This window comes from Paroedura picta, chromosome 4 (assembly GCF_049243985.1).
Source record: "Paroedura picta isolate Pp20150507F chromosome 4, Ppicta_v3.0, whole genome shotgun sequence".
In the NCBI taxonomy this organism is placed as follows: domain Eukaryota; kingdom Metazoa; phylum Chordata; class Lepidosauria; order Squamata; family Gekkonidae; genus Paroedura; species Paroedura picta.
The window spans coordinates 2,796,923-2,931,433 of record NC_135372.1 but is presented as its reverse complement, the minus strand read 5'-3'; the positions used below and the strand labels follow the sequence as shown (position 1 = coordinate 2,931,433).

Here is a 134,511-nt window from a genome sequence, read left to right as displayed (position 1 = left end):
TCCAGAAGGCCTTTCCCTCCCCGCCCCCATTGCCAGGCGAGTTCTCTAGAGCAGCTGTCTTGCCAGAGAAGATACTGCAGAAAGTTGCTCAGAGTAAAGGTTCTGTCTTAAGGGGTGATATTCTGACCACAGAGGGATGGGCGAAGGAGGAAGTTGGGGGAAAGGAAACACAGGGGATGGGGCAAAAGACGGAACGACACAGAATTGGCCAGAATGGGCATTAAACAAACAAGAGTACCACAAGAAGCAGCAGGATGCATTACAGACACTAGAGAACAATATTATAGAAACTAGACTAAAAGCCCATTTTATACTGTAATAAAATGGGCGCTAGACGGCTCCCCCCCTTCCGCCGACAGCAAAAGGCTTCAGCGTGGGCAGGGACGGTGTGGAGCGGCTGTGAGAGGCAGGCCGCGGCGTGGATGGGGCTGCAGAAGAATGTTGGCCTCCCGATCTCGGTAGGCTTCTGCGGGGCCGGGATTGAGGCTGGGTCTTACCTCGCGGCTCCTGAGGGCGCAGTGGGAGCGGGGATGGCGGGTGGGCGTGGTCGGTGGGCAGCCATGTTGCGCGGCGCAGCGGGGCAGGCTCGGAGCTGGGGGCGGAGGCGCTCGGCGGCAGCGTGTCTGTTCGCGGCCGCATCGTTGGGGCAGTCGGCGATCCTCGGGTCCTGGCCTTCCCGGTGGCCGGGGACATGCGGGAAAGCGGTCAATGGCAAGTCGGCCGCTGGGGCTCGGGCTCGGGATGGGAAGGGGTCTGGCGGCGGTGGGCGGTGGCGGACCATCGTGGTCGTGGTGGGGGTGGGAAGGTCCCAGGAGCATTCCTGGGGGGAGTCATAACGGGGAAGGAAGGGCGGTGGTCTGTTGGCGGGAAAGTAGCAGGGAGGCCGCGTCTTTGAAGCGGCCACCCTGTCTCTTTCCTGGCTGCGAAACATGTGGGGACGGAATGTGGGCACGGAGTCCGGGGCAGGGCAAGTGACCAATAGGGAGGCGCGCACCCCTGAGTGGCACTTGGAAGGGCCCAATCAGGAGCCACTTCACGGCTCCTGATTGGCCCTCTCTGAGTTTTTATCCCGGACAGGTCCCGCCCTAACTCCTCCCCAACAGCCCTTACTCCTTTATTTAATCCGCTCAGTAGGAGCGGATTAAAGATGAGAATGTGGAACTCTCGCCCTCTTATTAGCCCATTCTGGCCCAAAATGCCCCTCGAATGCCCTGGAATGGGCATTAAACAAACAAGAGTACCACAAAAAACAGCAGAATGCATTACAGACACTCAAGGATAATCACTCATCACTTTAAAGTTGAAGTCATGTGCAGACAATTCACTCCCTACATTATTAACAACCCCCCCCCCCGAGGTGTGCCACCAATAGGAAGAGCGCACTCTTCCAATGAGGGCCAATCATGGGGCTTATCTGTCCTTCTGCTTGCCAGGTGGAAGAGGTGCTGGCCTCTCTGAAAGGCCCCTGTTGCTGGTAAGGTCCCATCCTCCTCCTATATTATTCTCAGGTTTCAGCTCTCTGCTGAAAGGAAGCACAGAGAGAAGGCAGGCAGAGAGAATCAGTATTTCAAAAACAGAATGCCAAGGGACAGAGTGCAATGAATGTCTTAACTGAGTCCAGTGAGTCAAGAGTTTGTTCAGGCAGTCCAAAGACATCAGCAGGAGGAGCAGTTTGACAGCCCAGGCCTCCCAGCCTCAAGTTAATATAGACTCTCAACAGTCTCTCAGTTCTCACTCTGTGAGTTGCAGTCAGCATCTGTCTTGCTAACATGGTCTGGTGCCTTTTAGACTGGAACTCTCTTCCATCACATAGCTGGCATTGCTCAATTGGCTCAGGTGAGCCAGGTGCGCTGACAAGTCAGGGAGCTGCAGGCGAAGGCTGGGCTGAGGAATGAGGAGCTCCTGCAACAACTTTGGCATCTAAGCCCTGGTTTATCTGCAGTTCCATTCCCTCTTGCTGGGCAGAGCTCTCTGCCTGTTGAACATCTGGCTGGGCTAAGCTCTTATCCATCTGAGGCTTGGGTGAAGCTAGGAGTTCCTAGTGAGGCTTTTCCTCTGAGGAATCCTCCCTAACATGACCTGGGCTCACAACACCTCCCCATGGCCCTGCAGTTGGCCATTGGAGCGCTCTTTGCTTTATTCTACCCTTCCTTTCCTCAGAGGGGCTAAGGGAGTGATTCTCAACCTTCCTAATGCTGCAACCCTTTAATACTGTTCCTCATGTTGTGGTGACCCCAACCATAAAATTATGCAAGTGTTCTTTTGCAGAACACTTGGCAACGATGAAACGGCAGCTCAAACACCACCTGCTACCTAGTTGGGTCGCTCGTTGCAATGAATCAACGCAGATTCGTTGCAACGTGTGTGTGTGTTTTTTTAACTTCCTTAAAGGGAAAGGGGCTTTTTGGGATCATGATAACAGCCGCCCATTGGCTGCTTGACGGCCAGGGACAGGACGAGCTCGGCAATATCACTTCCTGCCTAGCGATTTTTGCAGAGACCCGAAACCTGTGGGAAACGATAGAAACGCAACTGGATTCCACTAAAAAGCCAGGTATGCATAACGACAAATTCCACTATTTAAAATGGCGTTTTTTCATTCCGCAACCAATTTGCCACATAGATCCTGGTGCGGAATGGCCCTCAGTTCAGTTCTGCCTCTTGTCCGACCATGCCAATCTCGCTCTTTTCTGCTGCTCCAGACAGACAAATGCTCTATCTTGATCTACCTCGCAAGGCTGTTGTATGGATGGCAGCCCCCTGGCCAAGATGCTTGTCGTGTCGCAATCCCTGTGAAAGGGCAATTTGACTCCCAAAGGGGTCCCAACCCCTAGGTTGAGAACCACTGGGCTAGGGGGATCCAGCAATTTCCCCCACCCAGCCTGGCCCTTGGGAGATGTGGGGAATGGGAAGGACATCCAAGTTTCCAGAATGGCAAGTTCCAGGAGCAATTTAGCTTGCTAAGGCAGGAGATTTTGTACCCTGTTGGAGGCGTGGACATATTTGAAACTGCACATACACAAGGTGGGCTGAGACAATAGGAAAATGGGTGCTTATGGGTCTAGGTGATGGCTCTGGATGGCCGTTGATGTCTCTAAAGTAGCGATCCCCAACCTGTGGGCTGCGGACCACATGTGGTCTGTCAACTAATTGGAGGTGGGCCGTGAAGGATGCCCTCCCCGGCCCCTTACTTCATCCCCCCTGGCCCTTTACAACACACTTCGGGTGTCCTTGTCTCCCATCACTCCCAGATGGGACTATCTCATTGCAGAGAAACAAGCTCAGGGTTCCCATTGATTTGTCATTGTCATGAGTTAAAATTTCCATGAAAATAAAATGTTCCTTATGTTCCTTGTTGTGGCGTGTATCTTATTTTGAAGGGATGTTTAAACATACCATAGCGATCAGAGAGCGTTAGGGCAGTGGTTGAGAGTAGAGGAGTAAACTACCCCCCCACACACACCGGGCCTCAGTAAAATTGTCAAGCGTTGAGTGGTCCCTGGTGATAACAAGGTTGGGGACCACTGCTCTAAAGAAAGGGAACCATTGGGGCTTGATGGGGAGGTGCCAGGGGCTCCTAGAGGGTAGTTGTTGGGGTTGGGGAGAGAATTCCCCCCTGGCACATGGGCCAGTGACTCAGAGGTGTGAAAGACAAAAGAACTTGAGCAGGAAGCCCTACGGCAAAATGGACTCTGCCAGCCAGCTGAACAGTGATCCATTGAAGTGGGGGACAAAAGGAATGCAGAAGACCTTGAAGGTTGCAGCTGTCAGGTCGGACAAGTGGCTTTGGTCATGCTGAAGAGAAAATGGAGTCTGGCCAAGCTTGTGCTCTGGCTGGGGAGGGAATGTAGAGTCTGGCTTGGTGTGAGCCTAGACTGGTGGGGGATGCCTCAGATCTTAGGGCACGGTGTGCTAGTCCAGCTATGAGGGTCCCATCACACATGACAGCACTATGGCTTGTTTAATGCTCGTTTTGGATTGTTCTGGGGTGTTCTGGAGGTATTTTAGCCCCTAACAGGTTAATGTGGACAATGCATTTGGAGTTCCAAAATATTATTGAGCCATGTCATTTAAGACATGGCCCACTACATTTATGTCCCACTACTTTTCGGGGTACTATTATTTGTTCAATGCCCATTCCAGCCTGATCTAGAGGCATTTTAGTTAATAAAGGGGTTCGAGTTCCGCTTTTTCATTTCGAAAATATTGTTCTCAAGGATCCGTTATGCATCCGGCTATTTTTTGTGGAACTCTTGTTAGTTTAATGCCCTTCCAAGGGGGTTCCAGAAGCATTTTGGCCTGGAACAGGTTAATAAACATGCAAGAGTTCCTATTTGAATTTTTAAAATATTGTTATCAAGAGCCTGTAATGCCTCCTGTTGTTTTTGTGGAACTCTTGGTCCATTTCGCACAACTTTAATGTAGCAGAAGGCTTGCAAATTGTAAATGCTACTAATTTGCAGTTCCGCAAGACGTCACATACAATCTGCAACACTCTTGCAACAGTTCCACAAAAAGCTATTCGTTGTAGCGCTTCAAGGGAAATCGGGAAAAGTGGATTCACCCTCCAAAAAGCGGTACACTCTTACGAACAATCGGCAACACAAGCGAAAAAGACCTGTGCGTTCCCATTGTTGCGGTTCCAACAAAGTCCCTCTCCCTGGCTCTCTCCTCCGAACTTCTGGCGAAGCGATCGCCATTTTTTTCCTCGGAACGAGCGGAAAGCAACGAACCAGCGAGTCTTCATTCACCCAGCGAGGCTTCTCCGGCTACAGTCCCTCCACAGAAGTGCTTTAAAGCTCCCCTAAGTCCCCAAACACAACACAGCCCCGTTTGCAAGTTCCCTTTATTTTCGGCCGAAAATCGCGCCCGTGCGGGGGGGGGGATTTTTTTTCACTCGGGGGAGTGTGGTAATGATGACTCGCCAGCTCACACACCGGCTAGATGGGTCTCTACGTTAGGAAGAATCAAGGCATATTCATTGCAACATGTTTTACATTTTTTAAGAAACCTGTGCTTAAAGGGAAAGGGGCTTTTCCGGACCAAGATAACAACCGCCCATTGGCTGTTTGTTTGATTGACGGCTAGGGGCGGGACCAAGCACAGAAAAAATCGCTTCCTTTCTAGCGATTTTTGCGAGACTGGAAACCTATGGGAAACGAATGAAACACTATTGGATTCCACTACAAAGGCAGGTATGCGTAACACCGAGATTGCACTTTTTAAAATAGTGTTTCCGCTTTGTGGAACTAATTGGCAACATTGGTCCTTGTGCACCCCTTGTTTGCGTCATGCCCATTCTGGCCTGTCTCGTCTCATTCCGGTTTTTGCCCTGTCCCGAAACAGAGAACTTGCAAAAAGAATCTTTTAAAGAATCCTTTCTGATCAGAGTTTTTTTCTTGGGAATCACAGCACCATTCTAAAAGTGGGCTAACCTCTCCCCCGCTGCCAGTAGGAAGTCGTTACAACAAAGCTGCATTCAAGGTTTAAGCTTTCAGGTGCAGGGTATGCACACTTCTTCAGAATACCTGGAATAAAATTCTATTGGTCTTTAGGGGTCTCTAACTGGAAGAACCAGGTTTGATTTCTCCACTCCTCCACATGTAGCCAGCTGGGTGACCTTGGGCAATCCCAGTTAGAGCTGTTCTTACAGAGCAATTCTTACAGAGCTCTGTCAACCTACCTACCTTACAGCCCAGAAAGCTCATTTGCAACATGGTGAGAACATCCAATTTTAACTGTAACATACTGACGGCCCTGTAAGATGGACATGTTGGTGGTGGTTTCAGGGGAAGGGACTCAGGGGCCAATGGGAAGTGATTGACCTCAACCAAAAGCCTGGTGGAAGAGCTCCCTTTTGCAGGAACTGTTTGAGTTCCATCAGGGCCCTTAACTCCTCTGGGAGCTTGTTCCACCAGGTGGTGGCCAGGATAGAGAAGGCTCTGGCCCTGGTTGAGGTCAAGCGAGCTCCCCTGGGGCCAGGGACCACTAGGCAGTTGGTACTAGCAGAGCGTAAGGCTCTCTGAGGGGTGTAGGCAGAGAAGCGGTCTCTCAGATACCCTGGGCTGAGACCGCGGATGGCCTTAAAGGTGATTACCAGAACCTTAAGCCTGATCTGGAATTTGACTGGGAGCCAGTGTAGTTGTTGCAGGATGGGCTGAATGTAGGACCTCCCTGGTGTTGCTGTGAGGACCCCAGCCGCAGCATTCTGGACCAGTTGTAGTTTCCAGATCAAGGTTAAGGGCAGGCCTGGATAGAACAAGTTACCGAAGTTACGTGAATCACTTTGGCAGCAGCTGTCAACACAACACAAGGATGTTCACTGACTAAGTTAAGCTGCACCAGGCATTTTATGACTGGCTCCACCTCCATTTCATGGCAGCCATTTTGGGACTGTGCCTACCACACTGTGCCAGAATTCCAAAGGCACAAAGAAGGTGGGTCCTTTAGTCTACCTGCCAAGCAAATGCTCTCCCACATCACCCCTCGTTACCCAAACTGTACTCAGAAAAGGGGAAATGAGCTTTAAGAGAGTTTTAGAAAGTGCAAAACTCACAGGAATTTATAGGGTTTCTCTGGGAAAGACAGCCAAAGCGACAGGGTAGAGGGAGAAGGAACACAACTGAGCTCATGGGGTACAAAACACAATTGAGCACTGTTTTTGGAATGGAGGGTGCTGATCCATGGACCAGAAAAACTTGCTAAACCCCCCAACAATTTTGACACCACAGCATAGCCCATCCCACAGGCTCATCACCTTAGGATGAGCAAACAAAAGGCACTGGGATGGCAGTTTCCAACCAGGGGTTTGTGGACCCCTGACATAATTTTCCAGGCTTCAAGGAGCCCTGGAAGAGGTCAGCTGGCCACGCCTCCTGGCCACGCCCCCGGAAAGGACAGGTCACTGGGAGGGACATCACCAACCACGTAAACAGGCAGCCTCAAGGACCACTGAGGGGATGAGAGGCAGGAGGCCGTTTAAGGTGGGAGTAGGCCTGCAGGCTCTGCCCCATCCCAGGCCCAGAAAGCACCAGAGAACACACTCATGCTTGGGGCGGGGGAGCAATGGAAGTACCCAATTCCCTGCATGTAGCTGAGTCCATTAAGGCAGGAGGGGAAAGGTTGTGGACCCCCGCCAGAGCTCTCACGGACCCCTGGGTTTCTGAGAACCCCTGGCTGGGAATCCCTGGATAAAACATGAATTATATTGAGTCAGGCCAGGGAATGGCTCTCCAAGACCCCCCGGAGCCTTTGGTTTGGCTAGTTTTGTTGCTACTAAATGATCTCATTTTCATTTCTCTCCCTCCCCACTCCCCTGCATCTGCTCCAGCACTGAGCCGGAGGTCCTTCCCCTTTATACGTGGGTGGTGGGTGTGGAGTGCTAAAAGGCAGGCCACGGTGGTGGGTAAGCATCCCTGTCACATGGGGCATCCTGTCACTTGTTTTTGCCACTGAACCCAACAGCAGCTGAGTCATCAATCTCTAGCCCAAACACAAACTTGGCACGCGGCCAGAAGCGCCTTTGCAATTCACTCTTGCACAGAAGAATGCACACGCAGACATAATAAGGCTCTGTGTTCTTTGGGGATGAGTCCGAGGGTGGACGACCAACCTGAGAACTATGGCCAAGCACGCGGATCGCACTCAGAAGGAAGCCCGGTTGGAATGCAGACTTCCACGCCATGTGATTAGTTGGGACTCGTGTGTATGTGTGTGTGCAAGTATTCATTTTAGACTCTCAACAGGCGAGATTGCTGAAGGCAGTGAATAAAATGAGGATCGCCATGTTCTGGAAAGCAAAAAGGGAGCACATTTCCCGACTGCCTACTTCAAACATGCGACCGCTAAGACAAATCTGATTTAAATCCTATTCTTTAAACTCTGATCAAGGCTCCTAACTAGGAATAACCCTAAGGTTCCAATGCACAAAAGAGAGCATTTTCCTTAGTGTGTGTTTTTTTAAGAGTCCAAAAGTGGGCAAGACACCAACACACACAAAAGGAGAAAACATCCGGTAACCCTGATTAAAAAAAAGAATTAAAATTAAAATTATATGTCCTATAAATTGTCTACCAATTTTATAATTTCTTTCTTTCGAAGTCAGGGCGCGGCTGATGGCTGTGCAGATTTTTAAATATGTTGCTCAAGCAGCATTTAGAATCACAGAATCATTGAATAATCATAATCTTAATGGAAGAATTCCTATGTTCCGACCAGAGTTTGAAATTAAGTATTAAACATTAAAGAATATTGAATATCATCAGACTAGATTCCCAGGTAGGTCACTAGTTTCGTGGTGAAACTTCTTCAGCTTTGCAATAATTGCCAGTGACCAAACAATTCTATTGTTTTCAAGGCACTGAGTTCTGTTTGAGTGTTTTGGTCATGCACAATTATTACAACACTGAAGAATTATTACAACAATGATGAAACTAGCAATGATCTGTAATTCTAGTTTGATGATATTAAAGGTTCTGAAAACAAGAACTTATCTTCATGCTTAATGTTTACGTTCAATAGGAACATAGGAATTCTTCTGTTAAGATTTATTGAGCCACACGGTTTTCTTCCCTCCTTGTAATCATCCTCTCGTGTGTATTGCCACCTTGTTAACCTCTTATTTTTATCCTTTAACTAGCGATTGGTGGAGCAAGCTGTATCAGCCAATACGCTGCCGTAGGTACTGCTGGATTTTCTGCCTTGTTTATAATATATTTCCACTCTAGACAATGGGTGGCAGTAGTTCTGGCCATATGGATAGTCAATCACTGGTTTCGAAGGTCTTCCTCGGTCTGCTTCAGCCACATTTTCTTTGTCGCTAGTCATTGGGTCTTCCATTCAGTTGGTTGTTCTCACCAGAGAAGTTTATGAGGCAGTCTGCTGGTGATCATTCTGCAGACATGACCTTGTTATCTACAATTCCAATGGTGCCTACAGGATAAAAAAAATGTTTGGAGAGCACTGTGCTAGGAAGGAATGTTTTTCTAGCCTACATTAGCCTGTGAACTCGATGCTTCCAGCTGCCGCCATTGTGCAGCTTGGCTCACTTGTATGAGTCACTCATTTTCTCTCCAGTTACTTGCTTGTTCCTAAGACACCCATCTTGTGGAAAGCGCAGGTTTTATGCTGCATTTTAGAGCGTTTGCAATCTGTTAGACCAGGACTCTATGCACAGGTCCTTAGAAGGGTGGTGGACTGAAATCAATCATATCTACCTTTAAATATAAAGGACTTTTAAAAACCTCATCCTCCACTTAGATTTCCTCTGCAGTAAAACTGAGCAGGGGAATCTCTCCAGAAGGCTCGAGATTTGATGCCGGGGCCAAAGAATTTGAAATATTCACCTTGGCCCACCAGGAAGCATTTCAGGTGGCTTGGCTTCAAATCAGAAGCCGGTCAAAGCCTTACTCGAAGTTGCAAAATGGATCCCATTTTCATCACACGCTGAGGTGCACAGATAAGAGAGGCTAATGTTGACGCTGGCATATTTCTCGTTCTGTTGCGTAAACCGACAGGAAATAGGCCAAACCCAGCATCAGTCTCCTATCTGTACCACCTAGTGTGCCACTCGGGAGCATTTGCATCTCACAGCAGGGGATGTGCTCTATTCACTCTGGCACGGTCTCTTTGTGACTTTGGCCTTCTGGAAGGCCGACAACCCCATTGCCTTGGCTCATTCTAACATTAGTGGACCCAACGTGGATTTAATGCAGCGCTTCAGTGCTGTACTTTAAATGCAGAGCCACCAAGACCGTTTATGCACTGGGAACTCCACTGCCCCAGCTCTCGTGCAGGAGCACAAATCGGGGACGGATGAGGTGCACCAGGCCAAATGCTCCCCCATATGGGTGCAGGAAGAGGTGGGGCAATCTGCCATGACTAAGACTCCAGCCTGCAGCCCAGCATGAAACCTCCAGTGCACAAACGGTCCAAAAGTGGATTTATATTTAAACAGCATTATATTTTCAAAGTGCTTCAGTGCAGTTGTGGACTCCCGATTGCCCCTTGCCTACGTTGCTGATTATATGAGACCATCACTGGCTGTTAAGAAGCAGCATAAACTCTGTATGTTCCTCTGTTCCTTGCTCTTCATGGGACTTCATTTTTCTGTTGCAGTAACCTTTAGGCGGGGTCTGGAGGTCTCCTGCTGGAATTACCGGTCTCCAGACAAGAGAGATCAGTTCCTCTGAAGGAAATGGCAGCTTTGGAAAGCGGACACAAACAGGACATGCAGCAATTACAATATCACAGAAACACAAACATCCCTCCCAAAAGTAGACTAAATGATAAGATACATAAAATTGCACTCTTGTCCAGTTCAATAGAGGGGGATTCAAAGTAATGGTCTTTTTATGTAGATATTTTAAAATCTTCTATGTATTTCACAGCAGCATCAACATGCAAACAGCTTACATCATTCTTCTCTGTATTTCACAGCAGCATGAACAAACCTGTTTCGATTTTTAAATCTTCTTCAGTGTAACTTACTATGGTGCAAATAAATTTGGTCATAAGAAAATTCATGGAGGCGATGAGAAGTTCAATGGAGACGGGGAACTATTAACATATCTGTTTCCTGTAAATCTATTGGTAAGTTAGCATTCCTTTGCTAATTTTTGTTATGAATGTATCTTAGTGTGGACTTCTGTTTTGCACATGCTCAGATAGTGGAGATGAGTCCTGGGTGCAGCAGGGAAATGCTGCTTGGGGGCTTGGCAGGCCAAGCCATGGGTATATGGCAGGGATAGCCAAACTGTGGCTCTCCAGATGTCCGTAGATTACGATTACCATGAAGCCTGATGGCATGCTCTGCCAATGGAGATCAGAGCCCTCCAGGATCTCAGACAATTCTGCAGGGCTTGTAAAACAGAGCTGAAGCCTAAAATCATCTGATCTTTTGGCCTCTGTCAGAACCCACCAACCCACTGCGGTGGACCATCTTTATGAGCCCCTTCTTTCTCTCTCATGATAGGAGGCCGAGCAACTGTTCAAGATCTGATTTAAATTTAAATTTTAAATTTAATTTTATGTGTTTTATTCTACTGTAAACTATCTCACAAGATAGAGCAGTTAATTAATTTGTTGTTGTTAGTTGCGAGTCGTGTCCGACCCATCGCGACCCCATGGACAATGATCCTCCAGGCCTTCCTGTCCTCTACCATTCCCTGGAGTCCATCTAATTAATTAGTTAATTAGTAACTCATTAATTATTAAAATCATTAATGAATAAATAAAGCATTAATTAGTTAATTGATAATAAAGCATTAATAATAAAGCAGTTGATTAAGAACAACAACGGAACCTTAGGCTCCTGTTTGTTACCTTTTTGACCCTGCAGGCACCTTTGAAATTCTGACACAGAAAGGTGGGCACAATCACAGAATGGCTACCCAAGGAGGTGGAGCCAGCCACAAAATGGCTGCTGCAATTTGCCTTCAGCCCAACCGTGAAAATCCTGTTGCCAAAGCGGCATTTTAAATAATCTACACAGCCAGTCACATCTCCAGTGGCCAGCAGGCTCAACTGGGCATACCCACTTTCTAAAAAAACCGTGGTGGGCACCAGGAAAGGTATTGGTGGGCACCACATGGAGGACCCCTTCCCAAGCACTGGGTGGGGTGGACATAGGTATGCCTGTTGTGAACGGGCACTTGTTTGTTCCTGTGCTGCTGCTCTCAGTCTCTGCCTCCCCCTTGCTCCTGAGCCCCTGTGTCAGACGCACAGGAAACTCACAACAAAACTTATTCAAAAGAAAATAGTTTTATTGATTAGCACTATACGCATTGGACTGAAAGTCAAATCTGACTCGAAGCCAGATTTGCCTCAGCTTATCAATACATTTCTCCCGCCCAAAACTTGACAGTTCCCAAGGAGGGGGGTTAGTGAGGAAAGACATATGTGAAACAACAACAGGATTCCAAACTCCCATCCTTGAGAGAATTGACAACAACCCTGTGAGCCCATAACAAGATAAGGTTAGAATAACATCACTACTCTACTTTATTGCTTACACACTACAAGGCCGGGGCTAGCAGGCGCCAGGTTCAATTAAACAATATAACTGACATGGAGGAACTCAGGCTAATTTATGACAGAGATTCTACAATCCTGACATCCCTCCGCATTAAAACTAACTTCACTCCCCCACCTAGCCGGCATCCACCGGGCGAGGGCAATCAGGAAATGCTCGATGGAAAGCCCGGAGAAGGCGGGGTGCCTTCACATTCCCTGCCTCCACCCACTCTTTGTCCCCCGAAGGGAAATCTTTCCAATCGACCAGATATTGAAGGCGACCCTTGTGCAAACGAGAGTCTAAAATTTGGTTGACTTCATAGTGGGTGTCTTTGTCGATGTAAATTGGCACAGGCTGGTCTGGAGGAGGGTGCCACTCGTCTGGGACCGGAGCTCTTCGCAGCAGGCTGGAATGAAAAACCGGATGCACATTCCTGTAAGTCTTTGGTAAAGCCAGCTCAACAGTCACAGTATTAATCAGTTTTACCACTTTAAATGGCCCCACGTATTTAGGGCCAAGTTTCTTTGATTTCTGCTGGCACCTCAGGTTCTTAGTGGACAAATAGGCCAGGTCTCCCACTTTCCAATCAGGTGCAGGTACTCTTTTCTTATCTGCTTGGGCTTTATAGGCTTGTTTTGCCTCCTTGAGGCTAGCAACAATTTCTGGCCAACCTGTACTGATGGTTGATGCCCATTTATTTATATCAGGAGTCTCAGTGGAGCTGAATTCCCAGGTGGGGGCGGTTGCCAAATCAGTCCCATACACTACTTTGAAAGGTGATACCCCTGTTGAGGCATGGACCCCATTGTTGTAGGCAAATTCCGCCAGCGGTAATAGGGAGACCCAATTGTCCTGCTGGTGATTGATGAAACAACGCAAATACTGTTCCAGGATTTGGTTTACCCTTTCGGTCTGGCCATTTGATTCAGGGTGATAGCCCGAAGTGAGGGCTTGCTCCACCCCCAAAAGTCTCAGGAGTTCCCTCCAAAACTTGGAAACGAACTGGGGGCCCCGATCCGTCAGGACACGTGTCGGGATCCCGTGCAGACGTACCACGTGTTCAATGAAAAGAGAGGCCAATTTTGGTGCTGAAGGCACTCCCGTGCAGGGAATGAAGTGAGCCTGTTTAGAAAAAGCATCCACTACCACCCATATAACGGTGTTCCCGTGGCTGGGAGGGAGGTCCGTAATAAAGTCCATAGTGACATCTGTCCATGGACGAGAGGGGGTGGGCTGTGGTTGCAATAGCCCCTTTTTCTTGCCTCCAACCGGTTTTGAGGCAATACAAATAGGGCATCCCTGCACATATTTCTCCACATCTTTGCGCAGGGACGGCCACCAATACTGTCTCCTGACTAGGTGCAGAGTTTTCACGAAACCAAAGTGTCCAGCAGTTTTTGCGTCGTGGCAAAGTTTCAAAACCTTTCCCCTGGCCACAACAGGAACAAAGAGTCTCTCGCCCTTAAAAAAGAGCCCCCCCTTCTCAGTCAGATCAGGGCGGAGGGAGCCAAACTCCGGATCTTGTGACATCTCCTTCTGGACCCAGCCCCCTGGGATGGGCGTATCAGTCTTTACGTGGCTGCGCGTCACGGCGGCCATCCCTAGTTGGGCGGGGGTGAAAACGGTGTCCACCAATGGGTCTCGTTTGCTGTTGTACTGGGGCAGGCGTGATAATGCATCTGCCAAAAAGTTCATTTTACCCGGCAGATGCTTCAGGGAGAAGTTGAAACGGGCGAAAAACTCTGCCCATCTCATTTGCTTGGCGGAAAGCGATCGGGGCTGCTTGAGTGCCTGAAGGTTTTTATGATCCGTCCAGACTACGAATGGGATCGCGGACCCTTCTAGCCAATGCCTCCAGGTGGAAAGGGCCAATTTTACTGCAGCCGCCTCTTTTTCCCAAATTGCCCAGTTTCGCTCTGCCCCCGAGAATTTCTTTGACAGATAGGCCAGCGGGTGTAATTTTCCGTCCTCCCCCTCTTGGAGGATCACGGCCCCCATTGCTACGTCCGAGGAGTCTACTTGTACAGTAAATTGCTTAGAAGGGTCAGCATGGGCCAGCACTGGTTCGGACGTAAACAACAACTTTAGTTTGTCGAATGCGTCTTGGCAGGGGGGAGTCCACAGAAGGGGCGTCCCCGGGCGGCTCGCCGTTTTACCCCCTTGTTTGGTCTTCAACAAGTCAGTGAGGGGCAACGCCACTTTGGCAAAATTGGGGATGAAAGACCTGTAAAAATTAGCGAATCCTAAGAAGCTTTGCAGTTGCCTCCTGGTGCGGGGGGGTTCCCAAGCCAGCAAGTCGCGCACCTTGCTAGGGTCCATCTCAATCCCCGCTTGGGAGACACGGAATCCCAGAAACTCCACCGCATCGCGGTGGAACTCACATTTAGACAGTTTAGCAAACAATTGGTGCTTCCGCAAGCGGTTGAGCACTTCGCGTACCAGTTCAGCATGACTCTGAACATTCTCTGAATACACAAGAATATCATCAATGTAAACCAACACCCCCTGGTACAATAAATCATGCATAATTTCATTAATCATATTCATGAACACGCCCGGAGCGCCGGCGAGGCCGAACGGCATTACGGTGTACTCAAACTGCCCCAGGGGGGTATTAAAAGCCGTTAAATATTCGTGCCCCTTCTTGATCCGAACACGGTAATAGGCTTCCCTCAAATCCAATTTCGTAAAAATCCGTGCCTTCCCCAAGTGGCCCAACAAGTCTTTTATCAGGGGGAGCGGGTAGGCATTGCAGGTGGAGACCGCGTTCAACCCACGGTAGTCAGTACACAAACGTAGCGAACCGTCTTTCTTTTTTACAAAAAGGACCGGGGCCGCCAATGAAGATGTGGCCGGTCTAATAAAACCCCTCGCCAAGTTCTTATCCAAAAATTCCCTAAGCTCCGCCATTTCCCGGGGGCTCATGGAATAAAGTTTGGCTTTGGGGAGTGGCTCCCCTTTCTTTAATTCAATGGCACAGTCAGTTTTACGGTGGGGGGGCAGTTGGTTGCACTCTACCTCCGCGAACACATCAGCAAAGTCCCGATACTCAGGAGGGAGCGCTGCCCCCCCCGATCCCAAAGCGGCCACAACCCCCGTAAGTGGGGAATCCCGCGGTCGAGCGTGCTGCTCGCAGGCGGGAGAGGTAAAGTCCACAGTCCCTTCTTTCCACTTTACTAAGGGGTCATGTTCCTTCAGCCAATCCAACCCTAACACACAAGGGAAGGCAGAATGAGGGGCTACCAAAGGCTGGATTTGCTCCCAATGTTTTTTTATGTCCAAGTCCATTGGGCGCGTTTTCGCCGTGGCCTCCCCTCCGGGAGCGCATTTCCCATCTAATTGGGTGATTGGCAAGGGTTCCCTCAGCGGCACCTTTCCCACCCCCAAAGTCTCGGCCAGTGCCGGGCTCACTAGGGATTGGGTGCACCCTGAGTCCACGATACACCGGACTCCCACTGTTTTCCCCGACTTGGGGTTGGAGAGCTTGGCAGGTAGGAGTAGCAAGGGGGAATCACTCACCACGCGTTTGCCCCTGTTGGCGGCCTGCTGGCGGGGCGCCTTTACAGCAGACCGTCCTCGTTTCCCGACTGCTCCTCGGCTTGATCCTCGTCCTCCAGCCCGCTTCCCTCCTCCGAGTCGTCTACTGCTGGCACGGCAGCCACTGGCACCAGAAGAGACTTGGCACTTTTCTTGGGAGTGGTTTTCTTGGCGGGCTGGGCTTTCGGTGGGGCGCTGCTCACGGCCCTCGGGGTCGCTGTTGCTTTTGAGGGGCAGTTTGCGAGAAAGTGCCCCGCTTGGCCACAACCCAAGCACAGCCCTTTTTCCATGCGCCGGGTGCGCTCAGACGGCTCCAACTTGGCTCGGGGCTTGGTTTTCGCCGGGGTGGAGGTTTTCGCCACGGTTTTGCCTGCCAGAACCTGTACCATCGAAGCTCGCTCCAATCGGTTTTCCATCTCCCCAGCCAATTGGACCCATCCTTCGACTGTAAGCGGGTCTTCCAGGAGAAGGCATTTGTCTGCCAGAGTAGGATTGAGGCCCCCCACAAACGACAGCACGCGTTGGGGCTCCGTCCAGTCCGGCACCGAGGAAGCCAGCTCTTTAAACTCCCTGGCGTACTCGACCACTGACAACTTCCCTTGCCGGTGAGCCCTGAGTTTCTTCTCCGCGGTCTCTCGTTCGAACGGTTCCACGTACATCTGGCGCAGGGCTCTCATGAAATGGTTGTAGTCACGGATGGCCTGGGGGTGATAGCGGTACAAGTCCACAAACCACTTGGCTGCTTTGCCTTCTAGGGCTTGGCCCACGAAACGCACTTTCTCAGCGTCGTCCTGGAAAGTGAACCCCATTTCCATCATGTAGGCCTGGAGGTGCACCAGAAATGTAGGAAAATCGGAGGGGTCTCCGGAAAACTTAGCCTTGAATTTATAGGTGCTCCGCATCTCCACACCCCGGAGGTGGGCTGGTAGGCGCCCCGGGCCCCAATCCGCCGGTGCCGGGGCCGGTACTGGGGGTCTTGCACCGCGGCCGATGCCTCGTCCTCTCCCCGCCGCCGCTCTTGCTCGTTCCGCTGCCCGGGCCGCCTCCGCTGCTCGTGCTGCCGCTCGCGCCGCTTCGCGCGCCGCTGCTGCCGCCGCCGCCTCGGCTCCCGCAACGTCCGCCGCCGCCGCCGCTGCTGCCGCCGCCGCTGCGTCCTCGCCTCCGTCCGCGCCGTCCCCTCCGGCTCCATCGCCGCCCGCGCCGCCTTCGTCCTCTCGCTCCTCGCCCTCGCCTTCTTGTTCTCGTTGTGCTCTCGCTCGAGCCTCTGCCTCCGCCTCGATTTCCAGCTGCGCCCTGGCCCTGGCCAACGCCTCAGCATCCGCTGCCGCTTGCGTGTCCGCCATGCCGTGCTCCCGCAGTGCAAGCCCACCACTCACTCGTCGCAGGCTGGTATCGTGCGCACCACCACCGAGCACTTCCTTCAGCAGGCGTTGCGTTCGGCGCTTCTCCTCCGGATCCAACCGACCCGAAAGATCCTGCAGCCAGTTAGTCACCCTGTCCAGCTTGTACTGCAAGTCCTGTGTCTCACCCACAGGCTCCAGCGCGTAGCTAGGCAGTCCCAGGTGCTCCGGCCACCTCTCATCCCCAGTAGGGCGGTCGTATTTAGACAATCGCCTGCGCTGGGTGACGTGTCGTTCCAAAAATTCCTCGGGCCCCGGGGTTGTCCCCGAGATTGCCCGCATCATGCCCGAGCTGTGCGGGCCGGCACTCGCGCCGTCGCCCTGGGAGAGGTCCCAATCCAGGCCCTCTCCCTGCTCAGAAAAAGTATGTCCCTCGCCCTGCATTTTGCAGGTGAAAGGAGTTGTGAGATTTGACTTGATGTCAGACGCACAGGAAACTCACAACAAAACTTATTCAAAAGAAAATAGTTTTATTGATTAGCACTATACGCATTGGACTGAAAGTCAAATCTGACTCGAAGCCAGATTTGCCTCAGCTTATCAATACATTTCTCCCGCCCAAAACTTGACAGTTCCCAAGGAGGGGGGTTAGTGAGGAAAGACATATGTGAAACAACAACAGGATTCCAAACTCCCATCCTTGAGAGAATTGACAACAACCCTGTGAGCCCATAACAAGATAAGGTTAGAATAACATCACTACTCTACTTTATTGCTTACACACTACAAGGCCGGGGCTAGCAGGCGCCAGGTTCAATTAAACAATATAACTGACATGGAGGAACTCAGGCTAATTTATGACAGAGATTCTACAATCCTGACACCCTGCCTGCCCAAGACTTGAACTCTCAGGTAGGAGTAGTCTGGATTGTCCCACTGGGGTTGGCTCAGCTGAGTGAGCAACACAAGCATGCAAGGGCTGTGGCAGGAGGGGACAGGCTTCATTCCTTGTGAGGGCAGCAGGCAAAAGGAAACTGTGTGACAGGCAGAGACTTGAATCAGTGTCTGCAGAGCTCTCTGAGGAATGTTCCCTCCAAGACCCCTGGCTGGCTATACCACAGAGCTCCTTGGGGGATGGGTGGTGCTTTCTCTTTTTTGGTGTTTTCCATCCAAGAGTAGCAAAAGCCCAGCACTTTTGGGGAGAAGGTGTGGGCAGCATGCACCAGTTGCCTGTCCCTGCCTGCCTATCACCGGGGCATCAATGACATGCCTTTCTGTGATTGGCAGATGTCAGCAGGGTTGCTATGGTCTCCGATGTAATTGCTACGCTCACTCTACAGCTTGCCGGGGGCCATTTTTTGTCAATTATTTCCTTTCTGCAGAGTGAGCATTGGTTATCCATTAGTAACATGCCAGCACTGGGGTCTTAAGATGTGGCGTTTCCCCTTCAGCAGGCTGACTTGGCATGAGTTGCAGAGGATTTTGGACAACAGTGAAAAGAATCCCTCAAGAACGCCGTTGCTTAGGAGATGCTGAACAACTCTCAGTGCTCTTTGTTCTTAAAAGGCTGCAAAAGCCCTAAGACAAGATGTAGGAAATGCGGGGAAATGAAGGAGCCGAAACTGCTAATCAAAGTTGAATAACAACATCTGATGTTTCACAAGAAAAGTAAAGTTGGTTTATTAAAAAGGATGAGCGCGGACGGGAGGGGAAAATGTAGTTAAGAGAGGAATCCAACCACTTGGGTGTTTTGCAAATAGAATGCTGGGTCCTGTGAGCATCACAGTGCGAACAAAGCACAATCTATCTTTTCTGTCTGGTGCAAACAATGTTCCCATGAGATGGAAACATGACCACAACCTTCTGCACGCTGCAGATCTCACAGCCTCACGACAGGCAAACAAATCGGTTTACCAAGAGCAGATGCAGATGGAAAACTGGGCTTTAAAATTTTAAATGGCTACTAGGGAGGGGCTTTCTCAGATAAAGAATGATGGAGGAACGAACATCCCATGGAAAATTTTGACCCAGGAAAGACGGTTGTCTTTTGTATTTACAGGATGCAGAGTCTCTGGATAGAGGACAGAACAAAATGGTCTATTGCTCAGTTAATTGGTAGGAGAATAGAGCCATTAATAATGAACGTTAATAATCTGAACACATGACTGAGCTAATGAATTTATACTCCCTCATAATGGGCTGTTTTGAGACGGAATGTTTAGGCAAGCAAACCCCAACCTGAATGAATTCCTGACACAGAGCCCTACCCAAAAGCCTCTGCCACCAGCCATTCTGCTTGTTTTCATGGCGTTTCCCAACAAAATTGAGAGTTAACTAAACAGAGCAGTATGGTGCACTTCCGTGTCCCTAATGTGGATTGGCCCTACAATAACAGAGATTAAACGGGATCAGCTAATCCTACAGTGAGTTCCAATAGCCAAAAACGGGGAGGGAGGGGGGAAGTTTAAAACATACACACAGATGCACAAACTATGGAGGAGGAATTCTGCCGACTGCAAACAGCTAAGTCCTGAACACAATGGAGCCGGCATCTGAAATAATTAAATTGTTCAGCAAGGCAGTTAACTTAAAAAAAAAAAAACGTTCCAACTTTTTTTTTAAAACTTATGGGTATGTCAGACTGTAGGACTAAGATCTGGGAAAACCAGTTTTGAATCTCTATAATGCTGTTCAAGCTCTCTGGGTGACCCTGGGCTGGGAACAGGGCTGTTATTGTGAGGGTAAGACAGAGGAGGGGAGAACAGCATGAGCTGCTTTGGGTTCCCATTAGGGAGACCAGAGGGCTAGGAATAAATGAGAAAAAAATACCGTATTCAGTATTGCCCAGGCTGGCCCAATCTCATCAGCTGTAGGAATCATAGACCCATAGAGCTGGAAGGGGCTATACAGGCCACCTAGTCCCACCCCCTGCTCAATGCAGGATCAGCCTCCAGCATCCAGGAGAAGGATCTGTCCAGCCGCTGCTTGAAGACGGCCAGTGAGGGGGAGCTCCCCACCTCCTTAGGCAGCCCCTTCCACTGCTGAACTAGACTCCTAGAATCCTAGAGTGGGAAGGGGCCATGCCCTGCTCAGCCCCCTGCTCAGTGCAGGATCAGCCTCCAGTATCCAGTATAGGTGTCTGTCCAGCCGGTGCTTGAAGTTCACCCACACCTTAGGCAGTTGATCCTCCTGCTGTGCTCAGTCAGGCATGCCGAAGCACAACTACTCAACTGTGAAATCCCCCCCCCATTATCCAGGCAATATTGTTCTACATGTAGTTTAAAACCATTACTGTGGGTCCTTGCCCTCCTCCAAGTGACAACCTTTCAAATCTTGTCCCCTCTCAGCCTCCTCTTCTCCAGGCTAAACATTCCCATGTCCCTCAGCTTTTACTCATAGGGCTTGGTCCCCAGGCCTCAGATCAGGGGTAGTCAACCTGTGGTCCTCCAGATGTTCATGGACTACAATTCCCATGACCCCTGCCAGCAAATGCTGGAGGACCACAGGTAGACTACCCTTGCCCTCTTAGGAAAAGGGAGTCCACGGTTGCTGTGTAAACCCCCCTCTATTTGTCTTTGCCCTGATCTGGATGGCTCCGGCTAGCTCAAGCTCATCAGAACTTGGAAGCTAAGCAGGCCTGTCCCTGGTTAGCCCATGGAGGGGAGACCACTTGGGAAGTCCAGGGTCACTGCATGGAGTCAGGCAACGCAAACCACCTCTGTTGTCTCTTGCCTTGTAAACTGTACAGGGCTGCCCTAAGTCCAGCCTCGTTTATTCAGGGGAATTTGCTTCCTGCCTATTCCAGCCCGATTCAGTTCTAGAGTCTCCTGCAAGAGGCAGAATGCAAGGCCCAGAGCACCCTGGCTCAGTCAGGCATGCCGAAGCACAAGGCTTTTTTCTAACTGGCTCAGCAGCATAATTTAGAGGGTGGGGCACAAAGCACAACTGGGACAAGGAGTGAAAAACAGACCCAACAGAGCGAGTGACCATTTATTAAAATAAAAAATAAAAAGCGGCGTATAAGAACCTCCTCCTCCTCCAGTATTACACTTAAATTTCTTTTTAAAAGCATGACTTCTTTATCATTTTGTTCTACTCATTAAATTGCTCTCATGCCAACAATTCACGATGGTGCAATTTTTAAAAATCAATCAGAGTGTACCTAGAGCGGCCTGCACTTAGCAATCTAGGGAACACAGCACATGCCAATCACTGGTGGCTGTTTTGCAGCTCTTAGCGTCATCAGTGGGGCAGCTGGAACACTTTTGTAAAATATCTGTGGGTTTTTGTCCAAGGTATTTGTGGGACAATGTCCAGAGGATATTCCATACCACAAGACTTTGCTTTGGGAGCTTCGTGGTTGCTGTGGCAGACCAGAGCTCCCTCAGTCTCAGCAGCTTCCATGCGGTTATCAGTTTCAGGTGATTGCCAGGAGCCATTTGTTGCTGCACTCAAGCAGTGAAAAGAGGGAAATGCCATCACTGAATGACTATAGTCTGGTCATCACATGTAATTCTAGGAGTGGAGTTTGCCAACCCTGCCTTGGCACAAGAAAACACCTTTTCCTAGGCATTGCTGTGCAGGTTTCTCTTGAGTCCAGGGGAACCTTTAAGACCAACAAAGCTGTATTTAGGGTCCAAGCTTTCGTGTGCACACTTCCTCGGATATCCGAGCCAAAATTTGTTCTGCTGCTTCAGACCTACACGGTGACCCACTTGAATCTAGGTTTCTCTTGTGAGGGACCTGTCGCAGACCTTTCCGTAACATCGCCAATGGGAGTAGCAGGCACATCGTCTACTATAGCAAAAAAGTCCAACGGCGCCTTCAAAGCCAAGATTCACTCTAGTCACAGGGTTGCCAACTGTGGCTTGAGAAATTCCTGGAGATTTAGGAGTGGAGCCTGGAGAGAGCAGGGTTTGGGGAGGGACCTTGTTGGGATGCAATTCCATAGCACCCAACCTCCAAAGCAGCCATATTTCCTCTCTTTGCCCTGGAGATCGATGCCAGATCTCCAGGCCTCAACTTGAGGTTGGCAACCTAAAAAAATTAAAATAAATGATTACCCAATGTCCACAATAAATGAGGCAAATTATCAATAGGCGAGGGGGAACCAAGTTAAATTTTCTTTTTTTATTTTCTGTAACTCCTATCTGGGTATGTTGGAGCCCGAAGCGTCAGCCGTTAATCACTAATAGTTTTATTTCTCCAATGTTTTTGTAACTACAACACAACTTAAGGGGACTGACTGGCTGTTTTCAGTGGTAGTCAAACTGCGGTCCATGGACTACAATTCCCATGAGAATTGTAGTTCTCATTTGGCATCATTTGGATGTTGTGACACACTTTACTAATTGGCCACAATTTGCTTTTGCCTTTTGCCTTTTATCTCCACAGTTATTCATTTTTTGTTCCGCCCCCTCAGTCACGCCTCCATCTTCCCCCATCTCCCCACAACCCCCAAGTGCTCTGCGCAGGCGCAGAGGCTCCAAACAGCTCAATGAGCCCATCCCAGCCCAATGCGCAGTTCTTTCTAGAAAGCCAACCGCTCCAGCCGATCAAGATTCCTATGCCCTTCTCCTTCAACCAATCAAAGAAGCCCGCCTCCTCCAATCCCCTCCCCCCGGCTGGGAAACCGCCCTTCTTCATTCTCCCTTCTTGAAGCGCGGCGATCAACCAAACTACGCGCAGGCGTGGCTCAACCAACCCGAGCGAGACAGCCGACACCCCTCAGCCAATCAGGAGGTCCGTTCAGGAAGGGGGGGATTGTTTACCTCAAGAGAAGAGCGAAAGAAAAGAGAGGCTCGAGGAGGAGCGATTCAGGGCGGGGCTTCGCGCGCCGAAGTCGGGAGGGCAGGGCGTGGCCTTAACGGCGCGTTTCTGCGGCGGGTGGGCGTGTCGGCCCCGCCCCCGGCCGTTATAAAGGCTGCCGTCGGCGGCGGCGGGTCCGCCATTTTGTGCATCTGAGGGAGAGACACGGGAGTCGCGCGAAGCCGAGGGGGAGGGGGCGAAGACCCGACTCGGGGGTTCGGGGACCAGGGGGCGGCCCGGATGGTGAAATCCTCCCTGCAGCGGATCCTCAACAGTCACTGCTTCGCCCGGGAGAAGGAAGGAAATAAAAAGACCCACCAAGGAGCCGCAGACATGCCCGCCCTGCCCGCCAGCGCCGCTCTGAGGAGGTGAGAGCAGCAGCAGCAGGAATAGGAGGGAACCCCCCCCCAAAAAAAATAATGACTCACGGTCGGAACAAAGGGGCGCCTCAGGGCCCCGCCGGGTCGCGCGGCCTCGCCTGCAGGCCCCGCCCCCTCCCGGGAGGGAAATAGCCCCTTCCACCACTTTGCATCAGGGGTAGAGAAGCCGGGGCTCCAGAGGCCCATGGACTACAATCCCCAGGAGCCCCTGCCCACTGTGGCTCTCTTGGGGTCCATGGACTACAGTCCCCAGGAGCCCCTGCCCACTGTGGCTCTCTTGGGGTCCATGGACTACAGTCCCCAGGAGCCCCTGCCCACTGTGGCTCTCTTGGGGTCCATGGACTACAGTCCCCATGAGCCCCTGCCCACTGTGGCTCTCTTGGGGTCCATGGACTACAGTCCCCAGGAGCCCCTGCCCACTGTGGCTCTCTTCGGGTCCATAGACTACAGTCCCCATGAGCCCCTGTCTACTGTGGCTCTCTTGGGGTCCATGGACTACAGTCCCCATGAGCCCCTGCCCACTGTGGCTCTCTTGGGGTCCATGGACTACAGTCCCCATGAGCCCCTGCCCACTGTGGCTCTCTTGGGGTCCATGGACTACAGTCCCCATGAGCCCCTGCCCACTGTGGCTCTCTTGGGGTCCATGGACTACAATCCCCAGGAGCCCCTGCCCACTGTGGCTCTCTTGGGGTCCATAGACTACAGTCCCCAGGAGCCCCTGCCCACTGTGGCTCTCTTGGGGTCCATGGACTACAGTCCCCATGAGCCCCTGCCCACTGTGGCTCTCTTGGGGTCCATGGACTACAGTCCCCATGAGCCCCTGCCCACTGTGGCTCTCTTGGGGTCCATAGACTACAGTCCCCATGACCCCTGCCCACTGTGGCTCTCTTCGGGTCCATAGACTACAGTCCCCATGAGCCCCTGTCTACTGTGGCTCTCTTGGGGTCCATAGACTACAGTCCCCATGAGCCCCTGCCCACTGTGGCTCTCTTCGGGTCCATGGACTACAGTCCCCATGAGCCCCGCCCACTGTGGCTCTCTTGGGGTCCATGGACTACAGTCCCCATGACCCCTGCCCACTGTGGCTCTCTTGGGGTCCATGGACTACAGTCCCCAGGAGCCCCTGCCCACTGTGGCTCTCTTGGGGTCCATGGACTACAGTCCCCATGAGCCCCTGCCCACTGTGGCTCTCTTCGGGTCCATGGACTACAGTCCCCAGGAGCCCCTGCCCACTGTGGCTCTCTTGGGGTCCATGGACTACAGTCCCCATGAGCCCCTGCCCACTGTGGCTCTCTTGGGGTCCATGGACTACAGTCCCCATGAGCCCCTGCCCACTGTGGCTCTCTTCGGGTCCATGGACTACAGTCCCCATGAGCCCCTGCCCACTGTGGCTCTCTTCGGGTCCATGGACTACAGTCCCCATGAGCCCCTGCCCACTGTGGCTCTCTTCGGGTCCATGGACTACAGTCCCCATGAGCCCCTGCCCACTGTGGCTCTCTTCGGGTCCATGGACTACAGTCCCCATGACCCCTGCCCACTGTGGCTCTCTTGGGGTCCATGGACTACAGTCCCCATGAGCCCCTGCCCACTGTGGCTCTCTTCGGGTCCATGGACTACAGTCCCCATGAGCCCCTGTCTACTGTGGCTCTCTTGGGGTCCATAGACTACAGTCCCCATGAGCCCGTCTACTGTGGCTCTCTTCGGGTCCATGGACTACAGTCCCCATGAGCCCCTGCCCACTGTGGCTCTCTTCGGGTCCATGGACTACAGTCCCCATGAGCCCCTGCCCACTGTGGCTCTCTTCGGGTCCATGGACTACAGTCCCCATGAGCCCCTGCCCACTGTGGCTCGCTTGGGATCCATAGACTACAATCCCCAGGAGCCCCTGTCCACTGTGGCTCTCTTGAGGTCCATAGACTACAATCCCCATGAGCCCCTGCCCACTGTGGATCTCGAGGGGTTCATAGATTACACTTCCCGTTGTGGCACTCGAGGAGGTCTGTAGAGTACAATTCCATGAGCCCCCTGCCCACTGGCTCTTGCGGCGTGCATAGACAACAATTCCAGGAGTCTCTGCCAGCATGGGAGGCGTTCATGGGAATTGTAGTCCACAGACCTCTGGAGAGCCACAGTTTGGCCACTCCTACATTATGGCAGGAGGACACCCCATTGCACCAAAGGAGGGTGTTCGTTTCCTGCTTTTTAAAGTGGTTTATATCTCCTGTTTTATCTCCAGCATCCCTGTGAGGTAGGTTAGGCTGAGAACACATGACTGGCCCAAGGTCACTTGAGCATCTCTGAGGGTGCTTCTGTTTTTCTCCAAATGGCGTAAAAGAAAAGTCCTTGACATTGTCCATCCCCCCCCCCCAAAACAAAATCTTGCTTAATAAGCACAGTGACATTTATGCTGGCTAACACCCAAGAAATAATATCTTTCTTCCAGTATCTTTGTTTCTATGCTGCCTGAAACTAACATGAAAGGCAGGATAGGAATGCTTTTAAAAATACTGTATGTGAGGTGGGCGAAAGAAAAGGGTCAAAGTTAGATTTGTTACACCATCACCCCTCCTTCCCACACTAACACATGCCTGGGAGAATTAAGAGGTTATATTCAATATGTATTGGGGGGGGGGGAAGCAGCTGTTACTGCTAGGGAGTTGCATTTGTCCCCCACTAAAAATCAAAAACAAAAAACAACCAACCTCTCCAGTGCCAATACCCTGGAATACATGTCTGTTGTAGAGGAAGAAAGATCCCAGCTTCTTTCTTTCCTTCTGCCACTCCTTCATGCAGGAAAAAGCTCCTCACCCAGGACCACTCCGGTCCCGATTCTGCTGGTATCTGTCCGAGGGAGGAGAAGAAAGCGAGACACTTCTCTGTTTTGTCATCAGGGGAAATAAAAATGTGTTTGCTCTCTCCTAATCCACAGCAAAAAAAAAAGGGGGGGGCTGGAGAAGCATGCCACCCTCTGAGGAATGAAGGGGTGTTCAGTGTGTGTTCAGTGGGGAGGAGGGGGAAGAAGTCAAACATTTGTCAAGCAAATCCAGTTTTGTGTCCTCCCCTCTCCCCTGATCAGCTTTGCCATCTTTGCAAGGTAGAAGGGGGAGAGCAGAGCTCAACCATCCTTCATGGATGATCATCAAGATCTGAGTGTTTTCTTTTCCACCTCACTTCCAAAACACACACAACCCCAACCATCAAGGCACCCAAAGACCAAACAAGCTACTTAATAGATATATATATATGTGTGTGTGTGTGTGTGTGGAGTGCCAGAATTATGTAAGTAGATGTAAACTAAAATCTCATTGTCATCGTTATTTGATTTTTCTATTGGCTCCCCAATGCCGGAGCAGACCTCATTGATGGGCCATATGAGGAAAGAAAGATGGGCTATAAATTTTGTAAAATGGGTGAGTAGGAGGAAGGATAGCTTCTCATAAGGGGAGAGGGACTTCACTGCCCCCAGCCTACCAGGGGCATGAGCACATTAGACTTCCAGGGAAGCGTGTTTGTGATGGTGTGGGAGAAATAGAGAAGTAATTGTGCATTTACCTGATGGCCTGTTAGGATTTACTAGTCAAACGGATGGCTCTGGAGCATATTTGACACATTCATGAAAGGATCACGAGGGATGGGTTCAGTTTGGGGTGTTCCTGAACCAGAAGCCACAAAACAAACCAGCCAGTTTCCTTGGGGGAAGCAGAAAGAACTGTACAGTGGCTAGAAGCTAGTGCTCTGCTGTACAGCTAAAATGGCTGCCAGCCCTTTAAGCCTCTCAGGTTCCCTGCCCAAATGGAGGGAAGCAGAAAATGGGGGTTTTAAATGGCAACTGCAGGCCGTTTCAGTGATTTGATGGCCTGGTGTCAAAGAAAATGATTGCAACTCTCTAATTGAGCATACAGTTATTAGGGATTGGTTCTTACCAGGCAGAGAAAGCTAAGAAAGCAGTCTGTTCCTCTCTGGAAAGTAGTTTTTTTATAAGCTTGTGGAAGGAGGCTCCCAGAAGCTCATGTGTGTGTGTCACTACTGCTTATGTAAACATTGGAGACTGAGGGGGAAGGCATGCAAGCAGCTTTTTGGACCTTGTCAGCAGCTTATGGGGGGCTGGCTTGGTAGCTGCAGAATGGTCCTCGGAGACGGGTTGAGGTGCGGTGATTCCAGGTTATTAGCCTGACCCATGAGGGCATCATCTCTCCTAGCCTCCAAGGGAAGGGTATCTAACACTCTGTAATCCTATTGTTGGCATGCAGGTTTGTTTGTGGATTCATCCTGCTGTATCTGTGCTTTTCTACTTATCTCAATAAATGCAAAATGCATCATGGTTTTCCACCTGCTATGATTAATTGGGCAACATTTTCATGCCAGCCAAAGCAACTCTAAAAAGGCCCGTTGTGCCCCGGGCTAACAGTTTGATTTCACATTCCTGCTTCCAAATGGGAGGGAGTGAAATGGATCACTAAAATGGCTGCCGGCACATTAAACCTCACAGCCTGATGGGCGGGGAGGGGGAAGTACTGTTGACACACTTTGACGGTAAGGTTTTGTGGTTCATAAAATAATCCTATTTAAATCTTGCAAGCAGAGATTTGTAATTATCTGGGCATGCCACAGAAATAATGGTGGAAGGGCAGTCCCCACTAAAGAAGGTTTTTACTAACATCTGAATATCATCTTGTAACTGACAGGAGAGTTCTCCTTTACACAAGAGACAGCAGAACCTTGGAGACAGGAATGTAACCTGGTTAAAAGGAGGCCCAAGGTGGCAAAGGGAATAGACGTCTCCAGACAATGTATATCTCTTTAAGTTTTAATTTAAAAACAACTGTGTAAACAGAACAGTCAGCCTTGTGTGCTTTCCGTCAGTTAAGATGATGCAAGCTATTACACAGCTAAGTTACACACGTGCTCTTTGAGATGTTGGGAAGGGGTGGGAACTTGTCTAGTGTGCAGGAAGCAATTGGGGGGGTCTGTTTGAACCCCTCTTCCATCTGCTTAGGCATGATGAGGAAAGAGTTCAGCATAAGGCATTGGCACCAGCTTCAGTGTGGCCTGAGTAGCCTCTTCATACACCCTCTGGGCATGGCCTAAAGGAATTCTCTCCTGTCACTCCATGGTTTTGTCCATAGCCTGTTTAGGTGCAAGGCTAATGCCCTCTTGCCCAGAAATGATGCCACACCTGACTTACTGCATTTTATACTTCGTTTAGGCAAAGCAATTTGTTGGGAGGACCAAAATCCATGAAGGGTTTGGGAATTGGGAGCCGGATGGTGCTGGGGGAGGCTCTTGGCTTCCCTTGCAAAATTACCTGACCCAGTAGCCCAGCCTGAGCCATCTCACTCTCCATGCTGTGTCTGAGCATAGGTGGGAGTCATCTGTGGGTGGCGTAGGTAAGTGGGCTGAGGTGTATACCTCAGAAACGGAATTTCTGAGCGAGGAGGACTTTCCATTCAGCAGATACTGGCTTTCTTCTCCCAAGGAGACTTTGCATAGCATGATGGATGAGGAGAGCCTAAATCCTGCAAGTTTGTTTTCTGAGGAGCGCTGGGGAGCCATCAGATAACTCTATGAAATCAGGGTGTGCCTGTAAGAGAGAGAAAGAGGATTAACAGCTGCTGAAATGGCTTCCCAATAAAACACTTAGAATCACAGAGTTGGAAGAGACCTCCAGGGCCATCTAGTTGCAGAATGCAGGAAATTCATAACTACCTGCCCACCTGTAGTGACCCCAATTCTATGCCCAGATGATGCCTGCCCCCCAACCTCAGAATCCCTGACCAGTCTGGCTTGGAGGAATTTGCCTCCCAATCCCAAAGTGGTGAATGGCATTTCCATGGGCATGCAAGAAAGGGCTACAAGAGCCAAGCTGACACAATCTGCCTAAATTCACAGGATCAGCATTTCAGTCAGGTGGCTCTCCAACCTCTTCTTAAAAACTTCCAAAGATGGAGAACCCACCACCTCCTGAGGATGAATTTCATCCCATTGGTTCTGGTCCGACCCTCTGGGGCAACAAAAAACAATTCTGCTCCACACTATATGTAGAGCCTTTCAAGTATTTGAAGCTCTTGGTCGTCCTCTCTCCAGGCTAAACAGACCAAGCTCCCCCAACCTTTCCTCATACGTCTTGGTCTCCAAACCCCTCACCATTTTCGTTGCCCTCTGGACATGCTCCAGTTCGTTTGCATCCTTCTTCCGTTGTGGTGCCCAAAACTGTATCCAGTATTCTAAGTGAGGTCTAACCAGAGCAAAGTGGTACCATCATCTTGCACACTCTGGACACCATACTTGTTTTGATACAGTCCCAAATTCCCAAGTCACACAGCTGACTCATGTTTAGTATATGGTCTACTAAGACCCCTAGATCCTTTTCGCACATGCTACTGCCAAGACAAGTCTCCCCCATCTTATTTTTGGGGGTTTGAAGTAGTCATCATCACCCTCCATCCCCCAATGCCCTTGTTCGGGTAGGGGAGAGTGGTATTTTCCGCCATGTTTGGTATTTTTATAGTCCCTTAACGGGGGTTTTAATGGGGGATTTTAAGACTATTGTTACCCGCCACGAGCCTGTAGGGAGTGGCGGGAAATAAATCGAATAATAATAATAATAAATGCAGAACTTTACATTTATCACGATCAAAATTCATTTTAGCCCAGTTTTCCAGTCTGTCCGTATCATCCTGTATCCTGATTATGTCTTTTGTTCTGTTTGCTACCCCTCCCCATCTGCAGATTTAATAAGCACCCCTGTATTCCCTCATCCAAATGATTTATGAATATGTTGAACAACACAGGGCCCAGGACAGATCCCTGAGACTCTCCACTCCTCACTCCTCTGCAAGAGAATGATGCGCTCTTTGTGCTATCTGTCAACTAATTATTGATCAACCTAACAGTTATAGGATCCATACCACGTTTTATAAACTTGTCAACAAGCATATCATGTGGAACCTTATCAAAACTTGCTGTTATAGGGAGCCTAAGCCTATTTGATGTGCTGATTGCAGTCTTGCGTGGTCTACATTTTTAACCAGAATTGCTGCTGCATGCTGATTTTTACAAAACTGTATGGAGTCAGCACACACACTCCCAAGTATCACTGGCTTGGTTCTACTGATCCGGTTTATGTTTCCTTGCTGATGAGCACGTGTGCCTTGATAGAGGAGGTCCAGCTCTGCTCTGGCACCAGACAGGTAACAACATCTATCGTCTGCTTATGGCCTTTCTAAGCAGTGTCTTAAGGAGTCTTCTGTAGCTCAGACTCTTTTTTGATGTCAAAAACTAGTGCAGAATGCATGGGTAAGAAGATGCTAAAACCTTTCCTTACATAACAATATGGAGGTGCATTGCTGTTGGTGGACAGGATGTAGTTAGTTAATCCAAACTCCCTTGCTTTTCTAAAAGAATGGTTGTAGCCACAAGCAAAAATAACACTATATAGCATTGTAAAAAAAGAAACTGCTGCCGAAAAAGGAGAAGAGGAAAACAGCATAGAAGCTGGGATTCCTTTTTTAGAGAGTGCAGAAAGGCATTCCGTCCAGGACCTCCTTCAAGGAACGCCTGAATCCGTCTCAAGTCGGGCTGCCTTCTCTGCCCCTGGTGCCCAGCATCTTTTAGGATGAAATGTGTCCTCTTGTAATCTTTGAGCCTTGCATGTCAGGCCAGAGGGGATGGGAGAGAGAGATCGGCTAGCTGCGTGATTGTTTTTAGAATGCCTAGTCGGTGACGCTGCAAATGTCAGGGATCAGGGGTGAGCAGGGGCTGTGCAAAATGGTGGATTTTTCTTGTTTTGCCCATTTCCACTGTTCTGCAAATGGCTGCTGGCAGGATGGTTTCAAGCATTTCCCAAAGGGGAGCTGTGATCTGCTGCATCTGCTGAGGTGACGCAACCAAAATGAGCCTGCAGGGTGAGCCGTGGTGCAGAGGGAGGGGCTAAGGGGGGCAAGGGATCATTTCTCTTGGTCTTGAGAGGAGAGCTTTCTGCTGTGTGTTGACAGAAGACCATTTTTGTGTGTGTGTTTGCACAAACTGATTGGTATTTGTTTTTGCGAAAGTGGAACCCTTAAGAGGAGCAGCTGGCGGCTACCAAGTTCAGGAGTCGCACAGTAGCGATCCCCAACCATGGTCCTTCGACTAATTGGAGGTGGGCCCCGAAGGATGCCTGTCTGTTGTAAAGGGCTGGGTGGGATGAAGTAAAGGGCCAGGGGGGGGGCCCTGGCCCTTTACTTCATCCCACCCAGCCCTTTACAACAGACTTCGGGTGTCCTTGTCTCCCATCCCTCTCGTTGCAGAGAAACAAGCTCAGGGTTCCCATTGATTTGTCATTGTCATTAGTTAAAATTTCCATGAAAATAAAGTTCCTTATGTTCCTTGTTGTGGCGCGTCTGTATCTTATTTTGAAGGGATGTTTAACCATTACCATAGCGATCAGAGAGCGTTAGGGCACTGGTTGAGAGTAGAGGAGTAAACTACCCCCCCCCCCCCACCGGGCCTCAGTAAAAGGCATTGAGTGGTCCCCGGTGATAAAAAGGTTGGGGACCACTGCTTTACAGGTGCAACTCTTTAGAAAGCCATGTTCTGTGCTTGAAATCAGCTTGTAATTCAGCATTGGATGCGTACAGCAAGTTTCCAAGCTGGCCTGTTTTGTAGGAACATTCCGATTTGCTCACGAGCAAAGAGGTTTTATGCACTCCCACCAGTGAGTTGGGAGGGCTTCCCGTTCTCATGCATTGCAAGACTTGGGTACTCCCAAGTAGGCCCTCATTTCCAAGTCAACATACTTGCCCTGCAACTCAAAACTCCGCACAACCCTCCCGGCAGCCTGGAATCCTGGGTTTGTCCTGAAAACCAGAACATGGCTTGCATGGAACGAACAACTAACTATGGCCTGCTGCAAAAGCTGAACTAATCTCATCACAAATGCCAGTGTAAGAAGGCAAAGGGCCCCTGCAAGGTGGACTGACATTAAACACCCGTGGCCATGGGCTCTCGTTTTTATGGCTAGAAACAAGCATAAAGAGGAGTCCCTTCCCCCAGAGGGTTCTGGACCTTTTGATAAGCGAGCAGCTTGTTCCAAGAATTCTGATCAATAGGACGTTGAGACAGACCTGTCCGCTGAACAGGAGGGAGTGTTTGAGCCGGACATCTCCCCAGGGTTGTTGTGGGTCCCTGAACCAAGGCTCAGCTCTCCTCTCCATCTCTCTCCTGCTGCCAGAAAGCGGCAAACTCGCCACTGGATGTTTGTAACGGTCACGCTGAAGAATTTTCCTGGTGGTTCTGGGCAACCTTATAGATGGAATCATAGAGTTGGAAGGGGCCATACAGGCCTTCTAGTCCAACCCCCTGCTCAACGCAGGATCAGCCCAAAGCATCCTAAAGCATCCAAGAAAAGTGTGTATCCAACCATTGCTTGAAGACTGCCAGTGAGGGGGAGCTCACCACCTCCTTAGGCAGCCTATTCCACTGCTGAACTACTCTGACTGAGAAAAACTTTTTCCTGATATCTAGCCTATATCGTTGTACTTGAAGTTTAAACCCATTACTGCATGTCCTCTCCTCTGCAGCCAGCAGAAACAGCATCCTGCCCTCCTCCAAGTGACAACCTTTCAAATACTTAAAGAGGACTATCATGTCCCCTCTCAGCCTCCTTTTCTCCAGGCTGAACATTCCCAAGTCCCTCAACCTATCTTCATAGGGCTTGGTCCCTTGGCCCCAGATCATCTTCGTCGCTCTCCTCTGTACCCTTTCAATTTTATCGACGTCCTTCTTGAAGTGAGGCCTCCAGAACTGCACACAGTACTCCAGGTGTGGTCTGACCAGCGCCGTATACAATGGGACTATGACATCTTGTGATTTTGATGTGATGCCTCTGTTGATACAGCCCAAAATGGCATTCGCCTTTTTTACCGCTGCATCACACTGCCTGCTCATGTTTAGCTTACAATTATGTTTAGTTTACAATTTCTTTCAGATAGTTGAATCTGAAAGAAATCCCCAGCAGGAATGAATCTGAAATGGTTGATGGCCAAGGTAGTTGCTTCTGTGACCCCGCAAAGAAATGTAAAGGGCTGGGTTGTGTCTTAGTCAGCTATTTGATGGGCTTTCATTTGGTCAAACTCCAGCTTTGGTTTGAATAGACAGGAATTACTTGCCTATAATTGACCCCCCCCCCCCCACAAGAAAAAAAAACAGTACTGTGCTAATGGTATAAAAATACAAGCTCAAAACCTGGTTTCTTTCTCTGTACTGATTGATACTGTTTATTTCTTTCTTCAATTTCTTACCCAGCCACTCCCAAATGGCTCGTGGCAGGTTACAAAGTCTGTATAAAACCCCAATAAAATTCCCTTAAAACCCGAGATATAAAATACAATCAGAAAAATAAAATCAATGAAATAAGATATGACGATGAGGCCCTGCTCACCCCTACAAGTGGATTGGAGCCCCTTCAGTTTCCTCATCTAGTCTCTGTTAGAACCTCTCGCAGCGCACTGACCCCTTGCTGTACATAAGTGTGTCACGACAGCCCTTGACAGCTGGCTTTTCTGTTTGTTTCAGTTCCAGGGTGTCCTTCAATTGCTGCTGTAACTTGGGTCCAGGGCCTCGGTGGTGCTCCTGATGCCCCTCACCCACCCCTGAAGATCCCAGGTGGGCGAGGGAACAGTCAGAGGGATCACAATCTTTCAGCTAATTTATTTTATTCTGTAAGTATGTGCGGTGTTTGTACTGGGGAATAATGCGAGCTGGGGTTGCAGTGAGCCACTGACTGATTTGGGGCACGTTTCGGGGGGGGGGGGGGGCGACAGAATCAGCAGTGTTTGGATTGCATCTTGCCAAAGAGTTAAATCTGGTGAGTGTGCAAGTCTAGTGTGGAGGAAGGCAGTTAAATGTGTGTTCTATTATTCATGCCAGTTTGCAACCTTAAATGAATCTAAACCTCTGAAGACACACGGCTGCTTGTTGCTTTGCTCTCCTAGGATAATCGGCTGAATGTAACAGAAGAAGTAACATCAAATAACCGGACGAGAATCCTTAATGTCCAGTCCAGGCTGACGGATGCCAAGCACATCAGTTGGAGAACTGTGCTGAATAACAACCACCTGTACATTGAAATCCCTCACGGTGCTCTGCCTGAAGGGAGCAAAGATAGGTAAGCTGAAAATGGCCTGCCGTGTTTTTGGACGCTCTTGTGTTTGCTGTGTCGCTATCTATCTCCTCCAAAGGCACTCTTAGGTGAATTTGAAACACGGCACCCGTTTGGGTAAAAGCAGTTAGATTCTGCTGCACAACTAATTGGCGTTCAGTAGGAGAGCTGAAACGATGTACTTCATTCTTTTAGCAAGTCTGAGTAGTTGTGTTAATAGAAGCCGAGTGCAGGCCAGATGGGTTGTGACTCAGATTTAATCCAAAGGAGGATCTTAAGCTAGAGACGGGATGCTTATAACTGAAGTGCAAGTCAGGGCGTGCGTGAACCAGAGGGAGGGAGAGCTTCCTTTTTGATTGCAAAACAGGTGGCTGAAATTGTTCTGGACTGTCTCCCCCCCTCCTCCTCCCCCCCAAATCCGAACCACAGCAGCTTGAATGCCTCGGAGGGGACGACACAAACTCACTTTTCCACCACCCCCTCCTTTCAGTTTTGCAGTTCTTCTCGAGTTCGCTGAAGAACAACTTCAAGTTGACCATGTCTTCATTTGCTTCCACAAGAACAGAGATGACAGAGGTGAGCTCCACTGCTGTGCAAGGCCTGTGGGGGAGGGTTTAGATACAGGTTGGGTGGGATCCTATCTGTGAGTGGTGAGGTGTTCCCTCCTGCCACAGGGGTGGATTTGCAGGATCCAATCCATGGGTGTGATCCATGTGCCAGATCTCTAGGCCAGGGGACTCCCATTCTTTTTTAGTGGGACATCTTTTGGAATTTGAACACGGGGTGGTGGGCACACATGGAGCCACCACACCCCTCAAGAGGAATTCCCAGTGTGGGGCTGATGAGGGGCAACTTAGAAAATACACCCGGAAGGAAGAATGAGAGAATGCAACCTGTGCTGCTCCCAGGGCCACGTTATTTCAATTTGTACAGCCGGGCATCACTAATGACAAATAGAAAGCTTTGCCCTCCAAGAGCCCTACCTGACCCCACTCACCTTCTGAAAAGGCTTGGGTGCTCTGGAACCCACCGGCCCCAACTCGGGGCTGTCTGCTCTAGATCCTCGTACTCAACGGCTCCCCTTTTCTTCCCTGCAGCCTCGCTGCTCCGTACTTTCAGCTTTTTGGGCTTTGAGATTGTGAAACCAGGGCATCCCCTAGTCCCCAAGAGACCCGACGCTTGCTTTATGGCCTACACGTTTGAACGAGACTCTTCTGGAGAAGACTAGACTGCAGTGTTTGCCTCGTAGAGCTTTTCTTGTTCTCTGTAAAGACGAATCTGTAGAAATTTTGTCAACATCTGTAATCTTCGCACGCGTGCGCGCTTTAATGACATGTTCTTTGTACGAATTATTGTGACTGGCTGCTGTGGTGATGGGGGCGGGGAGATGTTCAAAATTTCCGAATTATTTTGGGGTCATCTTTCTCTTCTGGATTTTGTCCGCCTGTTGTGATTGTGCAAAAATAAATGCTCACTCCAAATTAGCAGTATATTTCTTGGAAGTTTAATATTGTGTGTTTGTGATACTGAAGTATTTGCTTTAATTCTAAATAAAAGTTTATATTTTACTTTATTGCTGGTTTTCTTGCTTGAAAGTGGACGCTGTGCTCCTGGCGTTGAGGGGGTTAGCCTGGTTCTTATTGGCGCTTCCTCCTCTTAACAACCAATGGGAGAGCAGCAGTGAGGGGAGGCTCAGACTCACAAAACTTTAGGGTGAGAGGGGTGCTGAAAGCCAGCTGCCCTCCTTTTTCTGGGACAGGGCAGTCCTCAGTTGAAGCATTTAAGTTAGCCCTCCTCTCTCAATCGCGTAGGCCAGGGGTAGTCAAACTGGCCCTCCAGATGTCAATGGATTACAATTCCCATAAGCCCCTGCCAGCAGATGCATGGAAGCCTCGCCCACCTTACAAGGGTGTCTGTTGTGGGGAGAGGAAAGGGAAGGCAACTGGAAGCCGCTTTGAGACTCCTTCGGGTAGAGAAAAGCGGCATGTAAGCACCAACTCTTCAAAGACATCAAGGAAGCACACTGCCCTTCCTGTCTGCTGGAGAACCCTTGGCTTCACCCCTTGAGTCCTCCCATAGTTGTCATCCTAATTTTCTTTCTGCTTTTACCTTCTGCTGCTGTGGGTACCCGCCCACTCTCTAAAGTCCTCAGTCCCTGCATCCTTTGTTCCCAGCACGCGTTTAGTTGAAGGTGGGTTTGTCAGTGCTGGATGCTCGGGGGTAGGCTAGGAGGGGGCCCACATGCTTGGGTACAGGGCCAAACCATGAAGGGAGCTTTGACTTTCAAAAGCGTATTACTCCCCTTCCCCCCAGTCCTGCTGCTCTCTGAGGCACTACGGGCTTGCATCTAGCTGCGCCACTAGATGTGTTTTCTAACCCTCACAGAGCATGGTGACCAGGCTAACAATGCTAAATGCCGGCTGTGATGGGGGGGCTAGTTCGATCATGGTTCAGAAGCCAAGGGCTACCTCAGTTGCTTTCTGATCAGCATCACTGGTTGGCATCTGAAGTGTTCACGTTTGGTTTTTAGCATCGTTCTTCCTTGCAAAGATAAGAGAGAAAACCTCAGTAAATCCTGCAAAGGGAATCGCCTCATTCTGAGCGCAGCGAGCCAGCAGGACTGCATGCCAGAGCACAACTTTTATTATTCCCACATGAGCGCTTTGCAACATATCCAAGGAAAGCATGAAGGGGCAGCTCTGAGATCCCTGCAGGCTTCTAAGATCCCTTAGAAGGCTTCTGCCAACACCCTTCTCTTTGCCAAAGAGCACCAGGTAGCTAACAAGTAAACACGCATGTTGCATCACCCGTGGGATGACTTTGGTTTCTTCCCTTTTTTGTGGTCTCGGCAGCCCTTAGTAAGTCCTGCTGCTTTGAAACAGTTCCCAAAAGAGCTCTCTTCCTCCAGCTTGCTTGAACGGGGCTCCTCTCATGGTTAGCCATAAGCACTTGATCCGTTTTATGTGTCCGTTCGTATGTTCTCACCAACACGATGCCTTCAGCCTGACTGCTCAAATCTTCTTTACGTAATTCCCAGGGAAAAGCCCTTCTCGCCCATGGAGACGGCCCTTCCACCAGCCGGAGGTGTCTGTAAGAAGGAGATAAAATGGCGCTTGATCTGTTGGTTGGAGAAATAGGTGTGAAATCTGGATTCTCTTGACAGCCATCGGACTGAACGCAGCAAAGTATTAGGGTTCAGGGTTTGCACCTTTTCTCTGAAGTCCTGTGTGCGGTGCAGGACTCCTTGGAATGCACAGAGGATGTAACATACTAAACCAGTCTCTCTCAGCCTTTTGAACGTGGAGTAACCCCTGAACTATTCTTCAGGCTTCAAGTAACCCTAGAAGTTATGCTACACCTCCCTGCCATGCCCCTGACAGTCACATGTTTACAGTGTGCATGGCATCTGTTCCACTTCATATTTCGGGTAAGGGCTAGGAGGAGGAGCTGGTCTCATGGTTTAAGTGCCACTCGGGGTGGCTGTCCTCCAACCAGCTTGCCTGTCTGTCCAGCAGCCAGCCAATCGCCTTCAGTCCCCCACCCCTGACCACCCCCTCTTCCCACTTCCCTCTGAAGCCACAGATCCCGTCAGTGTGAGAGCTGCCCCTACTGGTGAGTTCCCTTCCCTGGGGGGCCTCCAGCCTGCAGCTTTTCCAGGTCCTGGGGAGAAGGAGAGGTCATTCTCAGGGTTCTTGCACCCCACCCCCCTAATCTAGCACCAATTGTATTCCGGAATGCAACGGGCTTTGTCCCTAGTCACTAATAAAATGTTAAATAAGTTGGTATCTTTTGTGTGTGTGCAGTACCTCACCTGAGAAAAACAAGGAAGCTTTCATATCATAAAGTGCACCATGCAAAATAACAATTCCCAGGGGAAATGCCCAGTGTGATTTGGAGATGACTTGGGCCTCTGGGAGATGCCTCCAGGTGACACCAGGAAGTTGGCAACCCTAGCAAGACCTGAGGGTCAGAAATGGCTGCCAGGGCAAGGGGATGAAACCTGGGATGAAAGGAGCCCTTGTACAGGCTATGCCACAGTCCTTGCCCTGGAGCCAGCTAGGCATTAGCCTCCCCGTAGGACCTGGGGATCCCCTGCAAATTCAGCTTTGGTAAAGACCAGATTTGAGCTAGGATCTTCCTGGAACGTTGGGTTGTTCTCTTAGACGGGCATTTCTCAACCTGGGTTGTGCGTAACCCCAGGGTTATGCTGCTTGGATGGGGAGGATTTGATTTTTAATGCATTTTGGAAAGATTTTAAAATTTACCCCAGGTTTCCCCCTAATTTGGACAGCTTGGCCTGGTCCTTCCCAAAATGGCCATAGATGGGCCTAGAGGAGGTGGGCCCAGGCCCCCAGCCTGGATTTTTGGTCCCTGTGGGTCAGGGGTAGTCAAACTGTAACCCTCCAGATGTCCATGGACTACAATTCCCATGAGCCCCTGCCAGCATTGCTGGCAGGGGCTCATGGGTATTGTAGTCCATGGACATCTGGAAGGCTGCAGTTTGACTACCCCTGCTGTGGGGGGTGGATCAGGGCACTGGGCTGCTTCAAGGCTTGGTGGGTTGGGTGGGAACAGGGAAATCCTAGCTCATGCCTCCTGCCGCACCCTGGATTTCCTAGTTCCCGTCAGTAGCACAGCTGACAGCAGCTAAACTTGAACTCTGTCCCAACACTCCTCATCCAGGAGATGACGAATAATATTGGCAAATCAGTCCTGTTAATATGTATATACGAATCTCATAAATAAATGAAATAAATACAAGTATTAAAAATACAAAAGGAAAAAGTGACATGGCCCTTCTAGGGGGTGGCGTGGCCTTTACAGTGGGCGAGCGATAGGGAGTGTCCTGCATAGGTCAGGGGGTTGGACTAGATGACCCATGAGGTCCCTTCCAACTCTGATTCTATGATTCTTACTTCCGAGAGCCAGCTTGGCAACGTGATTAAGAGCGGCGGCTTCTAACCTGGCAAGCTGGGTTTGATTCCCCACTCCTCCACAGACAGCCAGCTGCGTGGCCTTAGGCTAGTCACAGTCCAGTTAGAACTGTTCTTACACAGCAGTCGCTCTCAGAGCTCTCTCAGCCCCGCCTCCCTCACAGGATGTCTGTTGTGGGGAGAGGAAGGGAAGGCGACTGGAATCCATTTGAATCAATTGCACTGAAAGCTGGGAGACTTTTGTCTTCGCCGTACCACCATCTTGTTCGGTTGTTTTTATTGTTCATCGGTATTTTTATTGGGGTAAGATTTGGGGATTTTATTGTTATAGGATTTTATGTAATTACGTTTTTATATATGTTGTAAACCTCCACGAGCCAGTACATCGGAAGCAGTGGTCTAGAAATCAAATTATAACTAAAAATAAATAAATAAGCCACTTTGAGACTCCTCCAGGCAGTGAAGAGTAGGCAGTGAAAAACCGACTCTTCCCCCTTAAAGCCTGGAGAATATTTAAAGCCTGGAGAATATTTACTCAGCAATAAAAAGCTCGAAAAGGGCTGTCTTAGTCACTGTGCTGAACAGAGCTGAATGTGATGAGAATTTTGGCCTCTGGCGAATTTGGTACCCAGTAAACGTGATTGACCCCCAATTCTCTAATTTCCTCAGCACACATCCGGTACTCCAGTACCCATCTGCCCAGCCCTTAAAAATACTCCCCAACCACCCAGGACCTCTGCACACGTTCTCCTACCTTCCATCAAGATGTCTATAACGTCTCCTGCGTTGAAGCTGAGCTCGTCCACGTCCTGCCCGTGATACTGGTACAGGGCTTGGCAGCGGGGGCCCGAGGGCCTCATCGGGGGAGGCTTGGGTCGTGCTGGGAGTGGCCGTTGTCCGATGCTTTTTTTCCTTTGTGCCCTAGCAGAGCCAAGACAAAAGAGAGTCAGAGAACACTGCTGGGGATGAGAGTTCTCCATTCAAATTCTGTGAAACTGGGATTTACAAAGTAGGGTGAGCATTCTAGGTCATCTGGTAACCTGTGATTGTTACGTTGTCCCCCCCCCCCCCCCAAAGCCAAATTTCTGGCCAACGTGGAGGCAAAGATGAACTTGGATCGTGTGAGTAACATCTGTGGTGGGCTGCCGAATCAGACTTCCAGCATGTAGGGGGGTGAATCCTCCCCCACCCAAGCTCTGTGTCCTAATCTGGTACTGGTAAAATGAATAAAGCCCCAACATTTTTCAGCCAGCGGGACACATAGGGAATTCTGACAGAGGTCAGTGAGCACACCCAGGAAATGGCTGCTGCAGGAGACGGACTCAGCTGCAAAATGGCCACTGCAGGAGGCGGAGCCACATGCAGAGGAAGCCCAAGAGCAGGAGACATGATTAATTTTTGTATATACCCTGGAAAAGAAGTGTGCAGTACCATAACTCACACTGTGGGGGCAGCTTCCAAAACTCAATGTTATGTTAATCTGGCAGAGGCTCATGGTAATTGTAGTCCATGGACACCTCAAAAGTCCTGGTTTGGCCCCCCCTACCTCATGCTAAAGAGCCTCTTGTGGCGCAGAGTGGTAAGGCAGCCGTCTGAAAGCTCTGCCCATGAGGCTGGGAGTTCGATCCCAGCAGCCGGCTCAAGGTTGACTCAGCCTTCCATCCTTCCGAGGTCGGTAAAATGAGTACCCAGCTTGCTGGGGGGTAAACGGTCATGACTGGGGAAGGCACTGGAAAACCACCCCGTATTGAGTCTGCCATGAAAACGCTGGAGGGCGTCACCCCAAGGGTCAGACATGACTCGGTGCTTGCGCAGGGGATACCTTTACCTTTACCTTTTACCTCAGATGCTGGAAGCACCTGCTCCCAGAACATCACCTTACCCAGCCATCCCTTCATCGGGAACGTTGAGGAAGTCCAGGTTGTGCTCTGAAGGCTGTTTGGCCTTTGCCCGCCGAGGCTGGCCTTGCTTGGGCAGGGCGGTGGCCGGGGGCCGTTGCTCCTGCCTTTGGGGCGTGGTGTACATCTGGTCCGGCCCCCGGGTGCTGCTCCGAGGAAACTGCGGGGCCCCATTCCTGCAGGGACCTGCTGTGAGAGTTCTCCCTGCAAGCAGAAGAAGAGTTGGTTTTTATACTCCGCTTTTCTCTACCAGACGGAGTCTCAAAGCGTCATACCAACTTCTTTCCCTTCCTCTCCCCACAACAGACACTCCGTGAGGGAGCTGAGGCTAAGAGAGACAAACTGCTCTGAGAGAACAGCTCTAACAGGACTGGGGCTGGCCCAAGATCGCTCACTCCTTACTAGTCCTCTGCACTTGTTGCCAACTGCTGCTGCATCCCTACGCTTGTCACATGTGACGTAACCAGACATAACCCAGAGTGAGGGGTTCTTTCTTTTTCTCCCCCTCCTTCACACTCCTGCAGTCTACAAAAGCTTCACTAACTCTTCACTCCTCGAACTTGTTACTGGCCAGTCGCTACTGACAAACTTCCATTTTATCCATTTACTTATTTCTTAAATACGTTTCATTTTCAAAAAATAATACACTACACTACCTATTGCAGAGCTACTAAGACGTTCAATTCCTATCTTATGTCACAAAAAAGGGGGAAGTATTTTATTTATTTGAAACTTTTTATCCTGCAAAGCAAAGATCAAACCGGCTTACGAAAAAATGGAAAAAGGACCATGGTCTAAAACCCACTATACAATCAGAACACGGAAGCAGAAACCAGGAGATGGGGCCGATTAACACAGTAACATGCAGAAGACAAAAAACTAGATCCTTCTCCGTACCAAACCCCAATCTCTGTGCAAAACAGCCCTGAAATTCTGGTTTAACCCTAGAGTGGAAATGGATGGCAGGTTACTCTGAAAAATTGTCTCTCAGCCTGTAGCTGTTACCCTGCTCTCCTGCCCTTTCTGAGCTGTCTTTGAAATACGTGTCACAGATTTCCAACTTCTGATGTCCCTCGGAAACCTGGCAGTAACCTTTACAGAAACCGGAAGCATGATAAATGGGATAATTTTATTGTACCAGATACACCCCCCCCCCACCACCCCAATCCTTGCAAGTGACGGGCCGAGGGTCTCCCACTCAAACCAGAGTCCCTACTGTCCAAATTGGACACCATCCGCTGCACTTCATGCGTCCCCTTTCTCCTTCATGAGATGCCTTTTTCAAGGCCCTGTTCAGAATTGAGTTCCTTCCCTACCTCTTGGGGCTGGAGGGGCGGCCCGTGATGGCGGCAGGTGCGTGTGGTGACCTTTGGTGGTCTGGAGTCCTTTCCTGGTGGGTTCTGCAGAAACAGAGGGTGAGTGAGAGGAAGGAGAAAGGTGGAATTTGGGGGGACAAGGTGGGGGATTGAATATCTTTTGGCTCCTTACTAACCATCCCCAAACTGTTGCCTTGCCTGCAGGAAAAGTGCAGGGTTGGGCACTTTTTAATTTGCAGTAAAAGTCATGGACATTTGTGAAGATGGAATCTTATCCTGCATGCTTCCAAGCCCAGGAAAATGAGAAATTCACAAATGTTTATTAGGGATGTTATCTATTTCTATGTCAGTTGAGCTTCTGTTATATCACAATAAGGTTACCACACGAAAAAAGGAAGGTTCACGCTAGAATACCAACAGAAAAACAAGGAACCTTCCCAGGCAATATTCTTGTTCTAACAATAAATTCAATTTTAATACAATTTTTTATATACATGAGAATCAACCAGAAGGGTTTCTAGACAATTTCCGTTTTCAATATCTTTTCTTCAGGGGCTGAGTCCACCAATATAAGATTGTTGTAACAATAGCGAAAGTTAGTGTGGAAAAATCCTACAGCATTTCCTTATATTAGTGTTTTAATAATATCAATAGGCCATCGGCCCAAAGGTATCCAGGAAGGTTAGTCAAAGACTGACATATATATTGTTAGAACGAGGATATTGCTTTGGTGGGTTCCTTGCTTCTCTGTGGGCTTAGCTTCCTTCAACAGCTTGGGAGGGTTTCTCTTCATCGCTGGATTGGCAGAGCTGCCAATGCAGGTTGTGTAGGCAGGAGACACAATTGAGACACAGTGTGTCATTTATTCACAACATACTGATTATTTACTTCATTTACATCAGGGGTAGTCAAACTGTGGCCCTCCAGATGTCCATGGACTACAATTCCCATGAGCTCCTGCCAGCGTTTGCACAGTTTGACTACCCCTGATTTACATGCTGCCTTTCTCTCCACTGGGGACCCAAAGCAATTTATATTGTTCTCCTCTCTTCCATTTTTTTCTCGCAACAACTCCGTAAGGTCGAATGGTTGTCACTTAGAGGAGGTCCTTGCTGATAGTGGTGGTTAATAAATCTAACAAATAAGTAATAAGGAGGCAGTGAGCTCCCTCTCACTCGTGGTCTTTAGGCAGCGGCTGGACAAATACTTATCATGGGTGCTTTAGGGTTTCTTGATGGCCCTAGAAGGATTTCCCAAATGGGTATGAATTAATATTTTATATTGTTTTTAACCATATTCTCCACGATGGTGGCACTTCTTGAAGCTTGAAGAATGTTTCAGGGGTTTCTCAAGGGTATAAAGTTAAGAAAGGCTGCTTTAGGCTGATCCTGCATTGAGCAGGGGGTTGGAAGAAGCTTATAAGTGGGGCTGAGAGAGCTCTGACAGGACTGCTCCATGAGAAGAGCACTATCAGGACTGTGACAAACCCCAGGTCACCCAGATGGTTGCATGTGGGGGAGCAGAGAATAAAACCCGACTTGCCAGATTAGAAGTTGCAGCTCCTAACCACGACACCAGGGGTAGTCAAACTGCGGCCCTCCAGATCTCCATGGACTGCAATTCCCATTGAGTCCCTGCCAGCATTCGCTGGCATTGTAATCCATGGACATCTGGAGGGCCATAGTTTGACTACCCCTGCATTACACCATGCTGGCTCTCTTTAACTAGATGGCCTGGCTGGCCTCTTCCAACTCTATGGTTCCAGTATTCTAGGTAGGTTAGGATGACAGAATATGACAAGAAAGCTCCCATAGCAGAGTGGGGATTTGAACACAAGTCTCCCAGACCCCAATCCAGCACTCCAACCAATGCACTCTGGATTTACTGACCACAATTTTGGGAAGGGCAGATACATTTTTTTTCCTCCAGGGAAAAGAAGAACTGGGATCGTAAGGAGAAAGAGTAGAAAACATCTCTACTTGAGGGAGCAAATTCGGACTTACTGGAGTTCTTTGGGAGTCCGCTTCCGATGCTGACGGAAAGAGTTTTCCCTCCTGCCTTGAGGACAGCCACACTTCCAGGCCCACTGAGGAAATTCACGGTCCGCGTCCCCCCTCCGCCCCAACCCTCCTTCTTCACACGGAACTGTAGTCTGCAGCGACGGAGAAGGGAATAAAATCAGGCGTCACCTGTGGTATTTTGAAATGGTTTGCTTTTGCCTGCCTCCAAATAGCAGCCCAAATGGACTTCTGGGGGTGAAAGAGCCAGACATAGTACAGAGGAAGGCAATCAAGAGGATTAGGGGGTTGGAGCATCTTCTTTATAAGGGACGGCTGAAGCGTCTGGGGCTTTTCAGTATAGAAAACAGACCATTTTTAGAAAATGTATATCCTGCCACTTCCCCCAAAGACTCGTGGTGGCTAACAGTAGAACACATTCAGTACATTAATACCCCAATACCCCCCCCCCCCAATAAAACCCTCAGTTAACTCTGCAGGGATCTCCCGAGCAGACCACCAGGGGTTGGGATGCAAGGACAGAAATACTCATCCCGACCCGGCAGAAGAGCTCCGCTTAAGAGGCCCTGCAGAACTCTGATGGCTCTGTCCAGGCCCTCTGCTCTCCCGGCAGCTCCTTCCACCAGGCCGGGGACAGGAACTAAAAAGCCCCGGCCCTTGTCAAGGCCAGGCACACTTCCTTAGGGACCTCCAGAGAGCTCTGTGGGGAGCATAAGGAAATAAGCAGTCCCTCAGATAGGTTGGGCCCAAATCCCTGAATCTGATCCAGGCCAGAACTGGCAACCACTGCAGTTGCCTCGGCAAAGGCTGAACATGGGCAATGAGGAGCTCAACAGCTGTGTTTTTATTATTATTATTATTATTATTATTATTATTATTATTATTATTATTATTATTTGGATTTATATCCCGCCACTCCCCGTAGGCTCGTGGCGGGTCACAGGAGTCCTATCCCCATTAAAATACCCATTAAAAGACTTTAAAACAATCCCAACATGGCGGAACTTATTATTCCCACCCCTGCTATCAGAGCGGCAGGGAGGGTGGGGAGGAGATGCTAAGTCTGCGGGGGGGGGGGGGAATGTTGGCACTCATTCGCTGACCCCGGCCTCAACCAAAAACCTGGCGGAAGAGCTCCGTCTTGCAGGCCCTGCGGAAAGCTGGTAAATCCTGCAGGGCCCGCAGCTCACCCGGGAGCTCGTTCCACCAGGTAGGGGCCAGGACCGAAAAGGCCCTGGCCCTGGTCGAGGCCAGGCGCGCTTCTCTAGGGCCAGGAACGATCAGGAGATTCTCCCCCGCTGAGCATAAAGCCCTGCGGGGGATGTAGGGCGGTAGGCGGTCCCTCAGGTATGTGGGTCCCAACCCGCGTATAGCCTTAAAGGTCAAAACCAGAACCTTGAACCTGATCCGGGCAGCAATTGGCAACCAATGCAGCTGCTTCAGCACAGGCTGGATGTGGGCCCTCCAAGGTGTGCCAGTGAGGACCCGAGCAGCTGCGTTTTGCACTAGCTGGAGTTTCCGGATCAGAGACAAGGGTAGGCCAGCGTAGAGCGAGTTACAGAAATCTATTCTGGAGGTGACTGTCGCATGGATCACTGTAGCCAAGTGGTCAGGGGACAGGTAGGGCGCTAGTAGTCGGGCCTGGCGGAGATAGAAAAACGCCTGACCCGCTACTCTCTTGACCTGAGCCTCCATAGTCAGGGAGGTATCAATGGTCACCCCCAAATTCCTGGCCTGGGGCGCGATAGTAAGTTGCGTTCCTGCCAGGGTGGGTAAGCGCGCTGCCTGGTCCTGCCGTCTGCCTCCCAGCCACAGGACCTCCGTCTTGGAGGGGTTGAGTTTCAGGCGACTCTGCTCGAACCATTCAGTCACTGCTTCCAAACATCTGGCGAATGGTTCCGGGGGGGAGTCTGGGCGGCCATGAGGAGATAGAGCTGGGTGTCATCAGCGTACTGGTGGCAACCCAGCCCAAAGCTCCGTACCAGCTGGGCCAGAGGGCGTAGAAAGATGTTGAATAACGTGGGGGAGAGGACTGCGCCCTGCGGTACCAGCTGGAGTTTTTGAGTCAAGGACAAGGGCAGGCCTGCGAAGAGAGAGTTATACAAGTCCAATCTGGAGGTGAACGTTGCATGGATCACTGTGGCCAAGAAGACCTGAGACAGGTAGGGTGCTAGATGCTTTGCCTGGCGCAGGTGGTAAAAGCCCGTACGAGCTGCCCACGTGACTTGGGTCTCCATATATAAGGAGGCATCCAGAATCACGCCCCAGCCTCTTGCTCAGGCCGAGATGTTAAGCTGACCCACAGCCAAGCACGTTTCCTGTCCTGCTGCCTTTTTGCCCTCACCGATCCCAACAACTGGTCCACTTCAGATTCAGAGAGCCACCTGAAGACATCGTAGAAACCCTCGTGTCGGCCAACGACCAACCATGGACATGATAGAGGTTTATAGAATTATGCATGGGGTGGAAAGAATTGACAAAGAAACATATTCCTTTCCCAAAATACTAGAACCCGAAGGCATCCAGTGAAACAAGAGGGACAGTAAGTTTATGAAGGACCAAAGGAGATACTACTTTACACAGAGAGCGAGTAAGATGGGGAATTGGCTGCTGAAGGATGCAGCGATGGCCATCCCAATGAACAGCTTTAGAAGAGGGTTGGATCAATGGCGGGTTAGTCCATCAACGGCTGCGAGTCAAGGCACCCGAGGGAGCCTCCACATTCAGTGGCCCAGGTCCTCTGAACCCCAGAACCAGGAGATAGCATCAGGGGAAGGCCTCAGCCTCTCCGCCCTGCTGTTGGTCCGCCAGAGGAATTGGCTGGCCATTGTGTGAGAGAAAGCATGCTGGACTACATAGACTGTTGGCCTGATCCAGCAGCACTCTTCTTATGTTCTTATCAAAGAAAGCGTCTATGCCCTGCCGTTGACTGTCCAGAAGAACTGGCTGGCCCCTGTGTGAGGCAGGATGCTGAACTAGGTGGACCACTGGTCTGACCCAGCAGGGCTCTTCTGAGCTCCTTATCAGGGGAAGGACTTGGCCTCTCTGCCCTGTTATTGGCCCTCCAGAGGAACTGGCTGGCCCCTGGGTGAGACGGGAGGCTGGACTGGATGGTCTGACCCAGCAGGGCTCTTCTGATGTCCTGGAGGTCTCCCATCCAGGTATTAACCTGCTTCATTTCTGACAGTTGATGAGACCAGGCTAAACCGAGCCATCGGGGTCAAGCCAGGGCTGACTTACGTGTCACTGAAGCTGAGCTGGAGCTTGTTGTGGGTGGCCTCTTCGTAGCGCTTGCAAAGGAGGCTGACGAGTTCCGTCTTGAAGATGGACTCCAGGAGAGTGTCGGCTTCTGCTTCGTGGAGGATGAAGAAGTCATCCTGCCTGGTGCTACAGCATCCGGGAAAGAAAAGTGAAGAGGAGGGGGCACATGAGACCTCCTGAGCAAGGAAGGAAAAGGCGTCTGCAGTGCTGCAGAGTAAAAAGTGTCAGCCGGAGCCTTTTTCAACCTTTTGATCATGCAGGTACCGGTGAAATATTTTTCAGGCTTCGAGGTACCAGGAAGTGATGTCAGCAGGCATGCCTTCTTGCCCCGCCCCCTCAGAAGTGACAGGAAACTTGGCCAGCAAAGGCCCCTCTATTCCCCCCCCTCCAGGTATGTCATTGATCACTTTGGAAGAAGGCGGGTCAACCTTCCCCAATAAAGGTAGAATTTTTAAAAATTGGAAAACAACCTTTCTTTGCTCTTTGCTCGGAGCTGGAAACAGCAAGCACAGGGTGGGAGGAGTCTCCGCAGCTGCCACTTTGAAAACTTCCATGCCATGAGGGGCATTTGTGGTACCATATGTGTCATGTACCCACAGCTGAGTACTTGCCTTCAGTGAGGGGAGCCTCAAAGGGGCCTGTATTCCCCAAGGGGATCTCTCCACCGCCCTTCCCCTTCCTTCCTTCCCTTGTTCTTTCTGCCTTCTGAAGTTGCACCTGTTACCTTTCATGAAGGGTACAGTTTAGTGGTGTAAGGAATGTAAATGACTTTGCCTGGCTCTTCATGTCTGGGAGATAAGAAGTTGGAAGATGGGTTTCACTTTGTAGTTTAGATAATGCTACCTTTCTGTGGGAATGCCTTTTGGTGCACAACTCCTGGGTTGGGGGGAACTAAGGATATATCTGTTCCTGGAAAACTCCATTCAGTACTGCCAAATTACTGTTTATGCTCCCCTGAGACTCCCAATAAATCCACTTTTTACTCATCTCTATGAAGAACCCTGAGTCTGCTTTGGTATCTTCTTGGGCACGTATTCCAGGGTCATGACAGTATGATATTGCAGTACCATTGTTGGGAAACTGATTGTCAGACTCTAAGGACCGCTGAATGGGGTCAGAGCTCTTTACTGTTGTGCTTAGACCATCCCTGGACTGTGAACCCAGCCAAATTTCCAGTCCCACCTCCCCATAGGACCATGAGAAAGAGGGCTAGAATCATATCCCAAAGACAGGGAAGCCCAGAATAAAATATGCAAAACAGGTTTGGCCTCAAGGACCCCTGGGAATTGGGGAAAGAGCGTCACCTGAGAGATACCCTGTGGACAGATTGGATCTCCACCTTCTTCTTCAGCACCTCCCGGATCTGGCCTTTTTCTGGGCCTTTCTTCAATTTCTCACGGCCAATTAGGTAAAAGTGTTTGGGGGTCAAGATGAAATCACGTTTGATGGACTGAGGGAAGCAAGGAGTGAGACAGAGAAGACAGGAAGGTCATGAGAAAGATGTAATATCACCAGAAGTTTACCTCCACTGAGACCCATCTCTATGACTTTGGTAACGGGTAAGTCAACACGTACATGCCAAATTCAAAATGAAGCCAAGCAAACTTTCTACATTCTACAGATGTTTGTGCTTGTAACTATAGGGGTGTGGTATGGAGCATTCTCAAGAGCCTTTGGACATGCCGCTACCAAGTCCTTTCCCTGAAAGTTCAGCATTCAATACCCCCACCCCAGTCTCCTTTGTGTTCATGGAAGTAATATATATACACTATAATAAGCAACCTGCTTTCTTCTTCCAAAGTTTCAACCAAAGAAAGCAAAGGCTAAGGAATAATAGAGGCACCATGGGTGAATCTGCACTGGGCTTTTTATCCCTGGTGGCCCAAATTAAAGAAAGTAATTTACACGTTATTCTATTTCCATTTTGATATTTAGCACTTCAAATTTTCCTTCTGCAACGGCTATGATTGATCTGCAGTGACACTACCTTCCCTCCGCGATATCCAGGAGCGGATATAAGTCACTACATTTGAGCAAACAGCTCCGAGAGCCCCAATATTGTAGAGATGTTCTGTGTTTAGCCAGATTAACTTCCTCCTTGGTGCCTCCAGTGCTGATTTAGCAAAGCAGTCTGTCACAGATTGGTCAGGGTTTTAATGGGGTTTTATTGGGGTTCTAATTGGACATTCTGTAACCCACCATGAGCCGTTCTCGGGAGCGGTGGGAAATAAATTGAATAATAGTGATGAAGATGCTGATGATGATAAGTCGCAGGTTTTATGAACTTAGCTAACACCTATACTAAATCCTAAATCCTTGTTCTGTCTGGAAAGGGGAGGGTGGAATAATGTGAACTCCAAACTAAACCAGAGAGAAATCTAATGAGAATTTCAGATATGCACAGACAGAAAGGAAGGGGATTCTGCAGTTTCTTTACCCTGTCAGATAACTTTAGAAACCAAATGGATCCCCAATTAAGTTACCTTAAACCGCCTGTCGTATTTATTGACTGAGTCAGCAAAATCAATCCTCTCCCTTTTGGCCAGGAACTGACGCAATTCAGGCTTGTCCTCCATGCCCAGGTAATCGCCCACAAAGTTTCGATTAATACTGTTCCTCCGCCGTTCTTTGAAGTTGTACAAGATGTGGGACGCTGCGCAGAGAAAGGGGAAGGGGTGGCCATTTTGAGAAAGGACTGGTGGACCAGCAGGGGGCAGCAAACTCAGTGTCCCCACCCCCAATCCAACATTTAAAACAACCAAGGCATGATTCTAAGACTCCCAACAGTCATAGAACAGAATCATAGAATCATAGAGTTGGAAGGGACCCTGGGTCATCTAGTCCAACCCCCTGCACTATGCAGGACACTCACAACCCTCTCGCTCCTCCACTGTCACCTGCCACCCCCTTGAGCCTTCACAGAATCAGCCTTTCCATCAGATGGCTCCGTCAGTCCTCACCTTCTTCTCGCATCTGTTCATATTTCCGAATGGCGATGTGCCGACGCCATGCTTTCTGGATGACTCGGGCATAGCCGTCAAATTTCCGTTCCCGCATTTCCTCTAGAAGGAAGAGCTGGTTGGGGAAAAGAGAATGTGTGGTTTCAAACTTGGGTGACAAATATAAAATTGGGGTTATCCCCTTTTCAGCTGGTCCCTAAGGTGAATATTATCTGTCCCCCGGACAGCATTTTTATTAATTTGTTTATTAGATTTATTGCTTGCCTCTCCTGGTGGCCTGAGGCAAGTTACAACATGTAAAAAACCCACTAAAACCATCCACCAAAACATATAAACACATCCTACATAATCCCCCAGACAGTAAAACAAGATGCGGTTAAAAAAAGCTCAGATAATATCTGCACTACCCCTTGGTAACCCACTACAGAGGGGGGGGGACAGAGGGTGCCAGATGGACTTTGCTACTGCCACTGTAAGGGGGCCAGATTGTCCGTGCGGCCCAGCCTAATTCTACGACCTGGCGGAAGAGCTCCGTCTTGCACGCCCTGGGAATGCTGAGAGCTCCCACAAGGCCCGCAGCTCCTCTGGAAGCTCATTCCACCAGGTTGGGGCCAGGACCAAAAAGGCCCTGGTCCGGGTCTCTGGGGCTGGGAATGACCAATAAATTCGTACCCGCAGAGCATAAGGCCCTGCGGGGGGCATAGGGTGACAGACGGTCCCTTTTCTCATCTAGTGCAAACTGATTGCCTTGTACGTTTTTTCCCCCTTCATTACTGGATACTAGAATTAAGCAAAACTTCCCAACCATCGATTGCATTTCTGTAGCACTGTGGTGCTGGACAGAGCGAAGGATGCGAAGCTTACCGACTCCGGGTTCTTGACAAAAACCTTACTGCGGCCCATTTGGTACTGGTCTGTGTCCATATTGACGGATCTCAACAAGTGCTGGACCCCTTGGCGCTCGTCTCCCCGCCACCTGGGCCACGTCTCTGGGGTCAGGATGGCATACCTGAGCACAGAAGGTCACTTTGTTAAGTCAACCTCGTATTTAAGCCATAGACCGGCAGAATGCTGCATATATGAGCAGAGCGGTTATAAGAATAGACATGCAACCTTCCATTGAAATGTATATCAAAAAGCAAATGCAGCTCACTGAATCAGCACCATCGACCTCAGTAGAGCCTGGCAGCTGCACAGAATCTAGCAGCTCTGAGGCCTGTGAGAGAAGAAAGGAGCGTACCATTCCTCTGACTTGCTTGGTATTTTTTTTGGAGGGTGGGTGTGGAAATTATATAGCTCTGCAGGTGGCCCCTGGCCCCTGGGACAGCGTTAGATCAGATGGGCCTTTGGTCTGATCCAATATGGTTTCTCTTATGTTCTTAAGGGACAATTGAGCAGCACAGGACCAGTCAATTTCCCCATTAGCACAAGGGGATAAACCAGGGACTCCCAACTGGGGGGGGGGGTGTCTGTGGGAGCTCCAGAGGGGGATATGTGGCATTTCCCCTCCTGCCTTAATAGACTTGGCCACAAGCTCTGGAACCAGCTGCTCCCCTTGCTCATCCTCCCGGACATAAATGAGTTTTATTATGGTTTCTGTGCCTGGGAGAGGTGGAGCTGCCATGCCTGTCTCTCCCCCCCCCCCCATCAGCCCTCCTTCACCCTGTCTGTGTGTTGATGCAGGTGGTGATATCATTTCTGGTGACATATAACTTCTGGGGGGCATGGCACAGAGGCACGGTCGGCTGACTCCGCTTCTGGTGCTCTTCAAAGCCTGAAACATTATTTTCAGAGGCTCCTCCATCATGGTCAAATGGTTGAAAAAGGCTGGCATAAACATGCCTGAAGCAGTGTGCCACAGTATCTCCCTTCTAACCAAGCACATGGAAGAACATTAAGATTGGGCCAGAATGAAACTTATCCTGTGTTTGGGAGTCAACAAATTAGCTAGATAGCTTGATGATATTGATTTTTTAATTGTTCATTAAAGGTACCATTGAAGTTCAGAGGAATCCCAGAAGGAGTTTCAGGGGAATCCCAGAAGGATAAGAAGGAGCTTAGAAAACCAAAACAGGGGTGTACATCATCTCTAACATGAACCATTTTGCCCTGCAAGGCTGGGGCACCTCCATTTTTAATTCAGAAGACCAGCATGTCTGTGAGAAATGGTGTTTTCCATCTGAGCAAGGGTTATGTCTTTCAAAGGCCTCTACGGTGATTGGGGTGGAGGGTCAAGGAAGGAGGGGGTGCCGAACTTCCCCCATGTTGAGCTGGGATCCCAGAGAAGTCGAAGTGCCCTTACCTTTGAAGGAATTTCTGGAACAGCCTGCGATAGGCAAACCCAGCTCTGCGGACACGGATATTCTCCTTCAAGCCCAGATATTCCACTTGGTGCTTCACCCTAAACAGAAAAAACTTGCAAAGTAACGTGGAGACATAAGGACAAATATCCACGGGTTTCCTACCACTCTAACTCCCCACCCCATCAAGAGTCCAGGGGACTGTAAATGAGCGATGGTGGTGAAGCTCTCTTCCACATGTCCCCTGTTTCAAAGGGATACTTTGCCAAGTCTGTTTTTCTAGTCCTCTCTCCATTTACTGCGGACTTTTGCTGGAACCTCTTCGATTCTCACTCCATCAAAACCAGACCTTAATCCTTCACTTCTTTTGCTGTCAGAGATGAGTACTTCTCTAGTTTGTGTTACATGAAGTACATTATTATTATTATTGTTGTTGTTATTATTATTTCAGTTTATTAGAGCAGTTAGTGGAACAGGCTTTTTCAGGAGGTGGCAAGTTCTCCATCTTTGGAGATTTCTAAAGAGAGGCCGGATAGCCATCTGACAGAGAGGCTGATTCTGTGAAGATTCAAGGGGTGGCAGGTGACAGTGGGTGAGCGATTGGATGTGAGTGTCCTGCAGAGTGCAGGGGGCTGGAATAGATGACCCAGGAGGTCCCTTCCAACTGTATGATTCTATGATTCTAAATTCCGTCTCAACATCCAGAAGAAGTTCCTGACAGTCAGAGTGGTTCCTCAGTGGAACAGGCTTCCTCGGGAGGTGGTGGGTTCTCCATCTTTGGAGATTTTTAAACAGAGGCTGGGTTGCCATCTGATGGAGAGTCTGATTCTGTGAAGGCTCAAGGGGGTGGCAGGTGACAGTGGAGGAGCGAGAGGGTTGTGAGTGTCCTGCATAGTGCAGGGGGCTGGACTAGATGACCCAGGAGGCCCCTTCCAACTCTGTTATTCTATGATTAGAATTCTATGATTTTATGATTCCTGAGCCTTCGAGGAAGGCGGTATATAAATCTAAATAAATAAATAAATTACCCGCCACTCCCAAGAGGTTTTTGGCGGGTCACAATAGTCTGGATAAAAATTCCTAATAAAACTCCCCTTAAAACCCCAGACACAAAACACAGAAATCCATAATCATACATCAAGAAAATTGTAAATCATGAATGGGGCCGTGGAGTCACAAAGGCGCCCTTGTTTTGGCCTGATTTCTGGGGCTGGGGACCTCAGCAGGGTATAAAGCCACCAAGCCCATCTCCAAAACAGCCATTTTCTCCCTGAGAATGGATCGTCTGCAGATAACTTGTAATAGCAGGCAATCTCTAGGTGTTACCTGGAGGCTGGCAGCCCTACCTGCGAACTGGCAAGTGAAAGAGTCTCCCTTTCTTACCGGCTCTCTTCCCAGTCTCTAGGCCTCTTGGTCTCGTTGGGTTTAATGCAGCGGATGTAGTGGGGCGTGCATTTCATTAGGGTGTTCACGAGGTCATTGGCCTGTTTCTGTGAGGGGAGAGCCAAAATTCTCGGGGTCACCCAGCTATGCCGAGGCACTGGGATACCAGCTCAGCCAACGCTCAGAAAAAAACTCAGCCTCAAAACCCCCTCAGGAGTGGGCATGAGGGAGGAGAATATTCTGCACCACGGAAGAGAGGATCCAATACTGGAAGATTCCTCTAGGTTAGAAAAAATAACAAATCCCCAGTTCCGTGAGCAGAAATATAGCACAACAAGATATGACCGCCTTCTGGACCAGTCCCCAAATCCTACTTTTTGCCTCCCGTTTCCCACAGTGGCTGATCGGATCTGCCAAAAGGTCTCCAAGCAAAGTCAGGGAGGCCATAACTTCTCTCTCCACAACTGGTAGGCAAATGTACACTGCCTCCGAACATGGAGGTTCCAATAGCCCTGACTGGTAAATAGGCAGCCTACCGCCCTATGTTCCCCGCAGGGCCTTATGCTCCGTGGGGGGAAACCTATTGGTTGTTCCCAGCCCCAGGGAAGGGTGCTTGGCCTCGGCCAGGGTAGGGCCTTCTCGGTCCTGGCCCCCACCTGGTGGAAGGAACTCCCGGGGGAGCTGCGTGCCCTGCTGGATTTGACATCTTTCCGCAGGACCTGCAAAACGGAGCTCTTCCGCCGGGTTTATGGTTGAGGCTGGGACCAGCGGAGGAGATCGCCTGACCCCCCCCCCCCCCGGAGAAGGGAGGATGTGGGCCTGTGGACCTCACACCGCCCCATGCTCTCAACGCCTCTAGTTGGGATGGGGAAGTAGGCTGTGAGATTATCCGCCATGGTATGGGTTTTTAAGTCTTTTAATGGGGGTGTTTTAATGGGGTTTTAAGACTATGTTACCTGCCACGAGCCCATTAGGGAATGGTGGGATACAAATTGAATGAATGAATGAATAAATAAATAAATAAACTGTGTTCAAGGGGGTGGCAGGTGACAGTGGAAGAGCGAGAGGGTTAGAATCCTAGAGTTGGAAGGAATCACCTGGGTCATCTAGTCCAGGGGTAGTCAACCTGTGGTCCTCCAGATGTTAAAGGTAAAAGGTAAAGGTATCCCCTGTGCAAGCACCGAGTCATGTCTGACCCTTGGGGTGACGCCCTCCAGCGTTTTCATGGCAGACTCAATACGGGGTGGTTTGCCAGTGCCTTCCCCAGTCATTACCGTTCCCCCCCCCCCCCCAGCAAGCAAGCTGGGTACTCATTTTACCGACCTCGGAAGGATGGAAGGCTGAGTCAACCTTGAGCCGGCTGCTGGGATTGAACTCCCAACCTCATGGGCAAAGCTTTCAGGCGGCTGCATTACCACTCTGCGCCACAAGACTCTGGCAGGGGCTCATGGGAATTGTAGTCCATGAACATCTGGAGGACCACAGGTTGACTACCCCTGATGTAGTCCAACCCCCTGCACTATGTGGGACACTCACAACCCGATAGGTCCCTTCCAACTCTAGGGTTCTGTGATTCCTTGAACCTCTTCCCCTCCGTGGCTCCGTGGGCAAATGGCATTAGACAAACATTCCCAGTGTCCAAGTGGTCAGTCAAGGAAACGGGTGTGTTGCCAACCTGTGCTCTTGGCGTGAAATCCATTCTAACTCTTGGTCCTATTTCACTTTTGATTCCTCCGAAGCCTTTGTGCCGAAGGGCTTTCACTCCCTTAGCAGCTGCCTTACCTTGATTTTGGAACCGGCTGTGGTGGGGCGTCCTTTTTTGTCGGCATCGAGTTTTTCGGGGAACAGGGCCCGAATGAAGCCACTAGAATGAAAGGTTCATTGTTACATGAGGACAAGAAGGCCACCCCCCGGAAATAGCACAGAGGGGTGGTACGCCCCCCTCCCCCCATCCCCCCCCCAATCTGGTTGATGCATTTGACAAACTCACAAGTCGCTGCTCTGCATCAGCTCTATCAAATCCGTGAACAACACGTCCCGATTCCTCTCACAAAAGCCGCTGACATCATACGACACCTGGAAGCAGAATCCGACAATGGGTCCGGTTTATTCTTCTGGTCTGGCAAGTAGATTTGTGTTTGCTGGAGAGTCAGGCCTAAGGTCTTGAAAAACAGATGATAAATTCCAAAGCCTGTGAGAACCCCCTCCCCGCCCCCTCCCAAAATGGCCAGCTTCTACTGCTAACCTCACAGATTCCCATTCCCACCTGCTTGGTGGCTCACATCTGCCTCATTCTTATCCTGCCCATCCTAAAAGGAGCTTAGGATGGCCCGCAAGGTTCTGCCATCTGCCATTCTAACCTCACGAGAGGTCTTCAGGACAGCTAAAGCTCAGAAGTGGAAATCAGTCTCAAGAAGGAAAATACAACATCTCTGCTGTCCATCCAGACTAACACAGCCTATCACAGGCCAAAAAGAAGAACAAAAAAGGTGATCAGTGCCAAAAGCTCTGTAGTTTGTTAGGCAGAGGGACGCCGGTCCCCAGGTAGGATCTGGGATCTCCCAGTTTTAGAGCTCATTTTCAGGTGACAGAGATTAGTTCCCCTGGAGCTGTGGTAGGTGGACTCTATAGCATCACACTCCACTGAGATCCCACTCTGCCCCAAAGCCCACCCATTCCCCGCTCCACCCACAAAGTCTCCAGGTATTTCCAAACCCAGAGTTGGAACCCTAGATAGGTGTGTGGGTCAGTGAAGAGGGGGAGAGATCTTTTAATTAAAGCAAAATAAAAAGAAACTGAAATGTCCTCTTCTATTTCACAAGTAAATACGTAGACTGTTTCCGGAGTCACTGAAATCTTCATGGCAGCACACATAAATCTCCATGGAATTTCATTACTTTCACAATAAAATCTTGTGATTCAGCTCCAGGGCCGAATGCAGTCTTCATTTGCCAAGAATCCCAAGAAAACATGATTTCCCCCCTCCCCTGGAAGGGAATTTGCAGTAATCTATAGTGGAAGCTCAAAAGTTGCCTTGGCTTCCTCCACTGTTTCCTGCCTCAAAATGATGACGTTTGAGATCCATCCAATGTTGTGACCCTGCCCACCCTCCTCCGACCCCAATGTATTTTTTAAATTTTTGAACTGGATTGTGTTACAATAGTGATCCCCAACCTGTGGGCTGAGGACCACATGTGGTCCTTCGACTAATTGGAGGTGGGCCCCGAAGGACGCCTTCCCCCCCCCCCCGGCCCTTTACTTCATCCCCCCCAGCCCTTTACAACACACTTCATTGTTGTGGCGTGTCTGTATCTTATTTTGAAGGGATGTTTAACCATTACCATAGCGATCAGAGAGTGGTTGAGAGTAGAGGAGTAAACTACCCCCCCCCAGGCCTCAGTATAAGGCGTTGAGTGGTCCCCGGTGATAAAAAGGGGTCAACTGTGTTACAACACAGTTTCAAAGTAGCACAAACACAACACACACACAGCCTCCCCATCTCTCCCTGCAGCAGGACTGAACATTCAAGGGAACCCTCTTTGTCAATTTCATGCAGGGAACTGGAGCCTTGGGTCAATTTCATCCAGGGAGACTGGGAACATAGTTAATTTCATCCAGCAGCCTCCCACGGCTTTCTCCAAGTACAAACAAAAAAGAGGTATCTTTGGGTTACAATGAAAGAGCATCCTAATGTAATAACTGATGGTTAAAAAAAATTAACATGCACTATATAGGGGGGGAGGCAACTGATAGCACAGACTGCTTAACTAAAGTGGCCCACTTAAAATAACGGTTCAAGCAGGGACCATTTTCCCGAGCTGTCTTTTAATTTGCATTGCTCCCAAGAAGGCTGGGGGAGGGGGAATGAGCCGCACAACATATGGAATAGGGGAGCGCTTGGGTACCTTTCCCATGGAGTGGGGCGGGAGGGAGAATGGAGTTATTGTGCATCCTTGGATTTTTTTTTTAAGGGGAGGCATGGTGGGAGCTAGGAATGCTGACTCTCCCGACGGAAGTGTAAAATGCAAGCCGTGGATGAACTCCTGGACAGCGCCAGAAAAAAACTACAAATCTAGACTGCCAGATGCAAAATCAGAGTTGGCATCAAGAAGTCAATGCGGCAATAACATGCTGGCAAATAACAACTGCAGAAATGGCCTGAGAACATAACACTAGTCAAAGATTGAACGAGAACCCAAGATGCATCCATATTAGGCTGGTCAGGCCCAGCCCGAATTCCACCACCGATTCGGCTTTTGAGATACACAAATGTCTCCCCCATCCAGTTTCATAGCAGGACAGAGATTAGAACTCAGATCTCCTAATGCCCGTCCAACACTCTATCCCCTGATGGAGCGGATTCATACCTCCCCTTTGCCAGAGGATGTCCCAATTCTGCCCTGACCCTGTGTGACCTTTGGCCCAGATCTGGGAGGGGGGTACTCTGAATTTTTTTTACAATCAGAAATGGGCAACCAAGACTTGAAGGTTTTGGCAGGAGAGTTTGACTCATGCCGCATAGAGATTCTGAGACCTTTCCAGCGTAGTGGTGGATAATGAATCCTGCACTCGATCCATTGAAATGCTCGTGGGTTCCCACAGCCGACTGGAGCTTCTGCAGTAGAGTCTGGTCCGCACCCTCCCCCTTGGCATAGACCGTGGCACAGACGTCATCCAAAACGCTCATGATGCCCGGAGGATTCTGGGAAAAGACCAGAGAGAACGGTGAGTAGTGGTGTGGCCACTCATGTTACAACAGTCAGGTTCTGTAGATTTGGATCAGAAGTATTTGTTCAAGAGAGACACAAGAAAACCCTACAGTTATCTGGTGGAACTCACTGCTACATTCATGGCAGCAGGCTTAAATGGTTTTAATCAGATAACTTCAGGAAGGAGCAGAGGTCTTTGAGTGGCTGTTCAGTCAGGATATTTAAATAGTGCTTCCATGTTCAGTGGCAGTGTACCTCTGAATGCCAGTGACTGAGGAAGTAACAGTATCAGGAGGTTTGGCCACTATGGGAAACAGAGATGCTCAGCTAAATGGAAATTGTGCACACATGAAATTAAGCCTGAATGTGGAGAAATGCATTTTTCAGGCAGGAGCAGGGGTAGTCAATTCAATCACTTTCCGACTTCACCTTAGCCACCTTTTTATAAATGCTAATAGGTCTTGCAAAAGCCAAGTCCCCCCAGCCCCAAGAGGGAACAGAGAAAAGAAAGACTTCAGGAAGAAATTCCTGGAGACTTCAGAAAAAAATTCTTTGGCCCAGCCTGTGGGAGGAGAAATAGGAATAATAGAACTGAGATCAAAGAGGAAAGGCTCTTTTGGTGCTGACTCCATCAAGGGACACTCTTAACTGAGGTCTGGAGAAGGCAGCCATTGCCACTTACTGGCCTGCATGCCCGAAAGAGGCTTCAAGGTAACAGAAACTCTGTGGAACACCTGGGAACTTTCTAAGCTAATGATTCTGCCTTATATTTAACAACAGATAGGGCTTGTGTAGAAAGAGAAGCAGACTAATCACATTTCACCCTTTTCTTTTTTGAATCCCTTGCATGGTCTGGTGCTGTGCTAAACATATGCTTGCAAACATTGTTCACCAAATGTTTTATAACTCTGGATGCTGGCAGTGGTTCTCTGTACCACGTGCACCTCCACTGTCCTGGGAGGTAAAAAAAAGCACCAGGAGAAGGGTTGGCAGTCAGTTGGCAAGTGGCTACTCCCCCAGTGGTGCACGCGGTAGGATGTGGTCACCGGGCCCTGGGCAAAGGCCTCAAGACTTGGGAGTCCAGTGGGCAATTCCTACAGAGGCCATGTAGTGGCAATGGTTGAACAGCGAGAGAGAAAAGCCCTTCCAGGTGCTGGGAAAATGTAGGGGGGCAGGGTAGTTAGGGCAGAACTATAGTAAAAGTGACTTAAAGTCCGTTTCCCAAACAGCAGTTTTGTGGCATGTTCCAGAGGACTGCTCCCATGCCTTTGGCGTGCAAGCACATTCTCTCCCTTATGCAAACAACTTCGAAGGCTTTGCAAGAGCAACCACGTCCCCTCCTTACCAGCTTGTTTTCAATGAGGTCACAGACGACCTTGTTGTTGAAATATTCAATGGGGGTCCACTTGATGCCTTCCTGCACATATTCTTCCTAAAGGGGAGAAAGCCCGCACAAACAATCTAAGGATGACATGGAACCACATGATGATGATGTTGAGGATGAGGATGATGATGATGACCCTTCCCAAAGGATATGTTATCATTGTACAAAAGGGAGCTGACTAGGGAGGAAGATAGAGCAGTGGATGATCACTGTAATTGCTACAGAAATGCACACACCAGATTTGAGGTCCTAGGTTTCTGTTCAGGGCAGACAGAAGGAAGTCCTGCAGTTAACCTGTGGAATTCACTGCCATTTGATACAGGGATGGCTGCAAATTTAAGTAGGATTAAAAGGAAATTAGACAAATTTGTGAAGTAGCAGAGGTCTCTGAGTGGCTCTTCAGCCAAGGCAGTTATGCCTCACTTGGTGGAAAATATAAAACTGCCAGATGCAGATTCCAACCCCTGTTTCTTCTTCAGTGTAGCTCTCTGGGGTGGCAGGGAGTGAAGGTGTCTCCTTTAGGTGAGGATTGCTGAGGATTGAAGCAAAGACCTTCTTCATGAAAAGTGGAGACTTGAACTCTGAGCTAAGGAGTATCAAGTCAACCATGTCTCAATAGTTCATTCAACTGGGTGTGATGGCAATAATTGAATTACATTTTCTTTAGCAGCATATTTTATTAAAAAAAAATCATTTATACCTTGCCATCCTCTCCCATGAGAGTCCAAAGCAGCCTACATCACTCTCCTCTGTTCTGTTTTATTATACAATTCTCTTCCATTCTGTTGTTACAACAACCCTGTGATGTAGGTTAGGCTGAGAGTATGGGACTGGCCCATGGTCACCCAGCAATCCTCCATGGCAGAATTGGGGTCTGAACTGGGATCTCCCAGATACTGGTCCAATGTTCTAATCAGAAGGTCATCCTAATTTTGCAATGGATTAAAAAAAATTCTGCGAAGAAAGAAATACTACTCTAGTATCTGCTCCAGCATTTTGTTAAGTGGGGCTACGTTCAACACATGCTCCAGAGGGTGCCATGCTAGTAAAAATCTGGTGAAAACCTCTCCTCCAACACAGACCTCACCAGCTGTTAGATGAGCAAATGGAGCCAAGTGAAAGACAAAAGGTTTACCATCTCATACCTTGTTGGAATATCACGCCTAACAGAGATACAGTCTAAACAGCCAAAGGGCTAGACCAGAGGTGGCCAAACTGTGGGTCTCCTGATGTCCATGGGCTGCAGGGGCTCATGGGAACTGCAGTCCATGGACATCAGGAGAGCCATAGGATGGGGAGGTCCACATGGGCCTGCTACTGGGGCTGCTGGGGAGGTTCCGTTGGCCCTCACTTTGAAAAAGGGAATGTTTTGTAGGGCAAATGAGGGCCTGATCCATGGGAGGCCTGGGGGGTGGCTGGCCCGGTGATGGAGACTAGTTCCGCTTCCATATGAGCTCCCTCCCAACCTTTTCTGCCCGTGTGGAATCAGCCAGATTGTTTTTGAACCTACCTCAGGGGTAAAGAAAAGGGGAGACATGGCCAAGCGGCTACCTCCCATATCTAAGGGAACAGCACTTGTAAGCCCATTCCTTCACAATACGATTCCTTCTCCCTTCTGCATAAATATTCAGCATCCCTGCTGCATGCTGTATACCTCACCTGCTCTGCTTTGAGGGTCAGCTCAATGAAAATCTGTTGAAGTTTTTCATTCACAAAGTTAATGCAGAATTGTTCAAAGCCATTTCTCTGAAAAGAGGAGAGGAAAGAGGGAGGCATGAAACCAGAAATTCTTGTCCAAATGAATGATTGCAGGCTTCCATGGCCAGCATCCACTGACTATTGTGGGTCTTCCGGACTGCAAGGCTGGGGTCTGGAAAACACTTGGGCCCAGAGAGAGTGCCATTTTGCTGTGTCCAACCTCTGAAGGTGCAAGTCACAGGGACTAAAACGGCCAGACCATAGCCACGCAAACCAGAATACCCACAACAACAAATCCTTGGCAAAGTTGTCTTGTGGCAGAAGACGATAATGGCTGGCATAGATGAATTGATTTCCCCCCTCCCTTTTCCAAAAGGTTAGGATTCCGGGGTACCTGTTGTAGCTGATGGACAGTCGACTGAAGGCAGACCAAAGGAAGCCCATCATTAAATATTGGAATTCACGGCCCCTTGCCAGCTCTATTAGGGATGAGGTAATTGGTCGTGACAGAGAAATGGAACCTCCATGTTTAGAGGTACTGTACATCTGAGTACTCAGTGGTGAGAACAAGAGGGATGTGGCCTCTAGGACCCTGATTTTGGTCCTCCCGGGGCATTTGATTGACAACTGTAGGATATGGGATTATGGATTGGATGGATCCTGTGGTCTGACCCAGGAGGACTCCTTTAGATATTCTTATGATACTGACTTTTAGCTTCTGCCTTTCCAGTTCAGTCCTTAGAAGGGCTTAGAATGGGACTGAATTCCTGATGGAACTAGCCAAGGTCAGGCAGGATTCTATCTATTTCTGTAAACGAGAGCAGAGCCATTTTTTATCAGTTTATTTATTCTGGCATGCTTCACTGACTTGACTTGTGAGCAAATTGACTACACATTTTGTCAGGGCAACTTGGCCCATCATCTGTCTTTGGAGAACGAGGAACCTACCTGAAATATTTCAAATCCATAAATGTCCAGGACGCCCACGCTGTATTCTTCGTAGGGCTTCTGCATGGCCTTGTTGATGGACTAGAGGTAGAAAAAATCAGAGCGTTCAGAAGAAAGAATCGGGGAAAGTTTTCTTCAGGCACTGTGAAGCCACACAGTTATCACCGAAGAAAAACAACAACAACCCATAAAGAGCTACAATCAATGTCAGCTAACGTCCCATCTCAAAAGAATCCCAAGTCCTCCTTAGAGTTATCATTCAGAGAACAGCAGGATTGAAACTGGTAAATCATATTTTCCGGTGCTCTTAAAAGTCTTACATCGCTCCCCCAGAACTCGAATAAAAAACCATAAAGTTGACGTCCTGTCTCTGAATGAGTCTTCCATAAGTTTCCAAATTAAACAAAGGCTTCTTGATCACGAATATAAAAAAGTCCATCCAACTGTTCTGGCCGCTTGTTCTCCTCGTGCTCTTGGTCTCCAAGTGCAGCATGGGATCCTGCCAGCTTATTTCTATGACTTGGCCAACCCCCTTGATCTTAGAGCGTTTATGCTTGCTTGGCTCAATACTTTTCCATTCAAAGTAGTACAAGGGAGATTTTGCTATGATTCCTTTCGAAAATTCAATGTCCCTGACACTATCCGCGTATTTTACTAGACAGTCCCTTGTTCATCCTCCAGAGAAGGGATGTTATACCTCTGATACCTAAGTGGAGAATTCATCAGAAAGACCTGATCTGCCAGTTTCTATTGAGTGATAAGGATGCCAATGTCACTTCTATTATGGCTGAATTTCTGTCTTCAGTTTTTAAATTCAAACTGACTGGTGTATCCTGACTATTCCTGTTTTCCTTGCTCCTAACTTGGTTTATGCCAATAAAGGTATTGCATGTGTGAAGTTATTTGGAGGTGAAAAACAGATGGTTATCCTGCTGAATATGCACAGAAGAATCCAGGGGCTTTCTTAAGAAAAATGGATACGAGCCTTGTGCTCTCCAATTCTTTCCCCAAATTCCCACCCATCCCAAAAGATATTCAAGAATTCAACCGGAGAAGGCCTTTTACCTCCACAAGAAAGTCAAAGACACGGGAGTAGAGGCCCTTGGCCAGGGCATCACGGGTATAGGACGCTTGCTCAATGTTGAGAGTTACATTGATGGACTCCGACCGGCCTCCCCATTTGCTGTCCATCTTCCTGCTCGTCAGCTTCTCCTTGAGGCGGGTCTGGTCAATCCCCAAGAGGTAGGCCGGAAAAGCGAGTGCTATAACAGAGGGAAGTCAACAATGGAGTCTCTCCCACATAGGGCCTATTATAAATAAAATCCGCGTTGGCACCTCCTGTTACCCGAGAGGTAGCCCATAATGGAAGGGTGCCTCACACAGAGATACCTTCATGCACAGAAGCCCATGACTGGACTCTGAGCAGGTTGGCACACACAGAAACCAGCCTGGCAGAGACTGACTATGGAGTCAGTCGGGGCCCTTAAGAAACCTAGGAAGCCAGGCTAAGGCTCCATCTTGTTTGGGCTTCACTAGATTTCTTACATTTCCTCCTTGCCCAACTGACTGAGCTAAATGTGCACGTTATCTAAATCACCTCCCCCCCCAGCCACAGACCATTAGACTATCTACAGGAAAGGAATATCCCTTCAAGGTACTAACTGCAACTTCTTTTGTCTCTCTTGTCCAGTGTAATTTCTGTCTAGCACCATCTCTTATCCCCAAATGTCTTCCCCCAGTCCTTCCTGATAAAACAAAGACAAGGCCATTAGCCACACATTACACCTAGCCAATGTATTGTTCTACTAGATGAGATTACTCCACACCTCCCACTCTAGTGACATCACAGTTCAAACTCACCTATCAGGTACGCATAATATCAGAGACCAATCAACAATCACGGACCTCCCAGTGGGCAGTCTCTGGGGCTGGCCCGGGAATTTCAAACACTATATCAAGCCTTGCACACACCCTGTGTGTGTGTGTGTGTGTTATTGTCCACACCCGGCATCCTGTCCATCCCCTGATGTCGTCAACCCTGTGTCTGGGCTGCTTGGATCCAAGAAAGGTGCAGTATCTTGAACTTGTCCCCCTGTAGAACTTAGTGAACTTGTCCCCTGTAGAACTTAGTGTAACTTGTCCCCCTGTAGAACTTAGTGTATGTATGTTTTTGCTCTGTGTGTGTTTTGAGTGTATCCCAATATTTTCCCCAAATAAATCCCATGAGTGTAAGCTTTTGTCTTCTTCATTTAAAAAGGGTTTCTTCCAGGGAAAGGACCCCGTAAAAATTGGTAGTAAAAGATCCTGTGTTACCCAGCCTCTTGCTATATTCATGATTCCCCAGCAATTTGGGTAACAGATTTTGGTGGAGAATGTGCAGGCACTACCCTGTATCTCTGAGAACAGATATTGATGAATGTGCGGGCACTACCCTGCATCTCTGATAACATATTTTGGTGGGAAAAGCTTGGGCACTACCCTGTATGTCTGAAAGCAAGAGTGAATGCATGTGTTTGTCCTCAGAGTGCAGACGTAGGGAATTTTTCCTGTGAAGATACCCTGTGTTCTTGGAATTTGATGAAAGTAATGTGTGCATGTGTTTGATAGCAATCCTCTCAGGGTGTTACTGAACTTTACTTTCTTGGGAGGGACTTTAGCTTGAAAAGTTAGGATCCCTGCTCTTGACTTTTGTGTGTTACTGTAGGAACTAGGACCCCCGAAAGGGCTAGATTCCTCTAACTAGGACCAAGCCCTGGAAAGGCTAGGGTCCTTTCTTTGCCAGACTAGGACCCCGAAAAGGCTGGTCTGGAGCCTCCTGAAAATTACTTTTGTGTGTTACTGTAGAAATTAGACCCCGAAAGGCTAGATTCCTTTCCTCACAGGCTAGGACCCCGAAAGGCTGGCCTCATTCCCTACACTTTCTCATATAGGAACTAGACCCCGAAAGGCTAGATTCCAACCAGGCTAGGACCCCGAAAGGCTGGCTTGGAAGTGCTGCCCTGATCAAGCAGGCACTCATCTCGAAAGATGTCGTCCTGAGAGGGTGGCAGGGCATCTGCTCTGCTATCTCTGAAGCCTGACAGGGGTCAATTGTGCAAGCAATTGGCAGAAAAGAGGAGGGGTACGCAAACCCCACCTCACCTTTCTACCCAGGAAGTTCTTGGGGCCGTCTCCAATCCTTTAGGGAGTGTATCTCCCTGGATTATAGGCTGTCAGCGTTCCAGGTCCAGAGGACGACTGCCATTTTCTATCTCGGACTTTCTTTTCTTTCTTTAATCTTAAAGTATCTGCTTCAACCCTACATGATGATTTACCACAAATGAACGCTTTGAACTGAGGGGAGGACATCGGCTGAGTTCCAAAACATCATTTACTGCAAGTATCTCTCGTTTTTTTTTTCTTCGTCTTTCTTCCTGCATCAAAGCCCTTTGTTTCCCCCCTCCTCTTACTCTGCTCTGCCTGAAGCCACCTCGTTAAGAGGCAGGCTAATTCTCCTAACTAAGCAGAAGAAGGACTCAAATCAACTCGAATTAATTGGCAAAAGCTCTTATTGTAATTGTTTTGGTTTTCGAAGATAAGAAGATAAGAGCTGTGAATGGGAAAATCTCACGAGAACTCTGTGCCTTAACTGACTTTAATACGTCACATGCCTGTGCCGGAACATTAGAGGATAAAACAGAGGACCTCTACTGGCCACTTGTAAAATTGTTTGAGGCCGGGTTTTTTTAAAGTCAAAATCATGTCTATGTTAAAAAGATTGGCTCATCTAATAGAGATACAAACCCAAGATTACAAAGTATTCTTAGATGGATTGATCAAAAATATCTCCAAGGAGATTCAAGATGGCAAGGAAGAAGTCTTCAATAGGAATGATGGATTAATAACAGTGACTGATGACAGCTTTAAACAAGGTGGAAAACCAACAGCAGAAGAGAAATCTGAAATTCATATCTTCAAGGAGATCCAAGATGCCAAGGAAGACGTCTTTAACAGGAATGATGGATCAATAACAGTGGCTGATGACAGCTCTAAACAAGGTGGAAAACCAACAGTAGAAGAGAAATCTGAAATTCTGGAGACGGAAAATGGGATGCCGGAGTTCTGCAGCCCAGATAAGGACACCCTTTTTAAAAAGACATACAGCCATCTCAAAGCAACAGTGTACAAAAATCAACCAAAAGAAATATGGATCTGCAGTGAAAGTAACCGATTTAAAGGATCTCTCTGGGGAAAAAATTGTATTGATACTGGAGTCCAGGAGGTGCAACGGCCTCAAGATTTATCGATGCATACTCTGCGGGAAAGAGTACAACTGCACTTTCTACGCCAAAGGCCTATGGGACAGAATATAATTTTACGGGAACGACAAGATGTAGCAAGCCTCGAGATGAGACCCCCTTAAGAAGACCGAAAGCTCATATTGTTTTATGTTTAATGTTATACTGTATTCTATATTTCCATTTTTATGAAAAAGGGGAAGCAGTGTCTCTTTCTCTCTTGTTTTTTTTGTCTCTTTTCTTTTGTAGGCATATAGGTAATATAATCATTAGTGCTGAAAATGTAAAATGGGGTTCTCCCCCCTTATTTTTTCTTTCTTCTATTAGTGTATTGTCCTAGGACTAAAGCCTACACTGACTTGTAGAAAATGTTTAATGTTAAGCTTTCAACTTAAATCTGAAAATATATCTGTTAGGATGGTTCTTAGAATGGGTCAAGCATAAATTGTTTTGTAGATGTATCAGAACCAAGGATAAGGAGAAGCTATAGAAGACTGAAAGCTTATATTGTTTTATGTTTAATGTTAAGCATTTAATCTAAACCTGGAAATCTTATTATTCTCTGTATTAACAACATATACTGTATTCTACATTGCTACTTTTATGAAAAAGGGGAAGCAGTGCCTTTTTTCTCTCTTGTTTTTTTTTCTTAGTAGGCATATAGGTAATATAATTGTTAGCGTTGGAAATATAAAATGGGGCTTTCCCCCCTTATTATTATTTTTTATTATTGGTGTATTGTTATAGGGCCAAAGCCCATATTGATCTGTAGAAAATGCAAAGCTCTCAACTTATACCTGTCAGGATGGCTCTTAGAATGGGTCAAGTATAAATGGTTTGTAGATGTATCTGTATTAAGGATAAGGAGAAATTATGAAATCCTTTTGTAATTTTTTTTCTTTGTACATCTTTAAGGCAAAGCCCTACTTTCCTCTCCCTTCATCAGGGTATTGATATAGGGCCAAAACTCATACTGTGCTATAAGAAATGTTTAATGTTAAGCATCTAACTCAAACCTAGAAATATCTGCTAGGATAGCTCTTAGATTGTATCAAGCAGTTAATGTGAGGTCTACGATCTCTCAAGTAAGTTGACTAATAATAACTTTTCTTTTGTATATCTAAACAGGCCTTTTTTTTTTTTTAATGTAGTGGAAATGTGGACGGCTCTTAGACTCATGGCTCTTAGAGTTTTGGGCAAAAGTTTATATCACTGTGGAGTCAATGTGGGGTCGTATATTCTCAAATGATGATTATATTTCTATCTTTATGAAAATAAAAAAAATCATTTAAAAAAAAAATAAAATAAAAAGCAGGCACTCATCTCTTAGGCTTTGTCTCGAAAAGGCAGGCCACATTATGTTCTAAGGTTCTTATAGGTTACGCCCCGAAAGGCTAGCCAGATTCTCTAGTCCGTTTGTGTGCTCACTAAAAGTTCTCAGTGCTCATTAAGAAAAGCTCAGACCTGTTCGTTAAAGAAGAGCTTTTCAGAATTCTCAAGTGTTTGTGCAGTACCTCAAAATAAAAATGGAAAAGGTAGACCTCTCAAAGAAACTTAAGTCCAATGATCACCTGGACAAATTAACAAAATGGATTATTAAACAAGGGGAAAACCCATGGAAGCAAGATTCCTTTTCAGGTTCTGACCCATTGGCAATGCTAAAAGAAACTTTTACTGCTTTATGCAGTGCAAAGAAACTGGGGAGTTCCAAGAAAAATGTATATGCCAGTTGGGGTCTATTCGTAGCTCTGACTGGGGCTGCTGATCAATTAAAAGCCTTAAAGGCTGAAAATGCCCAGTTCCAAACACAGATAACCCTGTTCCAAGGTGAGAAAGAAGATATCTGGGCTGACAAGGTCAGACTTGCATCAGAGCTCCAAAAAACCCTAGAACAATTAGAAACTGCCACTTACAGAGCTCATGTGGCAGAAGAAAAGGTTGGAGACCTAAGTCACCAGCTCACCCAAACTCAACATGCTGCCCAATATTTACATTCCCAAACTAAGGTTCAGCATGCTCAAGTAAGCCATGAGGCATGCCATAGAAAAATGCAGCAACTTGAAAAGCAGTTAGAGCTCCAGAGGGCTCTAGTTGCCACAATTCATCCAGAGACTCTTCCCCTTCTACCTTCTGAGCCTCTGCCAGAAGAAATAACCCCCAAAATGTTCATAGAACCCCAAGGGGAAAATTCAGCTCCCTTCCACCCAGTTCTAGTTACAAACCCTGCAGATAGAACTGAGAGGCAGGAAATCCAGAAACAGCTCCCCATTGCAGGCGAGTTTAGAGAATCAGGTACTCTTGAATTTCCCACTAACCAGGACTCCAAAAATTTAAACATTCAGGCAAACAGTGGTCTCCACTCTCAGTACAGGATCAAGAGGGAGAACTGTTTTAATCAGAATCACCCCAATTCTAATAGGAATAGAGACAATCGCTCCCTGCAGCCACCTAATGGCTGGAGCAAACAAAAGCCAGGAGAAAGGAGTAAGCCACTAAATGGTTTCCCTTCAAATAATTTTCCCCCAAATACTCTCAAACCTAAATACTTCCAGAATAGAAATTCTGCCCATCAGCATCACAATAGAAGAATCAGTAACAGGACTTTTCTATGGCGGCAACTTAGAAATACTGGATCAGACATGTCCCAGTATCATGACCAACCAACATCTGTACTCATGTGTGCTTTTGTAAAGATCATTAGAGAGAAGAGGAACAGAGACATACTTAGATGTGAGCTACAGAAAACTAGCCCCATAGAAATTCCTTCTCAACCCCCTAAGGACTGGCAGAAGGAAATAGAGAAATTTAAAACTCTTACCCAGAAACAAGATTTGGAAATTAAGGATCTTGATAAGAAAAACAAAGAATTCCAGGGTGAACTTCTAAATGTAAAAACCCATTTGCAAAATGTCCTGGATTTCCAAAGCCACACAGATAATAAATTGAAAAGAAAATACAGTAGACCCAATAACCCAGCTTCACCTCTTGTCTTTAAAGAAGAGGAAATATTCTCAGTTCCCCCATCTCAGATTCAGGAAGGAAACCCTGCCTCTGAACCTGTACAAAGTTCCAAAATTCAAGTTCACAACAATTCTTTTAACAGGGAAGAATTTGTTGCAAGGACAACATTCGTTTTCAATTTTCTCTTAGCTTCCCTCCTCCCATTTAATGTTGCAAGCAAAGTTAACAGATTTCCAATTCAATGATATAATCAGCTTATTTTCTCAACTTCCACAAATAGTTCCAGGGCCACTGAACTGATTTACACATGAAAAATGATTGTTCAACATGTGTGCTTCCATTTTTACTTTACAAATTTTCAAATCTTAAATTTGGCTGCAATTGGTAGAGCCTCCACTGATAGTTGCAGTCACACTGAAACAGCCACTATTTTGCATTCTTAAAACAGACTCTTTGCCTAACTGCCTTCCTAGGCACTAAGCCCCATGACTCATGCCTTGCTCTCCCCCATCCCAGCAACTAATCTACATAAGTAAGGAACTTTAACAGCACAGAAAGTATTCTTTCTTCCAAAATCAGGAAGGGAAGAGGTTTTGTTTCTTTACAGACTGACCCCCACCTCAGACAGAATCTAAGGGGGGGGGGGAGTTTAGTAAAATGGTTCTTTTAAGATATGTTTTGTTTTAGTTTTTATTTTAAGACAATTTTGGCTGCTTTTAGTATTTGAAATATTTTCTCTTTGAGAAAAAGCATTCTCTTCATAGCTTTTCCTTCCCTCTGACATTTTTACTTCCTATTTTAAATTTTAATTGGAAGTTAACACTTTTTTTTTCTTTTTTTTTCATAAGACAGTTTTGTTTTTGCAATTTTGTTTTGTTTTGAATATGTTTAAGTAGCTTCATACAGACCTTTCATTTTGGTACTCAGACTTCTATTCAGTCTGACTTCTACAAAAAGGCACTCTGTGCATGTACAGAGGAACAATATTTCCTCCTTAAGAACACCATTCTGTTAACACACTATTGTGTAATGGGACTCTGACCATCTTCATGTTCTCCTCATTCATTCCTTCCCACTCCTATCCTCAGCAGTACTCCAATAGATGTATCTTTTTAAAGAAGCAATTGACATCTAATCAGCCTGGCCTACCAGCAGGCAGATCTCAATCTGAAAAACAAGTTTCTATTCCTCAACCCTTGAATTTTCTTTAAGGTTATTTGTTTTATTCATTTTTATAAGAAAACTTTGCTTTTAGATTTGTGCTTATGTGCTCTAACTTTTTAGATTGTTTATGTTTCTTTCCAAATTCTTTTAATGTCAATCCGCAATATTTTGAAAAATTCTTTTGCCATATTTTGAGTCCTCTTTTAATTAGGAGTCCTCTCTTCTGCTCTTTATAGCAAGGAAGAGATCACAATCTTTCTTCCCAAGTTTTGTTTTTGAAGCCACACTCTGTCTAGGAATTCTATTCTTTATTCACCCATATATATTTGTATTTGAGCTGCTAATCTATTCATTCATAGACCATTTGCAACATGTTTGCAGGAACCTTTAACTTTGGCTCTTTGATTCTTTTTCTGAATGCTTCTTTTTACACAACAGTGAAGTAGACCTAGGTCCAGTAGACCTAGCCTCCAAAACCTTCTTACAGGACTTTCTCTCCTCTTGTGTATTTCTACAAAGCATCTTGCTTCAGTCACCCATAGTAATCTATCCGTTTTCTCTCAAATTCCCAAACTCACCAGGAGTTTGGCATCCTCCTTCCCCTGTTTTATACTTTCGCTCTAATCTCCATCTTCCTCCCTGGAGATGGCATCTAGCTCCTCTTAAATTCTATTTTCAGTACAGTCATTTATGGGGGCACACCTCTGCTCCAGTCTTTCATTTGAGTTCATTGTCTTCAAAGCTCTAAATTTTGAGTATTTTTCCTAATCTGTATATCCATCAGGCTGGGTGCCTTCTTGAGCTCAGCCTCAGCAGACTTTGCAGCATCACTCTTTGCAGCTGCACACACTTCTCCATTAAACTTTTGTCTAGCTTCATCCTTCTCTCTCAATTGGGTGTCTCCCCTTTGAGCTCTTCAGCTATTGACGCTCTGGGTCGCTCAAATATTCTTGCAACCCACGTCTGCCAAGTCTGCCCTAAGGAGGCTCCAGGCTTGTGCATCACACAACCAATTCCTAATGGTCCTGCCAGCATGCGGTTCACTGATATCCTGCTCGCCAACCTCCAGACCTGACCTGGTCAAAGGTGACAGCAACCCTCTGCCTGCATTTCCTGTGGATGTGCTCCTGTGGTCATGACTTGCTGCTCTGCGCTATCTGCCCCAGCCTACTTGCTGGTGAACTACTGATGCTTGCTGTTCCTGCTCTATGAATATTCACTGCCCTGGCTGCTGCTTCTTCTATGTGCTACCTCTGACCCTGCACACCCTCAGATGCCCTGGATAAGTGCCTTTACTGCCTCTTCCCCTGCCATTTTAGTCACAAGGGGGGGAAGAAGATCAACTTGCAAGCTAACACAGACCTGTACACATCTCCAGCTATTTGCTTGTTGCCACAACCTCTTGCCAGTGGCTCTCTCATAAAATGGATCCTTGCCAAAGCTGCTTTTTCACCCACATGGAGGAACCTCCTTGCAACCTTCACCCAGCAATGTCCTATAAGATCAACCAAGTATATATATGCATATATATAGCAACACTGGACTAGTCACCCATCTTCATCAACCTTCAACTACTGGACTACTCTCCCACCTTCACCAATGGAACAAGGGGGGGAGGAAGTTTTTCAAGCTATTGTTTCTCAGTTGTACTATGCCATGCCAGTCACTTATTTCAATTAATTGTCTGTATTTCAAATTGTATTGTGCCACATATATCTAATATTGTCTATTGCATTGTGCCTTTAGCAATCCTCCATGTTCTTCAGTTCCTTTCATTGCAGTTAATTTCATTGTATTTATTTATTCTTCCCTATGTTCCTTCCCATGTTTATGCACCCTTCCCATTCTCCCCATACTTAGTTTGTATTAGCTTTAGATAATAGAAATCTCCTCTCTACACTAAGGTGGATCCAAGAAGCCAAAGACTCTCCAGGTAACATGACACCTACATCACATACACTAAATTTTGTTTTATTTTTGATTGGATTCACATTTTTATAGAATGGCCCATAGTCCCTTGATCCATTGTTCCTTGAATCCTCTTCCAATCTCTTTACTAACATTTCTGACATAGAATGGGTGACCAATCCTTGATTTCTATTTGGTTAATGGGTGAAGCCATGTGTCGGCTGACACAAGCCTTCAAGGGGGGGAATGTTACCCGAGAGGTAGCCCATAATGGAAGGGTGCCTCACACAGAGATACCTTCATGCACAGAAGCCCATGACTGGACTCTGAGCAGGTTGGCACACACAGAAACCAGCCTGGCAGAGACTGACTATGGAGTCAGTAGGGGCCCTTAAGAAACCTAGGAAGCCAGGCTAAGGCTCCATCTTGTTTGGGCTTCACTAGATTTCTTACATTTCCTCCTTGCCCAACTGACTGAGCTAAATGTGCACGTTATCTAAATCACCTCCCCCCCCAGCCACAGACCATTAGACTATCTACAGGAAAGGAATATCCCTTCAAGGTACTAACTGCAACTTCTTTTGTCTCTCTTGTCCAGTGTAATTTCTGTCTAGCACCATCTCTTATCCCCAAATGTCTTCCCCCAGTCCTTCCTGATAAAACAAAGACAAGGCCATTAGCCACACATTACACCTAGCCAATGTATTGTTCTACTAGATGAGATTACTCCACACCTCCCACTCTAGTGACATCACAGTTCAAACTCACCTATCAGGTACGCATAATATCAGAGACCAATCAACAATCACGGACCTCCCAGTGGGCAGTCTCTGGGGCTGGCCCGGGAATTTCAAACACTATATCAAGCCTTGCACACACCCTGTGTGTGTGTGTGTGTGTTATTGTCCACACCCGGCATCCTGTCCATCCCCTGATGTCGTCAACCCTGTGTCTGGGCTGCTTGGATCCAAGAAAGGTGCAGTATCTTGAACTTGTCCCCCTGTAGAACTTAGTGAACTTGTCCCCTGTAGAACTTAGTGTAACTTGTCCCCCTGTAGAACTTAGTGTATGTATGTTTTTGCTCTGTGTGTGTTTTGAGTGTATCCCAATATTTTCCCCAAATAAATCCCATGAGTGTAAGCTTTTGTCTTCTTCATTTAAAAAGGGTTTCTTCCAGGGAAAGGACCCCGTAAAAATTGGTAGTAAAAGATCCTGTGTTACCCAGCCTCTTGCTATATTCATGATTCCCCAGCAATTTGGGTAACACTCCTTGTTCCTCCAGGTTGGGAGTAACGCATATTGTCTCCATTTTACAAACAGCCCTGCAAGGTAGATTAAAGTGAAGGATAGCGACTGGCCCACCACCTCCCGGAGCACTTCAGGGAATTTCTACCTATGTCTCCTGAGTCCTACACAACCCCAGCTGATGAGAAGCCATTTCCTGTCATGTAGAACCCCGCATATATGAGGGCCAGAATCAAGGACCATTATGTCCTGAAGGTCTCTTATAATGAACAAGTCCACCTTCTTCACTGTATCTTGGGGGAAAGGGATTTGAATCCTGCTTGGGTTAGCCCAGGAGTCCCCAATGTTTTGAACCTGTGGGCATCCTTGGAATTCTGAGAAACAAAATGGCTACCTTGGGAGGTGGAGCCAACTACAAAATTGCTGCTGCAGGAGCCAGAGACACATACAAAAGAAGAGCATAATTTTAAAACATTGGGAAAGAGGAGAGAGAGAGAGAGAGTAAAAGAAGCCAAAGCTAACAACATCACTTTAAACTGCACAACCAACCAGAAGCCTTGCAGGGTAGGAAGCCCACCTGGGTCCACCCACTTTATAAACACTTGATGGATGGTTACGAAAGGGGAGGGTGGGCCCTCTAGTGCCCAATCCTGATGGGGACCCCTGGGTTAGCCCAATATGATTACTCACAGTCAGGATTCTCCACCTGGGCATAGTTGCCTTCTTCATGGAAACCAATATTGCCAAGATGAAGGATGCCAGCCACAATCTGTAGCACAAGCTGCTGATCTTGATCCGCAATGCCAATCACGCCCATCGCGTTCTGGTTGAAGGCAGTAAGGAGGAGACGCCCGGAAGAGAAGAAAGAGAGAAAGAGCGTTCTGAAGTAGGAATCCCAGGCAGGAGGGCCAAGCCCTCGCCGTGCAAGGCACTCGCTCGGGACTTGGGATTGGGATTAGAGATGGGCACCACCAATACCCCCTCTCCACCTGCTAGTAGGGGAAAAGGGTAGTGGATTAGCCAATCTTGCCGGGTTAGCTTGCTAACTAATAATTGTTGGACTGTAGTTGTTTTAACTGGAATTTAATGGATTTCATGGGGTTTTAGAATGTTGTAACCCGCCGCGAGCCACAAGGGAGTGGTGGGCAATAATAATAATAATAATAATAATAATAATAATAATAATAATAATAATAAATTCCATCTGCTCACCATAGTATCTTGGAACTCGCTCCGGTCGTCTGTGCCGTCTACTTTATATGTTTCTGACTGGTTTAGGTAATAGTAATAGTCAGGATTCATGAGCCCCAGATTTTGTTTCTGATGCTGCGAGGCACCTTCAATGAGCTGTTAAGAAAAGAGGGAAAGGCCTTGGTTCAGCAGGTTCAGCCTCTGCTGGGCATGCAGAAAGTCCTGGGTTCTATTCCCAAAAGGTGCAGTCAAAAAGATCTCATATAGCAGCTGTTGGGAGGGTTACCAGGTGGTGGTAAGTAGCAGAAGGGTTGACAGGACTATGTCCTGGCAGGATTATGTCCTGGGAGAAAAATTAAAAAGACAAACAAGGCCACTACTTAGAATGGTGGTCCCCAACCACCGGGCCGGGCCCTCCCCGCCCCCCCCATAAGAAACTTCCAAGGCCGCAAGCAAATCGGCCGCAAAAGCCTATTAGCTTGCAGCCCGGCAAGCTTCTTTCTGTGGGAGGGGGGGAGAGGGAAGCAGGCCCGCGAATGTGCAATGCGCATACGCAGCCGCAAATGCGCACGTGCGGCAATTTCGTGCATGCGCAGAAGTTCTTCACATGCACGTTTGCAGCCGCGCATGGCACAAATGCATGTGCATGTGGGAGAGTGCAGATTCAAACCTGGCTCACCAGATTAGAAGTCTGCACTCCTAACCACGACACCAAGCTGGCTCAGACCATGGTAAGACCACCATAGAGCAGGGGTGGCCAAGCTGTGGCTCTCCAGTTATCCGTGGACTACAATTACCATGACCCCCTGCTAGCATGCAGCATGGCAGGGGTTCATGGTAACTGTAGTCCATGGACATCTGGAGAGCTACAGTTTGGCCACCCCTGCCATAGAGTTTCTGGCAATTGCTAGAGATGCCACTGTCATTTCCAAGTAGCTCTAGGAATTCTCAGGAACTCTGTAGTCAGCACTTCCTGTAAGTAGAAGAGGGTTTCTTTTTCTTTTTTGATTCTCCCCTCCAGGACCACTGTGCCCGCCCCTTTGGCTTCAGTTTGGCCTGCCACTCAGCTGGCACCTGATGGGCCATGAGTGCAATTGGCTAAGGGTCAGACGGGACTAGAGAATGCAAGAAATATCCACAATCTTGGGTAAACACAACACCAGCTTCTCCAACCCCATATCTACAAACTGTCTGAGAATTCTTCAAATAACTGACTTCTGTAGAGAATGCTTCTCTGCTTTCATCCTATCATTTTCGGGTCTATCTTCTCTAAGGTCCCTTGTACCAAAATAACAAGTTGGCTACAGTTACACTTGCTGTGTGCCTGCCTGATCTCCTCTGGGAGCTTGTTCCACCAGGTGGGGGCCAAAATGGAGAAAGCTCTGGCCCTGGTTGAGGTCAAGCGAGCTTCGTTGGGGCCAGGGACCACTAGGCAGTTGGTACTAGCAGAGCGTAAGGCTCTCTGAGGGGTGTAGGCAGAGAGGCGATCCCTCAGGCACACTGGGCCCAGACTGCGTATGGCCTTGAAGGTGATGACCAAAACCTTAAGCCTGATCCATAATTTAATCGGGCACCAGCGCAGCTGCTGAAGGATGGGCTGGATGTGGGACCTCCGAGGGGTTGCTGTGAGGAGCCTGGCAGCCACGTTCTGGACCAGTTGCAGTTTCCAGATCAAGGATAAGGGCAGGTCAGCGTAGAGCGAGTTACAGAAGTCCAGCCTAGAGGTGACTGTCATGTGGATCACTGTGGCCAGGTGTTCGGGGGCCAAGTAGGGCGCTCGTAGTTTGGCTTGGCGGAAGTGATAAGATGCCAACCGTGCTACTGTCGTGATCTGAGCCTCCATAGAGAGGGAGGCATCAAGAATCACGCCCAGGTTCCTGGCAGAGAGGGCCACTGTTGGCTGCACTCCATCCAGGTTGGGCAGGCACGCTTCCTCGCTTGGACCTTTCCTGCCCAGCCACAGGACCTCCGTCTTTGAAGGGCTGAGCTTCAGGCGACTCTGCTTGAGCCACTTCATCACTGCTTCCAGGCAGCTGGCTAAGGTTTCTGGGGGAGAGTCAGGGCGGCCGTCCATCAGGAGGAAGAGCTGGGTGTTGTCAGCATATTGGTAAACCCTGATCGGGTGGAAAAGTGGCATAAAATGCTTTACATGAATAAATTTTGGGGGTGGAACCTGAGAAAGGCAGCATTTGGGAAGGGAGGGACACTCAGCATAGGGATGCCAGTCCCCAGGTGGGGATCCCCAGAGGGATCCCCCAATTTTACTGCTCATTTCCAGGCAACAGAGATCAGTTCAGCTGGGGAGAATGGCTGCTTGGGTAAACACATAGCATTATGTAGCACTGAGGCCCAGGTCCCAAATCCTGCACACTCTCGGCTTAACCCTCAAAGTCTCCACCTGTATCTCAGCCCGGAGCTGGTGACCGCACCTCAGCAGGATCTTAGCCTGTAGGGCCCCCCTCCCCCTCCCGAGCAGCCATTCTCTCCTGGTGAACCATCTCCAGCCGTAATTATGGAGGACCACCAGGCCCCACCTAGAAACTGGCAACCCTGTGCATTGTGGGGTTGGGGGCTCAGTGACTCGGGGTGGGCCCATCTCCAACTTCTAACCCATGCCTGACCGTGTGCCGATGTGATGCTAATTGTGCAGGCTTCGTGCTCACAAGGGGTTCCGAGGCTCAGGGGTTGGGAGCTATGGACTCTCGTACCTGATAGTAAACGTGAAAGTTCCTCTCACTCTCATTCTGGCTCACCACCCGGGATTTTTCCAGCAGGAAGTTGGAGATCTTCCCTCCGTCCGGCTCGCCCCCTCGACTGAACTGGATCTCAAAGTATTTCCCCTGGTGGGAGACAAAGGGCAGCTCTTGGACCGAGGGTCGCAATTTGGGTCACTGACAAACTTTGTCCTGCTTTTGGATCTTGAGAGGGCTCTCAGAAGCTTTACTGAGGCTTGCTGAACAAGTGTTGAAATCCACAGAATGGGCATGCCGCACAGGTTCTGATAGGAGGTTGAGAGGGGACATGATATCCCTCTTTTAAGTATTTGAAAGGTTGTCACTTGGAGGAGGGCAGGATGCTGTTTCTGCTGGCTGCAGAGGAGAGGACACGCAGTAATGGGTTTAAACTTCAAGTGCAACGATATAGGGTAGAATCATAGAATCATAGATATCAGGGGGGAAAATTCACAGTCATAGAATCATAGAATCATAGAATCATAGAGTTGGAAGGGCCATGCAGGCCATCTAGTCCAACCCCCTGCTCAACGCAGGATCAGCCCTCAGCATCCTAAAGCATCCAAGAAAAGTGTGTATCCAACCTTTGCTTGAAGACTGCCAGTGAGGGGGAGCTCACCACCTCCTTAGGCAGCCTATTCCACTGCTGAACTACTCTGACTGTGAAAAACTTTTTCCTGATATCTAGCCTATATCGTTGTACTTGACGTTTAAACCCATTACTGCGTGTCCTCTCCTCTGCAGCCAGCAGAAACAGCATCCTGCCCTCCTCCAAGTGACAACCTTTCAAATACTTAAAGAGGGATATCATGTCCCCTCTCAGCCTCCTTTTCTCCAGCCTGAACATTCCCAAGTCCCTCAACCTATCTTCATAGGGCTTGGTCCCTTGGCCCCAGATCATCTTCGTCGCTCTCCTCTGTACCCTTTCAATTTTATCTATGTCCTTCTTGAAGTGAGGCCTCCAGAACTGCACACAGTACTCCAAGTGTGGTCTGACCAGTGCCGTATACAATGGGACTATGACATCTTGTGATTTTGATGTGATGCCTCTGTTGATACAGCCCAAAATGGCATTTGCCTTTTTTACCGCTGCATCACACTGCCTGCTCATGTTTAGTTTACAATCCACAAGTACCCCAAGGTCTCCAGTCCTTAAAGAGGTTCCGAAGATGATGGACAAGGGCTGTGCAAGTTCTCTGGAAAGTTCTTTGAGTACTCTCGGGTGCATTTCATCCGGACCAGGGGATTTGAACTCATCCAGTGCAGCTAAATGCCTCCCGACAACCTCTCTATCCATGTTAACCTGCCACCCAGACACTATCCTTTGGCTACGGCCATCTCTAGATGTGCCTAAACACTTTGATCTGCGGGAAAAAACAGATGTAAAATAGGCACTAAGCCTTTCTGCTTTCTCTGCATCTTTTGTTAGAGTTTGTCCATCCGCACACAACAGTGGGCCTATTGCCTCCTTTACTTTACGTTTGCTCCTCACATAACTGAAAAATCTTTTCTTGTTACAATGGGCTTCCCTGGCCAATCTTAGCTCACTCTCAGCTTTGGCCTTTCTAATGATTGATCTACAGTGCCTAGTAACCTGTAGGTACTCTTCTTTAGAGCTCTGTCCTTCCCTCCATTTCCTGAACATTTTCCTTTTCTTTCTTAGTTCCTCTTGAAGTTCTCTGTTCATCCAAATAGGCTTCTTAGAGCTCCAGCAGTGTTTTCGTCTTTCTGGGATAGTCATTGATTGAGCATGCAATAGCTCTTGTTTGAGTAGTGCCCACCCTTCACATGCTCCCTTCCCTTCCAGCGTTCTCGTCCATGGTATGACACTCATCATGTCTCTGAGTTTATTAAAGTTTGCCCTACGAAAATCCAACATCCGCGTCTGGCTACAAGCTTCCTTGGCTCCCCATCTCAAAAGGAATTCTATGAGGACATGGTCACTTCCCCCTAGGGTCCCCACCTCCTTCACCTCATCCGCCAACTCTTGCCTGTTGGTCAGTATTAAGTCCAGTATGGCTGAACCTCTTGTGGGTTCATCTCCCATTTGATAAATGAAGACCAAATGGCCTGCAAAGAAAAACTGCGTTGCATAGCCCAGGCTTTTTCAAACTTGTGACCGTGTAGGAACCCTGAAATATTTTTCTGGCTTCGAGGAGGCCTGGCCGTGGTGCCATGCCGCTTGGAGAAGTGGGTGTGGAAGGAAGACGCAGGAGCCAGCCAATCAACTGATCGATCATTCACCGTTGTTCCCTTGTGGGGAAAGAGGCTAGGCCTGTGGAGCAGCCGGGGAAGGTGGCTCCAGGGGCATCTAGAGATGTCAGCGGCCATCTGAACTTCTGGGAAAGGCCGCGAAACCCTTGTGGGGCTCTCGTGGAACCCTAGTATACCCTGGTTGGCAATCCCTGCTCGTAGCCTGGAAAACTGTGCAAACTGGAGCACATTTCCACAATGACTCTTATTTGGCATTCATTCTTCTGCTACATGTAGGGGAAACAGGCGCTGAAGCCTCAGTCATAACTCCTGGAAATCCTGTTTAGACAGGCTGAGTTCAGCAGGGACAACTCATACTAGAAATCACATGGATTTTTTCTCTCTCTCTCTTTCTTTGCTGTCAAGTAGCAGCTGATATGTAGCAAGCAATCCTGCAGGGTTCTTAAGGTAAGAGATGTTCAGGCCTGCCTCTGTAAATCCATCCTGGACTTCTTGGTGATCTCCCACCCAAGTCCTAACTAGGGTTGACACAGCAGAGATGTGATGAGCCTGGGCTATCCAGAGCCCATTCTGCACACGTTGGATCAGGGGTAGTCAAACTGTGGCCCTCCAGATGTCCATGGACTACAATTCCCATGAGCCCCTGCCAGTGTTCACGGGGTGGGCCCATCTCCAACTTCTAACCCATGCCTGACCGTGTGCCAATGTGATGCTAATTGTGCAGGCTTCGTGCTCACAAGGGGTTCCGAGGCTCACTGGCAGGGGCTCGCGGGAATTGTAGTCCATGGACATCTGGAGGGCCGCAGTTTGACTACCCCTGTGTGGGATAATGCACTTCCACTGTGCTTTGGCAGCCGGATTTTCCTGTGTGGAACAGGAAAATCTACTTCTAAACTGCGTTGAAAGTGCATTATCCAATGTGAGCAGAATGGGCCCAGGTCACAGCCTAGGGACTAGAATCTTGATTTTAAAGAAAACGTAAAAACGTCCCTCAATAAAGTGCACGTTCTGGCACATTCTCCACTTTTTCGTTGTTCCTGCAGAGGTATATTCGTGGTACTGCGTCCCGACCAAACCACTTCCAGTTATTTTCTTACATTTTGATGACCTGATGTTTGGTTAATGCTGATTTTAGCCTACTCAGCTGGGAATTTGTGACCCTTAAAGGGAGCTGCCAAAGTATTTCTTTTAAAGCAACAATTCAGCTCTGATCCCCCCTCCCCCCGATAGTGCTCTAAAAGCCAAATGGAAAGGAGAGGAAAGAACAATATGTTTTTAAAATTAAAATAGGAAAATGTAAACTGTATTGCAAAATGCTGCAACAGAAACCTGTGTTTTTTGCTTAATCTTCTCTCCCCCAGATCTTCCCCTGGAGGTGAACTCCAAACAGATTTTCCCCAAACCACTGCAAAGACTTACAAATCGGCTGGAATTGTTGTTCCGGACTGTCTTGGCATTGCCAAAGGCTTCTAGCAATGGGTTAGATTGGAGAATTATGTCTTTCACGTGCTGCAGAGGTCGAGAAACACCATAGGACAGGGGTGGGGGAGGATAAGGAGCAAGTATTAAATGACAAGATTTTACATCCAGTGCTTAGCTTGCTGTGAGATAATTAAAAATCAAGGTAACAAAAGTGGAAATACAAACAGGAGGATGTTTGCAAATCGGAAAAAGACCCTGAGTGGTTTAATACATCTTGCTAGTAACAGAAGAATGCATGTGTGACAACTAGAAGTCTACATTAAACAAGATGTTCTTATCTTCCGTCTTTAATAATAGACTAGAATCCTTCATACTTCTAGTTGCTTTGTCAGACTTCCTCAGCTTTGTAATAAGTGTGCTGTCGCCATCTGGTGCTGTTGTGAATAACTGGCATGCCTGTTTGGCACACTTTTGCGAAAATTCTGTTCAGAAAGTTAGGGATCCCAGTCCCCCGGTGGGGATCCCCTGGAATTACAGGTCATCTGCAGACTAAAGAGATCAATTCTCCTGATGAAAATGGCTGCTTTGGAGGGTGGAATCCACAGCATTATACAACACTGAGATCCGTCTCTGCACTAAATCTTAATCACTCCCAGCTCCACCCCAAAGTCTACAGGCGTTTCTGAACCCAGAGTTGGTAACCGAGGTCTCAGATGCCCTCTTGAATGCCTTTGAACCCATTCCCTTATGCTCCCTCAGGGATCTTCATTCCTACTTGTATCTGATGAAGGAGACTTTGACTCTCGAAAGCTCATACCCTGGAATTTTTGTCAGTCTTTAACATGTTTCTAGTTTCGAATCTCATCTCTGGCCTGTAAAGCCAGCCCTTTTTACAGCCAACTTTTACAAAGGAACTTCAAGAAAAGACTGGAAAGAGAAATTGCTGAGTTGCAGATTATGCCAAACGGAATCCCGAGGACTCAACAGGGACATTGGTTTCTTGTCTTCCTCATTCATCCCTTACGCCTGCATTCCTTACAATCCCTTCATTTTATTTCATTTGGGATAATGGAATTGGAAAGTGGATTGTACTGTAATGTATTGAATAGTAGTATATAACGTAACTTAGAATGGAAGTAGGAAGTAGGATCTAATTCCCTGGTTTTAGAACAGAAGACCTAACTCAGCACGGCCTGTCACTTGAGAGAGGGCATGTCTTCATGCTTGGGGGCTAGTAACAGGTCCCTTTTAATTTGTTCTACAAGTGGGAATGCATCTGCCATTAATCACTAATGTGGACATTTTTATTCCCTCTGCTATGTTTTTCAAACTGGAGTTGAACCCAAAGGACTGATAACCTTATAGACAGCTTGCTATTCTAGCAAGACTCTTGAGTCTTCATGATACTGCATATTTGCCGGAAAGTAAAGACTTCAGAGCAGAAACGTGCAGTTGAGGTGGGCAGGGGAGATGTTGAGAGAGATCCGCTCACCAAGGAAACCCACCTGCACTTTCTCTCCGCCCCCGGATACTTTGGAAATGTAGCCCATGATGTATTTGGCTGCCACTGTCTTGCCGGCTCCGCTTTCGCCACTAAACAAGAACAGAAGCAGGTTGTCAGACAGGACGAGTTCACAAAGCAGGTGAAGGGCAATGAAGAGAACAAGATGAGGGTCCTTTCGCAAGTCCTCACCCTATGGCTGCCAACCTCCAGCTGATCGCCGGCCCAGAGAAAATGGCTGCTTGGGCATGTGGACTCTCTAGTATTGCATCCGGCTGAGATCCCTTCCTTCCCCAAACTTCACTCTTCCCAGCCGGCCTCATGTGTCTCAGTGGCTTATCATCACCTTCCTTTCCTCTCCCTACAACAGACACCCTGTGAAGGAGGGGAGTCTGAGAGAGCCCTGAGAGAACTGACTGGCTCAAGGTCACCCAGCAGGCCTCAGGAGTCTTAAAGTAGCTTACTGTGGCCTTCCTTTCCATCCTGCGTAGAGCAGGGGGTTGGACTAGATGGCCTGTATGGCCACTTCCTACTCTACGATTCTATGATTCTATCTCCCCACAACAGACACCCTGTGAGGGATGTGGGGCCAAGGGAGCTTTGAGAAAACTGAGCCTGGTCCAAGATCATCCACCTGGCTGCACGGGGAGGAGCAGGGAATAAAACCTGGCTCTCCAAAGTAGAGCCTGCCACTCTTAACTCTGACACCAAGAGTTTACAATTAATGTTACATCTGTTCTCTAGCTGCCTACATCTGGATGCCCTTGTCTCCCATACATCTGCACGTCTCTTTAGCCGCTGTCTCCTCTATCCTAGAATCCTAGAATCCTAGAGTTGGAAGGGACCTCATGGGTCATCTAGTCCAACCCCCTGCACTCTGCAGGATACTCACAGCCACAGATCCAGGAGCTTCTCTCTAGAACAACTTTTCTCCCTAGAGCCAACATTTCATGACATTTTCTTGATGGCCTGGAGTTTCTTGATGGCCCTGGAAGCATTTCCTGAATGGGTGGGCATTGATTCATGTTTATATATTTTTACATTTGTAGAATATGTATTGGTCATGTTGACCTCCCCCCCCCTCCTAAAATGGCCAATGATGGGCCTGGAGCATCATATGAAACTAGGGGCCAAGCCATTGCATTCAGGAATACAACAGGCGCTAGATTGGGGGGTGGGGGGTGGAAAAACTCCACAGACAGCCTCTCCCTCCCCCTAGGACCTGGAAAGGCTGCAGGCTGGAGACCCCCAGGAAAGGAACTCACCAGCAGGGGCAGCTCTCAAGCATCAGGAGCCTCCGAGCCCCCAAGCCTCGGAGGGACGTGGAAGGAGGATGAGGTGGGTACCGGGGATAAAAAAAGTTAAACACATGGCAAAAATATAAGGGTGGCAGGGGGGGGGGAGAAACATGTCTATATTTTTCCTGAGAGTTGGAAGTCTCGGTAAAGTTCCCCAGGGTCACAAGTCCATTACCGCAATGCAGTCTTAAACATCATTTCAGAAATTAAACAGAAAGGTCCATTTATGTCTGTGACCCAGGAATAACTAATTTCAGTTTCTAAAGTTCCTGGAGATTGTGGGGTGCAGTTAGGGGGCAATAGGGTGAAGTCAGGCAAGGGGAAATATTTCAGCAGGGATCACATCTTACTCTAGGACTGTGGTTTCTCATGTGCTCTATGGCTGAGTCCCCAAGCAGGGGTCTGCAGGAGCTCAAGAGGGGTCTGCGGCCTTTCCCCTCCTAGTGGTCTCCTACTTTAATGGACTTAGCCACAATCTAGGGAACGGGCCCCTTCCATTGAGGGAGTTCTCTCTTGCTTTCCGTGCCTGAGACGGGGTGGAGCCTGCATGCTTACTCCCACCTTAAACCGCCTCCTCTCTCCCCCTCCCTAGTCCTCCCCGAGCTGTAACATGGGTGATGATGTCACTTCCAGTGTCAGGGCACTTCTGGGGGCGTGGCATGAAGGCGTGGCCAGATGACATCATTTCCCAGGCTCCTTGAAGCCTGAAAAAATATTTCAGGGGCTCCTCCATGGTCAAACGGTTGAAAAAAGGGCTCTGTGGTACGCCAGACAACCTGTCCTCAGAAACGGATGTTTGCTTCAGGGGAATGGTCTCTCCAGCTGAGAGATCAATTCTAATTCTGGGGTAACTGCAGGTCCCTCCTGGGAGTCGGGCAGCCTAGCTTGGATGGCTGAATGGAACATGAATGGAGCCTGCTGGGGGCGGGAGAGGGCGTTGGGTTCTGTGCCCCTGCTTGCCAACCTCCCAGGGCAGGGGCAGTCAACCTGTGGTCCTCCAGATGTTCATGGACTACAATTCCCAAACGCTGGCAGGGGCTCATGGGAACTGTAGTCCATGGACATCTGGAGGACCACAGGTTGACTGCCCCTGCTGTAGGGAATATTCTGACTTCTGGCCTGCAGGGCCCTTGTAATCGTCTTCACCGAACACAGCAACATTTTGTTTTTTCCTGATGAGATGGTTGCAACAGATGGGTTGCAGGATGTGGAGAAATTTCCTCTTCTGTACTTGTTGTGATCTAAAATGACATTTGGGCTCCTCTGAAGCTGGCTACCCAGACCCAGGTGGCTAGTCCTTGGGGAACTGGATTGGGGGCGAAATGGGGGTGCCCCCCATTGCCCTCAGGGTTGCTCCAAGAGTTTGCTGAAAACTTTGTGTCTTGCTTCCAGGGAGATGACCTCACTTTTGGTTTGGGGCCAGGAATGATGTGATGCCCCCACATTTCTCATCCTCCTCCCCAGTCTGTGAAGTGCCCAGAGAAAAGTCCGGGAGGTTCTCCACTCTCGTGAGAGGCCTGACCCCCCCCCCCCCTTGAACACAGATTTACAGTAAATGCCAGCATCACATAATCACAGCCCCAGCATCCTATCACCAGTTTAGCTGCCCCCAGTAGATTTTCATTGCATAGGAGTTGGCAGCTACACACACATTCCCCTTTTTAAAAAGTCAAGGTATTGGCTGATGCTTTTCCCTGGTAGAATTTCTCTTTTTTCTGACAGGAGCACAGACATCCGTTGAATTCCCCTAACCAATATATGTGACTCTTTCAGATTCTTTTCTGAATTTCTCTGTAGGTTTTGGCATTCTGAATTAAAGTCAATTTGGTGTAGCATTTAAGAGCAGAGCGGCAACCTGTAATCTGGAGAACCAGGTCTGATTTCCCACTCCTCCATAAGCTACCAGCTGGGTGACTTTGGGCCAGTCACATTTCTCTCAGAGCTCCCTCAGACTCACCTACCTCACAGGGCATCTGTGGTGGGGAGAGGAAGGGAAGGTGCTTTGAGACTCGTTCGGGTAGAGAAAAGCGGCATATAAGAACCAACTCTTCTTCTTCTTCTCTCTCAGCCTCACCTCCCTCACAGGGTATTTGTTGAGGGGAGAAGAAAGGGAAGGCGACTGGAAGCCACTTTGAGACTCCTTTGGGTAGAGAAAAGTGGCACATAAGAACCAACTCTTCTTCTTCTTCAGTAATCTCAGGGCTCTCTCAGCCTCCCCTCCCTCACAGGGTGTCTGTGGTTGGGAGAGGAAAGGGAAGCTGCTTTGAGACTCCTTCGAGTAGTGGAAAGCAGACCAAAAAAGTGGCTGTTCTTCTTACTATACGTACTAGAGGTAAAGATTCATGTATGGGAGAAACAAAATTAAAGCAAGGAGTTCTCCAGTCAGAGTAGCAACGGTGAAAAATGTCACATCTATGCAACTCTACCACTTCACTGTATGGTTCTAGGTTCCTGTTTATGGAGGTTTTATCACACCCATCAGTAAGGGTTTCCAAATTACAGGTGGGGTCTGAAGACTTGGGGCCATTCCGCACCAGGATCTATGTGGCAAATTGGTTGCGGGACGAAAAAATGCCATTTTAAATAGTGGAATTCGTCGTTATGCATACCTGGCTTTGTAGTGGAATCCAGTTGCGTTTCTATCGTTTCCCCAAAGGTTTCCGGTCTCTGCAAAAATCGCTAGCCAGGAAGCGATATTGCCGAGCTCATCCCGCCCCTGGCCGTCAAGCAGCCAATGGGCGGCCGTTATCATGATCCCAAAAAGCCCCTTTCCCTTTAAGGAAGTTTAAACACACACACACACACACACACACACACACACACACACACACACACACACACACACACACACACACACACACACACACACACACACACACGTTGCAACGAATCTGCGTTGATTTGTTGCAACGGAGAGACCTATCTAGGTAGCAGGTGGTGTTTGAGCTGTCGTTTCATCGTTGCCACGCTCCCCCCGAGTGAACCCCCCCCCCGGCATGGGTGCGATTTTCGGCTGAAAATAAAGGGAAAATAAACCAGCAAACGGGGCTGTGTGTTGTTTCGTGCTTAGTGACTTAAAACAGCTCTGCAGCCAGGGAAGCCTCACTGGGTAAATGAAGGCTTGCCGGTGCGTTGATCTCCGCTCGCTCAGGCTCCACCCCTAAATCTTCTGAAATAGCCCACTCTGGAGCAGGCAACAGGGCAGTTCTGCTTTGAATGAACTACAAATAGAGTTTTATTTCTATACCCATGCACAGAAGGTCATATTGAGAGAGGATGCTGGAGGCTGATCCTACACTGAGCAGGGGGTGGGACTAGATGGCCTACATGGCACCTTCCCATTCTGGGATTCTGAGAGTCTAGTTCAGCAGTGGAAGGGGCTGCCTAAGGAGGTGGGGAGCTCCCTCTCACTGGCCGTCTTCAAACAGTGGCTGGACAGACCCTTCTCCTGGATGCTGGAGGCTGATCCTGCACTGAGCAGGGGGTTAGACTAGATGGCCTCCATGGCCCCTTCCCACTCTAGGATTCTAGGAGTCTAGTTCAGCCGTGGAAGGGGCTGCCTAAGGGGGTGGGGAGCTCCCCCTCACTGGCCGTCTTCAAGCAGCGGCTGGACAGATCCTTCTCCTGGATGCCGGAGGCTGATCCTGCACTGAGCAGGGGGTGGGACTGGATGGCCTGCATGGCCCATTCCCACTCTAGGATTCTGTGAGTCTTGTTCAGCAGTGGAAGGGGCTGCCTGAGGAGGTGGGGAGCTGCAAATCTTGTGAAATAAATAAACGGATAGGGTCTATGAATGACCTGAGAACCTGGAGAAGTGCTGCCAGTCTGAGCCAGCGGTCCAACTCAGCCTAAGGTGGCTTCACGTGTACTTGTGGGATGCAACAGGAGTTGTAAACATTCACAGGCCCCTATTGTCACCCCCAAAAGTCCTGAAGTATATCTCAAAGGCCACCCCTGATCCACCATCCTCCAAGCCAGGGGTAGTCAACCTGTGGTCCTTCAGATGCCCATGGACTACAATTCCCATGAGCCCCTGCCAGAAAATGCTGGAGGACCACAGGTAGACTACCCCTGCTCCAAGCCACTGAGGATTCCAGTCACCTGATAATGACACACTGGTTTTCCCCGTCGATGAGCATGTTGCGGTACATGTTGTCCGTCAGCGCGTAGATGTGGGGAGGGTTCTCGTACTGAGCCTAGAACACAACCAAAGACGAACAATCAGGGCTGAAAGAAAAATGCAAAAAGATTCACTAAGAAAGCCTGAATCGCCACCATCTCTCTTTTCTTCAGACATGACGTGCTTTGATGGTATTTCGCAAGCTGCCCCAGGGCTGCCCCGCTTTGGGGTTCAGTGATCGCCGAACGGCCGAAGCCTGCCGGAGCTCACAACCCTATGCTGGCTCCTGGCAGCTACTCCACCGAAGCATATGCTGACCTCGGCCCTGTTCTCTGGGACGCTGTATCCAATTCATAGGGATGGGCACAAATAGGCGTCTGAACCAAATTTCATGACGGATTTTGGCTGGCTCGCAAATTGCAGTTCGTGGCAAGTCAACCAGTATGAACTTTTCACAAAATTTCAAGAAGTTCATGGCAGTTCACGAATGGGTACATTAAAGTCCAACTGTCTCTGCTCAATCGAAGCAACAGGGGGAGACTAGAGAGGAGCGGGTGGGAGGGCATGGTTCCCTGTGCTTTTGGGGGCATCTTCTTCAGGGGGCCAGACCTCGGACCCCTCCTAAGTACAATCTGCATATAATCTGGAGGGCATGTGGAGGAGCATCAGGGGAAGTTCCCCTGAAAGTTTGTTGTTTCTAGACCTGCCTTTTTCAACCTTTTGACTGTGGAGGAACCCCTGAAACCAATTTCCAGGCTTCAAGGACCCCCGGATGTGAGCTGGCCACACCTCCCTGCCACACCCCTGGAATAACATAACTACACACACCCATTGCCTGCTTTTCACTCCCTCCTCTCACTACTACTGCAGTGGCTCTGAGAAGGCAACCTGAAACCCCTCTCCCCATACCATGCCACAACCATCTAACCCACCTTTGATTCTTACACCCGTGGCCTACCCATTGAGCTCTTCAGGCGCAGTTGGTCAGTTTCCTAGTTTGTGGCCAAGTCCATTAAGGCAGGAAGGTGCCCACAGACCCCTGGTTGGCAATCCCTGTTCTAGACTGCATAGGGTCTGTTCTAGTCTCTCCTGAATCTCCTAAACTTACCCCTATGATTTCCCCAGAAAGCATTTAACTTGAACCCCATAAATTCAACCCCAGCCAAACTTGGAGGGCAAGTAGAGAATAGACAGCTGGAGATCCCCTGAAAGTTTAGTGTTTCTAGTATGTGTGTGTGTGGGGGGGGGGGACCTCAGTTGGTTTGTCTGTTCCACTTAATATTTCCGGTAAGGCCTTGGAGGAGGAGCGTGTCTCATGGCTTAAGTACCACTCAGTGCTTAACACCCAATCAGGGCAGCCACCCCTGACCAGCCCCTCCTCCTTCCACTTCCCTCCGAGGCTCGGAGGCTGCAGATCCCTGCTGTGTGAGAGCTGTCCCTGCCAGTGAGTTCCCTAACTGCTGCCTGCAGGGGAGGGGGAGGACATCTGCAGAGTTTTTCCACCCCCACCCCCTAATCTAGCACCTGCTGTATTCCTGAATGCAACAGGCTGGGCTGCTAGATTTGATATAAAATTAGCTTAAAAACCTTGCCACATACTATACGAAGATCAACAAATAGATTTGACGGTATCATTCTTTGTTTAAGGACTGGGCCATCCGGTGACATGCCCTTCATGCCCTTATGCAAAATTTTGCAATGTTGCAAAAACCAGAGAGATGCCTTTCTGCAACATGCAGCTCATGAACTCAACCCGTTGGTTCGGTATCACAGCTTGTGACAACTCGTGGCTCACAAACTGGGCCTGCCACAAACCAAACCACATTTTCATTTCAGTCATGGTGATGGGAGAATGCCTAAAATACAGACCAGCAGCATCAGTTCTGCAGGGCCTGGAAGATCGATTTGAGCTCTTGTGCCAAGCTTTTGGCTGGGGCCAGGGACCTTGAAGCACCAACTGGGAACTCCCCTGGATAACCCCACCCCTGGAGAATGCCTTCTTACATCGGAAAGAATTTGCACTGAGATGTTTGTGGTCTCAATTGTATGATATGTTTTTACTAACGTTTTTCTTAATGTTTATATTTTATTGTTGATAAACAGACTTCTGCTGTTTACCCCACCAAGCTGCTATTGAGAGCGGTATATAAATAAAATAAATAAATAAATAAATAAATATACATGCTTTGCAAACCTGAAGGCACGTCTGAGCTCAGCAAGGACTTCTTTACTCACACACACAAAATCTGGAAACCCCCAAGGCAAAACCCTGACTGGGACCATCAACCAAATACTCATTTCAGGTTTGTGCTTTGCGACTAGCTCCCGTTGCGTCCTTTGGGTGAAAAGCAGCCCCAGCAAAGGCTCCTTCCTTTCTCCTCCTGCTGCCTCCTTTCGAGAGTTTCCTTACCGCTCCTTGGTACAGCTCAACTTCCCGGTCGGTGAAATAGGGCATCTGCTTAAAGGGGTTGACGGAGATCAGGACTGGTCCAATATAGGTCTGAGCATCACTTGTTAAGGCTGATAGTTGTGACATCTTTACAGCAGCGGATGCAGAGGCACACAGCTCTGGTAGGGGCCTCCCATCTAGACTGGTTCTGTTCAGAGGTTTCCTTCTGATTTGGCTTCCAAATTCAAGAAGAAGGAGTAGAGCTGGGTTTTGTTTTGGTTTTTTTGTACCCCACTGTTTAGTACCCAAAGGTGTCTCAAAGTGGCTTACGATCGCCTTCCCTTCCTCTCCCAACAACAGAGGCCGAGAGAGCTTCTGACAGGACTGCTCTGTGACAATTGTACTATCAGGACTGTGACTAGCTCAAGCCCCCCCCCTCCAGCTGGCTGCATGAGGAGGAGAGGGGAATCAAATACAGCTTGCCAGATTCGAAGCCACTGCTCTTAACCACTACCCCATGTTGGCTCTTCTTCTCTGTCTCTGTCTCTGTCTCTGTCTCTGTCTCTGTCTCTGTCTCTGTCTCTGTCTCTGTCTCTGTCTCTGTCTCACTCTGTCTATCTCTCTCAGTTTCCAGGCTGCTGCTTGTGGCCAGCCACCTGTTGGTGACTTATAACATAAAATAATACAGTGATAAAATACACAAAATCCCCACCCACCAGCCCATATTAGTCACTCCCAACCCAACCCACCTCTCTGACTACCACATATCCAGGTGGGCATGTCACAGGAGGAAGTGCATTGAAAGTATATTATCCAAGGCAGTGGTGGGCAAACTGTGGCCCTCCAGATGTCCATGGACTACTGGAAGGCCACAGTTTGCTCACCCCTGATCTAAGATGTGTGGAATGGTCTCGATCCAGTCTCCTCTGAATGGGAATACCTCTTCAGGGTGCCCAGGGGTGGTGGTGGTGGCAGCTTTCATGTCATTTTCAATTTGATCCTTTTTTAAAGTGGAGGTGCCCAGGACTGAAACTAGGGCTGATTCTGCACTTACTCCCGCTGTCAATCCTGCTAAATTCATTTTGATTTGAACCCTGGTCTTTTTCTTTCCTCCTCCCTGAATTGAAAAAGAAAACCTTCTGCACTTGATTGGGGAAGCTCAGAGAGGGGAGGGGAGCGGTGGTCATGAAGCTGAACTATCTTTCCTGAACTGGCAAAGGGGCAGGTCGGGTGAAGTCCAGCCGGCATTAGTGCTTTATTCCTTCTCTTTTGACTCCCAAGCCAGCAGCAGCCTCTCAAAAAATGAGGCAAATCTCTGCTGGGCTTCTGGAGCACAGTCACTTTAAAACAGGGAGGGAAGCCTTGCAACCAGGAACCAGGAAGGCTTTGAACTGACTCCCTGCCCAATCAGGGAAGTTAATTTGCAAAAAGCAAAAATCTACACACTTACTAATGGCATTTTTTCAAATATCGCGGCTTATATCCACTCCTGGATATCACAGGGGTGTCATGAACCATGGGCTGGTCCACTCGACCAGAAGAGACCCCCTCGTACAAAGCTGCTCCAGACACATGTGGTGCTAAGAAGTCAGTCTTTATTGAAGGATTCCATAAGGTGAAACAGGACAAGCATGGCAAGCGCAGGTTGCATTGACAGAGACAAGGAGAGGTAGCCCCCTTGGGGTTATATATAAGGGGCAGTTTAGGCAGGAAGATGGGTTCACATAGGAAAGTCTTTTGATCTAAAGGGCACGAATCCTAGAAGACATTTAGTCTGCTCTGCCTGTTGTTTTCGGCAGTAAATTTCCAGCACCTACTAGGCAGACCAAGGACACAGGTAGATAAAAGCGAGTTCTCACAGTGTGGGAGAGAGGGCCTCTCTGGTCCATAAAACTTTGCGACAGGAGGCAAGGGGGGAAAGTTCAGAAGGAATGTCAGGAACTTTGCAGCGGGGGGGGGGACTATTATCAGTTATCAGAAAACAGGAGGGCAGATATGACAGGGGAAAAGGTAGGTTCACCATGTTACAGAGGGGAAATTTCATAGAATCATCATAGAATAATGGAGTTGGAAGGGACATCATGGGTCATCTAGTCCAACCCCCTGCACTATGCGGGACACTCACATCCCTATCGCTCATCCACTGTCACCTGCCACCCCCTTGAACCTTCACAGAATCAGCCTCTCCGTCAGATGGCTCTCCAGCCTCTGTTTAAAAATCTCCAAAGGTGGAGAACCCACCACCTCCCGAGGAAGCCTGTTCCACTGAAAAATCACTCTAACTTTAAAGCGCCCAAAATCAAAGTGGAAATCAAATTCCGTGTAGACGGGAGGGGTTTAATTGGGCTGGGAGTGGATAAAAAGCCCCGTGCAGACCCCTCCTAGAACCTTCTACATGCAAACCAGACGCACCCACCACTGCGTCACAGCCCTCTCAATGTCTGTGATAAACGTTTGCTGCCACTTGTTTGCAAATAAGCATTGGTCGGTAAAGAATATGGCATCTCTGCTGGCAGAGATGAAATATGCAAAAGAGCTGGACTGCTTAAATGAATAAACTCTGGGCCCAGCATGAGCATTCAGGCTGCGAAATAAGAGAAAGGTAGTTTTTGATAGGCAACAAAGACAGAATGAAGACAACATAGCAGTTCGACGCACCATTGACAGAGGGTTTCCAGCTTCCAGGTGGTGCCTGGAGTTCTCCTGAAATTAGAACTAATCTCCAGGCAACAGGAAACAGTTCCCCTGGAGAAAATTTGCATGAAACCCTTTCCCAAGCACCTCCCCGAAAACCTCCAGGTATTTCCCTACGCAGATTGGGGAACCTGGTTGTAGTCTGCACAGGGCTTTTTACCCACTTCCTGCTCGAATAAATCCTTCCCGTCTACACTGAATTTGATTTCCATTTTGATTTGGGGTACTTTAAATTTTCCCTCTGCAACAAGCATGATTGATACAGAGTGACCCTACCTTCCTTCATGATATCCAGAAGTGGATATAACCCTTTAATATTTGAAAAATTGCCACCAGGAAGTGTGCAGATTTCAGCTTTTTGCAAATTAACTTCATTCTCCATGCCTTGTAGCAAAGCAGTCTTCCTTGATTGGCCAGGGCGTCAGTTCAAGGACTTCCTGATTCCCAGTTGAAAGGCTTGTCTTAAAGTGACTGCACTCCAGAAGCCCTAACTTCTCTTAGCAGAGATTTGCCTCTTGGATTTATTCCCCTCCTCTGCTGTCTCCAATCCTCCCCAATCCTCATTCAAGAGAAGAAAGAGACTCCTGCTGCGCATGGCTCCCCTCCCTGCTCTGAGCTTCCCCAATCAAGTGCAGAACTCTTTTTGTTTCAATTGGGGGTGGGGGTGGGGGTGGGTGGATAGAGGAAGACCCGAGTTCAAATAGATCTGAATTCAGCAGGATCCACAATGGAAAAAACAAAGTAAGTGCAGAACCAGCCCTGGAATGGCATCAAACACATTTTACAGGAAGAAACGGCATGGAGAATTTCACACCAGGCAGAAGCAAAAATGAAAGGTCAATTCTTCAACTTGCAAATGGTGGATATGAAATATTTGGTGGACATTCTGGGGTTTCTTGGCAGCCCTGGATGGGTTTCCCAAATGAGTGGGTGTTAGTTTTTAATATATTTTTAAAATTTGCTAAACATTTATTGGGTGATGTGATCATATATGGTCAGATCCACTTGCCCCTCCCCCACATGCCACATGCCTGGAGAGGGTGGGAAAGGGAAGGCCCCCAGCTGACCATGTCCACAGCTCTGCTTCCCAACCATATTTGGCACGTTTTCACTGGTTCTGGGGTATCTCGAAGACTGAAGGGGTTTCTCAACGGTAAAAAAATCGAGAAAGGCTTCTCTAGGGCGTGGGTTGTCACGTGGGGCGTTCACATCTGCAGGCCGTTTTCATGCTCAGGAAACTGGTGGACAGAGACCAACATTGGTCACCAAAACCGTCCTAGGAGGGTGGCATGAGGTCTCAGTACTCAGCTGGGCCACCCATATTTGGAAAGGATGAGGTCAGGGGACGACTGGAGACGAACATCGCCACAAACCACAAGCGCACAGAACGGAAGCCAAATGAGCTGGGAGCATGAAGCAAGCCTGAGGCTATTCCTGTCCAGCCGTCCACTTGTGACGGCTGTAGCCATAAAGTGAAAAAAAGAGAACTTGAAGCTCACAAACAAAGCTGAGGTGGCATTTCAACGTCAGACAGAAACAATGAACGTCCTCCCTAGTCACAAGGAGAGCATTAGGAAAGGCCTTCTGTCTAGGGATGCAAGCGCCCAGCTGGGCCCAGGTATCAGAAAGCAGGTGGAAACACCCCCCCCCCCGCACTGGGACCAAGAACGTCCCAATGGGTTGACATAGCCAGGAAAGGACTTTGACACCCTGGGATCCTCAGGGTGGGACATTCTGGGTTTGGGGCAAAACTCTATGGGTTGAGACCAATTTTTTTTTTTTGTAACATTTCCCCAAAAGCCAGAGCATCACACTCGATGTCTCCAGCATGCCGATGTAACTTTTGGGTAACGTCACCATGTCACTTGGTCTTCTGGGTGTGGGGGGAGAGCTCCGGAATGCCCCCTCATTCCTGCCCTGCTTCTGACTCAGAGCAACTTTCTCACCCAGCATCCTGTTTCCACCTGTGGGCAGGACGATATTTTTGGGAATTTCATTAGTAGCACATGGAGGCTAAATCCTGTCCCCCTGGTTTGACCCTAGCATCCGCTATTCAGAGGTAGACTGCTGCTGAACAGAGAGGTTCCATTAAGTTTTCTTGGCTGACAAATAAGCTGCTGTCACCTCACTGTGTGGCAATGAATTCCATTTTAGTTGCCGATTGCATGAAGAAATTACTTCCTTAAACTGCTATCAATGTAATTGAGTAAAGCTTCCCCCCCCCCATTTATTAGGCGGCTAATACATATTTTAAATGAATAAAAAATATACAACTCTGCCTGAGGGTCTGGGGTCTCTCTTCACCTTGAAAATGCTTTTTCTGAGCCTCAGCCCCTCCCGTCTTGCTGTATGGGAAGAATATTCTGGCCTACCTTACAGGGTTGTTTTCAAAGATGGCCAACCAATTCTAGTTTGGGATGAAGAGTTCTGATGTTCAAGAAGCATTAGGATTTCCATGAAAAAATTTTTTGTTAAGGATACAAAGATGTAGTCATCCATGAAACGCTTCTTCAAGTTTTCAACAATGGCATCTTCGTTGATTTTGGAGAGAAGGACCATGTCGTCGACCCCACTCTGTTTGACGTTGTGGCTCTGCCAATGGAATCGCTCCTTGCTGCCCTGGGAGGACAGGAGAGAGAGAAAGAGAAAATGGTTCTGTAAGAAATGGAGAGCTTGAATATTGAATCAGTATATGTACTGTGTTGGGATTTTTGTCCTAATTGGTCCCGAGTCTCTCTAGAAAATTAGAACTGCAGAGTAACTGAGCATTGTGACAGTATGCAGTTATTTTTTACCGTAACATTTCCCCTTTGAGGATGAGACACAGATCCAGACTTGTAGTGCTTTGAGGTTTAAAAGAGAGTAATCTTTACTAGGAAAGATTATTTACAAATATATATCATGTTCATCTGTTTCAGTCACCTTACTGAAAGCTGTATACTGTCGCCTTGCCTATTTAACTTGTATGCAGAGCATACCATGAGAAAGGCAAGGGTTAGATGAGGCACAAATTGGGATTAAGATTGCAGGGAGAAATATCAAAAACCTCAGATACGCAGATGATACTACTCTAATGGCAGAAAGCAAAGAGGAACTAAAGAGGCTCTTGATGCGGGTGAAAGAGAAGAGTGCAAAAGTTGGCTTGAAACTCAACATCAAGAAAACAAAGATAATGGCATCCAGCCCTCTCAATTCCTGGCAAATAGATGGGGAAGAAATGGAGGTAGTGACAGATTTTATTTTACTGGGCTCCAAGATCACTGCAGATGGAGACTGCAGCAAAGAAATTAAAAGATGCTTGCTCCTGGGGAGGAAAGCTATGGCCAATCTAGACAGCATCCTAAAAAGCAGACATCACCCTGCCAACAAAAGTGCATCTGGTCAAGACTATGGTCTTCCCAGTTGCAATGTATGGCTGTGAATGTTGGACCATAAGGAAGGCCGAGCGTCAAAGAATTGAGGCTTTTGAACTCTGGTGCTGGAGAAGACTCTTGTGAGTCCCTTGGACTGCAAGGCGAACAAACCGGTCAGTCCTAGAGGAGATCAGCCCTGACTGCTCCTTAGAAGGCCAGATCCTGAAGATGAAACTCAAATACTTTGGCCACCTCATGAGAAGGAAGGACTCCCTGGAGAAGAGCCTAATGCTGGGAGCAATCGAGGGCAAAAGAAGAAGGGGACGACAGATAATGAGGTGGCTGGATGGTGTTACTGAAGCAGTCGGTGCCAACTTAGAATCATAGAATCATAGAATCATAGAATCATAGAGTTGGAAGGGGCCATACAGGCCATCTAGTCCAACCCCCTGCTCAATGCAGGATTAGCCCTAAGCATCCTTGGTCCCTTGGCCCCAGATCATCTTCATCGCTCTCCTCTGTACCCTTTAAATTTTATCTACGTCCTTCTTGAAGTGAGTACTGCATACAGTACTCCAGGTGTGGTCTGACCAGTGCCGTATACAATGGGACTATGACATCTTGTGATTTTGATGTGATGCCCCTGTTGATACAGCCCAAAATGGCATTTGCCTTTTTTACCGCTGCATCACACTGCCTGCTCATGTTTAGTTTACAATCCACAAGTAACCCAAGGTCTCATTCACACACAGTGTTACCTAGAAGCGTATCCCCCATCCGGTAGGCATTCTTTTCATTTTTCTGACCCAGATGCAGAACTTTACACTTATCTTTATTAAATTGCATCTTGTTCTCATTTGCCCATTTTTCCATTGTGTTCAGATCTCGTTGAACTCTGTCTCTATCTTCCGGAGTATTTGCCAGTCCTCCCAATTTGGTGTCATCTGCAAACTTGATGAGTAGTCCCTCCACCCCCTCATCTAGATCATTAATAAATATGTTAAAAAGTACCGGGCCGAGCACCGAGCCCTGAGGTACCCCGCTACTCACCTCCCTCCAGTCTGATGAAACACCACTGACAACATCTCTTTGTGTGTGGTTCTCTAACCAATTCCCTATCCACCTAACTATCTGAAAACTCTCGGGTGCATTTCATCCGGACCAGGGGATTTGAACTCATCCAGTGTAGCTAAATGCCTCTCGACAACCTCTCTATCCATGTTAACCTGCCACCCAGACACTATCCTTTGGCAACGGCCATCTCTAGATGTGCCTAAACACTTTGACCTGTGGGAAAAAAACAGATGTAAAATAGGCACTAAGCCTTTCTGCTTTCTCAGCATCCTCCGTTAGAGTTTGTCCATCCACACCCAACAGTGGGCCTATTGCCTCCTTTACTTTACGTTTGCTCCTCACATAACTGAAAAATCTTTTCTTGTTACAATGGGCTTCCCTGGCCAATCTTAGCTCACTCTCAGCTTTGGCCTTTCTGATGATTGATCTACAGTGCCTAGTAACCTGTAGGTACTCTTCTTTAGAGCTCTGTCCTTCCCTCCATTTCCTGAACATTTTCCTTTTCTTTCTTAGTTCCTCTTGAAGTTCTCTGTTCATCGAAATAGGCTTCTTAGAGCTCCTGCAATGTTTTCGTCTTTGTGGGATAGTCATTGATTGAGCATGCAATAGCTCTTGTTTGAGTAGCGCCCAGCCTTCACATGCTCCCTTCCCTTCCAGCATTCTCGTCCATGGTATGACACTCATCATGTCTCTGAGTTTATTAAAGTTTGCCCTACGAAAATCCAACATCTGCGTCTGGCTACAAGCTTCCTTGGCTCCCCATCTCAAAAGGAATTCTATGAGGACATGGTCACTTCCCCCTAGGGTCCTCACCTCCTTCACCTCATCCACCAACTCTTGCCTGTTGGTCAGTATTAAGTCCAGTATGGCTGAACTTAAATGGACTCCGGGGAATGGTAGAGGACAGAAAGGCCTGGAGGATCATTGTCCATGGGTCGGACACGACTTCGCACCTAACAACAACAACAACAACGCCAGTAGGTTGCATCTTCCCCTCTCTTCGTGTAATGCCATGGACTTTTATTTCAGCATGCCAATCTTTATGATTCTCAAGTTTTTTTTTTAATTCATAGTTCTCCATTTAAACGCCTATGCATCTAATCATAGATGCATAGATGCATAGAGCTTTTTGAATGTCATCTCTTATGGAACCATGAGTCTTGATATTTTAAAAAATTAATCTTTTTCCTTATTTTGGGGGGGGGGACTTTAGAGGCATGTTACAACTTTTTTGGGGGAAATTATTTCTGGCATCGCCTGCATGCTTGTCTGCCTATTCGTTGCTCCAGGATGTTAGACCTTTGAATCAGTGAGAGGGGGGGTGGGGCGCAGGTTTGAGCCTCCATAGCTTCCCTCTGTAGCAAATAGTAAATAGGTTGGGGGGTCCACTTTATGCAATTCCCCAACTAGCACTTTAAAATGGAGGATGGAGCCAGCTGGTTACTGCCTAGATCAGGGGTAGTCAAACTGCGGCCCTCCCAATGTCCATGGACTACAATTCCCATGAGCCCCCGCCAGCATTAGCTGGCAGGGGCTCATGGGAATTGTAGTCCATGAACATCGGGAGGGCCGCAATTTGACTACCCCTGGCCTAGATGCTGGATGTTGGTGACGTCATATGGAGGAGCTGGAATATAATGACTTGTTGTTGTTGTTGTTGTTATGTGCGAAGTCGTGTCCGACCCATCGCGACCCCATGGACAATGATCCTCCATGCCTTCCTGTCCTCTACCATTCCCCGGAGTCCATTTAAGTTTGCACCGACTGCTTCAGTGACTCCATCCATCCACCTCATTCTCTGTCGTCCCCTTCTTCTTTTGCCCTCAGTCGCTCCCAGCATTAGGCTCTTCTCCAGGGAGTCCTTCCTTCTCATGAGGTGGCCAAAGTATTTGAGTTTCATCTTCAGGATCTGGCCTTCTAAAGAGCAGTCAGGGCTGATCTCCTCTAGGACTGACCGGTTTGTTCGCCTTGCAGTCCAAGGGACTCGCAAGAGTCTTCTCCAGCACCAGAGTTCAAAAGCCTCAATTCTTTGACGCTCGGCCTTCCTTATGGTCCAACATTCACAGCCATACATTGCAACTGGGAATACCATAGCCTTGACTAAACACACTTTTGTTGGCAGGGTGATGTCTCTGCTTTTTAGGATGCTGTCTAGATTGGCCATAGCTTTCCTCCCCAGGAGCAAGCGTCTTTTAATTTCTTTGCTGCAGTCCCCATCTGCAGTGATCTTGGAGCCCAGGAAAATAAAATCTGTCACTATCTCCATTTCTTCCCCATCTATTTGCCAGGAATTGAGAGGGCTGGATGCCATGATCTTTGTTTTCTTGATGTTGAGTTTCAAGCCAACCTTTGCACTCTCCTCCTTCACCCGCATCAACAGGCTCTTTAGTTCCTCTTCACTTTCTGCCATTAGAGTGGTATCATCTGCATATCTGAGGTTGTTGATATTTCTCCCTGCAATCTTGATCCCAATTTGTGACTCCTCTAATCCCGCATTTCTCATGATGTGCTCTGCATACAAGTTAAATAGGCAAGGCGACAGTATACAGCCTTGCCGAACTCCTTTCTCAATTTTGAACCAGTCAGTGATTCCATGTTCAGTTCTCACTGTTGCTTCTTGACCTGCATATAAATTTCTCAAGAGACAAATAAGATGCTCTGGTATTCCCATCTCTTTAAGAACTTGCCACAATTTGTTGTGCTCCACACAATCAAAGGCTTTTGCATAGTCAATGAAGCAGAAGTAGACGTTCTTCTGGTACTCCCTAGCTTTCTCCATGATCCAGCGTATGTTGGCAATTTGATCTCTAGTTCCTCTGCCTCTTCGAAATCCTGCCTGTACTTCTGGAAGTTCTCGGTCCACATATTGCTGGAGCCTAGCTTGTAGGGTTTTGAGCATAACTTTGCTAGCATGAGAGATTAGTGCAATGGTGCGGTAGTTTGAACATTCTTTGGCATTGCCCTTCTTTGGGATTGGAATGTAAACTGACCTTTTCCAATCATGTGGCCATTGTTGAGTTTTCCAAATTTGCCTGCATATTGAGTGTAGCACTTTTACTGCATCGTCCTTTAAGATTTTGAATAGTTCAACTGGAATGCTGTCACCACCACTAGCTTTATTATAATGACTACATAAGGTAAGCATTTAACTTCATTTAACTACATTTAACGGGTGTGGAAAGGCCCAGAGTGAAGAATCTCCTGTGTTTTTTCTAACAACACGGTCATCAGTAGATGAGCAATTGGGATGTGTGTGTCCTGCATACTGCAGGGGGTTGGACTAGATGATCCATGAGGTCCCTTTCAACTCTGTTATTCTATGATTCTATGATTCTATCAAGAAACTGATCCATCAGTAGATTAATGCTAAACCTCTTTTTAAAAAATCGGCACTGCAATATAACCTGTTTTTTCCCTTTGGTGTGCAGAATACAGATTCTGCAATTCCTAGGAGAAATTTTTGGTGAAAAGGGGAAGGTGCAGAGTGAATGCAAATAAATCATTGTTCTATTTAAAGCAACGCCGACTCCAATTCAGTAAAAATCAAGGGCCATTTCGCACAGAGCTCAAAGTTGCTATTTGGTTGCCGTTTGTGAAAGCGCTACTTCAAGTAGCGAAATGTAACTAGCCGTGCCCGTAACGCACAGCTGCGGTTTTTGCGGAATTTGGCACTTTCACTTCTCGCCACTTTCGTAACCCACAGGCTTCCGGTTCTCCGTCTTATCGCTACAAAGGAGGTCCCTTTTTAGCGCTTCTGGCCTCCCGTGCCCGTCAATCAAACTGCAGGCACACCTTTGACCTCGACCCTGAAGCCGAACTTGTCGGGGTTCCCTTTTTTTTTTAAAAAACCCAGGAAACCCCGTAGCAACGCGTTATCGTCCGATCATTGGCGCCCTTGGAACGTGTTTTCTATTGTTTTCTAGGAACCAGATGCATTGACATGTTTGATTGGTTAATCCCCGCCCACAGTACACGCCCACAGGTTACCTGCTTATATGCACCTGGGCAGACACGCGGTCGGCCTCACTCTTTTGTTTGCGTAGCCTACTGCCCGCAGCACAGGTGAACGTTGCAATGGAGAGGCTTATTTTTCAATTGCTGGCTTACATGCTCGCGGTGGTCCAGCGCATGAATATCGCCTTGTCGCGTCGGACGTCTGCTATCGCGGAGTACCGAGAACGGGTGGCCGGAACGCTGACCAGCAGCAGAAGACGTTCTGTAAGGGTAACCATGGCGGCCAAGAAACGCTGGCAAGCTCTGGCAGAGGTCCGGTTCCCCAGACAGTTCTGGGTGGACGAACGATCCTCTGACTGGTGGGAGAATTTTGTGTGGACTCGCTGGGATGATGACCACTGGATTGCCAACTTCAGGATGTCGAGGGGGACATTTTTTGAACTCGTGGAGGCTCTACGTGGACGCATGGAGAGGCAAGTCACTGGCATGCGGCGCCCCGTTCCAGTTGAAAAAAGGGTGGCTGCCGCATTGTGGTACTTGGCCACCCCTCAGTACTTCCGGACAGTAGCCCAGCAATTCGGACTCGGAGTCACTACGGTTGGCGATATCCTTAAGGAGTTCTGCCTCGCCATGGAGGCGGAATTGTTCAGCAAAGTCGTGTGCCTCGGAGACCGGCTTGGAGCGGTGAGTGTCATTCTATCCCCTTTGCCCTTTAAATTTTTTTTCTTGTTTGACAGGTCAGCAACGAAGACGCGATACACCCCACGCTGACATGCCATGGCTTATATTCTTTTCTTTCCCTTATTCCAGAGTATGGACGGGTTTGCCAGGCTTGGATTCCCGCATTGTTTTGCGGCCGTCGATGGAAGCCACATCCCTATCCGTGCCCCCGGGGGAAGCATAAAAGAGTACGGGAACAGGAAGGACTTTTGCTCTGTTCTCCTGCAAGGAACAGTGGACTTCTCCGGCCGGTTTATCGATGCCGAGGTGGGGTGGAGTGGCAGGAGGCATGATGCCCTTGTTTTCAGGGAATCCAACCTCAGGAAAGCCATGGACGAAGGGGTCTTTGTTCCAGGAAACCCCACCGCCACCATTGAGGGCGTGCGTGTGCCGGCGTTGGTCCTCGGGGACGGAGCCTACCCATTACGACGCTGGCTCATGACTCCCTACAAGCGGCCAAGGACGGACGTGCAGAGCCACTACAACCTCAGTCACTCCCGGGCAAGGAATGTAGTGGAGCGTGCCTTTGGACGTTTGAAGTCACGGTTCCGTTGTTTAATGTCACGACTCCATGTACATATTGACAATGTGACTCCGCTGATAATCGCATGTGTGATTTTGCACAACATATGCGAGGACAAGGGACATAACATCCCCTTCCCTGAGGACGAACCTGAACCTGTAGTCCTTCAGGATACACAGGACATCCCTGAAGCAAGGAGAAAAAGGATATATGCTGAGGGGTGCAAGGTTCGGGACGCCATAGCCACCCACATCTACAGAAACAGGAGGCGTGTTTAATTGTTTTTCCTACTCTGTTGTTGAATAAAGTTTTGTGTTCTTTGTTTAACCTTGTCTTGTGCGGTTTGTGTACTTTGCCAGCAAAAAAACGGGGATTCTCTGGTCCAAAAGCACTTTGACAGCCCTAAATGCTAACTCCCCACTGAAATTGACAAACACAATACGGAAGCGCTGAATGGGGAAAGTTCGGGGAGGCGGGTAGCCAGGAAGTATTGGCGACCCCTGTCAAACCGGAGGATCAATCCACTCATGTTCCAAGGAATAATTTTATTGGTGGGCAGCTTTGATACATTTAAAAAACGGGGTGGTCGATCGGAGCAACGCACGTTCGTTCCCTAACCGTCATTCCGAAGATGCCGAAGCCACGGAAGGGCTCCTTCTGGCAGCGCGCCGAGGCTGAGGCACTTCTGGAGCTTGTGCTACAATCAAAAAGTGTTGGCCGCCTAATGGCCAGCACCCATTGCCACACCAAGGGTGCCTACCTGGTGTTGGCTTCAAAGCTGAGGGAGAGGGGCTATGTCCGGACCTGGGAGCAGGTCCGGACAAAATTCAAGCGCCTTAAGCTGGACTTCCTAAACAGTCTGGAACAGTGGGGGGGGATCCCGCAGCCAAGTGGGAGGACGGTCTTCCACGACCAGATGGTGAAAATATGGGAGAAGGCTGGGAAGCCCCCCCTGGACATGAGGAGGCATATGGGTGAGTGCTGCCCTCGTTGTGTTTTGCCCTTAAACATGCATGGAATGACTAGCTGCCTCTTTCCCCTACTGTCCCCAATGAAATTCGAGAAAGTATTTAGATGCTGTCAACCCCCTCAGACTTAGCCAGCCAGTACTGTAGAACCACTTTGGTTATGCGCTTAGACTCTAACTGTGGTGTGTCCACCAGCTGTGTTTCATCTCTGTTTTGTGTGCTTTTAATTATGATTTGTCTTTTTCTTTGCCCAGCCACACAATCACCATCCAAGCTGGCAACAGCACCTGAGCGTGAGGAGGGGGAGGAAGAGGGACCTTCCACCTCGGGACAGGCTGCAGGTGAGAGTTTTATGTCTGTGAGGGAGACCCATGTGTGTGTACCCACACGGAGCCATATGGGAGCCTGATGTGATGCTTCCTTTTGGAGTGTGATCAAATTCTTTGTTTGATTTCTATAGCTGAAACTGTGGAGGCAAGGCTGCGTGCCATGGAGGCCAGAGTTACTTCCCTGGAGGCTCAAGTGGCGGAGCTGAAAGGGGAGATTGAGCAGCACAGGCAACAGAGGGAGGCGGAAGAGCGTAGGTTATGTTCCCCACTGCCCAACTCTTCTCACACTGTGGCTAAGGCCACTTAAAAGTGTATGCATGTAAACTAAAGAAATTTGAAAATATGTGTGGTACTAATGTGTACTTTTTCTCCCTCCCCACAGTTAAGAAGAAGGAGGACGAAGAGCTCTTCCGGCGCAAAGTTAGGGGGACCGTGGGACGGCTGTGCAGGAGAGTTAGGGCGATGGAAGGGGCTGGGGAGGGGAGCGGTGGGACCTGAGTTTTGTTTCCTGTTTGTGTTTTGGGGTAGGGGTTGGGGGGGGGGGCTCCAAGTTTCATTCCCTAATGTTTTTCCCCTGTTAAATGTATACTTTTGTTAAAAAAAATTGGTTTTCCAGGGGGGTGGGGGGTGGTGGTGCTGGTGGGGCTCCAAGTTTCATTCCCTAATGTTTTTCCCCTGTTAAAATGTTTTTTAAAATAAAATGTTATTGCAAATTTTATAACAAGACTCCAGTGTGACTTCTTAAACTCGCACATATTTAACCCCACACCACACTCCTAAAACTCCTTGAACTAACACCCCTCCAACCTCCAACCCACACAGCAGTACCACAATATACACAATCACTAGAGAGGCCGCTTTCAGCCTTGCAGATTCTACAGTAGGGTACACAGAGACAGAGTCAAAAATATAAACTTTATTCAACAAACAACAAAACACAGATAACATGAAATAGAAAAAGTGGGCCAAACTAGGAGGGGGAGTACTTGTCTGCTGGTTTTATTTTTCTCTTTCCGAGAATAGTCCTCCTTCTTGTTTGGGTGGAGGCATTCTGAGAGGGAGTCGGTGGGGTGGGTGCTGGAAGTGGTGGTGTTGGTGTGGGTGGTGGTGGGGGGGCGATTTGTGGAGGGTAGGCCCTTTCCATGACCGCTACAGCCCTCTCCATGAGTCTCCTTATCAGACGCACCTCCTCCACGCCTTCGCGTAGGATTTGGTTTGTCTCTCTAAGGACTGCCCTCAATTTTCTCCCCTCCTGGGCAATGAGTGTGAGCATGGCTTGGTCAGCGGCCGCGGCACGCCGTGACTCCTCATAGCAGTGCTCAAGGAGCCTCTCTCCCACGCTTGTCAAGACGGAGACGCGCCTCAGCCTGCCGCGTTCCCTCGTAAGCCTCTCCTCTGCTGGGAGCGCACCTCTAGGTGGTGGGCTGCCTGGAGCCAGGGGTGGTTCCTCCTCCTCATCTGAAAGAACCTCTGTTGGCAAAAAATGAGAAACAAAACTGTTAGTAACATCAAAAAAGTCAAAACACACCATGGTGGACATGGTGTTCTTTTTTGTCCCCGTGTTTTCCTGCCAAGAATTTAAACAATCCCCGGCGAGCACATGGCTATTGTTTGTTTGCCCATGGTGTGCTTTAACTTTTGCCTACTTTCACAGCAGGACTCTCAACAATTAAAAGGGAGCACATGGTTAGTGCCTAGCGACATTGTCCTGCAGCTATGGCTCGAAAGGAACAGGTCATGCACGCTCACCATCTTGAATCTGTATCCGCCTGCGCCGGGCAGGAGGTCCAAGCACCCTAGGCTGTTCCTCCTCCTGTGTTCCGGGTATGAAATCTGCAAAAAAAGGAAAAAAAACAGATCTAGGACCAAAGGGTGGCAAAGCCAGCTTCAAAGCCTACACCAGCAACGCAGAGGGACTCTCTTCTTTCTCTTAGCAGTGCTGCTGCCCTGCACAAACAGAAAAGCACAAAGCAGTTAAAACAGCCCCCCCCCCCTATTTTTACTAATACTTACCAATGTTAGTTGATGCCCCCGAATCACTATCCACGTCAGGTGCTGCTGGAGACTCTAGGGGCCCCGTCCCTGGCAACTGTGTCTCTGTGGACAAGAGCAGAAAATAGTGAAAAACGAGCAAGCATACACCATGAACCACAAAGCAAGCTCCCAAAGTTGTGAGCCAAAGTACTGCAGAAGGCCTATGGGCGAGGCATGCTGCAAATATTTTGGGGCTGTTGGTTAAACATGACCGTTTCAAATACTAACCACATCAAGCACTCCACAGCCAACCATCTTAATAAATCTTTTAAAAATTAAATTATAAAATTATAAAATTAAAACCGTTTCAAATAGTAACCACAGCAAGCACTCCACAGCCTACCTTCTTTTAAAATCTTTTAAAAATTAAATTATAAAATTATAAAATTAAAACCGTTTCAAATAGTAACCACAGCAAGCACTCCACAGCCTACCTTCTTTTAAAATCTTTTAAAAATTAAATTATAAAATTATAAAATTAAAACCGTTTCAAATAGTAACCACAGCAAGCACTCCACAGCCTACCGTCTTATGCGTTGCAACGAACACACGAGAAAACGATGCCCAAACGTCAGAACACACATTTGCTCAAAAGGAAATATAAAATAAAAAGAAAATCACTTACCGGAGGCAAGGGGCGTTTGCTCAGGAGCCTCCTCTGGCTCCCCAGGAGCGATGGCGATCAGGTCCAGCGTTACCGATTCCGCGGCTCGTTGCTGGACGGGGGGTGGAGGGCGAAAGCTGGAGGAGGTTCCCTCGCCGGGATCCTCCTCAGCGGGTGGTTCCTCGACCGGGGCAGCCGGCTTCCGAACCACCTTAAGGCTCCGGCCGACGCGCTTCGGCCTGCCGGATCCTTCCCCGTCCCCGTACAGCTGGCGCTGCTCCTCGAAGTAGGGGCAGGTTACCTTTTCGTTGCCGGAACCCTTATTATGGTTCACGGCACGCATGTACTCTGCCCTCATTGTCTTGGTCTTCGACCGGCATTCAAGGCCGGTCCTGTTGTGGCCCAGGGCGCGCATCTTAATAGCCACTTGTTCAAAAACCTCCCTATTCCTGTGGGAGGACTGGAACGCGTCCTGGATTTTCTCCTCCGAGAAAATCCCGATCAGGTCCCTGATCTCCGCGTCCCTCCAAGTTGGGCCACGGCCGGTTGCAGGGACGGACGAGGCTTGAGAAGACGATTCCATGTTGCTTTTGCTAGTAGCTGAGCAAAATGGTGGTGGGAGGTGCAGGGTGCAACGGATCATATACCTTCCCGCACACAAAGACAAAGGGACTAGCCGGCTCCTGATTGGTGGAGGGCAGCAGGGGACACGCACATTGGCCACATCAGGTCACATGTCACGTTCAAAACTCCTCGCGCGGGAACAGGATCTGCTCCTAATGGCCAGATTGGCGCCCTTGTTGTTTGACTTAACGCATGCGCGTATTCGTTTACACGCGAGAAGAGCAGTTTGAACATGCAGCGGGAGCCATTTTAGGAAAATGTCCGCCATTACACAAACGCATGCCGGTGTTCAACCGAGAGCAAGTGCGGCAGTACTCGGCAGTTCCCCAATAATATTCACCAGCCACAGCATAAATCAACCAAACATGACATGTAACTGGCGTACGTTCGTTGGCACGCTCAGAGGAATGTTTTTTAAAATGAACGGGGGACGGCGACTCCGCTTGCCGGAGGTCTAGCCGCCAATGGAAGGGGTTGTCCGCACCCAAGCACAAGCACGCACTGGGAACCACACAAAGACCCACTACACATAAGCCGCCCCTCATGATATCACCTCGAATCATGTCTATTGAACCCCTGTAAGCTAAGCAGGAGACTGCGAGCGGCGACCGTTCGTTGGCACGCTCAGAGGAAAATTTTTTAAAATGAACGGGGGACGGCAACTCCGCTTGCCGGAGGTCTAGCCGCCAATGGAAGGGGTTGTCCGCACCCAAGCACAAGCACGCACTGGGAACCACACAAAGACCCACTACACATAAGCCGCCCCTCATGAAATCACCACGAATCATGTCTATTGAACCCCTCTAAGCTAAGCAGGAGACTGCGAGCGGCGAATGTTCGTTGGCACGCTCAGAGGAAAATTTTTTAAAATGCTCCCTGTACGTTGACTCCGCTAGGACTGGCCGATGGTAGACGGGGTTTTAAGCTTTGGGCAAATTTTGGGAACGTGACGGTGTGTGCCACTGTGCTTGTGAAAAACTCTTGTGGTGTCCGGGCAGAATTTCCGAAAGTGATCGTGCTTGAAAGCCAGTCGCTGTCCCGTTGCCTCGTAGATCCCCGCTCGCTCGGAGAAAAAAAAAATGGCGAACAGTTCGCCGGAAGTTTGGAGGACAGGCTCGGGAGGAGGGACTTTGAAGAACCCGCAACAATGGTAACGCACAGGTCTTTAGCGCTACTGTTGCAGATTGGTTGCAGGAGTGTATCGCTATCCGGAGGGTGAATCCAGTTTTCTGGATTCCCCTAGAAGCGCTACAACGAAGCGCTTTTTGCGGGTCGGTTTCAGGATTGTTGCAGATTGTTTACGACGTCGTGCGTTATGGCAAATTAGTAGCGTTTTCAATCAGCAACCATTGTGCTATTTTTAAGCCGTGGGAAATGGCCCCAAGAGTCAGCTCCGCGTGTAGAAAAGGCCAGTGGCTGCTCAGGCCTTCCCTTCTCTTTGACCCAGAAATTGCAACTGGTACAGAATTTGGCCGGCGGTGTCCTCACAGGAACATCTGGGAGGACCCATATCCAGCCGGCACTGAAATAGCTGCACTGGTTACCAGTTGTGTCCCGGGTCAAGTTTAAGGTTCTGGTATCGACCTTCATGGCCATCCACGGTTCGGGCCCTACATACCTGAGGACCACCTACTGCTTTATCCCACCACCCACAGGCCTCTTCGCTGGGCAGGGGGAAATTTGTTGCTGGTTCCTCGACCAGGGCCAGGGCTTTTTCGTTCCTGGCCCCAACATGGTGGAAGGAGCTCCTGGAAGAGCTGAGGGCCCTGACGGAGCTGACACAGTTCTGCGGGGCCTGCAAGATGGAGGTCTTCCACCAGGTATTCGGTTGAGCCTGGGGCAACTAAGATCTATGGGCCCCTAATCACATTATGTCTCCCCCTGTTTCACTGGGTGGAGGGGGGTTTGTTGAACTATAGGGCAATGGGAGAGGGGCAGGGAATTTTGAGTAGTTTTGCCGTGAATTCTGTAAGGCTTGGGTTTTTAATGATTTTATTGTGGGCTTTTAATGTGTAACCCACCACGTGCCATCCAGTCTGGGAGTGGTGGACAATGTATCAATCAATCAATCAATCAATCAATCAATCAATCAATCAATTTAGTGCTACCCAGGTGTCGTTATGCTTGTACAAAGCAGCTTTGAGACAAATTTTGGCAAAAATCATGGTGGTGTCCAGATGAGGGCTGTACATTTGAATATTGATGATCCAGAATGATGCCAAAATTCTATGTCGTTTTGGATCAGAAATACTCCACATGAACCTTAAACAGGGAATTTTGGGCACCACGTCAAAGCAGAAATCTCTGAACACACAGCCCTCTTCCTGATCAGGTTTCTGTTTTATATCAGCTGGGCTGGTGCAGACCAGAACCTAGAGAACGAGCCATCTTGGTGTGGTGGTTAAGAGGGATGCTTCTAATCTGGAGAGCTGGGTTTGATTTCCCGCTCCTCCTCCACATGCAAGCAGCTGAGTGTCCTTGAGCAAGTCACAGTCCTGCTAGAGCTGTTCTTGCTGAGCAGTTCTGTCAGAGCTCTCTCAGCTCCACCTAGAGTGGGGTGTCTATTTTGGATGAGAGGAACGGAAGGAGATTGTAAGCTGCTTTGAGACTCTTTCAGGTCCTGAAAAGCAGAGTATAAAAGCCAATTCTTCTTCCTCAAGTGGCAGAATGTCTCTGACACTGATTGAGCCTAGGGAAGGAAGTCCTGTGTTTTGGAAACTGCATTGATTCCCAGTTGAATTCCAGATCAGGTTTAAGGTTCTGGTACTGACCTTCATGGTCTGGGCCCAACATACCTGAGGGATTGCCTCTCTACTATGCTCAGCCAGCTGTAACCAGCTAGCGATCCCCAGTTCCAAGGTAGTTCGTCTGGTCTCAATGAAGGCCAAGACAGTTTCTGTCCCGGCCCCTACTTGGTGGAATTAGCTCCCAAACGAGCCCTGTCAGATTCGGCACAGTTCCGCAGTGCCTGTAATATGGTGCTCTGCCACCAAGCCTCTGGTTTGGGCCAGTGAACTATTAACATTGATTGAGTCTTGACCACAATTCCCAGATGCCCAGAGAAGAACACCTGGAGTGTGCTGGAATAAATCATTTGACCAGAGAGATGCTAACTACAGTTTAAACATTTTCATATTTTATACTAGAAAATAAGCCTGCTGTACTGGGAATACAGCGGGCCCTAGTGGGCGTCGTCAGTGTGGCGGGGCAACTCGGTGGCTTCTGAGCTGGCAGGCCGTCACGCGAGTCCGGCTGTGGTCCGCTTGGCAAGGTCGCAGCGGCGCCCCCCTGGGCTGCGGCCTACCTGTTAGTGGCCGGGCCGGGGTCTTGAGTGGGCGCTGGCTCCAGGGTCGGGGCGGGTGCCACTGCTGGGGGCTGCGGAGCTGCGTTCTGAGCAGCGGGTGGCAGTGGGCGCTCCTGGCGGCGGTGGGCAGTGGGCTTTTCGTGGGCGGGGTTGGGCCCGGAGCGGCGGGCGTGTCTCGTGGTTGGGATGCCGCCGCCGGCGCTCCCACAGCTGTGGGTGGCGGCCAGCCGGGGCCAGGCAATGCTGCCGCCACGGGCAGGTCCCTGGCCTGGCCACAGGTAGGGAGCAAATGGCGGCAAGGGACCAATCGCAAGCTGTGCTCTGCGTGGCTTGCGATTGGTCATTTGCCAGCAGACTGGCAATCGGAGGGCCCAATCGATTGGGCCCTCCACTTGTCAGTCCGGGGGAAGGGGCCAATCGGCACCCTTCCTCATCATGGACAGGGCTCGCCCTTGGGGCCCTTACCGAATTATTTAATCCGCTCCGCTAGGAGCGGTTAAAGATGGGAAACTTGAATGAGAATATTTTTATCATTGGATTATATTTGATCTGCTTTGTACTTGTATTGTTTTGATGATTATGTTCACCACCCTGAGCTATCAAAATATGGGAGGGCGGTATAGAAATTCAATAAATAACAATCTGTTCCACTTAATATATTTCTGGTAAGGGCTTGGAGGAGGAGTGTGTCTCATGGCTTAAGTGCCACTCAGCACTTAACACCCACTCAGGGCAGCTGTCCCACCCCTGAGTGCCTACTCCTCCAACCAGCTTGCCTGTCTGTCCAGCGGCCAGCCAATAGCTTTCTGTCCCCCCCCACCCCTGACCACCTCCTCCTCCTCCTCCTTCCCTCTGAGGCTTAGAGACTGTAGATCCCTGCTGCATGAGAGCTGCCCCTGCTGGTGAGTTCCCTAACAGCTGCCTGCAGCCTTTCCAGGTCCTGGGGGGGGGGAGGCCATACGCAGAGTTCTTCCACTCCACCCCCCTAAACTAGCACCCGTTGTATTCCTGAATGCAACGGGCTTTGTCCCTAGTATAATTATAAGGGAATTATGGAGTCATTACAGAACAGCCAGATTTCCTGGATGGTGCCAAGCTTGTTGACTCACAGGTCTCTCTCACCAGATGGAGCAAATTTGGTTGCCAGGTCCCCCCTGGTCATCAGTGGTGGGTAGGGGGTAGAGGTGTCAGATCCAGGCAAGCTCCTGGGGATTTGGAGATGGTTTTGGAGTGCCTGGGGAGGACAGGCACTTCAGTAGGGTACAGTGCTAGAGTCTACCCTCCAAAGCAGCCATTTTCTCCTGGGGAATGGAACTCTGTAGTCTGGAGATGAGCTAGAATTCCACAGGATGTCTAAGGCAGAGTCTGCACCAGGCTTTTTATCTACCCCAGTCTGAATAAATCCTCTCTGTCTACACTGAATTTGATTTCTCTTTTGATTTTGGGCGCTTTAAATTTTCCCTCTGCAACATGCATGACTGAGCTGTGAAGACCCTCCCTTTCACACGCAATATTTAGAAGAAGAGAACTTGGTATAATTCATCAAGCCACTGAGGTACAGAAACAGTCTCTCCCTGATTGGCTGGGTGCCAATTCAAAGACTTCCTAGTTCCTGGTTGCAAAACTTTCCTCCCAAGATTTATTTCTGCCCTCCTTTTGGAATCTGTTTTAAAGTGACTGCGCTCCAGAATCCCACACTTCTATCAGCAGAGATTTGCCTCATTCTCTGAGAGGCTGCTGCTGGCTCGGTTCCACCGTTAAGGAAAGGAAAGAGACGAGCAGCCTCTTCTGCACTTGGGTTCTCCACCGGCAGTCGAAAAAGAATGCCAGTTGGACACACACTCCCCCCTCCCCCCTCTGAGCTTCCCCAATCAAGTGCAGAACACTTTCTGTCTCAAGTCAGGGGAAAGCAATGAGGAAGACCCGGGTTCAAATCGATCTGAATTCAGCAGGATTGAAAATGGAAAAAACAAAGTAAGTGCAGGATCAGCCTGGGTCCTATCTGGCCTCTGCCATCTCTGTCTTCAATTTCAGCCTCTAAAACCCCTGGCAAAAAAAACCCCAGCCATTCTGCAAGGAAATGGCTCAACTGGAGGTACCAATCAATCCAGCCAAGTTTGGTTCCCTCTGAGACTATCAGAGGCAACAGACAAAACAGATTGACACCTTGATTGCAGAGTTTTTCAAAGCAAAGCGAACACTTCCCCTCTCTTATCGGAGAGATGCTGGTGTAACTACTTGCTGTGTCCTCGGTGTATATTTATCTCAGTGGACCAAATTTGTTTGATTCTTTCTGAAATTAAAATCAAAGTTCCCCCATTACTATCATTCTAGTTGCACAGTCAACAAGGGAGAGACAATACAACCACAATGATTCCCACTGATGTTACTGCTATACATATACTGGTAAGAGACCAGAGGGACAAGAGATTTGGATGTTTGGTGAGCCATCTAAAAAAGGGAACTTTAATTTTTAACAAATTCTAGCTTTCCACATTGGGTGGCTGAGATCCAAATTTACATGACATGCTGAGTGGGTTTCCTTTAGGGTCGCTTGGGTAACTGTTTTAAATCGAGTTGACAGGGTTGCTAAGAAAAGTTCTGGAGAAGAGAGAAATAAGAAGCTAAGGCTTATAGAATGCTCCCATGTCCTGAGAAACTAACGGCTTCAACTATTAGGGCATTTTCACACATCATTAAAAATATTGTTACGCCAGCTGAATGGCATAATGCTAAATATAATTGCACCTCCCAGCCCCTTTTTTGCTGTCTTGTTCTTCTTTGCCGCCATTTCATGCTTCTCCCCCTCTGCAAGTGCTGCTGGAAATGGCAGAAGAGAGCAATGCGCTTTATACATGACTCTCTTCCACCTGTCAATCAAGCCAGTCAGCCAGTCCCCTTTCTCCATGCTTTAAAGGGTCCGTGATGCCCATTTTTTTAATTCAATACTTCTACATCGAAACACCTATGCATCATAGATGCATAGTGCTTCTTTATTGCCACCCATTATAGAATCATGAGTCTTTCTTCTTTTAAAAATGAATCTCATTCCTGATCAGGATGGGGGGAAGCTTACAACTTTGGGAAAAAAATTATTTTTGGCTTTGCCTGCATGCTTGTATGCTTATTCGTTGCTCCAGGAAGTTTACTTTCAAAAACAAACAAACAAAAAAACTCCTGTCTCCAGGAGAAGGGAGACGAGTTGGGTATGAAGGCAGGACCTTGGAGGTAGAGATAGTGCTTCTTCGGCTCCATACCTTTCTTTGGCTGGTGGGCTGCTGTTTGCTCTCCATTAGCTAATGCTACATAGGTTGATGAATCTACTTTTTGGGATTCACCAGCTAGCGGTTTAAAATGGAGGATGTAGCTAGCCAGTTACTGCCCAGAGGCTGCAAGTTGGTGACATCATATGGAGGGGCTGGAACATAACGACAACAAAAGGTAAGTATGTCACTATTTTTAAAAGGTGCGGAAATCCCATTATTTTACTTTATTTATTTATTATATTATATTTATATATACCGCCCTCCCTGGATTCAAACAGAGATTTAACAAATATGGAAGCTAGATTTGCTTGGCTGGCCTCTAGTTAGAAAGAATTGGGTTGACAACATATAGTCCTTTTATGTATGCTGGTTGGCTTATATAGATCTCTAATTACAAATCATTTTACAAATCTAGGTCAGTAGTCTTTTATAGTGTGTCCTTTAAACTTTGCATTTAGTTCATATATTTGGATTATCGTTGATATTATATCTTCTTTGTTACTTTTGTACTTTATTGGTCTATGGCCATGAAGAATTAATGATGTTGCAGGAGCTAGTGGATGTGAACACGCAAATTTGATATTCTGCAGACACCAGCTTTTGTCTTATGGAGTTACATCAGCTTCTGCCGCCCAGGGACTTTTGAACCCAGAGCGCTGTTGCCATATCAAAAGAATGTACACGTTAGCCCATGGGACATTCGAACTCATGACTACAGCTGCAGAACAGTCAATTAGTTTGCGGGAGAACTACCTCACCCAGCTGCTCTAAATCCTCAACAGTGAAGCTGAAGGTTCAGTTCCCAGCAGCAGTTCCATCTCCAAGCAGCTGTCCCCATGATAACCTAAAGGATGACAGGATTTTGGTTCACAACTGGATCAACAAACATTTTTGCTCAAATAGTAAGCTGCGGCAGTTGTCACAAGGCCGCCTTGCAGGGCTGATCTAAAGACTTCAGTACACTGAGCTTCTGGCAGGGCGTAAAATGGAGCTCTCTGTGGGCTCTAGCATTTTTAAATGGCCAAATTCATCTCTAAAATGGCACGGACAGCCACTGGGAAGACCCGTGGGCTCTATAATGTCTAGTTTGGCTCTAAAACATGGCAAAGTCTTGGACTGAGTGACTCAGCATGCCAGGACATCGGGGTGTGTGACATCATGCTAAGGCCTTTTCTACACACACACAGCTTATTTTCGATCATCACTGAATTTGAGTCAGTGTGCCTTTAACTTGAATCTTGTTCTTGTACTCCACACACACACACCTAAGAAATAAGAAAATACACATAGTCCTTTTCTGCACTGGGGGGAAACGCCAGGCCATCACCTGTTTGGCAGCAGGGCTAATCCCCACTTCCACATAACAAGTCAGCCTTTTGTTGCCCTGTGGTAAAGGAATGCGGATATTTCTGCTTTCCCTTTTGGTACTCCAGGAACCAATGGGGCCTATCCCCATGTGAAAGGGGAAGAATTGAGTGCTTCACAGGGATGTTGAGCTGACTGGGGCATTAAAATTTTTTTCATGAAGGTGGAATTGCATTGCAATACAATCCCACCTTCATGAAAATAACACACGCAGCCTGCCATGAAACACAGTGGATCCCCTCTACACCAGTTGCCTCATGTGACAGCAGTAATCTGGGGTGGACCAGGTCCATCGGGGAAAATCTTCCCACATCCGGACTCGGGAAGTGACGGGGCTAACTGCCCTGCCACAAAGAACTGGCGGGAGTCTGGTGCATCTGCTGCCATGTAGAATGTGACATAGTGTCGCAGTACTTAAAGTTATGTATGTATGTATGTATGTATTTATTTATTTATTTCTGTGTTATGGTTAGTCTTTCCTTATTGGTCAGTTTTGTGCTGGCCGTGCTTTTTGAAATAGGAAGGAGAGTCTTCATCCTGCATTTACACCCTGGTAACCATATTAACAAAAAGTTAGTGGTCCCTCTCCCCTCTTCATGGATGTACGTTCTGCAATTACTTACTTTTTCCATCTTGTAAATTTCTTTCTTTTTCTTTTTTTAAAAAGAGGAATGAGTCTAGCAATACTACTCTTTTTCACTGAACTCGGATTGCTAGGTGGTAATAAAGACAGGGACAGCTTTAAATGTTGTGTGTATGAGAGTTCTGTTTAAGATTAAACAAGATGAGTGCCCTATTTTCAGCTGGGAAGTGCCTCTTTCTTTAAGTAGGGGGGCACTGAAGTTCACATAGTGAGGGAGTGAAAGACAGGCAGTACAAGATTGTGCAGGGCTGGGCTGGACAATACCCTCCCCTGTATTCAATCTTCCATGACGCTTGAGAAAAAGTCCTTCCCTGGCGGGGAATAGGGATGCCTGGCATATCCAGATGTTCCTCCCCATGGTTGCTCCCCAACACACGGTGTCCAGCTGCAATCCAGAGGAAAGGGTGCAGAGGTTGTTCAAGATCACTCACTGTGGCTGTAAGCCAGCAGCCTGGCATGTGTTGAACTGGCAGTGTCCTTCTCCCAGCATGCAAATTTGGTTGGTCCTTCACAGGGGAGAAGGAGGGGGTCATAAAATCATAGACTTGGAAGGGGCCATACAGGCCATCTAGTCCAACCCCCTGCTCAATGCAGGATCAGCCCAAAGCATCCTAAAGCATCCAAGAAAAGTGTGTATCCAACCTTTGCTTGAAGACTGCCAGTGAGGGGGAGCTCACCACCTCCTTAGGCAGCCTATTCCACTGCTGAACTACTCTGACTGAAATTTTTTTCCCTGATATCTAGCCTATATCGTTGTACTTGTAGTTTAAACCCATTACTGCGTGTCCTCTCTTCTGCAGCCAACAGAAACAGCATCCTGCTCTCCTCCAAGTGACAACCTTTCAAATACTTAAAAAGGGCTATCATGTCCCCTCTCAACCTCCTTTTCTCCAGGCTGAGCATTCCCAAGTCCCTCAACCTATCTTCATAGGGCTTGGTCCCTTGGCCTCAGATCATCTTCGTCACTCTCCTCTGTACCCTTTCAATTTTATCTACATCCTTCTTGAAGCCTCCAGAACTGCACACAGTACTCCAGGTGTGGTCTGACCAGTGCCGTATACAATGGGACTATGACATCTTGTGATTTTGATGTGATGCCCCTGTTGATACAGCCCAAAATGGCATTCACCTTTTTTACCGCTGCGTCACACTGCCTATTCATGTTTAGTTTACAATCCACAAGTACCCCAAGGTCTCGTTCACACACATTGTTACCTAGAAGCGTATCCCACATCCAGTATGTATACTTTTCATTTTTCTGACCCAGATGCAGAACTTTACACCTATCTTTATTAAATTGCATCTTGTTTTCATTTGCCCATTTTTCCATTGTGTTCAGATCATAGAATCATAGAATCATAGAATCATAGAATCATAGAGTTGGAATGGGCCATACAGGCCTTCTAGTCCAGCCCCCTGCTCAACGCTGATCTCGTTGAACTCTGTCTCTATCTTCCGGAGTATTTGCCAGTCCTCCCAATTTGGTGTCATCTGCAAACTTGATGAGTAGTCCCTCCACCCCCTCATCTAGATCATTAATAAATATGTTAAAAAGTACCGGGCCGAGCACCGAGCCCTGAGGTACCCCACTACTCACCTCCCTCCAGTCTGATGAAACACCACTGACAACAACTCTTTGCGTGTGGTTCTCTAACCAATTCCCTATCCACCTAACTATCTGAAAATCCAGATTGCAGTCCTTCAATTTATCCATCAGAACATCAATCGGAAGCTTATCAAAAGCTTTACTAAAATCCAAGTAAACAACATCAACTGAATTTCCACAATCTAGCAAACCTGTTACTTGGTCAAAAAAGGAAACTAGGTTGGTCTGGCAGGACCTGTTGGAGACAAATCCATGCTGACTTCCTTGGATCACCAAATTGTCCTCCAGATGTTTGCAGATCACTCCCTTTAATATCTGCTCCATTATCTTCCCCACAACAGAGGTCAGGATCACTGGTCTGTAGTTTCCCGGGTCATCCTTCCTCCCTTTTTTGAAGATCGGAATAACGTTTGCTCTCTTCCAGTCCTCCGGGACATCTCCAGTCCTTAAAGAGGTTCCGAAGATGATGGACAAGGGCTGTGCAAGTTCTCTGGAAAGTTCTTTGAGCACTCTCAGATGCATTTCATCTGGACCAGGGGATTTGAACTCATCCAGTGCAGCTAAATGCCTCTCGACAACCTCTCTATCCATGTTAACCTGCCACCCAGACACTGTCCTTTGGCTACTGCCATCTCTAGATGTGCCTAAACCCTTTGACCTGTGGGGAAAAACAGATGTAAAATAGGCGCTGAGCCTTTCTGTCATCCTGTCTGGTCCTGCTCATCCTGGCCCCTGCCCTGGCTGCCTCTTTCTCTTTCTCACTCAGTCTGTCCTAAAGGCTGGATGAGTGCTGTGAATTTCCAAGCCTCACCGATCGAAGTAAGAGGCACTACGTAGCTCAACATGGCGTATCCTCTTGAGATCACTCATCTTGTTTAAACAGCACTGATTCACACAGAGGGAATGCTTAAAACTTTCCCTGCCACTAATTTTCCCTTCCCCCCAGCGATCCATGTTCAGCAGAAAATATTAGTATCGCTAGACTAATTAGTATCGCTAGACCCTTTAATTTTAAAAATTAAAGGGGCCTGCAGCAGTGCAGCTATTTTACTGATGAAGGGAGGAGGAATGGTAGAATGTGTACAGTGGGAGGAAGAACCTCAGTCAAATCAAATCAAATTTATTTGATACAGCACTGTGGCCAGATAAGAACCTCAATCTGAGCAGTGCAGTGCAGGAGGAGGAGGCACAAAAGGGCAGTGGAGGGAATCCAACAGAATCTGTTTGCCTTTAAATTAACTTTGGCTTAGGAAAGAAGCAAGGGGGGGGGGGACTGCTAGAAAGGTAGTCTCAGAAAACTTGGGGAAACACGAACCAGAAAGTGATCTGAGTATTGAAGGGAGGAGAATCAATGCAAAATTAACCCCCTTGGAAGTGCATAGTGAATGCAAAGGGAAGTGCCGAAAGGGGAGTGAAAAAAACAATGGATATGCACTGTGAAACCGTGGGGAAACACCAGTGCATAAAAGTGTAGTGTGCATAGGCATTATGTCCTTGAATGGGATGACTCCCTTTATCTTTTTACATGGATGTTGCCCTCTAACCTCTCCTCTGTCTCTCGCTTTGTCCTCTCGTTCTCGTCACAAGCCACACCGGCACCCCTTAATCAGTGGTCCCCAACCTTTCTGAGGCTGGGGACCGGCAGGGCAGCGGGCTGCGCCCGCGGGCTGCACATGCGCGGGCGTGGCCCTGATTCCCTCTCCCCGCCCTCCCGCAGTAAGAAGTTTCCTGGGCCACAAGCTTGCGGCCTGGGAAGTTTTTTACTGCGGGGGGGGGGGCGGGGAGAGGGAGCCGCGGCCCACCGCCATGGCCTTCACGGCCCGGCACCGGGCCACGGCCCGCAGGTTGGGGACCACTGCCTTAAGTGACAGTCTTCTCAGTCCATGGAACCCTTGCCAGCCTGGTCCAGCCTACTCTGATCCCTTCAGATCTCAGAAGCTAAGCAGAGTTCATCTTGGCTAGTCCTTGGATGGGAGACCAACGAAAAAGTCCAGGGTTGCTACACTGAGGCAGGGGATGACAAATAACTTCTGAATGTCTCTGTAGTCACCGACACACACGAATCCACCGAACTCCGTGGCCTTAGGAGGGTGGATCCCTGCTCACACTTGCGCTGCTGAAGCTCCAATTTCAGGAGATCAAAAAAGATGAATAAGAGGCGTTTGCCCTAACGACTGCCACATCTGCCTTCTTTAAGTTACTAGGTGGCTTTGCGGACTTATTCTAATACAGAGGTAGCCAAACTGTGGCTCTCCAAATGGCATAGAATCATAGAGTTGGAAGGGGCCATACAGGCCATCTAGTCCAACCCCCTGCTGAATGCAGGATCAGCCCTAAGCATCCTAAAGCATCCAAGAAAAGTGTGTCTCCAACCTTTGCTTGAAGACTGCCAGTGAGGGGGAGCTCACCACCTCCTTAGGCAGCCTATTCCACTGCTGAACTACTCTGACTGTGAAAAATTTGTTCCTGATATCTAGCCTATATCGTTGTACTTGAAGTTTAAACCCATTACTGCGTGTCCTCTCCTCTGCAGCCAGTCCGTAGATCTGTCAGTACTGGGCTGCGGCTCCTCCTCACCCTCCTCCCCGGCTGCTGCCTGGGGGCTGCCCTGCCAATCTGCCGCTGGCTCACCTTTGGTGCTCTCCAGCGGCCACCATGGCTGGGGCTCCCTCTCGGCATGGCACTGCACAGCTGCTGCTGGCAGCGCCCCCCAGCGGGCAACGGGAAGACAGGGGCGCCCGCGGGAAAGCAAGTGGAGCAGGGGCTCAGGCGGCAGTGGTGATGTCCCTCAGCAAAATACTACCCCCCCTCCCAGGCCTCAGTAAAATTGTCAAGCATTGACTGGTCCCCGGTGATAAAAAGGTTGGGAACCACCGATGTAGAGGATGGAGCAGAGTTGTTCTCTCTTGCCCTGGAGGGACGGACCAGAACCAATGGGATGAAATTTATTCAAAAGAAATTCCGTCTAAACATCTGGAAGAAGTTCCTGACAGTCAGATCGGTTTCTCAGTGGACCAGGCTTCTTCGGGAGGTGGGGGGGGTTCTCCATCTTTGGAAATTTTTAAGCAGAGGCTGGATAGCCATCTGACGGAGAGACTGACTCTGTGAAGGTTCAAGGGGGTGGCAGGTGACAGTGGATGAGTGATAGTGTTGTGAGTGTCCTGCATAGTGCAGGAGGTTGGACTAGATCACCCAGGAGGTCCCTTCCAACTCTAGGATTCTATGATTCTTTGATTCAATGGCAAAAAAGTTGACGAAGATTGCTCTGCAGACTCCAATTCAACAGGGTTATTGCCAGGCTGGAGGGGGAAAACCCAGAAGGGAGCAAATGTCACTGAATTCGAGGATCGAACTCGTGGCCAAAACAGAGAGGCTGCCTTCAAAGCTCCATGATAGCTAAAGTACACACTTTAGCCAGCCTCCTGGTGACGGCTGAAGACCAGGGCTGATAACCAAACTCCAGGCAACAGAAACTAGTTCCTCTGTATCCTCCTGAGGACCCCTGCCCTCAAGGAGATTCCAGCATACCTGTGAGTCAGAGCCACTGAATAAATTGGGATGTGTTTCTGAGTATATAGGCACAAGACAGGCACTTCAGCTAAGTCTTTTTAAGGGGTATGCACTTCGGCTCGGTTCAGCGATCTCCGCATCCCGAGGCAGCCAGTGCTGCGGCACAGAGAGGAGGGGTGGTGGTGGTGGCACGCTAGCCGGTGGCAGCCACCAACTGGCACACCGCTGCTGCCCCTCCTCTCTATGCTGTGGTGCTGGCGTCCTACATGCTGCTTTGGGCTCTGGTGAAATAATTTAGCATAGCCTCTTCCGGGCAGGGTGCTAGATGGTTGAGAGAGAGAGATCTTGTCCCTTGTGCATGTCCTGTGACAAGTGTTGCTTCAAAGGGAGTCACCCAGTATGACTCATCAACGCTTTCCATCCAAACACCATCACCAAGTCAGTTTCCTGCTTGAAGCTGAAGTTTCAAATTCGTCGTTTCCTTCTCTTGCTTTCAGTTGTTAGTGCGGCTATGGAGAAGTGAGTGATTATTCCTGTTGTGTGTTCCTGTTAGGCCCCCAACCTACACATGGTACCCGGAAATCTCCCAGTATTACAATTGATCTCCAGACAACCAAGATCAGTTCCCCCGGAGAAAATGGCTCCCCTGGAGGATGGGCTCTACGGCATTTTGCCCTGTTGAGCGGGGGCAGCAGCTCCTTTCTGGTTTGGAGTCAGGGAACACCTCGATGCACTGGAATTTGGGGATCATAGCTCAGGAGAGCCCCTGAGTCTGTAGATTCAAGAGGTCAGCTCTTTCTCATGTGCCCTTAAACCTAAGATGACCATTCGCCTCCCTTTTCACGGGACTGTCCTGCCTTTGAGCATAGTCCTGCATCCTGCCATGTTCTTTAAAAGTCCCGCGACAGGGCCCGTCTGCAAGGTGACCTATCGGCGCGGCTTTGCCCGGCCCTGGCCGCCCCCTCTTTGCCAAGGTCCACATGGCTTCCACATGTGCCTCTCCGCTGCCCGACCGCCTGACATCTCTGCCTGCCAGGCGCACGGCGTGCAGGGCCTCCTGCCGCCAAGGTATCTGGGGGAGGAGGACGGCAGGAAGCCCGTGCTGGCAGGCGGGCAGACCAAGGCCGGGGGTCCATGACACGCATTGCGGCAGCGCCAGCCGAGCAGTCTGCCGGCAGCCTGGACATCGAAGGGCACACAGGGGGGTCGGCATTCCCCCCTGGACAATGGTGTCCCGCCTTACCAGTGTTAACATCTTTAGTTAACACTTTAGTTAAATCCTTCCTTCCTGGGCTCAGTTTAGGTGCTAGTGGTTGATTTGGGAGGAGAAACCAGGCTATTTTCACCATCAATCATAAATACTAATATCCTCATTATTTATTTATTCATGTTCTGATTAATATACTGTCCCCCTCTTGACCAAGTCGTTTGGGAGTGGCGTATGGCAGCTTAATGAGTTCACACATTTCTCGATAAAACCCTAACAATTGAATTCAATTGTTACAGTACAATTTGATGTCACACTGTCATCCAGTTCAAATGAGTAACCCCACTCTAAACTAGCATGGGGAGGGAAGTCAGAAATATAAAGAACAGGATGGAATGGAAGTAGAGGAGGCCTGAGCTACATGGTGGGCCTGAAGGTGCTTTTCGGATTTCGCCTTGTTGCCTTGTGCGTTTTTCCTGGCAAAGCATTCTTGAATAGGAGCCTTTAGCACACGGGGGGCCAAAGTGTGCCTTTGTGGACTTATTTTAAAACAGAGGTGGCCAAACTGTGGCTCTCCAGGTGTCCATGGACCACAGTTCCCGCGAATTCCCCAGGGGCTCATGGGAATTGTAGTTAGGGTTGCGTGGCTGTGTCCAAATTGGCCGCTCCGGGCCGCTGCAGCCAGCGCTTCACCGCGGCCGCACACCCTCCCCCCCCTCCTGCGGTGAAGTGCTGGCTGCGGACACAACCCTAATTGTAGTCCATGGACATGAAGGTTGAGGGACTTATGAAGAGGGACCTATGAAGATCGGTGGAGGGACTTGGGAATGTTCAGCCTGGAGAAAAGGAGGTTGAGAGGGGACATGATAGCCCTCTTTAAGTATTTGAAAGGTTGTCACTTGGAGGAGGGCAGGATGCTGTTTCTGTTGGCCAACAAAAGTGCGTCTAGTCAAGGCTATGGTCTTCCCAGTTGCAATGTTTGGCTGTAAAAGTTGGACCATAAGGAAGGCCGAGCGTCAAAGAATTGAGGCTTTTGAACTCTGGTGCTGGAGAAGACTCTTGCGAGTCCCTTGGACTGCAAGGCGAACAAACTGGTCAGTCCTAGAGGAGATCAGCCCTGACTGCTCCTGAGAAGGCCAGATCCTGAAGATGAAACTCAAATACTCATGAGAAGGAAGGACTCCCTGGAGAAGAGCCTAATGCTGGGAGCGATTGAGGGCAAAAGAAGAAGGGGACGACAGAGAATGAGGTGGCTGGAATGAGTCACTGAAGCAGTCGGTGCAAACTTAAATGGACTCTGGGGAATGGTACAGGACAGGAAGGCCTGGAGGATCCTTGTCCATGGGGTCGCAACAGGTCGGACATGACTTCGCACCTAACAACCACAATAACAACATGGCTGGGAAGCATAGCTGGACCGCTCCCCTTCTCTTCCCCACCCTGGACCGCTCCCCTTCCCACTTCCTCCAGCCCTGTCATTGGCCATTTTCTTTTTTTGGGGGGGGGGTCAGTATGACCATATATATCACCCAATAAATGTTTAAGAAATTTAGAAAAAATATTTAAAATGAATTAACTTCATGAAACCCTGGTTGAGAAAGTCTGCGGTAGACTAGAGAATGAGGAGAAATACCAAGAAAATACTGTTTTTATTGAAGGGGGCAATTTGGCCCTGGAAACTAGCCAGTTTCACCAGCACAATGCAAATTCAAAAAATGAGCGCTTCGATTTATATTCCACTCCCCTCTTGCCTGTGCAAAATATCTTCTAATGACTGCAGGATGCAAGAAGCCATTTCCTCTGAGGTTTGGCACTGTGGCCTCAAGAGCTTCGGTTAAAAGGAAGGGAGAAAGGGGAACTGGCAGAGACATTGTGAAAACGGCTCCGGCATTTTCCAGGACATGGTTTCAAATGCCTGCACCGCAGGGACAGCTGGATCCCCAGTTCTCTTCCCAAAAGGTGCATCACCCAATATATATTGAAGCTCATCCCCCTTTACTGTGGAGTGCCTTGCACGGGGGAGGATATCTGCATGAGTCTCTGCTCTGGGCTTGTTTTCTTCAACAAGCCTAGAGATCACTTGTAATTTTAGGAGATCTCCAGCCATCACCTGGTGGTGGTCACAAGGGGAAATTGATTGGTCACACAGTAGTGAAACTTGAGAAAATCCCGTGAGAGGCAAACACTAAGAAAGAAGGTAGATTGTGATTGATTCTGACCCAAAAGTCTTTACCGTAATACTTCAAGTGTGTTCAGATTGGTAAACCCTTCCAGAAATAGCTACCGGTTAAACTATTTTCAGGAAAGATTCCTTTCTTCAGAAAACATTTCATCATGCCAGAAGAGTTGAAGAAGAGATTATGCTTCTCTTCTTTCTAGGACCCCATTCTGGGCGCGTTTCTGGCAGCAGCTGGCACCCCAGAAGTTTGGCAAATGCCCCACCTCTGGGTATATTGATACAAAAATGTCACCATCACAGGGAGAAAGGACTCAACTGCTATATTTTCACATGTGAGGACCTGTCTTTGTACACCAGGTGACTCACGGACGGTGAGCTGGGAGGCAAAACGAGATCCTGAATCTCCTGCAAATCAAGCCAGGAGGGAGTAGAAAAGGGCACGGTCGGCCGCTCTGAGTTGGGAAATACCTGGAGGCTTTGGGGGTGGAGCCAGGAGTGGGTGGGCTGAGACCTCAGTGTTGTAGAATGCTGCGGACTCCACCCTACAAAGCAGCCTTTTTCTCCAGGGGAACTGATCTCCGGGATTGCCGGGAGATGAGCTGTAATTCCAGGGGATCCCCAAATGCCCCCTGGCATCCCTCGAAAAAGCTAAGGTGGAGAGAGGGGGTGCAGGGAGTCAAGTTTTGATTTGCCTTCGTGTTTAGTGTGAAATGTACACGAAATACTGTGTCTCAGTAATGCTACACATATTTAGAAATACCAAAGACAAACAATGGAATATATATTTTTTCAATGTTAATTCACAATTCTAGGGTTGTGTGTTTCGGCCGCCGAAGCAGCTGTTTGAACCCGAAGCAGCCAAGCACGCAGGCACAGAGCTCTGCACCTGCATGTGGGCGCTGGGTCATGCACCACCACTGGTGCTGCCCCTCTCCCCATGCTGCGGCACTGGCTGCTTCGGGCTCAAACGGCCACTTTGGCAGCCACGGCGCACAACCCTAGGCAATTCCTGTATTTTTATGTGAGAAAGAAGCATGATCCCTTTGCCAGAGGGTCCCAAATGCTCCAATAACATAGAATAGAATCTGTGAAACACTCCGCAGGGGCGGTAAGAATAAAAAAAATAAGGCTTATGTGGGAGGAGAAAGGGGTGGGGCGAGTCCAGGATAAAACTTGAAGGGCCAATCGGGAGCTGCAAAGTGGCTCCCAATTGTCCCCTCCAAATGTCAGTGTGGGGCGAAGGGGCCAATCGGGAGCCACGCAGTGCTCGGCTCCCAATTGGCCCCTTGGCCCATCCCAGACAGCCCTGCTGGGGGAGAGGGGCGGGTGGCGGAGGCTTCGGTGCGACCAAAGGAGCAGGCCCACCACGTCGGAGACGTGGCGAGCCTGCTCCTTTGCCCTCCCCGAAGCCGGGGACTTGGGCAGGAGGGGGGTGGGGGGCCCCACAACCAGGAGGGGGGAGGGGGCGCCGAAGCCGGGGGCGCCTTCCGCACCCAGCCGCCAGCCCACTAGCGCCCGCTGTATTGGGCCTACAGCGGGCCTTAAACCCTAGTCATAGAAGGGACCTCAACCCCCTGCACTATGCAGGACACTCACATCCCAATTGCTCATCTACTGTAACCTGCTACCCCCTTAAGCGTTCACAGAATCAGCCTCTCTGTCAGATGGCTCTCCAGCCTCTGTTTAAAAATCTCCAAAGATGGAGAACCCACCACCTCCCGAGGAAGCCTTTTCCACTGAGAAACCGCTCTGACTGTCAGGAACTTCTTCCGGATGTTTAGATGGAATTTATGTTGAATTAATTTCATCCCATTTGTTCTGGTCTGTCCCTCTGGGGCAAGAGAGAACAACTCTGCTCCATCCTCCATATGGCTCCCTTTTAAATACTCAAAGATGGCTATCAGATCCCCTCTCAGTCGTCTCCTCTTTAGGCTAAACAGACCAGGCTCCCCCAACCTTTCTTAATATGTCTTGGTCTCCAAACCCCTCACCATCTTTGTTGCCCTCCTCTGGACATGCTCCAGTTTGTCAACATCCCTCTTCAACTGGGGTGCCCAAAACTGAACACAGGACTTCAAGTGCAGAGCAGTGATCTGGACACAATACTCCGTTTGATACATCCCAAAATCCCATTTGCCTTTTTAGCCACTGAGTCACACTGCTGACTCCTGTTCAATGTCTGGTCTACAGTCGATAAACAGGCTGTCCACCTGAGAGAAGAGTCTATTCCCCTTGTTCTCTTTCTTTTCTGTGTTTCTCTGTTTCTTTTTATGGGGTTTTCACTTCCAGACTAAATTAGAAGGCCAATTTCTAGGCCACCTTCTCTCCACAGAGGGCCAAGGAGTGTACATGTTCCTCCGCTCCTCCATCCTGTCCGCACAACAGCTCTGTGAGGTAGGTTAGGCTGGAAAATGGCGACCTGGCCAAGGCTCTGTAAATGACCCAAAGATTGAGAGCTGGCTTTCTATAACCAAAGTCTAACACGCTAACCCCCGTATCGTCCTTCAGAGAGCAGTCTGCAGCAGAACAGCTATGCTCAGGGACCCATGCAACACTGCAAACCAGCAAGCAAAATAGGAGACTTCGAATTCGATTCTCTTCGAATTTCAAAACTGGATGGCAAGAAGCGTCCACCTCTCCCTTTACTAATTGCAGAAGTAGATTTACTTGAATTGGTTGCAGGACGCAAGACTATCAACACGCTAAAAAGCCATATCTGCTTCCCATCACTTTATACACTTCCCAGGGAGCCATGACTGTAAAGAGGCTGACTGAAAACTCTGTCCAGTTGTGGAACTATTATTTCCCTGAGTTTTCTTGGGAAGAAGAAATGAAAGTTAAATGAACCTGTTCTGACTGATTAGTAATCTCAGGGCTCCCTCAACCCCACCTCCCTCACAGGGTGTCTGTTGTGGGGAGAGGAAAGGGAAGGTGTACGGAAGCTGCTTGGAGACTCCTTCGGGTGGAGAAAAGCGGCATGGAAGAACCAACTCTTCTTCTTCTTCAGTAATCTCAGGGCTCTCTCAGCCTCCCCTCCCTCACAGGGTGTCTGTTGTGGGGAGAGGAAAGGGAAGGTGATTGGAAGCCGCTTTGAGACTCCTTCGGGTAGAGAAAAGCGGCATATAAGGACCAACTCTTCTTCTTCTAAACCAGTCTCACTCTATGACCCAGTGTAGTGTAGTGAAGAACAGTGATCTTGAATCTGAAGAATCGGGTTTTATTCCCCACATGGAGCCAGCTGGCTGACCTGCGGTCCCAGTTCTCTCAGAGCTCTCTCAACCACGCCTACCTCATAGGGTGGCTGTCACAGGGAGAGGAAGGGACAGTTGATTATAAGGCGCTTTGGGACTCCTTCAGGAATATGCTTTTTGGCATCTTCTCAGCTGATCTCTCTCTCAGTGGGCTGTAAGTGACAGACTGAAAATAGAACCTCCATATTAAGCTTACCTGTGAGCACACAAATCGGCAGGAAACACCAAAAGAGCATCCGATGGAGGGTGTTATCTCTACACAGTGCTGTGCTGGTGAAATATCCTGGGAAGATCTGACTGGGCACCGTTGAATGAGAGAGCTGGAACACCGTCCACCTGGTCCAAAGGTGACCAACCATTTGGGATGCCGGGGAGCCTAGCATCAGGCTGAGAGCCACGTCTCCTTTTGAGGAGGTAGACTGCCTGAGAATGTGGAGGAACGCTTGGCCCGGCTTAATCGACTCTTTCAATCCAAGCCCGTGGCACCACAAGTGGGGTACCTTGCTAAAAGTTACAACAAGGATGTTCCAACTTTGTGCAAATAAAATCCATCATTTCATTTCCCCCTCCCCCATTTATAGCACTTACCATGGCTGCTCTCTGGTGCAGCAAGCTCCACCCCGCTGCCACCAAGACCGTCAGGTACTAGAAGGAGTCACTGTGTCCCTCCGGGAGACATAGCTGTGACCCAGGGGGAAAGCTTGGCGCTCTGCACTTGCAACAGAAAAGCAGCAGCGACAGACAGAAATGCAACCGCATTGCCTGCAGTAAGTTCCTCTATCTCCCCCCCCCACTTCCTCCTTTGGGGCTGAGATGATGGGGGCGGGTAGATAGTGAGCAGAAAGGATGCTGGGGTAGCCCCAACCTGAACGCAAGCCATCGTCTGAAAGTCTCCGTTGACTTCTTTAAAAAACAGTTGTAACATTCTTAAAAGCAAACAGGTTACTGGCTCTGCAGAAGGTAAAAGAAGCCAAAATATCCATGAGGTTCTTGCACTGAATATGCTTCAGCCACAATGAATCACAGAGAATTAATATGCAGGGGAATTTTTTTGGGTACACATTCAACTGTCCACTTATCATGCCCACAGGCAGCCTGTTAATGTTAAAGGTTACAGAATTAAGTTGCTCATTTTAAAAAAAAAGAGGAAAGACTCCAAACATTGGGAGGGAAGGCTCGGATTGGCTGAACTGCTGCTACAGAACAGAATGTTCAGCTGCACACAGAGCAAAGAAATTTGCAGTTCGGTTTCTGGGAGAGAAGGGGAAGTTGTCAGTTTGGCTGCACTGAAAATCTTGACCAAGGGAAAGCAAATGACTAAGGAGATCATATTTTCCCTATGCGTTTACTGCACTGTCCCGCTTCCACTTTTCTTAAATCTCAGTATAGCGATGGGAAATGAAAATGAATTTAAAATTAAAGGTAGAGGGTATTCTTAAAAGTAAACTAAATAGAAATTAAAATTTCAGCCTAGAATCTGAGAGAGACGGATCCAAATCCCCACTCCGCCATGAAGTAAGCTAAGGGACCCTGGGCCAATTGCTCCCAACCTAACCTCCCTTACGGGGTTGATGGGAGAATAAAACTGAGGAGCACCTTGAAGTGTGGAATGGTTGAGTCAAGATTTGTTGACAGATCAAATGGCTTCCTGCACTTTTCGATCTGCATAATCACGCTTTCATTAGTGCAGCAAAAAGACACAAACATGCCAGATAGAACAAGATTCTGTTACAGATGCCGGACAATTCAGGATTTTTAATGTATCAGTCCATGTGGCCAATGGGATCCCTTAATTTGTAGCTCCAAAACGGGACGGGGGAATCAACTGAGGAAGGGTAGTTATGAAACTTTGCACTGTTTAAGAAAAGGAAGTTGTCATATCCGTCCTCCTGCCAAAGCCAGGAAAGTTGAGTTAGAAGCTTGCTGAGCTCCATCCCCCCTCTTTTCTCCTCTTTGAACCTCCCCCGGACTTTTTGCCAAACTTCATGGTTCAGGGAAGCTCTCCCTTTCCCCATTGTGAGAACTCTGAGAACCTCTAATCGAAAGGGAGCCTGGGTCAACACGGGGAGAGTGGGGGAGGTCCGGATGGTTGGGCATGGAGGCCTGATTCTGCAGTGTTTTGGCTGACCTCCAGATACGGTGGGCTCTCCTGGACCACGGAATCTATCTCTCCGCACCCCATCTCGACATTGCCGGCTTATTCCCAGCAACCCCCTAGGAACACCGAAGCGCTGATGGTGTGGGCACATGGACCAACTCTGCTGGGGGGGCCAAGCGTTCAGTCCAGCACCCTGTCCATGCTGGGCAGCACCAAGACATCTCCACCCAGCTCCACAGTCAGCCCAGTCCAGGAGACAGTCAGGGCACCCCCCGAAGACTGCTGGGACAGTCAAATGCTCCAGGGATTGAACCTTGGCTACATTGGCATTGCCCCCGGCCCTGCCATGCACGGAGCCAGGCAAGGCGCCCCAGTGGGCTCCAGCGCTGGCGCAGGTGGTGCACATCGCCGGTCGGAAATTCACGGCAAAGTTTGATGGGACTTTGGAGAAGCGACTTTAATTTCTTGTGCAGATGTTAGACTGTGGGGAGACCTTCTGGTCTTAATCGAATGCCGTCTGCACTTTAGGAAACAACCTGGAGAGGAAAGTGCCGGAGTGGTGGGTGGACGTCCATGAACTGCAGGCTCCCGAACTCACCAGTGTCCAGAGATTTCAGGCGGCCCTGAGGGCTCGTTTAACAGACCCAACCCGTGAAAAACGGGCCCATTTGGAGCTGCAGAACTTGTGCCAGAGAGGCCGGCCACTGGCTGAGTACATCAGCAAACCTGCCCCCTCTCCAGACGCCTTCAATTCCTCATTGGCGGTGCAATGGTGCAGGCATTTAAAAGGGACTTGGACACAATGACCACGGAAGGGATCTATGCCCAGGGCACCCCCCTTAGGAGGACCTGGACGCCTGGTTCCAGAGGGCTGCCCGCACTGAAGTGGATCAACCGGACTACAAGTTCTGGAAACAACTAGAGCCATCGGCCTCACAGCTGAGAGGCAGGCAGGCTGGGGGACCCCCAGGAAGAGCCACTCCCAGGACCCCTGAGCACGAGAGAGAGGTGACAGCAGAGATTTTGCTTAGAGTGTGGAGGAGTGGGGCATTTTGCAGCAGAGTGCCCTGAAAAGAAACAGGGCCCTACCGACTAGAAAATTTTTTTAAACCCAGTAATGGGTTTAAGCTACAGGTACAACAATATAGGCTAGATATCAGGGGGAAAAATTCACAGTCAGAGTAGTTCAGCAGTGGAATAGGCTGCCTAAGGAGGTGGGGAACTCCCCCTCACTGGCAGTCTTCAAGCAAAGGTTGGATACACACTTTTCTTGGATGCTTTAGGATGCTGAGGGCTGCTCCTGCGTTGAGCAGGGGGTTGGACTAGATGGCCTGTATGGCCCCTTCCAACTCTATGATTCTATGATTCTATGACTGTGAATTTTCCCCCCTGATATCTATGATTCTATGATTCTAGCCTATATCGTTGCACTTGAAGTTTAAACCCATTACTGCGTGTCCTCTCCTCTGCAGCCAACAGAAACAGCATCCTGCCCTCCTCCAAGTGACAACCTTTCAAATACTTAAAGAGGGCTATCATGTCCCTCTCAACCTCCTTTTCTCCAGGCTGAACATTCCCAAGTCCCTCAACCTATCTTCATAGGGCTTGGTCCCTTGGCCCCAGATCATCTTCGTCGCTCTCCTCTGTACCCTTTCAATTTTATCGACATCCTTCTTGAAGTGAGGCCTCCAGAACTGCACACAGTACTCCAGGTGTGGTCTGACCAGTGCCGTATACAATGGGACTATGACATCTTGTGATTTTGATGTGATGCCCCTGTTGATACAGCCCAAAATGGCATTAGTCTTTTTTACCGCTGCATCACACTGCCTGCTCATGTTTAGTTTACAATCCACAAGTACCCCAAGGTCTCGTTCACACACAGTGCTACCTAGAAGCGTATTCCCCATCCAGTAGGCATGCTTTTCATTTTTCTGACCTAGATGCTTTACACTTTACACTTATCTTTATTAAATTGCATCTTGTTTTCATTTGCCCATTTTTCCATTGTGTTCAGATCTCGGTGAACTCTGTCTCTATCTTCCGGAGTATTTGCCAGTCCTCCCAATTTGGTGTAATCTGCAAAAGTTCCTGGATAAGAACCTGGCTCTCTCGGTGTCTCTCTCCACTTTTCTACTGCTCTGGTCACTCTCCTCTTTGCTTCATTCACATCCATCTCCTCTTTCTCTTTCTCTCTCTCTCTCTCCCCCCAGCCCACCCCTTCTTCCCCTCTTCCTTTTATCCTCCACTGACTGCCCCACCTCTTTTCTGTCCATTCCCCTTCCCTTGGTCCCAATCTTTGTCCATCTTCCCTGCCCTCTCCTGCCTGGCTCCTTCCCCCATCCCTCCCCTGGGCCCTTTTAAGCAGGGGCAGGCTCTCTCCCGCTCTCCTTCAACCAAACACACCCTGTCGGGGTTTGGTCATGGCTCGTCATCTCTGGGGCTGATGACTGGCTCTCCCTGAGCCTGCGCCAAAGCCCCAGCCCAACATGGGGCTCTCTGTTCAGCAGAACCCTGCTAAGGAGTGGAGCCCAAGTGACCCCATGGAAGGAAGCCCAGCTGCTGGGCCACACCTTCCTCTGCTACTTGCTGGAGCCAGGGTAAGTCTCCTGGGGTCCCAGTGGCAGGTCTGGGATGGGCGGGAGTCAGGTGGGAGCCTGGGGTGGTCCCCGTGGCTGAATAGCCTGAGAAAGCAAGAGGAAGCATTTAAAGGGTGCACCAAACAGAGAATGTGTCATGATCAGCTGCTTGGTGGGCCCTTTAAATGCCCACCGTCATTTGGGTACTTTTGGGCTTATCTGAACTGAACTGCCCATCCCTAGTGACTAACGCAAGATCACCAAGCTGGCTGCATATGGAGGCGTGGGGAATCAAGCAGAGCTTTCTGGATTAGAGGTCACCACTCTTAACCATGACACCAAGCCAACTGCCTCATGGACGGATGATAAATGCAGAGCTAAACGTCCACTTGGGTGACCTTAAATAGAAAGGAGTAGATTCTGAGTAACATCCATCAAGGGAAGAAAGCAGAATGGATCTTTGGAAACCAACACCAAAAGATTCGACACAACTATTGGCTGTCAGACTGACCACATACATGAAACACATCCAATTTTCTTCCCTTCCTCCCACTCAAACTGTTCTTGTAGCTGCAGTTCCCAGTTTGTTGGGTTTCGTGGATTCCTTGTTGATGCCCAACTAATAGGAAAATATGTAAGTTTTAAGAGGAAATAAATCTGCAGGAGGAAAGACGACATGGTGCCAAAGTGAAGACTTAGGGGTTCAGTTTGCACCAGGGAAGACATTAAGTGCCATTGAGTCATGTACCACTCATGACACTCCTATATGTGAATGACCTCCAAAACATTCTACTGTTGGCAACCTTATTCAAGTCTTGCAAGCCGAGGGTCGCAGCTTCCTTGAAGGGGTCATTCCATCTCACGAGAGTCTTCCGTGTTTCCTGCTGCCTTCCAACTTTCCTCATTATTGTTGCTTCCAGTAAGTCTTGCCTTCCCACAATGTGACCGAAGTATAATAGCATCAATTTAGTCCTTTTAACGTCTAAGGAGGATTCAGGCTTATTTAATCAGCAAGCAGTTCCCATGAAAATTGGAATCTTGCATGCAGAAACAGCTTAGCTTTTGAATATCAGAGGCTGTGGATGTGGGGAACAGAAGAACTGAGAATGGGGTTCACCTTCGCTCCTTGTCTCTGGCCTTCTGGATGCAGGTTGCCCATGATCGCCCGGCCAAAAGA

The 134,511-nt window shown here is 48.7% G+C and overlaps 2 protein-coding genes and 2 long non-coding RNA genes across 8 annotated transcripts; 2 read left to right on the top strand and 2 right to left on the bottom strand.

Moving 5' to 3' along the window:
- Positions 1-20,867: 20,867 nt before the first annotated feature.
- On the bottom strand, positions 20,868-22,746 carry LOC143834782 (uncharacterized). The gene is made up of 2 exons (XR_013229889.1): positions 22,662-22,746; positions 20,868-21,927 (listed from the first exon to the last, which is right to left on the bottom strand). It is a non-coding gene; the product is annotated as an uncharacterized LOC143834782 (long non-coding RNA).
- Positions 22,747-22,843: 97 nt separating this feature from the next.
- Positions 22,844-35,791, top strand: OAZ1 (ornithine decarboxylase antizyme 1). Its single transcript, XM_077331544.1, is given in 6 exon segments — positions 22,844-23,066; positions 33,633-33,690; positions 33,692-33,778; positions 34,052-34,224; positions 34,709-34,794; positions 35,316-35,791. Coding segments are annotated over 6 exon segments (663 nt in total). The 5' UTR covers positions 22,844-22,938; the 3' UTR covers positions 35,447-35,791.
- On the bottom strand, positions 34,052-132,122 carry MYO1F (myosin IF). Of its 5 annotated transcripts, XM_077331533.1 has the most exons (31): positions 129,246-132,122; positions 107,078-107,161; positions 106,814-106,897; positions 106,475-106,534; positions 96,625-96,762; positions 91,471-91,560; positions 89,042-89,136; positions 83,647-83,734; positions 82,139-82,228; positions 78,482-78,613; positions 75,795-75,929; positions 75,273-75,405; positions 64,093-64,289; positions 63,028-63,108; positions 62,041-62,127; positions 60,343-60,429; positions 58,823-58,990; positions 56,279-56,364; positions 56,071-56,152; positions 54,289-54,395; positions 52,908-53,006; positions 51,470-51,614; positions 50,606-50,720; positions 50,129-50,298; positions 48,950-49,095; positions 47,625-47,771; positions 44,370-44,518; positions 42,367-42,450; positions 41,035-41,254; positions 39,907-40,073; positions 34,052-37,306 (listed from the first exon to the last, which is right to left on the bottom strand). In XM_077331533.1, the coding sequence occupies exons 3-31, from the start codon at positions 106,814-106,816 to the stop codon at positions 37,230-37,232; spliced, it is 3,378 nt and encodes a 1,125-aa protein (XP_077187648.1). In that variant the 5' UTR covers positions 106,817-106,897; positions 107,078-107,161; positions 129,246-132,122; the 3' UTR covers positions 34,052-37,229. The 5 variants fall into 5 exon arrangements, with proteins under 5 accessions (XP_077187648.1, XP_077187649.1, XP_077187651.1 ...); XM_077331534.1 differs by having other exon boundaries at positions 106,814-107,161; XM_077331536.1 differs by lacking the exons at positions 106,475-106,534; positions 106,814-106,897; positions 107,078-107,161 and having other exon boundaries at positions 96,625-96,757; positions 129,246-132,121.
- Positions 104,987-105,533, top strand: LOC143834781 (uncharacterized). The gene is made up of 3 exons (XR_013229888.1): positions 104,987-105,076; positions 105,196-105,315; positions 105,447-105,533. It is a non-coding gene; the product is annotated as an uncharacterized LOC143834781 (long non-coding RNA).
- Positions 132,123-134,511: the final 2,389 nt, after the last annotated feature.

Bases quoted from the DNA above. Each gene is read 5' to 3' on its own strand.
- MYO1F (XM_077331534.1), bottom strand. The intron at 64,290-75,272 runs GTGAGTAATCAT...CCTCTGTTATAG, and splicing joins CCAGGTGGAGAATCCTGACT to CACTCGCTTTTCCGGCCTAC. The intron at 47,772-48,949 runs GTGACGCTCTTT...CGGATGCTGTAG, and splicing joins GTCCACAGGGTATCTCTCAG to CACCAGGCAGGATGACTTCT.